Below are 127,130 nucleotides of genomic sequence, written 5' to 3'. Positions count from 1 at the left end.
TAACTTAAAAAGCAGTCTTTTGTGATAGAAGTGATGGTTCTACCATACTTGTAACAAAAGTAGAATTAAAAATGTTCGCTATATGTAGTTTGCACAAAACTAAATAATGATCTGATATATCATCACTTGGCTGCATAATTTCAACACCATCAACATCAATTCCATTTGACAGTGTTAAATCTAGAGTATGATTTCGACAATAACTAGGTCCTGAAACATGTTGTCTAACCCCAATAGCGTTCAGAATGTCTATAAATGCTGATCCCAGTGCATCTTTTTCATTACCAACATGGATATTAAAATCACCAATTATTAAAACTTTATCTGCAGCCAGAACTAATGTAAAATCACAAAACTCTTTAATAAAGTATGTATGGTACCCTGGTGGCCTGTATACAGTAGCTAGTAAAAACATCACAGGGGATTTATCATTAACATTTGTTTCTCTGGATAATGTTAGATGAAGGACCATTACTTAAAGCCCGCCCTCTGAGAAATCCTGAAAACATTGTTAAAAATTGAAGCAACACCTCCCCCTTTGCCTTTTGGACGTGACTCATGTTTATAACAACAACAACAACCTTTATTTATAAAGCACATTTAACACAATAAAAATTGATACAAAGTGCTATACATAGTGCATAGCAGGACTACACTATAAAAAACAACAATTACAAATTTCCAAAAGCTAAAGAATAAAAATGTGTTTTCAAAGTAAATTTAAAAATGTCAAATGAAGAAGCAGACCTCACATGATAAGGGAGAGCATTCCAAAGCTTGGGCCCAGCCACAGAAAAGCTCCGATCACCCTTTAATTAACAACTTTGTGACACATTTAAAAGCAAGTGATTTGGAGATCTAAGTGACCTAGCAGGACAGTATGGCACAATAAGATCACAAATATACCTTGGTGCACAGTCAGACAACGCCTTGTAAAGAAACATAACAATCTTAAAATCAACTCGAAACTTAATGGGAAGCCAGTGAAGGGATGCCACAACAGGAGAAATATGATCCATCTTTCTAGACCCAGTCAAAAGTCTTGCAGCTGCATTTTGAATAATTTGTAATCGAGATTGAGAAGATTGAGAGAAAACCACAATAAAGAGAGTTGCAATAATCTAATCGTGATGTTACAAAAGCATGAGTTGCAACTTCTAAGCCTTTGCTTGAAAGAATATTCTTCAAATTTGCAATAGATCTTAAATGGAAAAGGCTTCCTCTAATAACCGCACTAATTTGTTTATCAAAGAGTAGTGAAGAGTCAAAGATCACTCCAAGGTTTTTGATTTGTTTGCATACATTTGTTGAGAGAGGACCTAACTGTGCTTTCAGAGCAGGAGAGGAATCTGCCGGACAACCGAGAATTAAAACCTCTGTTTTATCCTCATTTAACTGCAAAAAATATTCATCATCCTTGATATCATCTACACATTCCAATAACACATCAAATGAAGCAGTGGTGTCAAGCCTTACTGGAAGGTAAAGCTGAGAATCATCTGCATAACAGTGATATGAAATGTTGTACTTCTGAAACATGAGGGCCAAGGGCAGCATATAAAGGGAAAACAATAAAGGTCCCAAAATAGATCCCTGGGACACACCAAACAAAACAGGCGCAGATGACGGGGAACAATTTTCTAAATTTACAGAAAAAGTCTTATTTTCTAGGTAGGAAGCAAAAGACTTTAGTACAGTGACCCTGACACAAACCATATATTCTAGCTGTTCAAGAAGAATGTTGTGGTCAATGGTATCAAATGCAGCGCTCAGGTCTGACAAAACCAGCACAACACAAGAGCCTGAAAATAGAGCAAGCAAGATATCATTTGTAACCTTTAACAGAGCTGACACAGTGCTATGTAATGATCTAAAGCCAGATTGGAACATGTCCAAAATATTAAATGAATTCAAATAAAATTGGAGCTGTGAAAAAACTACTCGGTCGATAGTTACTGCACATTTTTGGATCTAGTTGAGGTTTTTTTTCAACATAGGTTGTACAATTGCATGTTTAAAACTAGCTGGAACCACACCTTTGGCTAAAGAACTGTTTATGATAGCAGTTACCATATGACTAATGGTAAAAAAAAAACCATCCTTAAAAAGACGAGCTGGGATAATATCTAGCTTAGAACCAGAACACTTCATAGTGGAGATTCTATCAGATAGCTGAGTTGGAGAGATAGGTTTAAATTTAGATAGACAACTCCTAGAACAAGGCAATTGCAAGTGACATGGTTCGGATGGAGCAAAAGAGCTTCTAATAACATACATTTTTTTTGAGTGAAATGTTTTAAAAAATCTTCACAAAGCTCAATAGAGGCCTCAGATAAAATATTCGTGGTTGAATTTAGAATAGAGTCAATCGAATCAAACAGGACTTTTGGACACTTAGCGTTGTCAGAAATTAATTGAGAAAAGAAGTTTGATTTTGCCTTTTTACTGTCGTTTGATAATTGAAAAGACTTGATTTTAAAATGTCAAATGAAAACTGTAGCCTATCTTTTTTCCACTTTCGCTCTGCTTTTCGACACTCTTGCCTGAAAGTGCGGGTGACATCATTTAACCATGGCTGGCCAGCAACCTTCATCTTTTTACGCTTAAGCGGAGCAATAGTGTCCATAGATATAGAGGATGCTTTATAAAATATTTCAGTCAAGCATTCAGTATCTGTTTCATTCAGAAAATCATTATTAAAATGTTCAGAAAAATGTTCAGAAAACAAATTTGCTGCATTTGAGTGAATACCTCTAGAGAGAGACATGAAGGCTGAGGGCAAATAGAAGACGGGAGAAAGCACTCAGATTTAAACGTAATAAGATAATGGTCAGACACACATGCGTCAATAACCTCCAGATTTTAAATAAAAACCCCACAAGACATTACCAAATCTAGTGTGTGACCCATATTGTGAGTGGGACCACATACAGATTGTACAAAGTTAAAAGACCCTAAAATATTTACAAATTCTTTGACCAACGTTTTAGAAGGGCAGCAGAGATGAATGTTAAAATCCCCAAGAATCAATAGACTATCAGCCCGAGTCACCAGATCAGAGAGAAAATCTGAAAATTGTTGAATAAAATCCTTATTGCATTTAGGGGGTCTGTAAATCAGTGCACATAGCATAGGACCATTTAAATCGACCTTCAGTAACTGGACTTAAAAAATGGAAAAGGTGTCCGTAGGCACATACTTACATTTGAAACAGTTTTTAAAAATTGTTGCAACTCCACCACCTTGTCCATAGGCCCGTGGAAAACTGAAAAAAGCACAGTCAGGAGGAGCAATCTTGTTCGATATTGACCTTGCATTCACTAAGGCCATCTTTACAGTAGCAGGTCAAACAGAATGCCGAGATGTGAGAGGCGCATGTTTGAGCAAACTAATGTTTTCCAGATTGACACTCTGACTCTTACCATTTGATCTGTGTTATCCTGAAACACAGTCGAAGTCCTCACAAGGGGGTCACGGCGAGATCCACGATGGATGTACCTGTAGCGACGTGTAATTCCCAATGCAGTGCAGCGGTTGTAAATTCCGCCGGAGAGAAGGGAGAACGAATTTAGTCTCTGTAAGTCCACCGAAGAGTATTTAAGCATCATATTTGGAGAATTATCCACACTGGGAATGGAAAACAGACCCCACTTTGAAGAACAAACAGTAGAACTCCTGCACACCAGTATGCAAATGATATAACACCACATTTCAAAATACCACTCATTTAAAATAATGTAATCATCAGGTTATAGCCAGGTTTAGTCAACATCTAGCACATCTAGATTATGATCAGTGATCATATTATTTAAAAAAAGTGATTTCGTAGAAAGGAATCTGATATTCAATAAGCCAAGCTTTATCATTTGTTTATCCGTATTGCATCTGTTTTTTGTTAGTTGAACCTCAATTAAATTATTACTCTTAAATTGGTTTGGACATTTTTTGTATTTTCTAGCTCGGGGAACAGACACAGTCTCTATAGTGTTATATTTAGGTGAAAGAGTCTCTATGTACTGAGAATTAACTGACCTCTATGATGTGAGGCAGCTAGCAGACGGTCGGTTTAGCCAGTCTGTCTGCTTCCTGACGGGGACCCCAGTTAGTTAAGTATAAACTCTAAGACAATGTGCCATATTTCTAGAGAGAAGAGCGGCACACCCCCAGGAGGGATGAAGACCATCTCTTTTTAACAGGTCAGGTCTGCCCCATATATCCAATTGTCTATGAAACCTATGTTATTTTGTGGGCACCACTAAGACATCCAGCCATTGAGTGATGACAATCTGCTATGCATCTCATCACCACGGTAAGCAAGGAGGTCACCAGAGCATATTACATTGTCTGACATCATGCCTGCAAGTTCACACACCTCTTTAATGTTATTTTTAGTGATCTCCGACTGGCAAAGTTAAACATCATTAGTGCCGGCATGAATAACAATCTTACTATATTTACGTTTAGCATTAGCCAGCACTTTTAAATTTGCCAAGATGTCAGGTGGCTGGTGTCTCTATATTCATGTTCCATACAATAGAATCGCCAATAACTAGAGCACTTTCATCAGGTTTCTCAGTGGGTGCATCACTGTCGGAGATCACTAAAAAAATAACATTAAAGAGGTGTTTGAACTTGCAAGTACGATGTCAGTAATATGCTCTGGTCACCTCCTTGCTTACAATGGTGTCGAGATACATGGCATACTGTCATCAATCAATGGCTGGAAGTCTAAGTGGTGCCCGCGGAATAACAAGGTTTATAGACATTTAGACAAGTTTTTGGGGCAGACCTGACCTGTTTAAAAGAGATGGTCTTCATCCCTCCTGGGGTAGTGCCACTCGTCTCTCTAGAAATATGTCACATAGCCTTAAAGTTCGCACTTGACTAACTGAGGCCCAGGTCAGGAAGCACACAGACTGGCTAAATCGACCAACTGCTAGCTGCCTCACGCCACAGAAATCAGTTAAAGGGGTCATATGATGCTGCTAAAAAATTACATTATTTGGTGTAATGAAATGTGTTCATGCGGATTAAGTTTTATTTTTTATTTTTAATTCCACATACTGTACATTATTATTTCTCCTCTATGCCCTGCCTTCTGAAACACATAGATTTTTACAAAGCTTATCTGTCTGAAAAGCTATGTGTGCTGTGATTGGCCAGCTATCCAGTGCATTGAGATTGGCCAAATACCTCAAACGTGTGATGGAAATGTTACATATTGTGATACCCTCTCCAGCCGGAGTGACGCAACATAAATATTTAAACCCATTATAAATGTGATATAAACATGATTTGTAGTGATTTCGTCTTTTGGAAGGCTAAACAAAATAGTTTTGCTTTCTTCATGAAACAACATCACACACCGCTGCCTTAAGTGAGCGGAGGCTAGAGAGAACAGAGGTGGGCGGGGTTGAGAACTGCGTGGCCAGTGGATTCTATGAAGGAGTGTCCAGCGGGCTTGAGGCAACCAAATGTGACGACCCCAGGCAGGACTACACCAAATAACTAGTTGATTACAGACATATCTCGAATATCCATTTTCTTCAACAAAATGTAGTATCCTCACAATTATATTCCTTCTTAGAGAAAAATTGTATCTTAGAGGACATACCTAAACTCACTGTTTAAATCTTATGTGCCCTCCAGAAGTTTGCGCTCTGCAAGTGAACAACGCCTTGTGGTGCCATCCCAAAGAAGTTCAAAATCACTGTCACTGACCTTTTCCTGGATTGTGACCAGCTGGTGGAATGACCTCCCAATCTCAATTCGTACAGCTGAGTCTTTACTCGTTTTCAAGAAACATCTAAAGACTCATCTTTTTCGCCAGCACTTAACCAACTAATTATTGCACTTTTCCTTCTTTTCTTGTCTTTTCAATTATAAAAAAAAAATGGCTATGTGTTCTATACTAGATTAACTGAGTCATTTTACTTGTATAATGTTGTTGTTCTCTTGCTGGCCTGACTGCTTCGATTGTTCTCATTTGTAAGTTGCTTTGGACAAATGATTAAATGTAAATGTAAACGCAAATTTCCAGTCAGGATTTAGACTGATGTACTGAGACTGCTCTCATTAGAGTTACAAATAACCTGCTCTTATCATCTGATCGTGTTTGTATCTCTCTATTAGTGCTACTGGATCTTAGTGCTGCGTTCATCACTATTGACCACAGCATTCTTTTGAATAGACTAGAAAACTTTGTTGGCATTAGCGTAAGTACATTGGCATGGTTCAAATCATACTTATCTGACCACCATCAATTTGTAGCAGTGAATGAAGAGGTATCTGTTGATCACAACAGATGTTAGAACGAGTCATTTTAGGAGGGCGAATCAAAAACAGAGATGTTAATTATCTGACCTAAAACCTCTGCATGGAATAACATAGAACACTGTCTAAGACTCTATGGCTGCTCTGTCAGTTCTTTATCATCAGTTGGGAACCTAGGTGTGCTATTTGATAGCAATCTTTCTTTTGAAAGCTATGTTTCTAGCATTTGTAAAACTGCAATTTTCCATCTTAAAAATATATCTAAATTATGACCTATGCTTTCAATTTCAAATGCAGAAACATTAATTAATGCGCTCATGACCTCAATGTTAGATTATTGTAATACTTTATTGGGTTATTTATTGTTCTGTATGCTTAAAACCGTTATTGCACAATATAGGCCTATTCTTTTAGGTTACACAGATAAAACAGTCAGATATGCAGTTTTTTTCTAATTTAAACATTCGTAGTAAATCAAGACTTCACAAGTTATAAATATAAAATAATAATGAAAAACTAAATGAGATAAACTGTGTACAGAAAGTGAGTACAGAACTCTCAACATTAGGCTACTAAAAAGGTCAGTGTAATCTTTCACTCTGCACCTTTGTTGTTTATGATGAATTTGGTGCTTGCACATACACCACTTGTATTATTATTGCAGTTTAGATGTTTAAATAGCTGCAGTACTCTCACCTTGCCACAAGGAAAAATGTGAACGCCTGCTCAGACCCTTATGTGGCGCTAAATACTTTTCCATATCAAAGGATTTTTTTTTTTATAAAAATGAAGGTTACTGTGGATTTTGGTGAACGCACACCAAACATCAAATCTGTTCGTATGCACATTTTATAAATAAGGCCCTTTGTGTTTTCTTTGCACCGGTTCCCTTTGTTGTCATTGTTGTTAATTGTTTAGTCATTAAGTTCGGGTGCGTGTGTGTCTCATTATCAGTTCTGTGTCAGTTCAGTTGTCTGGTGTCGTCAGTGTGTACTTTTTTTGCATTGTTGAAATGTATCATGCGGATCATTAAAAACTGTTTTTCTTCATCTTGTTCTCCGTCATGTGTGTGATTACCTCACAACTGTGACACCATTGAGTAAATTTTTTTTTTTACCTTATTTTACATATGAGGGACTACAGTATATCTTCCAGTATATGTGTAGCACTTGACTAATTTAATTAATAAAGTAATGTTTTAATGAAGATATTTTAGATTTTATTATTATTATTATTATTATTATTATTATTATTATTATTATTATTATTATTATTATATTTTAACTGATTAATTGTTATGGTATTCATTTGATAAAATTAATTCATTGATATTCATTAATTTATTTGTAAAAAAAAAAAAAAAAAAAATTGTCCTTTGTGAATTAATTAATACATACAATAAATGATTAAATGTCATTAGCATCAATGTGGGCGGTAGATGGGTTGGTCAGTCTGTCTGATCCAGACACTGTATAAATGAAAGGACAGAAAGGATAGCAGAACAAACTCCTAATAGCAGGAGACTCACTCATGGCCTACGAGACAGAGGATCATGAGATTCAGTACTGCTTTCCTGCCATCAACTCATCATGTATCAAGGGAAAACGCTCCAGTCATGAATCCAATATCATGTATGTGTTTTTTTCATTGCTGTCAACATGGACTGTGTTTCTGAACCTGCTGGTGATCATCTCCATCTCTCACTTCAAGAAGCTTCACACTCCAACCAACCTGGTCATTCTCTCTCTGGCTGTGGCCGATATGCTTATAGGGCTTATTGTCATGCCTGTGGATGCCATCAAGCTAATTGAGACATGTTGGTACTTTGGAGACACTTTCTGTGACGTGTTTATGATAATCATGGGATTGCTTCTCTCAACATCTATTTGTAATTTAGTTTTAATTGCTGTCGATCGTTATGTGGCTGTGTGTCACCCTTTATTGTACCCACAGAAAATAACAATGACTAAAACTTTAATAAGCATCTGTCTCTGCTGGTTTTTCTCATCAAATTACAATACTGCCTGTTTAGTTAGTAGCAAATATTTTGCAGCTTCCAAAAGATCAGATGCGTGTTATGGAAAATGCTATTTAGTAATAAGTTTTTCTTGGACATTCACTGACCTTTTCTTTTCCTTCTTGTCGCCTTGCACCCTGATTATAACTTTATATTTGAGGATTTTCTATGTCGCACATCAGCAAGTGAAAGTTATAAACTCCCTGATGAAGAGTGGTAAATGTGTAACAGAAGGATCAGTGAGGAGGAAATCTGAGAACAAAGCTGCACTGACATTAGGAATCATTGTGACAGTTTATTTGCTTTGCTATATTCCCTACTATATATTGTCTGTAACAGATACTACAGTAACATCTTCTGCCACAGTGACATTTCTGTTATGGACTTTGTATGTTAACTCCGGTCTAAATCCTCTTATCTATGCTTTATTCTACCGCTGGTTCAAAATAACAATTAAACACATCTTAGCATTTAAAATATTTGAGCCAGCATCCTCTCTTGTGGACATTTTTAAAGATTATTAATGATTTTTGTGGATGATAAAGCACAATCTCTAATGCTAACATACAATTCTAAAGTCTTAGTTTGAGTTTTACATTTAATATGGAAACATTCATTAACAGAAGAAATAAACAAGTACTTACCATGATACTCTTGTGTTTCATTCAATGTTCTTGTCTTGGCCTTATTTTTTTATTTGGCTGAGATGATTTGTAACATTTCAACATGTTAACAATACACACTTTACTCAACCATGTGACAATTGAGTGTGTAGTTGACATATTCTCTTTTACTGAGCCTACAAAGCTGGGTCATCAACGTTAATGATAAATGTATTGCAGAATGTGTGGTTTTGAATATATATGCTTAATGATGTTTATGAAATAGAATTATATTGATGTAGGCTATTACTGCTTAATTACCTGTCATTTACATTTAAATGTGCTTTGTATGTTCATATAGTTTATATAAAGCTCAGTGCGGTGACTAATTACTTTTGGTTATCTGCATAAAGTAAAATCTGGGTATAATTGATTTTTATTAAAGTTTATAGTCATTTACATTTTAATTATAATACATATTAAATAAATATTAAAATGTTAGTAATAAATACAATGTAAATAAAAAATATATAGCACTAAAAGGAACTAAACTGCTAATTCCACTCCTACCTCTAAACTTAACTGTAACAATTTCTTAAAAATATGTACAGTTTTATAGAAAAACATAACAGACAAACAAGTGTAATTACAAATTTGCCAAAAATAGTACCAAAAGTAGTCCAAATGATGATGTTTTACAGTCACAGTTTTCTCTGGCAGAATATAATAGTATTGTTTGAGGAACAGAGCAGAATTGAAGTTTAAGAAAATATAAACCCAATCTGGCACACATTTCTCATTAATATCACCGTTTATGAACGCTGCCAAGAAGAGACTAATATTATTGAATAATACAAGTTTTATTATAATTTTTTTAAATTCAAATATGCGGCATTATCTATATAAATATGCATTAATTTGTATACATTTTCAGAACTGAAATGTGCACTATGGATGAAGCCATATTTTGTTGACATTATTTTGTTTACAGAGGGGTTTTTAGATGTTTCTTTTTATTGCTTCTTAGATCAAAAGATACTGTCAACAGACAAAAAAAAAAAAAAAAAAAACTTTTAGAAATTATTAGTTGTATAAAGCAGGTGAATTATATCTAAACAATCCTCATTGTAAAAGCCTTCAGAATATTGAAAGGATGTACGTGGTATAACTGCTGCTGAAGTGGATATTTCTAACTCATTTTGATAAAATGGCCTTTAAAGATATGTTTTTTTTTTTTTTTTTTTTTTTTTTAAGATAACAGATAAAGTGCAGTAAAACACTTAAAAGTGTATTACCGTAATTTACTACTTTGAAACAACACTTTAGAAAAAGGCAAATAGACAATTAAACAAATAAGAATTTAACAATTAAGCAAACTATTTTTCACACAGTAAGTTTAAGTGACATAATGTTCAGTTGTGTTGCATTAGCCTATTTAGAAAAACTGAGCAAGAATCACAAATCTTTTATTAATAATGATGAATTTGTGTTAATATAAATCAAAAACATAATGTCAAAAAGAGGACAGCCATATAGAACTATGTGTAAGTGTCTAATGTATTATCATTGTGGTTCATCACAAAGTGAATAATTAAATGGCTTAAAGCACATCTCAGATTAAGGTCCTTAAGGCATTTAAACGATGGAGCTATACACAAAGGAAAGAAGCATAACAATGAATAAATATTAATAAATATGTGAATAAATTAAAGCCATAATGAAACTACTAAACATCACTTCATGTAGGGCACAATTATTTTGATCCAAACAAGGCTAACATTAATGCAAACCATTTTTTTCATGTTCAATTGCGTTGACTATAATTATTCAGTTTAGCAGCAGAACTTCTTTCCCTTTTTCTATTTGATTATACTTTTCTAAACAACCTTTATTCCTCTGTTTTTGGTATTTGACACTGAGCACTGTACACATATATACACGCTTCATTAAGAGTGCCACTCTAGGTCAAGTCATTTTTGTTTCCCTCTTGGGTGGAATAAATATCATCACACCTCTGAAGTGGGCATTTTACCTAACACTTTTTTTTTGTACTTCATGTGATTTTGGATTATTTTAGTGGATTTATACATTTAGACATTCAATTATTTAGTAATCCTTAAATCACTGACTCTGCAGTATAGAAAGCAGCTGCTGTTGCATCAGACTGTTGTGTGTGTTTGCCTGTATTAGTTTTGCACCTTTAATGAAGGAGCGATGCACTTGAGGATCATCTCTGCATGTGGCACATGTGTTAATGGCACTCTCAGGTGCACATTTCATAAATAACAAGCCATGATGTCATGGGCTTCAGAGTTTACTATAAACAATTTCTTGGTAAAAACAAAAAAGGGGGCACTCTGTGTGTGACATTTAAACCCATGAGACTCTTGGAATGGTTTTAAGTGTTTACATTGTCAAAGCCATTTTATTTACATCGGATAATAAAATTCCACAACTTTGAATTTATATTAATCTATTCATTTGTTGATCACTATTGTGCTTTAATGTGCAGGTCACTTTAGATCAAATATATGTTATAGAGAAATTGTGTGATCGTCTTCTCCCAGTCGTTTGTAAAGTTAAAAGCACAAATAACACAATAAGCACAATAATAAAATAAACACAAAAAAGAACAAAGAGGTTCATTGACATCAGGGGTGGCAAACTCCGGTCCTGGAGAGCCGCAGCCCTGCAGAGTTCAGCTCCAACTGTAATTAAAACTTTTTATTCACAAGTTACACTTACATATATTTAGCTGAAGTATGATAATGCATATTTGGCGTGGCGCCGTTTTGGCAAATCTGAGCAGTACACAGGCAGCATTATTTTTGTTTTCTCTGTGTACCAAAAAGTATTTTTGTCGATTCATAACGTTACGGTTGAATCACTGACAGCAGATGGATTATTCTGACCAATTCACTATATCAACAAATTAGAATACTTACTAAGAACAAAAAATAAATAAAATAAAATAAAAAATAAAAACATTTTTAGTGAATCATTGGCCTTCTGGAAAGTATGTTCATTTACTGTACATGAATTTAATACTTTTCTTTAATTACTGCCTCACTTCAGCATGGCATGGAGGTGATCCAACAAGTCCTCTAACTCATATGACCATATAGGTCATTTGTCACTATCCTCAAATAAGACCCATACGAGCGTTCTCTATATTAGCGCCCCTAGTATTGGCTATAATACATAAACTTTCGCCTAAATGCATTGTGGGTTTATTTTAATATGTTTGCTATTTGCGTTTTGAATTGTTTGTGTTTTAAACTCCAGATGTTTTGCTAAAAAGATATGGATTTTAGATGACTTCGAGTCATGTACAGTTAAGGTTTTCTCTCGTTTATTAATAATATGAGTTTTTATTTTCAAATTGATACTGGATGCTGTTTGTCCTATTCAACTAGCTTGACGTTCAAATCATTCAATCGAACTCTGGAGTTGTACTTGTGTATTTGTAGTATAAACACGTTACCATGCTTTTTACCACAGTTACTGTGTTTATTGTGTACTCTTTAATTAAGTAACACAGTAAACACATAATTTGCTATGTCACACTTGTAGCAATATTTGTCTTTGCTCACATGCTCACAGGAAAAGCAAACTTTTCATAAATAACGCACCAACAGGAAATTTCCATGTACTTGTACCTATTTGAAGTAGTGCTACTGTGCTGTAACATGGTGTACTAGGCAATTCTGGTAAATGATGCTACCCCCTCTTGCACTCTGTTCTGCTCAGTTCACATGCTCTAATAATATTAGCTTTATGGACTATACATTATTTGGATAGTAAAAGGAAATTCAGTTAAATCTGATTATGTTGCATACAACTGAATAAAAATAATATATTGATATTTAAAGGGGGGATGAAATGCTAATTCATGCATACTGAGTTTTTTACACTGTTAAAAAGTTGGATTCCCATTCTAAACATGGACAAAGTTTCAAAAATTAAGTTGTACGTTTGAAGGAGTATTTCTGTTCCAAAAATACTCCTTCCGGTTTGTCACAAGTTTCGGAAAGTTTTTTTCGAGTATGGCTCTGTGTGACGTTAGATGGAGCCGAATTTCCTTATATGGGTCCTAAGGGCACTTCTGCCGGAAGAGTGTTCGCTCCCGTATAGCAGAGCACTGAGAGCACAACATTCATTCACTGATCAGAGCGAGAGCGTTGCGAAAAGTCACAAAATAAATGTGTTTTTGGTTGCCAGGGCAAGACAACCATGCACAGATTACCAGAAAAAAAAAACAGCATTAAGGGACCAGTGGATGGAGTTTATTTTTACACCGCATCAATGGAGTTGTGCAAGTGTTTTTGTTTGTTCCCTGCATTTCGAAGATGCTTGTTTTACAAACAAGGCCCAGTTTGACGACGGATTTGCATATCGTTTATTTCTTAAGGAAGATGCAATCCCAACGAAAAAGGCTCAAGATCGTGTGTTGGTACCGCAGGCGGTGAGTAAAACTGCTTAAAATATCTCTGCCTCCTTGTTAGTGCATCCGCCTCCCATGCCGGAGACCCGGGTTCGAGCCCCGCTCGGAGCAAGTCGTTGCTGCTGCTGCTCTCGTTCAGTTTCAGCCTCGGGATCTGATTCTGGATCATAAATAAACGGCTGAATCTGACTGTTAGCCATGGTTTGTTTTGGATGTTTTTTTCCTCACGGTAATGTCACAGTTTCCAAACGCTCTCAATGCAAAAGCCTACTGGCGCTCGTGATTCTTTAGCTCCGCCCACACGTCACGCCTCCAGCCGGTCGTGTTTTTCCGGGAAAAATCGGTACAGACTATCTTTCTCTTATGAATATAATAAAACTAAAGACTTTTTGGAGTTATGAAGGATGCAGTACTACTCTATAGGTACTCAAGATTAACAGGATATTGAGTGAAAACGAGCATTTCACCCCCCCTTTAATATATTTTCTGTCCAGATTTATTGTTTTACTTTTTAGATGTTATTTTATTGGCTTGTATTTTAAAACATTCAATATCATTCAAATTGTTGTTTAATTGAAAAGTCTTACATAATTATTTTATATTATTTAATAAACTAATAAATAATAATTAAAGAACTTTCAGTTTGGCCTATAATTTTTTTATTTCAGTGCAGAAGGGAAACACATGGAGGTCAGAAACAATACACACACTACACATTCTGTTGCTATTGATTTAAATTTGTAACAGTGAAGGAAGTGCACCTCTGTCTCAATCTGTCCTGTTTTACAGTGAGCACATACTCTTTGCTCGTTGCGTAAACAGCTATTTTTGTGTACTTGGTCAGGATCTGTCTCTGCTTTGTGTCTCTTGACACCCTAATAATTTGATTTTATAGTTTGATAAGAGTCGTAATTTACTTTGTGTTTTAGTTTCTTGGTCCCAAAGTTCCAGAAATATTATTTTAGATTATTTGATCATTTTATTTATTTTGATGTTTGGGTGAGAGGCAGTGCTGGTCTGAGACTGGTTAGTGTTAGTAGAGTTAGTCAGGTTAGTGAGTTTCTAATCTAGCTGGATTCAGTTCTTGGGTTTTTAGTGCATTAAACTCCCGCCTCCATCCTTAGCTCCTCCTTACACAAGCATCAATGTACTGAACTTGATGTGAGCTGTAACTGGTAACCATTACAGAGGTGTGATTTGGGCTCACTGAAAACTAGTCATGCTGCTGCATTTTGTATCATTTGTAGAAGTATGAGTACGTGAGATTTTGAGAATTTGAGCTAATAGCAAGATACTTTAATAAGAATAAAAACACAGATTACACAAATGCTAGGTGAAACAAACAGTTTTTAATGATTCTGAACTATTTTCTATTTATACATATTACTGTTTCAACATTTCTATTACTTCGTCCATATCTTGGATTTTCTTTTTTTCCACAGAAGATTCTAGTATTGCCTTATCCGTGAAGTATACATATCATGCTGCTTCGGAACTCAAAAAATGCACATTAGACATTGTTTCATTCAGCATTTGCATTAATCTTTTTCTGTGCATTGTAAGTTAAAGGTGACAGAGACCATTACATTATTTATATGTAGGTTTGGAACAACACATGTAAATGTTGACCATGTTCAAAAATTTGGTTGAACTTTCCTTTAATATTAAGTTATTGTTTTATTTGTAATTCCTAGACCTGAACATGGGAATACATTTCAAGTGTTATAATTTCTGGGCATTGATCTCAAAGGTTGTGTTCTAAGTAAAATAAAATAAAACCAGACTGTAAATCATCAATGACAGTCTGTAAAAATGTCCATCATAGAGGATGCTGGCTGAAGAATTCTAAGAGTTAGAATGTGTTTAACTGAAATTTTAAACCAGCTGTAAAATAAAGCATAGACAATAGGATTTAGACCTGAGTTTATATGAAAAGTCCATGTTAGAAATGTCAATGTAGTGGAAGAGATTGCTGTGTTTTTTGTTAGAGAACAGATGTAGAATGGAATCCAGCAAAGCAGATAAGCTGTCACAATGATTCCTAATGTCAGAGCAGCTTTGCTCTCAGATTTCCTCCTCACTGAAATGTCCACTACACATTTTATACCATAGATTTGAGAGTTAATAACTTTTACTTGCTGTTGCACAACATAAAATATCTTCAAATATGCAGTAATGATCACAATACAAGGAAATAAAAAAGAAACGATCAAATCAATAAATCTCCAAGCAGGTGTAATCAAAACAATACACTGGCCATAACACAGTGTTTTGTCTGACATATTAAAATATCCATTACTTATTACAAAGCAAATAATGTAAACTGAACAGCAAAACCAGCAGAGACAGATGCTTATTAAAGTTTTAGTTGTGGTCATTTTCTGTGGGTAGAGTAAAGGGTGACACACAGCCATATAGCGATCCACAGCAATTAATACCAAATTACTAAGAGATGTAATAAGGAGCAACCTAACGATGATCACAAACAGTCCACAGTAAGTGTCTCCAAAGTACCAACATGTCTCAATTTGTTTGATGCCCTCTATGGGTATTACAATAAGTCCAACAAGCATGTCGGCTACAGCTAGAGAGAGAATGATCAGGTTGGTTGGAGTGTGAAGCTTCTTGAAGTGAGAGATGGAGATGATAACCAGCAGGTTCAGAAACACAGTCCATGCTGACAGCAATATTACAAACATGTAGATGAAATTATATTCAAAACTGGAGCGTTTTCCCTTGGTACATGATGAGTTGATAGCAGGAAAGCAGTATTGAATCTCATGATCCTCTGTCTCATAGGCCATGAGTGAGTCTCCTCCTGTTAGAAGTATGTTCTGCTCGCTGTACTGTGCTATCATTTATATAGTGTCTGGATCAGATGGAACAACCCATTTTCCACCCACTTTGATGCTGCACTTTATTTTTATTTTATCTTGATATGATGGATACATATAGTCTAAGAGTTAATCCTTTTTTAAATATAATATAGTAATTTAGAATAACATTACAGTTACATTTTTTTATTTTTTTTATTTATCCTTTATTTTTCCAGCAAGGTCTCATTGAATTAAAATAAATTTCAAATAAAACTTCACAAACGTACACGTCCCAAGACAAAATTATATAGAACCAAAGCAAAACAATAATCATAAATCAATACATTAATTAAAACAACAACATGGCTAATTTACAGAAGTTCTAAGCGGACATGCATTATCATGTTTTTTTTTTTTTTTTTTTTGCTATTTCCTCTTTATAACGTCTTAATTTTCTCGTTATCTCGACATAACAAAAGTTGTTTTCTCGTTATCATGACATGACAGTTTTGACTGTTGCTATAATAATGATAAACAACCATGCAGGCGCTCTTAGTGTAGCCTATATTTCAGCAAGTTTTGCTTCGCCTATAGGTAATAACGTCTACAATACATAAATAAAGGCTGATCAATCACTGTTGATTTTTCCAGAGACAGTACATCAAACGTTTAGTTTTTGTAATTAACATTTCAAAACAACACCTTCAGAAGGATGCAGAACTATTCTAAGATCTCTTAGAGCTGTTTGGATTAAACTAGCAAATTAGCATATGCACTTTACATATACATCACATTTCTCATCAATATGGTTAACAATAAAGATTAATAATTAGGATAAGAAATACATCACAAATAGCCTACATCATTAAATCCCATCCTACTTTAGATAAACAGAACATCTCCGCTTATTAACTAACAATCATGTGCCTAAAAGAAGCACAAATAAAGATATAGGTGCAAACAGAATGCAGTGACGTTAACCTTGGTTTTAATAAGCAGTTATTTTATGACCCAGAACGCTTTGGTGAAACTCGTGCATCTAGCAAGAACATAATACACAAAATAATCATATTGATTCAAGCATTTAACATTTATGAATTAATTAAATGTCAGTAATGAACAAACACAAACTATAGCGATCATGAGGAAGGTCCACGTACAGTAAAGTGGATAGTGTACAACCCCATCAGTTATAGTCAGGCATACTGTACATTGCCACCTGCTGGTGTATTTTTTTTTAACTTCTTAGAGAAAATTAAGTCATTATAACAAGAAAACAACTTTTTATATCGAGATAACGAGAAAATTGTCGTTATAACGAGAAAACTACTTTCGTTATGTTAAGAGAACGAGAAAATTAAGTCGTTATAATGATAAAACAATTTTTGATATGGCAAGATAACAAGAAAACAAGAAGGAAATAAATTATAATGCATGGCCACTTAGAACCGTTTTAATTTGCTAAACACTGCACTATTTTATTTATTTAATCTTTTAAAGAAGGAATTGTTTCTAATGGAGTTAACGCTTGAACTTCCACAACCACATAGCACAGTAAGAGAAAGCTGAGATTACATGCCCTGAATGTACCCCAGGTTTTTATAATTGAATCCCATTTGATGACTAGAGATGCAATATGCCTTTACAGTATAAACTAACATTTCAATCAGGACCACTTCCGTCAAGTATATTTATGACAATTATAATTGAATACAGTTAGTGTTGGCGGTATGGTTATGTTCTGGGTAATGCTCCACATGCCTGTCCATGCAGCCATACTTGGACAAAGCAGCAAGACAAACCCCCCTGGGGTACAGAACAGAACCATTATAAGCATACATAATTACAATTCACAATTACATGAGTTGTAAACAAAAATGTGATAGAGACTGCTTCCAATGAAGAGACTGTAAAGAAAGAACAAAGTTAGATCAGATTATAGGTTCAGTTGGTGGAGTTGGGGTTGGAGGAGGGAGTTAATTGCAAGCAGTGATGCGATTGAAGAGATGCTAAAGAATGGGAATTTAAATGGACCGCAGGTGATAGGTGTCAAGACTGGATTGGTACACGTCAGGAACAGCTGACTGTCGGCTGATGCAAACGTGACTAACGTGGCCTGACTGAAATAACGCAATGCTTGATTTCAATCAGGACAACTTCCATCAAGTATATTTATGACAATTATAATTGCATACAGTTAGTGTTGGCGGTATGGTTATGTTCTGGGCCACATGCCACACAGCGGGAAGAACAGCAAGACAAACCCCCAAAACAACCATATGCCAAAACTCCCCAACACAACTGATACAATAGCAGTCTAACACGATGGCAGTTGTATATTATCCAATTTTATGTATCTACCATGCTGTAAAAATCACAAAGGGGGAAGTGTCACCCCAAGTTAAGCAATTGAGTATGTGCAACAAGCATGTTCCTTAAAATGCTGAAATCTCATGCCAATCCCGAGTACCCACAGAGCAGTACCGAATTCCCATCTCCAAAAGTCCCCAGCCTTGTCATATCTTCAAGACAAAAATACAGTTTCCTATTCTCTCTGAAAAAAAACATTTATGACAATTATAAATGTTGTCAGAGCTATAATACTGATGTTACATGTTGTTTTCATTAACATATATTCACTTATGTAATGATTTCCGACAAAGACAGAAATCTGATGAGGTTGTACTTACCTGAATGGGGTCTTTTACCATGTTTTAATAGCAAACGATGTGAAAATCCAGCATCAACCTGGTCTTGTTTATAAAACATTCCTCACTGAGATGATGAGAACACAAACAGACTTGCTACACTCCATTGCTGCCCCAGAAAAGCAAACTGCATCTGCGGTTCATGTAATGCTAGGTTCTTTGAGAAGCTCACATCCAAAACACACTTATTTGGAGACATTCTCAAACAAATCCTATGCGGCGCTGCCAACAAATTCCTGATGAATTGCGTTTATGGTGAGGTCTCGCTCTCCTCTGGTCGACATGTGCGCAGGCGTGCATTCCTGAGAGAAATGCTCATAAGGAGTTCCACCATCCTCTACGTAATTTGATCCATGATCGAAAAACTACCGAAACTTGTACAACCCAGAAGTAACCCATAAGCAACCCAGAAAACTCCATTCATCCAAATTGGCCATGTTTAGCACGAAAATCCATCTCTTTAACACTGAACAACTCTGAAACCATAAAACACCATTGTAGCCCCGCTTTAAGCAAGTGTGTGATACATACGACTCCTTACTGCGGCATGAGAAGCATGTAATGTATTAAAGCTGTGAATTGCATAATAGAGGGTGGTAGTCCAGCAGGGGAAGCATACACCCTTCGGAAACTTAGGATGAAGTCCAGTCTGAATGAAAATGCTTCATATAAATGCCTCAGTCAGATTAAAATTGCCCAAACCAAATGGTTATCTGTTGAAAGGGGTGGGATACCTTCTATAACAGAACTAAAATAAAAATTCTGCCATGCAAACGTGTTAAACCGATTACTTGTATCTATGTGACCACATCAGTAGTAGTAGTCTTCAGAATGGGAACGTGATGTCGGCAACGCTGTGCATTCAGTGATTAGTAGACACTGACATTACAGTAGAACCTTGGAAATAGTGGATAAAAAAGATAAAATTCCATGTAATAGTGAACAAAATGTACTGCTTTTCATCTTTGAAACAACACTATGATAGTGAATAGCTCAATGAAAACACTTGACCAAAATTTGCCTGTCATTGTATGAATTATACAGATTCATAAACCCATTTGTAAATGTTGTGCGATAGCTTGTTGCAAGCACTATTTGTGTTCATGAGCCGTCCCCTCATGATTTATTGTTTACCGAAACTTGGGGAGAAATCGTGAATTTTTCCATTTAAGCACAGAATTTATTATTATTATTTTTATTATTATTATATATATTTTTTCAGAATACAATTCATTTCAGAGCTGCATTACAGAAGGTCTTGGCTACGGTTAATTCCCCTCGCTGAATTGACATATGTTGGCATTTTCCAGTTTACCTCTTCATGCAGTTTAACATCATTATGGATGTTTTTCAGGCAGCATCACTACAGAACCTTTAATGTTCTCATGTGTCACACGACACTACAGTATCAATAATTCGGTGTCACATCTTAATGGATGAAGTGGTTTATAACTTTACATTGTTCGACTCTGCTTTTGCATGCAGCTGGCGGATGCAGTGTGTAATGCCGCTTCACACTTTTTTGGCAGTTTGGTGTAATTTAGAAACAGTGCCTAATGTGGGGGAGGTTTCCCTTGCTTCGGCGATCAGCTCTCAACTCAACCGGTCCAGAAATGTCCTGGTGCACCCGATGACATTTGAACTGAGTTCTCTTGCTGCAGCGGACACGCACACTCAGTAGATGATGGGCGGGAAATGTGAAATGACAGAACTGATAATGCACCAATTACAAGAAAGAATCACTAGTTTCACAACTGTATTGTATACCATTAAAGGAAACAATTAATGGCAGTAAGTTACAGACTTTGCGAAGCAACAAAACAAGTGGGTATACTTGCGTATGACCCCGACTATACCACTAGTGTGGTAAGATAGGAGATGGCCTTAGTGTATATGTGATCATGTTCGGCCAAATGACTGAGCGCACGACTGAACACTAGAGGTTCAAATATTAGTCTGTTAATTCCAAGCAAGTGCGAGCAGTTATTAAATATATTAATGCATTAATATATATATATATATATATTTTTTTTTTTTTTGCATGTCATTGTAGGCCACTTAGTATGTCCCAAAATTGAAAGCACGAGCACATATAAACACCATTTTGGATTAGATAACGTCTCATGTAAACAGTCCACCGAATCTTTAAATCTGAATGAAAAAATAAAATACATGTAAACGTGGCTATTGATATCGCGTTCTTATAAGCCTATGTATAGAAGCCATAGAGTGTTAAATGGTGCTTTTGAAGCTGCATGCCTCTGAAACACTTACACAGCTAATGTGATATCAACCATAGAAAAGAACACCAGTGACATGGAGATTTCGCCGTCAAATACAGCGAACCCCAGGTGAAATGCTTACACGAGATGCTGGTCTCATTTGACCCTGTTCTCATGGCTTTATCAGCGTGTCCACAGAGCGATTGCATGCTCTTGCTGCATATTGCTGCAGATGTATGAACACAGATGTATAAATGCTTCTGCAAATATACTCAATATTCGTTCCTGCAACTGATGCAAAATGATGTTAACCACCAGGCAACATACACAGCGATATGGTATGGTATGTGTTTACATAATATATAAGTGTGTACTATATGTATTTATATGTACTGTATATATGAATACAGTTACCATGTGCTTCTGGTTGTGGTAATTTCTTTACCTCTGATGACGGATATGATCGCTGTCTCACGTGTCTGGGCTGCAAGCATGCTAAGACAGCTTTTGTGGATGGTTCATGTCCACTCTGTGAGCACATGTCCATGGCTACGCTGAGGATGCGGCTCTCATTCATTATTAGGGCTGGGTATTGTTCAAAATCTTTCGATCCGGTGCCAATTTCGATACCTCAGTTTCGATACCGGTTCCTAACGATACTTTTTTCGATACCATATGTTTTAAAATCCATTTCAACATCAACACAAATACATTAAACACAAAACTTTTATTTCTCACCTTAATTAAAACAAATTCTGGTAACACTTCACGCTCAGGATAACATTATTAATACAACTGGTTGTGCTTTTTGGATAGGGGTGTGCCATTCAGGGGCAGACTGGGACCAAAAAGTGGCCCTGGACTTTCTGGCCCACAGCAGCCCACCACATCTTAACGCAAACGCCCCTGTTTTGATATCATTTATTAATTTAATATTTAAGTAAACAGTTTGGGGATTTTAACCAATAGGGCAACTGATCCACCGTTGAAAAAAAAAAAGAAGAAAAAAGAACAGCAGCTGTTCATTTAGCGACTCCTAGTGAGCAATACATGCTCATCAAGACACAAACATTCTTCTAGAACTAACACTTTGCATTCAGTTAGCAGATCCATACGAATCATGCATGAAATAGAAGTTTATAAACTCAAACGACAGCTTTATTTTGCTTTACAGTTCAAGTCACACAAAATTTGTAACGTTTCTGAAATGCTGCTCGCACTTGTTTCTAAATATTGCTGATTCAAGCGTTTAAAACAATTCGCGCGCGTTCGGAGCTTTCACTCACTCATTGAAAGCACGCGCTGCGAGAAGCATTTCAGACAATGCACGTACAGAGAATGAATTCATCTTTCGCGTATCGTGACTTCTGAATGAACACATACACACACAATTATATCAAAATAATTGTCTCTACAAGTATTCTCGTAAATACTTGTGTTTCAAGATACACAATGGAGTAAACCAAACAGGGAGGGAGGGCAAAACACTCTTCCAAACAAATGCTTCATTAACACCGGCTTTGGTTGCAATACTCTTATCGCATATGTTGCACTTTGCTGACTCGGCATCCACTTTTATAAAGTGTAGCCACACTTTAGACCTCTTTGTCATTGTAAAACGGAAACGTTTTGAGAAAAAACAACTACAGTTGTGTTGTGTGACTGCGAGTATCTTCAGAAATGCTCCCCGTCACGTCCTTACATGCACATATGCTACAAGCTCACACAGACACAGCCACTTGGCAAAAAAAAATAAAAAATCCGGCCGCTTGGCTTTTGGAACCGAACTTTGGCACCGAAAGATAAAAAAATTTTCGATACTCATAGTATCGAAGTTTTTCGTTCGATACCATAAAGGCATTGAAGTTCGGTACCCAGCCCTATTCATTATAAGTCTTCCATTGAGTTCTAACTAGTCCAGTGCCACTGGTCGTATAGATCCCAGAGCCGTTTTGTTTAGGGACAAGGGAGACCTGAGGATTATGTTCAGGAATGTTCCACCGGGCCATCCCCAATGGCAGTCCTGAACCTCACAGCATAGCACCATCGATCAGTTTTATCTAGCAGCAGACACATTGTCTAATGAAATTGACTTGAGGAGGATAAGATGTCAATCGCAGCATCAGAGGAGGGGCTTTCGTTTTCTGATGCTGAAGACTTTTTGGCGGCTGCAAAATTGGAGTCAGAGGCAGAGTAGACCGTCATGCTCCTTCGAGCTGCCAAGAGTATCGGGATGGAGGTGAATTTGCCTGTATCCTCCAAACACTCAAGGCTGAACGATTGGTTTCTGGGCTCTGGACACGACTCTCAGCCATGCTTCACCCCAGTTACTTTCTTCCTGGAGGTTCATGAAGAGCTCACCAAAACATGGAAGGCCCCCTACACCACCCGGTCACGATTAAGCTCTTCCCTCCTCATTAACCTCTATAATGTGGCAGCAACGGTGTACGTTGAAGTTCCCGAGTTGGAGTGTTCGGTTTCAGTGCACTTGCAGTGCCTGCAAAATGCAGTCACTTGGATGAACAATCTGCACTTCCTGTACAAAGCGTGCTAGTCTTCAGCCCTGACTGCCAAGGCTTACATTGCCATGCTGCAAGTAAACCCAGCCAAGAAACTCCAGTTGCTAAATCGCCACGGTCTGGGTCTTCATCTGCCCATCGCCTAAGGGCACCCCCCTCAACAGGGTCGTCAAGCTTACTGTAGGAAGAGGGTGCAGCTTACTTCTCAGGGCACCATTAAGTCTTCCCAGAAGACCAAGAAGTGCCCCGAGATGGGCAGCCCAGAGATGGAAGGGGTTGCATGAACATCTGGGCTCCCATTCCTGGGGAAGGGCTAGGGGCGTTCAACAATGTTGTGGCCTGGTTCCCACATTCTGAATAAAGGATAAATGTCCTACATCTTTGGGTGTGTGGTGTCAGGATCTGTCTGTGAACAACACTCTGCTTTCACACTGTCAGTATTAGCACAGTGTGTCACCACTCAAGATGTTGCAGTTTCAGGATGCTCTGCTTTCTCACATTTCCCCTGCTATCTCTCCACGTGACTTGGAGAGTCAGGTCAGAGTTGGGGAGTCTCCTCTGCCTCTACTTCAGGACGCCATGCTTCCTGGGTTGGGCCCTTTTCCTCCCCTCTGCTACCCCACCATGGGTATGTCAGGAATCGTCCTGCTCGCTGTTTTGGGGCCTGGTTAGCGCTCCCTAATCCATTTCGCTGGCTAATTCAGATGATTTTACTCAGCAATGCAACTTAGTTCTACAAATCATGCTTTGAGTTTGGGCTGGCTGATTCTCATGTTATCTTAAGGCCACGGCTCAGTTATGTGCCCAAAGTTTCCACCACTCCCTTTGGGGACCAGGTGGGGAATGTGCAAGTGCTGCCCTTGGAGGAGGCAGATCCAGCCCTTATGTTGCTTTGTCATGTTCATGCTTTGTGCATATATGTGGAATGCACCCAGTGCTGGAGACTCTTTGAGCAGCTCTTTGTATTCTCTTTGAGACTCTTTGAGCAGCTCTTTGCCTCCTTCTGGGCATCACTCCAAATGGAATGACATCTGCAGAGCTGTGGGCTGGGCAGACCTAATACTTTTGTGTGATTCTATAAGCTCTGGGTGGAGCCAGTTTCCTCCCGTGTGTTGGGTATGAACAGTTAATTTGCTGGAGGTCTGGCTTGCTTTAGTGCCGTTCCTTTAGTTAGGATATGATCGCTTATCTTCTTCCAGCAGGTTTCCTGGCATTCAAACTTTTACAGGGAGGGATTAAGGAATATTGAAAGCTTAGAGGATTTTTTATTTAATTTTTTTCAACAGGATGCAGTTAAGTGCTTGTGGAAGAGATTTAATTTTTTAGCTATTAATTGAATATTGTCAGTGATTCTGCTGATTGGATTTGGTTGATACGATCATATCACCAGAAAGGGACAGTGAACAAAAATGTTTGAAAAACTACCTCAGCTAGCATATATTTATATCGGCTATCGGCCCCCCTGCTTGCCAAGATATCAGCATCAGCTGTCAAAAAAATAAATAAATTCGGTCGTCCACTGTTGCGGAACCCATGGCCATTCTGTATGCAAGCATCAATGTATTGAACTTTACACAAGCTGTAACTGGTAGCTATTGCAGACCTGCTGCAGTATGAATCATTGCACATGATTTGATTGCATGTTTTTGAGCATTTGAGCTAATAGCAAGATACTTTAATAAGCATATAAATACACAGCATACACACATCCTAGCTAAAACAGTCCATTTTAATGACACTGAACTACTTTCTATTAATATATTTCACTGTTTAAAGAAATAAATGTATTTAAGTTCTATCAACATTTCACATTTCTACTATTTTGTTCACATCTTGGAATTTTCTTTTTTCACAGTAGACTCTAGTATTGGCTTATCCGTGAACTATACAGGGGAAAAAAAATGCATATTAGGCATTATCTGCCTCAGTAACCATTCATGTTCATTTAATTTTGTTTTGTACAATGAAAGTGGTTTTGTTCAGTGAAATGGGGAAGAAGTCCTCCTGCCTAACCTCTCCTTTACTGTTTAAAAATGTCAGATTTGTTACAACATGATTGAGAGTAAATGATAAGTTGACATTTCACACATGCTGTAATTTCAAAGTTTTGCTTTAGTTCAAAAGAAAATAAAAATTAAATCCCCACTGTAAATCATGAATAATAATCTGTAAAAATGTCAATCAGCGAGGATGCTGGCTGAAATATTCTAAAAGTTAGAATGTATTTAACTGATATTTTAAACCAGCGGTAAAATAAAGCATAGACAATAGGATTCAGTCCTGAGTTTATATGGAAGGTCCATGTTAGAAATGTCATAGAAGTGGAAGAGATTGCTGTGGTTTTTGTTAGAGAACAGATGTAGAATGGAATCCAGCAAAGCAGATAAGCTGTCACAATGATTCCTAATGTCAGAGCAGCTTTTCTCTCAGATTTCCTCCTCACTGAAACTTCCATTACACATTTTACACCGCTCATTTGAGAGTTAATAACTTTCACTTGCCTTTGCACAACATAAAATATCCTCAAATATGCAGTGATGATCACAGTACATGGAAATAAAAAGGAAAAGATCAAATCAATGAATTTCCAAGCATTAGTTATCAAAACAATACACTGGCCATAACACAGTGTTTTGTCTGATGTGTTAAAATATCCGTTACTAATTACATACCAAATATTGTAAACTGAACAGAATAACCAGCAGAGACAGATGCTTATTAAAGTTTTAGTTGTTGTTATTTTCTGCGGGTATAGTAAAGAGTAACACACAGCCATATAGCGATCTACAGCAATTAAAATTAAATTACAAAGAGATGTAGAAAGGAGCAACCTAACGGTGATCACAAACAGTCCACAGTAAGTGTCTCCAAAATACCAACATGTCTCAATTTGCTTGATGCCCTCTACAGGTATCACAATTAGTCCAATAAGCATGTCAGCCACTGCCAGAGAGAGAATAATTAGGTTGGTTGGAGTGTGAAGCTTCTTGAAGTGAGAGATGGAGATGATCACCAGCAGGTTCAGAAACACAGTCCATGCTGACAGCAATAATACAAACATATAGATGATATTGTATTCATGACTAGAGCGTTTTCCGAAGTGTTCCAAGAACTGAGCCCTGAGGCACCCCAGTAGATGTTGTGACTTGGACACCTCACCTCTCCAAGATTCTTTGAAGTACCTATCTGATAAGTAAGACTCAAACTATTGAAGTGTGGTTCCTAAGATGCCCTTTGCCAGTAGGGTTGATATGAGGATCTGGTGGTTAACCGTGTCAAAAGCAGCGGACAGATCAAGCAGGATAAGTACTGAAGATTTGGATTCCGCTCTTGCCAGTCTTAGAGCTTCAACAGCTGAGAGCAAGGCAGTCTCAGTTGAATGTCCACTTCTGAAGCCAGATTGGTTGCTGTCAAGGAGGTTGTTGTGTTTGAGAAAGGTAGAGACTTGGTTGAACACAGCTCGTTCAAGTGTTTTTGCAATGAAAGGAAGAAGGGAAACTGGTCTGTAGCTCTCTAAAAGAGAAGGGTTGAGGGTGGGTTTCTTAAGTAGTGGAGTTAGACGAACTGTTAATTTTCTGCAAACAGTGTCTAAACAAGATGTAAGAGTGGTGCAGAAAGTATCAGTAGCACTGTTTGCATCAAAAGATGCTACGAGTTTAGGGGAAGGAAGTGAAGATGAAACCATTGCAGATAGCCTGGAGGGTGTAAGTGTGCGTAGGCTACGTCGAAATATGACATGTGGAGTGGTAAGTGATGTTTCAGGGACCATCTTGAGTTTAAGAGTGAGTAAGGGAAGTGATCCGATGTCTGCAATGGAGAAACCAGTACATGATCAGTAGAGCAGTGTCACATATGAATAAGGTCCAGTTGGTTGCCTGATTTTTGAGTAGCAGTAGATGACACTCGGTTGAGATCAAAAGAGGCATGCAGAGTGGGGAAATCAGCATACATAGGTTTATCTAGGTGGATGTTAAAATCTCCAAGAATAACTATGGGAGTACCATCCTCAGGAAAGGTTGAGAGCAACATATCTAATTCATCCAAATGTCGAGGCGGTGCCCGATGCGGTTCCGGAGGCCGAGGCGGTGCCCAAGACCGCACCCGAGGCCGTTACAGAGGCGGTGCCTGAGGCCATTCCCTATGCAGTGTCCGAGATCGCTCCCGATGCCTCGACCGAGGCGGTGCCCGAGACTGTTCCAGAGACAGTGCCCGAAGCCAAGGCGCCTCAGGTCTTCACAGACAGTCCAGAGTCGGGTCAGGTTCCGGTGGACTCTCCGAAGTCGGGTCAGGTTCCGGTGGAGTCTCCAGAGTCGGGTCAGGTTCCGGTGGACTCTCCGGAGTCGGGTCAGGTTCCGGTGGACTCTCCGGAGTCGGGTCAGTTTCCGGTGGACTCTCCGGAGTCGGGTCAGGTTCCGGTGGACTCTCCGGAGTCGGGTCAGGTTCCGGTGGACTCTCCGGAGTCGGGTCAAGTCACTGGGTGGTCTGCTGCTCTGTCCTGGGGGACTCCGGCCTCAACCACGGGGGCGTGGTGGTCCTCTGCTCCGCCCTGGTGGGTGCTTCAACATGCCCTTCTTGGACTTCTGTCTGGTGTTCTTGGTTTCTGTTTTGTTGCTGTCTGTTCCCCCCAGTTAGTCTTGCCATCCACCCCTCCCCCTGATCCTCCTCCATTCCTCCTCCCTCCTGGTTCTCCCTGTTTTATGTTACATTTCTGGTGTTTATTCCCCATGTTTTTCTTTTCCGGCCCTCCGTCCCTCCCCCTGAGCCTCCACCTGTCCGCCTCCCTCCTGGTCTCTGTGTTGTGTCTTGTCTTGGAGCGTCTGGGAGCCGCTCCGTAGAGGGGGGGTACTGTCACAGTGTCTGGGTTGTGTTCCCTGGGGTTCCACTAGATGTCCTCCTTTCTCACGGTGTCTGTCACCAGATCACTTCCTGTTCCCTTATTTGGTCACCTTCCTCCTTGTTGTGTAATTGATTGTTTCCCCACCTGTCTCCTGTTTCCTCATTATCCTTCTGTGTATAAATACCCAGTATGTCTTAGTCTGTGTTACGGAGTCCTTGTTTAATGTCAGTGTATTATTCATGTCCGTCATCCTTGCCTTGCCTTGTCTTGTCTTGCTTTGCCTTGCCCCGTGTTCGTGTCCTGTTTATGTTCCGATTTGGATTCTCTGGTTTTGACCCTGCATGGACTGTTACCTCTCTGGATTATCCCTTAAATAAATCATGCTTACCTGCAATTGGTTCTCTCGCCGTGTTTCAACCATCACGTAACGTGACACTCTCTTGCTCTCTTTATGTTTCTATATGCGTGTAAACACAATTCAGCAGGAAATGAAGACTGATGCCAGGATGCCCCCCCCCCAACTCACTTATATTACACTGCTCATTTATATCACATTACTCACTTACATTAGACTGCTTACTTAAATTACTCACTTATATTACACTGCTCTCTACTATCCATATGCATCTTTGCTCTTTCCTGTTTTTTCACCTTCTCTGAGAGATGATGCATGTCGGTGACACCTGTTGTTGTCCATGTGATGTCCGTCACGCTCTCACGATGGAACAAAATGCAGCAGTAAATTATCAGAATAAATCATCAGCTACTTTGCATCACTAATCTATATTATAGATCAGCACTTCACAGCCTATTAGCCTTTTTTTCCGCTCATACCACGTCCTTCTACCAAAATCCTAGTTTATACGACTTTTGTACCCTTTGTAGATACTTGTTGATTTTTAAATTTGGGCTTGGTTATCCTAATTCTTTAATTGCCATTTTATCCTTATTTTATCATAATTGCTACAATGAATTAATGGTATTTCTTTCAATGACACAATAGAATTAATCTGCGCTGAAGTAACGTTCACCGTGATGTCAATCAAGTTCAGCTGACAAAGGCATAGCTGTCCCGTCTCTCATTTATTTATTTATTTATTTATTTTTACATAAGCTAGCGTAACACTGTGGTTAAATGTAAAAGAAAAAAAAAATCCCTCCATTTCCTTTGGAGGTGTGTCGCCCTAATGGAGAAACCACCACTTGCTTTTACATATTCTTTCCTTATTTAAACACTGTTACTGTAATTATCTTAAAAAACACTGAAAATCAAACTGAGAATCAACTCTGAGCTGCTGCACGTGACCGTGTCAGATCAGACAAAAATACATGTGTATTTTTAAAACGTGCTAGGCCAAGTTTTTGTGCCATCTAGTGGTTTAGATGAAAATAATACCAAAGGCACCTTTTAACCCTGGTGTCTGTCTGAGGCAGGGGATACCCCAAACATCCTGAATATACAAATTATGTGCAGTGTAAGGATGAAACTTTATACGCTATTAACCATCGATTATGTCCAAGTGACAAATGCAGATTTATGACCTAACACTTGACATAAACATCAATATTTTGTGAAGCTTGATGTTCAGAAACTCGTGTGAAAAGTGATGTGGAACCAAAGAGGATTGTCACTTATCACACAATTTTCACAATGCATTTACATCATTAAAGGAATCTGCAAACAAATCTTAGAGATTATTATTAGTACAAACTTCTCTTTTGTGAGCCATTTTTACAGTGAGCTTTAAAGGAAGTTCACCCAATAAAGAACATTGTCATAATTTAATCACTTTTATGTTGTTTCTTTCTTTTGTGCAATACAATAGAAGATATTTTGAAAATGGCTGAACTATGTATACAAGTATGATTCTGGGTAAACTATCACTGTAGCTGTGCTCCTTTTTAAGTTTTATTTCACTGGTCAATGTTCTTGGACTTCACTGTGGATATAACATAATGCAAAATCAAAATATTTAGATCCATTCCTTGAATTTTGGCTCTTGTGCACAGTAATTTGACTACCAAGTTTAGAATTATTAAAATAAAGTAATTACATCATTATACAGCATCAGTGTGGGTGGTAGATGGGTTGGTCAATCTGATCCAGACACTGTATAAATGAGAGTAAGAAGAGCAGAACAAACTCATAACAGGAGAAGATTTACTCATGGTCTATGAGACAGAGGATCATGAGACTCAATACTGCTTTCCTGCCATCAACTCATCATGTATCAAGGGAAAACGCTCGAGTTATGAATACAATATCATGTATGTATTTTTTTCATTGCTGTCAGCATGGACTGTGTTTCTGAACCTGCTGGTGATCATCTCCATCTCTCATTTCAAGAAGCTTCACACTCCAACCAACCTGATCATTCTCTCTCTGGCTGTGACTGATATGCTTGTAGGGCTTATTGTCATGCCTGTGGATGCCATCAAGCTAATTGAGACATGTTGGTACTTTGGAGACACTTTCTGCGACGTTTTTATGATAATCATGGTACTACTCATCTCAACATCTATTTGTAATTTAGTTTTAATTGCTGTTGATCGTTATGTGGCTGTGTGTCACCCTTTACTGTACCCAAAGAAAATAACAATGACTAAAACTTTAATAAGCATCTGTCTCTGCTGGTTTTTCTCTTCAACCTACAATATTGGCTATTCACTTAGTGGCAGATATTTTGCAGCTTCCCAAAGATCAGATGTGTGCTATGGAAAATGCTATTTAGAAATAAGTTTTTCTTGGACATTAACTGACCTTTTTTTTTCTTTCTTGTTACCTTGTACCTTGATTATAACTTTATATTTGAGGATTTTCTATGTCGCACATCAGCAAGTGAAAGTTATAAACTCCCTGATGAAGAGTGGTAAATGTGTAACAGAAGGATCAGTGAGGAGGAAATCTGAGAGCAAAGCTGCTCTGACATTAGGAATCATTGTGACAGTTTATCTGCTTTGCTATATTCCCTATATAGTGTCTGCAACATGTACTACAGTAATATCTCCTGCCACAGTGACATTTCTATTATGGAGTTTGTATGTTAACTCCGGTCTGAATCCTCTTATTTATGCTTTATTCTACCGCTGGTTTAAAATAACAGTTAAACACATATTAACATTTAAAATATTAGAGCCAGCATCCTCTCTTGTGGACATTTTTAAAGATTATTAATTATTTTTGTAGAGGATAAAGCACAATTTCTTATGCTAACATACAGTTTTAAAGTCTTAGTTTGAGTTTTACATTAAAAGTGGAGACATTAACAGAATAAATAAACAAGTATGATACCCATGTGTTTCATTCTATGTTCGTGTTATGGCCTTATTTTTATTTGGCTAAGATTATTTTTAACATTGAAACATGTTAATATGTTGATAGTTTTGTTTGTGTTTAATGTTCATTCACTGTGTGTGTGTTGTAAATATGTATCATATATTGGTCTAGACAGACACTGCATTCAACCATGTGACCACATATTCTCTTTTACTGTGCATACAGAACAGTCTTCTAGTTCATGATAAATGCTTTGCAGAGTGTGTGGTTTTGAATATATATATTTAATTATGAATTATGTTTATGGTTACCTGTCAATTAGAATTTTATGTGCTTTGTAAATAAATTAGTTTATTTAAAGGTCAGTGTGCTGATTAATTTAATTTAGTTTACAGTAATTTACATTTTAAATAACATTTATATTTTAATAAACGTAAAATAAATGTTAAAATGCTAATAATAAATACAATATAAATAAAAATATATAGCACTAAAAACATATTTTGAGCTGTAAATCTCAATCCTACCTCTAAAGTTAACTGTAACAATTCATTAAAGATATGTACAGTTTTGTACAGATTTTGTACACTTACTCCAACAACAGCAACAGGAACGGGGCAATTAATCAACTGTTCCAGCACATCAGTGATATGTACAGTTTTGTACACTTTTTGTACATTTGCTCCAACAACAGAAACAGGAGCGAGGCACTAAATGAACTGTACCAAAATGGCTTAAAAACTAAATTTGAATTTTGTACGTATATAATCAAAATCCAAATTATATTTAAATTTAAAATGCATAATTTCAGTTAGGCTTTTGGCTTCTCTCCTGAGGCCACAAGAGGGTGCATCGAGAAAAAATATTACTAATGCAAGTTTATTCAAAGCATTAGAATACCTGACTGTGAAGTAGGGCTTGCATAGACTAGTCGAGTGATCAAATACTTGTCGGAAACAATTGACTAGTTGAGCACGCATTAACCAAAATGCATACAAAGAGTATGCAAGTACGACATGAATTTTAGGATTACTGTAACGGCAAAAGAAGGTGAGGAAGCAAATGCAAGTAAATCGGATATTTAATAAACACAGTCAGACACACAAGTAACATAAAACAGGATAACATAGTCCTCCTGTATGCCGGAGGTAGTTTGATAAAGACTGTCACTGGACTAATAATCTTGGTGACAGGGAACGGGCCAATAAACTTGTGAGCTAACTTATTAGAAACGGAACGGAGCGGAATGTTGTTGGTAGAAAGCCACACTTTTTGATCCATGACGTATACGGGAGGCTTAGACCAGTGGCGATCGTCCTTGGCGTGCGCCCTCACCTGGAGCAGAGTCTTGCAGTCCACATTGCTGACACTGGTTGCGAGTTAAGAGCATACTCCACCATAGAGAGTTGTTGACTCCAGAAAGAAGGATTCTTGGAGACTAAACATCGCAACGTTCTCTCTGAATCTTGGTTGGCCCGCTCAGACTGACCGTTGCTCTGCGGATGATAACCCAAAGACAGACCGTTGCTCCCACTAATTTACAAAACACCCTCAAAAATTTGGACACAAATTGGGGTCCCCTGCCAGAAACCACGTCTACCAGGAAGCCATGTAACAGAAAGACACGATCTATTACAGTAACCACTCACTCCTTGGCTGAGGATAATTTGGGCAAGGGAATGAAATGTGCTGGCTTCGAGAATCGGTTTCCTTCAAGGCACTTCAGTGTCTATAACTTTTAATATTTTTGAGCACTATCAAATCTGGTTTATAAAAAGTAAAGCCCAAAGGGTTTTCTTTCTAAAGACACCACAATTATGTTTGTAACACACTGAAGTAGGAAACTATTACAATTATAAGTTAGGTAGAGCACTTTCAGCTGTGAGTCCCATAATGGGGGATCAGGTTAACAGATTAATCCACAAATGACTTAAGCTATTCACTTTTTTAATGTGGCTGACACTCCCTCTGAACAGGGCCGTCCAGAGACCTTTGGAGGGGCAGGTGCTCAAAGTATAAAATGGGCATATGGAACAAGGCTTTAAATGGCGCTGTTCAAAATATCAATACAGCAATATATTGTGATGCATTCCTTGCTGATTCGCGTATCGATATGGATGATTATGTATTGATACAGCAGCAAATGCTTTGATGCAGTTTTGAAAAAGAAACAATAGAGAAGACAATTTTAAGTTTAAAATAATAATAGCTCTGGGATCAGAATCTGAAATGACTTAAATTGTCCCAACCTGATGGCTTTTTATTCTCTGTTCTACAGAATAATTAAGAACAGCGGTTATAGTAAAAACTATAGAAAACACTTGTGCCTCTACATTTTCCTCTTTCTCACCAGCCTCTGTCTCCTGGCTTGCTGTCCCTTGCTCTCTTTCTGTCATTTGTGCCTCTACATGTCCCTCTTTTTCTTCCTCTATCTCCATCTCCTCATCTGATCTGTTACTTTCCACTCTCTGTCCATCTAGGAACAAGGCTCAATTTACTATTTCAGCATTAATCTATTATTTTAACCATCACTACTACTCTTGCACCTAATCAATAAGTCCACCTTAAGTATTGATACAAAACCTTAAAAAACTGATACACTGGAATAAAGTGATTAATATTATTATTACTGTTGTAGTTGTCTAAAATTGAACACCTTTGCAATGTAAACAAATGACAGGCTACATTTGTTATTCATATCCTTCACACTGCACTTTGATGTCAGGTATATTATGCATTTTTTATTGACATTTATATTTGTACATTTATTTCCAGAGATATATTATTGAGTTTACAGGCTAAAGTGGTCTTAATGTTTAAACACTGTTGCTATTGTTGAAAAAATATATATATGTTTATGTCACATTTAAAATATAATTATATTTTAATTAATTTCTAAATTGTTTTTATTTTTATAATGATAATCGTCATGTTCTCCCCCTGCACCCGAGCCCTGTTTCTTTGAAGCATGGAGGACCTCAAACAACGATCTGACAAACAAGAGACGAAAGACAGGGCATTAACTAGGCCATTGGAATGGGCTGCAGCCCATGAATGGTATATGGCCCAGAATGGTAAGACTGGGTAATGCCCACATGAAACAATCAACATGACGAAACCTGAGACAAGCAGGAAACAGTGCATTCATGAACCATCACAAAGATTGACTAACTGATTGATTTATTTAAAATAAAACTTATTTACCTAGTGTTCATTAACTTGGTAAGATTAGCTTCCTTATGCAGCATCAGTGTGGGCGGCAGATGGGTTGGTCAGTCTGATCCAGACACTGTATAAATGAAAGGAGAGTAAGGAGAGCAGAACAAACTCCTAACAGGAGACTCACTCATGGCCTATGAGACAGAGCATCATGAGATTCAATATTGCTTTCCTGCCATCAACTCATCATGTATCAAGGGAAAACACTCCATTCATGAATACAATATCATGTATGTGATTTTTTCATTGCTGTCAGCATGGACTGTGTTTTTGAACCTGCTGGTGATCATCTCCATCTCTCACTTCAAGAAGCTTCACACTCCAACCAACCTGATCATTCTCTCTCTAGCTGTGGCTGACATGCTTATTGGACTAATTGTCATGCCCATAGAGGCCATAAACCTGATTGAGACGTGTTGGTACTTTGGAGATACTTACTGTGGACTGTTTACAGTGATCCTTGAATTGCTTATTTCTGTGTCTCTCAGTAATTTAGTTTTAATTGCTGTTGATCGTCATGTGGCTGTGTGTTACCCTTTATTGTACCCACAGAAAATAACCATGACTAAAACTTTATTGACTATCTGTCTCTGCTGGTTTTGCTTTTCATCTTATTTCACTTACTATGCAATTAATAATGGATTTTTTAGCATTTCACACAGAACAGACGTGTGTTACGGCAATTGCTCTGTTATACTAACTTTTGCATGGAGAGTCTCTGATCTGATTTTGTCTTTTTTGTCCCCTTGTATCCTCATCATAACTTTATATTTGAGGATTTTCTATGTTGTACATCAGCAAGTGAAAGTCATAAACTCTCTGATGAGGAGTGGTAAATGTGTAACGGAAGGATCATTGAGGAGGAAATCTGAGAGCAAAGCTGCTCTGACTTTAGGAATCATTGTCACAGTTTATCTGCTTTGTTGGATTCCGTACTATATCTGTTCTATATCAATAATCACTTCCACAACCATAAATGTTTTGATGTGGGTTGTGTATATTAACTCGGGTCTGAATCCTATGGTCTATGCTTTATTTTACCCCTGGTTTAAAAACACAGTTAAACTCATCTTATCTCTAAAAATATTTCAGCCAGCATCCTCTCTGGTCAATATTTTAACAGAACATTAATTGTAATTAAACTGATAAAGCCATCATTCTGAGAACAATTTAACATAAAATGCAATTGTTATAAAGTCCTAAGGTAAATAATTATAATATGTTATTCTTTTAATTTACACTAAATATAGTTTAATATTGTATAGTTTGTTTCATTGAGTGTCATTCCTTTATAATTATACTCTGTTCAAATGCAGATTTTATCAGAATTTAACAATTAGGCAAGCTTATTTTAACAGTAATTTTTCAGTTGTGTTGCATTAGCTTATTAGAAAAATAAAGTAAGAATCACATAACTCCAATCTAATGAAATAAATTATTATATTATGTATTTTATGCTTCACTTTTATCAGTCGTGCAGAATCCGAGTTGAAATAAATCAAAAACACAATGACAAAAAAAGTACAGCCATTTAGAAATACTGTATTTGGAAGTGTCAAATGTATTATCATGGTGGTTCATCAAAACCAAAATCATAAAGAACAATTTCTAATGCTAACATACAGTTCTAACGTTTTCGTTTGATTTTAATGTGGAGACATTCATTAAACAATTACTTATCATTATACTCTTGTGTTTTATTCTATGTTCTTATCATGGCCTTATTTTTTTTATTTGGATGAGATGATTTTTAACATTGAAACATGTTAACATGTTGATAGCTGTGTTTGTGTTTAATGTTTATTAAGCAGAATTTAAGTTGTTAATAGCTGAAAATATTATCCTGATACACTCGATGAAAGCACACATTTCTCATTCACATCACCCTGTTTATGGACGCTGCCAAGTATCATGAAACATTTTATTTTATTAAACATTTTATTAAAATATGCATTAATGTGCATACATTTTCAGAATGGAAAGTTTATCAATGGATTAGCCAGATTTTGTTGGCATATTTGTTTGATTAGGGGATGTTAGATATTCCTTTGATCTCTTCTTAAATCAGAAGATAGTTTTGTTTTGTTTTGTGTGTGTGTGTGTTTTTATAAAATGTGAACAATCCCCATTGTAAAAGCCATTCAGAGTATGGATAGGAATAAGTCTGAAAAGATGTAAGTTGTATTTAACTGTTGCTGAAGTGGATATTTCTGACTCAGTGCATGAGAACAAAATATCAATAAAACTAATTTTGAGAAAATGGCTCTTAAGAGAAGTACTGAAATTTAAATCTAAATTTAAATCAGATGCAATTAGGTAATGCGCAGTAAACACACTTAAAAGTAAATTTTTGGATGTACTCATTCACTACTTTGAAACAACACTTTACAAAAAAGACAAATAGGCCCAAATCTCAAAATTTACATTATTAAATTTACTGCTTTCCTGCCATATATATTTTTTTTATTATTTATTTTTTTGCTGTCGCAAGGTACTGTGTTTCTGGTGATCATCTCCATCTCTCACTTCAAGAATATTCACACTCAAACCAGCCTTTTTCTCCATTTCTCAGTAATTACATTTGTATTGCTGCTGATTGGTATGTAGCTGAGTGGTATGTAGAGTGGGGCGGGGCCGAGAGACGTGGGCACGAGGAGTGAGGCCAGGTGTAGTGATTGGAGATGCGCTGCACCTGCGCCCCACCACTGGTCTCGAGTCCCACGTAGGAGATGGAAGGATATAAAACTGGAGCGAAGACCGTGAAGGACGAGAGAGGACCAGGCCTGGGACATTATTTTATGTTTTGCTCTTTATTTATGCGCACCAGTCGTCCATGAGGGGCTGGTGTGCTGTTTTGTGTTTATTTGGAGTTATTAAAGTTTAATTTTGTTTGTGCGCCGGTTCCCGCCTCCTTCTTCCCGATGATTATGGAGTTAATATCATTACACTGTTAATATATCCACAGGAATTAACAATGACCAAAAGTTTAGTGAGCATTTTTCTCAGCAGGTTTTGCTCCTCCTTCTATAACACTACAATTGTAATCAGTGATGGATACTTTGATTCTTCAGTGCAGCTTCATGATACATTTTTAATGGAGAGTCACTGAGCTTCTGGGTTGCACAACAACAAGTGAAAGTTATAAACTCTCAGATGAAGGGTGGAAAGCATGTTTTGGATGGTTCAGTGAGAAAGAATTCTGAGAGCAAATCTGAGAATGTGACTTGGTCATATTAAAATCATATTATTATGTAGAGAAGGAGTCAGTTGATCCAAGCTATATGGAATTTGTATTTAAATGTAAGTTTCCAACAATTATAAAAATATGTCTCAGTCAAAACTACTTGTGCATTTAATACAGTATTCAGCAGAGGTGTCAAGTAACGAAGTACAAATACTTCGTTACTGTACTTAAGTAGAAATTTGGGGTATCTATACTTTACTTGAGTAATTATTTTTCAGCCGACTTTTTACTTCTACTCCTTACATTTTCACGCAAGTATCTGTACTTTCTACTCCTTACATTTAAAAAAAAATAGCTTCGTTACTGCTATTTCATTCCGGATTGTTATCGTTCAGAGAGAGAGAAAGAAAAAAAAAACCCTATCCAGATAAATTGCGCCATCCGGATGGAGTGAATTTGATTGTGGTTGGATGAGAAGTATACACATATACCATTCCGACACCCTATTGGTCCATACGCGATCCATCACACCTACACATGACACAAGTCACATCACACTGCATAGACAGTTTTGGGTTCGTTTATCAAAAAATATATTTCTTAAAAGTAGGTTGGAACCAGTAGTATCCGATCGCCTCAGAGTCAGTCCGCTTAAATTTCAAATGAAACCGGCGTCAGTCCGGTCTCCTCCCGTCTTTCAGCACGCTCTTCAATCCGCCGACCAAGGTGGAGCAGCGCGAACTCAAACAGAGACAGAGGACACAAGGTGTGTGTTTACCGATAGATTGTTAGAATATCTGTATCTGTGAAGTTCTTTGTCATAAATACAGTTTACAAAAGGTCACGATCAGTCGGTTTCTCATCTAGTGTAAAGTTTTAGCTTGTCACCGCTAATCACGAAACAGCTGTTTCCTTACACTTATTTAAATATACTTCATTTAATCATACGTACATACACTGCTGTGCAAAAGTCTTAGGCAGTATTTTCACTTAAAAGAATGGTGTTCGGCCAGTCATTTATATATTTTGCTGTAGAGTGTCACTGTCAGTATAAAATATCAGTTTACAATTCCAAACATTCATTTTGCCATCGTCAAACTGCTTGTGCATTCAAAATCGCACTAGATTATTATTAAAATTAATGGCAAACTACTGTCCTACTGACACATTGCAGCAAAAGATATAAATAACTGGCTTAAAACCCTTTTTTGGGGTGAAAACACTATTCTTTCTTTTCCATAAGACTTTTTCACAGTACTGTATTTTAAAAACGAGATTGTTGCTACTTTATAAAGAATGAGCATACAGTCATTCACAGAACTGATTAAAGACAGTGACAGACAGCACTCATCTTAACTAAATATCAGAGTGAGTGACAGATATACAGTAGAAACATTATGTGTACTTTTGTATTAAATAATGACCCAGATTGTGAAATACATTTATTAGCCTTAGATTAAGGGAAGCACAACTTGGGAAATGAGAGCATCCAAGGTGAAAGCTATGGATTTATTTTAAATATTTGTAATGTTCTTTAATGTTATCCATAGTTTTTTTTGTAGTTCTTTTTTTTTTTTTTTTTTAAGTATCGGTTCAGGCACGTTGAGGCGCCAGTACCATTTTAAAAGTATCGAAAAGGCACTGGACCCTACTTAAAAGTTATTATTTATTTCTCACTACTGGCTCATTTGCCAAATGGGTGCTTTCTCTTCGTCCTCCACAAATTAAGCTACTGTAGGTAGTTGGGTAGTGAGACGTTTTAATAAATTATCGTTTGCGATTAATGACGCAAATGACAATGTTGTGATATCTAGGCTATAGAGCATCACAGTCCCACCCACAGCTGGTGCCGGAACTAAAAATTCAATGCAATTTCTGCATTGACATTTGGGGTATAAGCCATTAAAACGTAACCATACATGGTAGACTTAAAACCAGCTACGGCTGTACTAAGCAACAGTATATGCTCATATAAACGTAAAAAGATCATGGGGGCACTAACCTTGTTTTGATCTAAATGCCTTTTATTCGCTATGTCTTGGCTAAGTACTTCATTACCCACAATCCTGAACAATCCCACAATCCCACAGTGATGCATCTGATTGGTGGAGCTCGTATAACCGTCTGGTTAAACCCCTCGAAGGTCCGTGAAGACTGAAGATCATTAATAAAAAAATAAAATAAAATAAAAACCTGTATTGCGTTTTTGCACGGTAGACTTATCAGTGCAATCATGATCTCCTTGGCTGCCATTGAGAGTTTTGCAGGGAGGTTGGTAACTTTAGTTAGCATTATCGTCCACTTTAGCTAGGCTACTGTAGCCTCCATATGAAATGAGTCATATCAAGCATTTTATAATGCCACTGTCAAAACAATATTTAGCCTAGACATACCTTTTTGTGCATTTACTGAACATTTGTGTAATGGCAACGACATGTGTTGACAACTGAGCAGTGATTGCAGTCAGATACAAAGCACTGCACCATTGCTGACGTTATCGTTAACCACTTTCACACACGCACACAATATAAAATACACGATGATAAAATAAAAATCAATACACAATACATATATAAAACACTATTTATTTACACGATTAATACTGAAAGAACTGCTATTACTGCACATTCACTATATAAAATAAAATTCACTGGAGGAAAAAGTTCGCGCGAGCGGCCGTCATCAGATTTGGATGTCGCTCAAAAGGCTCGTTGCCTCGTTCGCAGTTGTGGCTTCAGTCGAATTCAATGGGGCGCGGTGGTTTATGGGATGAGTAGTTCCTGCGCTCGAAATGAAAATATGTACACAGTCTTGTACCTTTGACTTTTTTTGGATTTTGTCTTAATTTTTTCACTTGAAATGATATGTTATATGCTTATGAGTTCAGCCGTAGCTGGTTATCCTCACACATGCTCTAAAACTCTTTAGATACAGATTTTTCCGAAAGTGAATGGGAGAAATGAATGGGAAATTTACTTCCGGCACCAGAGCTCTCTCGGGCTGTGGGTGGGACTGTGAAGCTCTATATCAACTTTGTAACTCGTTACCCTCCGAACACTGGACATAGCAGACGTATGTACCGAATACAAGAAGCTATCAATCAAGAAGGTATCAGGATTATGAGTTATTTTTCATTTTTAGTTTTTGAATAATCACTTAGATTAATCATTCATTTTGACAGCACTATAATGTTTATTGTAAACCACACAAGAGTAATTGTTTCTTAGCCTGCACCAATGTTCTTGTCCATTGCCCTCACAGAGTCCTGCAGCTAAGCTTGGATGTACATTTACATTCCATTCAAGGTTATTGATGACATGCCTCTGAAGTTTGACTTTTTGCACCATAACAATACTTATTGGCAACTAGTCATCATATCTCTAGCTCTTTAATGTATTTGCATTGTACTAAAATGAGTTCATTTTCAATGGGCATATATGCGGCTGAAACAGGTAGCCTAGTGCCTCCCAATTTTTTCAACATGAACATTTTAATATAACATTATAGTCATTATGGCCTTTAGAAAATTTTTTTTTTTTTGAGGAGGTGGGGTAGTGCACAATAGGCCCCTGTGGCACGGCCCAAGCTTTTGTTCTTAATGGCATTTTTTTTCCTTACATTACTTTTACTTTTATACTTTAAGTAGTTTTTTAAACCAGTACTTTTACACTTTTACTTGAGTAAAAAGCTTGAGTTGATACTTCAACTTCTACAAAAGTCTTTTTAAACCCTAGTATCTATACTTCTACTTGAGTAATGAATGCCAATACTTTTGACACCACTGGTATTCAGACAAAATGTTAAGACAATTATCAACTTATGATAATTCATGAACTAAATAATGGTGATTGGCTAGTCAGGACTCGGTACTTTAACAAGCTGAGAACAAGCAGAAGGAAGTTTCCATCATTTTCAAGCGCAACTTTTTGAAGTTCTTTAAAAAAAGGCAACAGAAGGTGATTTTTCTTTCATTATAATTTAAAGACATTCCCTTGAGATAATGTCATTGTGCTTTATGTGTGAGGGACTGAGAGATGATAGTAGAGCTGACATTATTGAGTCAATGACTTTTCAAAAAACAAACAAAAACACGTCTTGAGAATCCAATCGCGATGAAGCCTTAGAATACAGTTATGATGCCCTTATAATTCAAGCAATTAAAGAAAAGAGACCCATGTATGAGTTTTATATTTTTATATTCTTTGCACAAGCAATGTACTTGTCTAAATATCTGCACACATATATGCTAATAATTTTATACAACAATGTCTAGCAACACGGTGTTTCATTCCTTGAATGAATCTGTTTTTGAAAGAATCATGTGAGCAAGTGATTAAACAGTCCATTCACTTGTTTAATTTCTAATTGAATCTGATGTTTTGAATCAATCGTTTGAACCATTCAAATCAATCACTAATTTAATAAAACAGGGATTTGCTGCCACCCACTAGTTTTTTTTATTATTGTCATCTTTACTCATCCATGACAGTCCTAAACCAGCCAAGGTGCTATTGCAAAAAGTCTTGGTCAGAATTATTGGCAACCTTGGTAAATATGATCAAAGAAGGCTGTGAAAATAAATATGCATTGTTAATCATTTTGATCTTTGATTTTTAAAAAAGGTAACATAAATCTAACCTGTCATTGGAGAAAAAAAAAAAATATATATATATATATATAGAGGAATAATGTGAACAGAACACCTGGTGGAGGTAAGAACTCTTGCTGCGGAGTTTTGAACATGCTGTAACCTTGCAATAAGTTCAGACCAAGAAATAGTGCATTGCAATAATCCAGACATGAAGTGATTAATGAACGAATAAAGTATTCAGTGTCGGCTAGAGTTAGAGAAGATCGAAGACATGCAATATTGTGAAGATGGAAAAAAATAAGTTTTAACAACAGAAGAAATGTGAGAGGCAAAAGAAAGAGATGAGTAAAATAAGAAACCAAAATTACGGACAGACGAAGAAGGCTTAACATGAACACCGTCATTAACAAAGGACAGGTCCATCCTTCTTACTGATGTACAGAGCCAATTATTAGAATATCCATTTTGTTATTATTTAGTTTAAGGAAATTCAAAGACATCCATTGATTGATATCCCTGATGCGTGCAGTAAGTGAGTCATGCAATGATGGCCTATCAGAGCAGGTGGTTAGGTAAATCTGAATGTCCTCAGCATGACAACGAAACTGAAGTCCATGTGCCTCTTTAGATGGTCTGGGGGATGAAGAAACAACCAATAGGTACAAATATATACACCTCAGAAAAAGAAAACAAACAAAAAACTATTCAAATTAACCCAAGATTAACCCTTATCCATGCCAAAAGAAAGAAAGAAACAAAACAAAACCACTTCTAACTTACATTATACCTCTAACCTAACTAAAGAAAAAGAAAGGAAGAAAGCAAATCTTCAGCGCCAAGCACCATATACTTCCTTATTCTCAACTAATAGAAAATAAACATACAGGGGCTGGTGTTCACCTCTTACAATGGTGTCTAAACAGATTGAGTTACCTAAATGTTGCACAATGGAAGTTGCACTACACCTTCCCTTTCCACCCTCCTCTTGGGTAAAGAGTAAACGTCATAGAGCACAAGCTCATCAAAGCTCAAAGAACAACGCCATTTGAGTCACAAAGTGATAAAAACAAACAAAATGGCAAATCAAGAAGAGGTAAGGATCAAAAGAAAATAAACACAAAAATATAGAACAAAAATACCAAGGAATTTGGCATAAACAAAAATAATAAAACAAGTCAAAAACGAGTAAAATGACAGCAATGCAGGGAGTAAAAGACGTCTCCGTTCACTTCATTCAGTATTTCAATACTGGATAAGCCGGCTTTTGTTTCTTTTGTTATTGCCCCCGCCCTCCGAGGGAAGCGTGGCTACTTAATATGCAGCGCTCTGGCCGGCTCTAGCTGATATCAAAATTCAATGAAGATGGACGCTGCAAAGATGATCGCAGACGAGCTGAACCGTGGCCGTTACACTGAAAATGTTTTGAAGTACTTCTTTGACAAGCCGTATGCTTATGAACAAGCGCTCAGTGATTCTGAAGACGATCTGAGCGGACGATGAAATATAATATATAATATCCCTAATCTACAACTGAGCGAAGATGACGACTAGGAAGAATGTATTGGACTGGCGTCAGACGAGTTGGACCGTAAGATATCAGAGGCTATATCGATAGTAACATTTGATGGGGATAAAGACAGAGAAATGGGGAAAATCCGTAACATTTAGAGGCAAACAGACGCACAGTCAAACTTCGGAGATGGTTACATCCACAAAGAAGACCCTGACAAAGAGAAAGTGTGCCCGAACGACTTATTTCATTGGAGGCATCGAGATTTGCAAGAATACTATTCTGTTTCTTATGGGGTGAGTTTCCATAAACATCAAAGTTTGTCGTTTTGTGTTCAGTGAGAACAGGTGAGAACTGCACGATCTTTAGAGGCTATTTTCTGCTTTTTGAGCTTTTTTAAGTGCCTACCTTCAAATGGCCACAACTTCTCCAAATATTATCAGATTTCCATGTGTTACACATCGTTGGAAAGCTTGGAGACTACACTTTCAGAATCTGCAAATAACTCAAAATGCCCCAGAACCAACTTGTGTCCCTACTTTCCGTGATTGGTCACATATATAAATGATAAACAGTAGTGGGCCAAGAACTGAGCCTCGAGGAATACCCTGGGAAAACACCCTGTTGAGGAAATCTTCCACATAAAATTCCAACCACTGACCAGCCTGCCACAAACCCCACAGCATGTTCTCAGCAGTCATCCTATTGGGTCCAATATACTGTCAAATTTAATTTGGAACCAGGGCAATTCATGACTTCATTCATTACCCTTATCTACCTCACTTTCTGTCCTCTCCTCTTAACCGGACTGATAGCACACATGTGACTGACACAAGCAAATATTGGTTGCACTTATTTTACAGTATGTGTACTTACATGTACTTATAGTGTACTTACAGTATGCTTATATAAGAAAGTTCTGGTAATACAGGGTAACTACATGGGGTAAGGTTAGGTTTAGGGGTAGGTTCAGGGTGAGTCCCTAGTATTACATAGTTATTGTAATTACTATAATAAGTACCTAGTATGTACATGAGGAACAGGACTGTAAAATAAAGTGCTACCCAAATATTATCAAAGTTATTAATTACCAAGTATTACTGTCGGTACTATGAAACCACATATGTCATTAATTAGGTAGAGCCAGCACTGATGTTGCATACCCAAACGCATGTCAAATTCACAACACATGTGGACATTGAGTTTGCTGCATTCTTGCTGCATTCTAGCTTAAAAATAGAACTCAGAACACTACAGAATATATTTAATGAAATTGCAAAGAACAACATTAGAGACCTTTTAGGCAAATAAGAAAAGTTTAGAAAATATTTTTGGTTCATTATGAAACTGTGTTGGAAAATATTCTAATAATCTAGATAATTAACGACAAAATAAAAATTACAAAAATAAAAAAACTTCAGCGTTGAAAGAGTGGGGGAATATAATGTAATTATGCAGCATCTGTGTGGGCGGTAGATGGGTGAGTCTGATCCAGATACTGTATAAAAGAAAGGGCAGTAAGGAGAGCAGAACAAACTCCCAAAAGGAGGAGACTCACACATGGCCTATGAGACAGAGGATCATGAGATACAATACTGCTTTCCTGCCATCAACTCATCATGTATTAAGGGAAAACACTCAAGTCATGAATCCAATATCATGTATATGTTTTTTTCATTGCTGTCAGCATGGACTGTGTTTCTGAACCTGCTGGTGATCATCTCCATCTCTCACTTCAAGAAGCTTCACACTCCAACTAACCTCATCATTCTCTCTCTAGCTGTGGCCGACATGCTTATTGGACTTTTGATGCCCTTAGAGGCCATGAGGCTGATTGAGATCTGCTGGTACTTTGGAGACACTTTCTGTGGACTGTTTTTGGCAATAACAGGGCTGCTTATTTCAGCATCTCTTTATAATTTGATTTTAATTGCTGTTGATCGTTATGTGGCCGTGTGTCACCCTTTACTGTACCAACAAAAAATAACTACAACTAAAACTTTTATTATCATATGTGTCTGCTGGGTGTGGTCTTCAGCATACAATATTTCTTTCATAACAGATAACGGATATTTTGATCCATCAAGAAGAACACATAGGTGTTATGGAGAGTGTCCCTTTATGATTAACTCTGCCTGGAGTATGACTGATCTGTTCTTGTCCTTCCTTTTTCCTTGTACTGTGATTATAATTTTATATCTGAAGATATTCTATGTTGTACATCAGCAAGTGAAAGTCATAAACTCTCTGATGAAGAGCGGTAAATGTGTAACGGAGGGTTCATCTATGAGGAAATCTGAGAGTAAAGCTGCCCTGACATTAGGAATCATTGTGAGTGTTTATCTGCTTTGCTATATTCCATACTATATCTTGTCTCTAACAGTGAATACAATAATTTATTTCAAAATAGTAAGATTTCTAATATGGATAGTGTATATTAATTCAAGCCTGAATCCTCTGGTCTATGCTTTATTTTACCGTTGGTTTAAAGTGTCAGTTAAACACATCTTTATCAAAGTATTTCAGACAGTATCCTCTCTCACTGACATTTTTAACAATTATAATCAGAGTTTAAAATAGATCACAATTGTTGTGAGGGTTTGATCCCCTCACCTCCTTTTTCTTTACTGATAAAGCACAAACTAATGTTTAAATCATAAGTCCTAGTCCTGCGCTTTGTTGTTATTGTTCTTGTCATGGCTTTGATGTTCATAAAGTAGACATAATTATTAACAATAATCAAGCACATTTTTCAATTTATGGCTTAAATCAACTTTTGATTGTGCTGTAGTATGTCTAAATGCTCATTTAAATAAATAATATACACATTTCTTTAGCCAGTTTATAATTTGACAACATCAATATTTTCAATATCTGAGGAACTCTATTTGTTTATTTCACAATTTTAATACACAATTCAGTGAAAGATCATCTCAACATCTATAAAACATGCAAAACATGAATAATACAAATTATAAGTTTTCACATCATTGACATGAGTTTTATAATATCATTCATGATACCTGAATGACGTGTTAATAAATATGAAGTTAAATAATGCTGTTGAAAACTTCAAGGTAAAATGCATTTAATGTTTGCATAAATGTTTATATTGGTCTAATAAATTAACATAATTGCTAATAATTAATTAAGGAAATAGATTGGAGTACAAACCTAAGGAAAGCAAACTAATTATAAAAATATTATTATTATTATTATTATTTTAATTTTTTTTTCCTACTAGACTGGTATTTCATTTATTTTAGACTGAATAGGCTCTGTGGATTAAATTAAACTCTCTGACTAGAACTTGGGCAAACTGAGTGGCAGTCACTGAGTTGGTTACAATTAACAAAATGTATTAATGATTAAAAGAGTGTTATCATCCAATCATTATCGATATTTACATATCTAATAGTTGTACATTTATCTCTGTCATTTGATCTGCATTGTCCTGCAAAATCTAGTGACCAACAGGGAAGTATCCATGTGGTCACCATAAAAGTGTGCCTTTAGAATGTGCAACAGCACCTAATTTTCACTCTAAAACATGTAGTGCTCATGTTTATTTTATTGAATCATGGCCTTTTACATTTTTAATAATCACATTAAAGACCTCTTCAAATTATAATTAAGATGTTTGTTATATAATGTAAGACTTTTTAAACCACACAGGAACTTCTTTTTTTTTTCACACACACTCCTAAAGAAATTTTACAGACTCACACACATCTATTCTTAGCAGAAAATGTGAGTTAAATGCAATCACTGTTGAGTTCTACTGCTGCAGTCAGTGTGCTAGAGTCAGTGGCTGTTGGAAACAGTGATACTGTACTACAGAGACTCAGTATTACAATACAAGTCTTAAAGCCACAGTCCATAATCCTCTTTGTCGCCATCTCTGTTTAATATCTGCAATTGCAGCAGGCATATGGAGTGAGAATCATGCCAAAACCTCACACACATACACAAAATGTGTTTTACTCACACCCAACGATTCACAAACAAACTCAGTGTGGTTTGCAAATACAAAACATCACTCACAAACTAATGCATTTTGTTCTGCAAATAAAAAACGTAGCTATCAAACAAATACAGTAGGTTTTACATTAACAAAGAAACGTATGTCTTCAATGACAAAAATATCTTCCAAGTACAAACTAAAGTCTTTCAAGTACAAAACAAAATTCTTCAAATACAAAACAAAATCCTTCAAGTACAAAACAAAATTCTACAAGTACGAAAAACTGTCACGTGACTTTTGGCACAAATTTTTCGCCTTGCTGATCCACACGCAAATGCCTTCAGATCCACACACATGCTGGTAAACTGTCATCTAATTCGCACTCCACAACAGCAGGTGGCGCTGTTAGCGACTTGCTCTGCGCCGGCACCGACATGGAAACAGGCTAGCGTGAGGGATGTTTTGAACACGATGAGCGGCCAACTGGTGAGTTTCCAGTCATTGCTGGTGAAAAATCAGCCTGAAGGGGTTGTTTTTCGCTATAACAACCGCCTCGCTATACACGATCCCACTTATTACATTGCTACCTACAAAATAAATAAATAATTTGACAAAATGTATTGATTTAAAAAACGATTGTATTGCTTCCGCTAAAGAAAATAGTCCGTTCCGCGTCCATATCAACAGTCTGTTTTTCATGGCAAGGGTGTGTTTAGACCTCCAAATCAACCCTGGTCTTCTGCTAGTGTCTAATAAAATATAGAGGCTTTATTCCATATCAAATCAGTCAGAATCCAGGAAAGTGGTTGCAGCAACATCTCAGATGAAGAGTTTTTCTATATTATATTTGGGTCCCAAAACCAAGGCCTGTAAAAATATTCATATTTTTTTGTCAGTCCTTACGATTGTCATTTTCATAGCATCAAAAACACTATCAGAGAACCATGTTTGGTCATTAATATCTTAAAGTGTTATTCATAGCCTCACCAAACTTTGCAGGATGGAAGACAAACATGTTCTTAGTATAACTGAACCAAAGTTTTTACTTCATGTCCATTGAGATTCTACAAGGCCCTAGATTTGGGTAAATGGCTAAACCTCTGATACTGAGGGTATTATAAACTCATTTTCTGCATCCGTATGATATCAATCATTACATTTTCTTAATCATAATCATGTGTCATTATTTGAGGTCTCTATCACTAATGATATGTAATAATTGATAGCCTGATTGCACTGTAAGTCGCTTTGGATAAAAGCGTCTGCTAAATGCATACATTTAATTTAAATTTAATTTAATGGTCATGAAGATATTAAGAATGAACCAAAGTGTAGTTTTAGGTCATTTTACTGGTCATGTTCAGTTACACCAGTATTTTTTATCTCATACATTTTTCCTCTTTTCCCCTCTCTCTAGGAACTGCTTGCACAAACAATGTTAGAGAGAATCCACACAACGGCTCCAGCATATTGTCTGTCAGCAACCCCTTGACCTGGATTACCTTGAATTTGTGTGTTTTCAGGAGGCTGTTCTTTTTAGTGCTGCCTCTAACCAGGTTCTCATCCCAAAAGGCATTTTAGATGCACTCACAGAGCTGCACAAGTTGGTTAAAGGCGCGGTCACACTAGACTTTAAACGTGCAAAATTATTTCGGACACCGCTGCGAATATGGGCGGGAGCAATAAAACGGTCTTTCCTCAATTATCACAACATGGATTAATATGTGCTTGTACTGTGTCTTTTGCGACGGCGTCGAAAGCGTCTTATTATATTGTACTCTCTGTATCTCTCTCTATATAAATATATACACCCTAAGTGTTTTTATAAATTATAAAACATCCACATTCAAATGTATCATCTGTTCCGGTTGACACTACAAACCATGCAGATTCTATATTTTATTTTGTATAATCTTTTAAATATGTATTATATAAAATAGGACGCTGCGCTACAGCTAAAGTTACATAGCGCTTCCTTCATTTTTGAATTTCTGTACAGAGAGGTCACGCAGTGACGTATCGATCTTCTACTGGTCCCACATCTTCACGTGATGCGAATTCGCAGGTCAGAGTTCACCAAACTTGAACTTTGGAATGCAGCGAAATGTGAAATTTTTTGCATGAGCTTGCGTTTCCGGTCTGATGCATTCGTATGCATATGAATGGAAGTCAATGGAGAGAAAAGTGCAGTGTGACCGCCCCATAAGAAAGAGAAATCCAGGTCCCCATAGTAAAAAAAAAAAAAAAAAAAAAAGAGAAAGAGAAAGATTTTGTATTTTTTTTTCTTGGTTGTTCCAACCCCCCAGATGTTTTAAGATTGTATTCACACTACAATAAAAGATAATACAATCTACAAGTGTTTGGTTTGAACATTCATTACGACATTAAGAGAGCTGAAAGTCTTAAAGTCCGCTGCTAGCACTGCTTGAGGAAAGCTATTCTTCCTGCTGCCACTGGCAGTCCTAACACGGGGCATGTCTGCTGGTCTGATTTGATTAAACAGAGAAAAATCAAACATTAGAGCACCTCACTGATTTAGAAATATTTATTTCAGTTACTGTAACATCTTACAAACCAGTTATTAGCAGGGGCACTGTTCTGTAAATAAGTGTTCTTTTTGTATTTGTGCTGCATTATCATTGAATCAGGTCCTTTGCTGAGTACATTTTTCTGTAAGCCTAGTAAATGCTGGACATACTCCACAGTAAGTAGGTAGATGTCTGAGCCATGTGATTGAGAGTGTCCCAGGGGATTTATGGCTGCCCTTAGTGCTGCCATTTGTTCATCACTCAGTGTATCGCCCATCTCAGGAAAAGTGACACCATGGTGTGGCCCATCAGGCAGACCACTGTCCTCCCAGTCCAAATGTGGTAGGCACAATACCTGAAAAGACATGTCAAGTGTTTATGTAGGGCAGTGGTTCTCAAACATTTTTACATCAAGGACCCGGACCACATTTGATAACATTTTGTAACAAATTTATAAAGAAGTTTGTGGACAAATAGTCTATTTCTAGAAAAAGTCAGAATTAAAAAGTTGTGTGTATTTATATACCCCCCCCCCTTTAACCTCCCTCAAGGACCAGTGCCAAACCCTTTGCCAAGTTTATTCTTACTGATTGAATATACTTTAATTCAAATAAAATCTTCGCACATACTTCATACATACAGTTCTTTTTAGCAAGGTTTAAGGGTTATTAACAAGCAGGTTATGTCCTAATTTTCAGCTTTAAAAAAATTGCGGCACCCATGTATGCTGACAGCCTGCTGGTATGATATGGATGCAGAAAATGAGTTTATAATACCCTCAGTATCAGGGGTTTAGCCATTTACCCAAATCTAGGGGCCTTGTAGAATCTCATCAGACATGCAGTACAAACTTTGGTTCAGTTATACTAAGAACATGTTTGTCTTCCATCCTGCAAAGTTTGGATGAATGAATAACACTTTAAGATATTAATGCCCAAACATGGTTCTCTGATAGTGTTTTTGATGCTATAAAAATGACAATCTCAAGGACTGACAAAAAATATGAATATTTTTACAGGCCTTGGTTTTGGGACCCAAATATAATATAGAAAAAACTCTTCATCTGAGATGTTGCTGCAACCACTTTCCTGGATTCTGACTGATTTGATATGGAATAACGCCTCTATATTTTATTAGACACTAGCAGAAGACCAGGGTTGATTTGGAGGTCTAAACACACCCTTGCCATGAAAAACAGACTGTTGATATGGACGCGGGACGGACTATTTTCTTTAGCGGAAGCAATACAATCGTTTTTAAAATCAATACATTTTGTAAAATTATTTATTTATTTTCTAGGTAGCAATGTAATAAGTGGGATCGTGTATAGCGAGGCGGTTGTTATAGCGAATAACAACCCCTTCAGGCTGATTTTTCACCAGCAATGACTGGAAACTCACCTGTTGGCAGCTCATCGTGTTCAAAACGTCCCTCACGCTAGCGTTTCTTCTTCTCTCCTGTTTCCATGTCGGTGGCGGCGCAAGTCGCTAACAGCGCCACCTGTGGAGTGCAAATTAGATGAAAGTTTACTAGCATGTGTGGATCTGAAGGCATTTGCGTGTGGATCAGCAAGGCGAAAAATTTCGTACTTGTAGAATTTTGTTTTGTACTTGAAGGATTTTGTGCGTGAGTAAAACACATTTTGTGTGTGTGTGTGTGAGGTTTTGGCATGAATCTCACTCGATACAGGCACGGCTCCAGTGCTGATCAATCAGCAAAGCTGATTCTGTGATTAATAATACCGGTGAATCTCCATCACAGGCTTTTAGATTGAGCGACATTTAATACACAGTGCTGTAGACCACTGACAAGCTGCACTATATCATATTCATTAGATGAATCCGATTGGATTATGAATGTGATATTGCGTAGCTTGTCAGTGTTTTTATTAATCCCATTTATGTTTTTGTTAATACAGCACACAGCACTAGTCAACTAAATGAATATAACATGGCAAAGATGAATGCACTTTTGAAAGCTGAATCAAATGTCATTTTGTAATTTCTGTGATCTAATGTGATGTTGTTCCTTTTCTTGTTCATGATGAAATGCTTTTTTATTGCTGTAAATAATTTATAGCATTAACAAGATGACCTGTTGAATTAATTTCAGAAGCGATGACTGATGGATGTATTTTTAGTCCTGTGCCTGTATATATTTATTATGATATAATATAATTAGTATTGACCAAGTATGAAAGACCACACAAGCTATAATTCATTCTGGCACACATTCTCCACTCACATACATATATTATTGCTTTCACACACATACATTCTCCTTACACATACACTTCTACTCTCTCTCATGCACATACATTCTCCTTTCACATACATATATTTCTACTATCTCTCACACACATACATTCTCCTTTCACATACATACATTTCTACTGTCTCTCACACACATACATTCTCCTTACACATACATACTTTTTTTTTGTTTTCACACACATGCATTCTCCTTTTACATATATATATTTCTATCTTTTTTGGTATCCATTACTTCCTGTTTAAGCAGGAAGTCATTCTCAGACCAGGAAATACATGAGCAAGACCTGCTCAGCTCATCCTCACAATTTTACAGTTATGCTATTCAAAGTCATCCTTTTTTTTCCTTTTCAAGTACATATTCTAAGTTTTGAACTTGAACATATCATTATGTAACCTACGTGTTTTAAAGATCTGTGTACAAGTGTTAAGACACTGATGTTGATCGTATTAAGAGGGCTTAACACTAAATAAATTTTCTACTGGTCTGATTCGGCCAGTGTTTTTTTTTTTTTTTTTACTTGCCCTGGCAAAATGTTCACAGGACTTGCCACAATCAATCAATCTATCAATAAGACTTATTGTTTTCAATGTTGACTGTAACATTGTATTGTAATAAATGATAACCATTTTGCACAAATAGGTACAATAGTTAAAAGATTATATAAACCATGCTTTTTCAGGTCTTTCAGGTAGGCCTAACTATTCCAGTTAAGGATGCACTGATCAGGATTTAATTTATTTTACAATAAAATGAGCCGATTCCCATTCTCGTTGTCAATTTATTTAATTCTTAATCTTTTTTTTTTTTTTTTTTTTACATTTATTAAATGTTTACTTTGCTCTGTTACTGGGCAAACTAACCTTGAGCAAACAAACAAACAAACAAAAAATATATGCAACATGAAACAAGTGCAAAAAACAAAAACATCAGATGCGCTGAATTAATATTTTATTATTAATATTTATTATTATTAGTTTTATTTCCTTAATTATATGTGTCTATGTTTGTACTTTCTGTACTGGAAGCTCCTGACGAAATTTATTCTGTGTGTAAACACTTGGCAATAAAGCTCTTTCTGATTCTGCCGAAAATGCTAATTCAATCTCTGACAGCAGGTGGCGAGTTATTGCTGCACGCAGAGTGCAATGGGCTCGGTGCACAAGATGGCACCGGTGAGCTTCAGCGATGCGAGTCTATGCATACATACTTCCGGTCTTGCTACGCTCGCATTTACTATAAGGGAAACTTACAAACGAAACTTGGCTAGATGTATATATCAATTATTTTATTTATTTAACAGCAGATAGTGGCATATCAAAAACATGGGGAAACATCCTCCCTACATTTTTGAATACTTCTGTGTGGAAATTCATCAAGATACAATGTGGAGATTGCTATATTTTTCTGTTGATTATGCGGATCAGCGTCGATGTCAGGTTAATCAGTCCACATGGATTTCTTCTTTCAATCACAAACCACTCAAATATGCAATACTTTACATTTTCGAAGAGCTGATTTTGTTCTGACTGTTATGTAAGATCAAAGTTTCTGACTGTCAAACGAGACAAACTGAGAATGGGCATGTCTTGTGATAGCTCACGGATCTGTTCATCAAGGTCCCACTGAATGGGATTGACAAATAACTTTGTTGGCAAAATGGGTTCTGGTTCTTCTATGGTTCCACGGGATGGTGGAGGCAGGAAAGGGTATCTGCTATCGTGTTCTTTGATCCTGGGCGGTAGGATATCTGGAAATGAAACCGAAATGAGTCCATCGCGCTTTATGATGGTTAAGTCTCTTGGCTTCCTTCAAGTACTGGAGGTTCTTGTGGTCAGTAAGTACAAGAAATGGATGTCTGGCCCCTTCCAACCAGTGTCTCCATTCTTCCAGGGCGAGTTTCACAGCCAAAAGTTCCCCATTGCCAATATTGTAGTTTCGTTCAGCAGGGGATAATTTTGGGGTAAAAATGCACAAGGCATGGGTTTGGATGAGTTTTTGGGGTCCTGTGACAGGATAGCCCCAACGCCTGTCGTTGAAGCATTCACTTCTACAACGGACTTCCTTTCAGGATCTGGATGCTGGAGAAGAGGAGCAGTGGTAAAGGCGGTCTTAAGTGTTTGGAAAGCATTTTCAGCTTCTGAGGTCCAGCAAAGGGTCTTCGGCTAACCTTTCAAGAGTAATGTTACTGCTGCTGTTATCATGCTGTACTGGTTTATGCATCGACGGTAAAAGTTTAAAAAACCCAGGAATCTCTGTAAATCCTTGATTGACTTAGGAGTGGGCCAGGAGGTAATGGCTTGGGTTTTATGGTCATCCATCCTGACTCCTTCCTTGCTGAGGTGGTAACCCAAGAACTCGACGGAAGTCTGGTGGAAAACGCAGTTCTCAGTTTTCAAGAACAGGGAGAACTCTCTGAGCCACTGGAGCACTTGAGAGAACTGACGTCGATGTTCAGTTTGACTGTGGGAGAAGATGAGAATATCATCGATGTACATGAGAAAAAAGCGGTTCAGGAACTCTCGGAGGACTTTATCCATGAAACTCTGGAGTACAGTGGGGGCATTTACTAGGCCGTATGGCATTACAAGATATTCATAGTGACCTGCGGGGGTGATGAATGCCGTCTTACATTCATCTTCTTCCCGAATTCTGATCAGATTAAATGCACTCCTGAGGTCCAGTTTGGTGAATATGCAGGCTTTGCGGAGTTGTTCAAGGGAGGATGGGACTAGAGGGAGTGGGTAACTAAATTTCACTGTGATTTTATTTAGGGTCCATCCTAAACCTCCATCCTTCTTCGGGACAAAGTAAAAGCTGGTGGCAGCTGGGTAGGTGGAAGGTCTGATGTGCCCTTCTCTCAGAGCCTCTTCGATGTATTCTTGCATGGCCGTTTGTTCAGGGATGGACAACGAGTAGATCCGACCCTTGGGAATGGTTTCACCTGGGATTAAATCGATTGCACAATCCCAAGGTCGGTGTGGTGGTAACTTGGAGGCTGCCGTAGGACTGAACCCATCTGCAAAGGATGAATAACATGAAGGAATGTTAACTAACAGATTTCCTTTGGGGCTTTCAATGGATGTATAATTTACGGACACAGGTTAGGGTTGGGTAGAGGGTGTGAGGCTAGTGGCTATGCAGTTGCAACCCTATGGATCAAGAAATGCTGCGTGATCAGCTGGGGGGACAAGCCTGGCTGCTTGCAGTGCTTAACAGATTGTTGCTGGAGGATGAGATCACTCTGAAAAAAAAAAAAAAAAAACTGTGAATTTAACGTGTCAAGTTCAGCCCACTGTACATAATGCTTCACTCCTCTCTGGTATGGATGCAAGTGGAAACCAACCACAGAGTGCTGTTCGAGCTGTTTTGGCGAATTTAGGGAACTTTTGACGCTCTAGCGGATAATAAACAGAACTGCTTGCATCTTGCGGAAGAACATCGTAGCCGGAACTACTTCTCTCTGTTTATGTCTATGAAGAATCACAAAGGTTCTGGGTTACTCCGCCGCGGTACCCCCGAAGCAATCTAAAATAGTCCGAATATAAACACTTATTATAGGTGCACCCTAGTGATTCAGGACAAGCTAAAAACACGGTTTGGAAAATGGATTCATGGTGTACTCGCTTATTATATAAATTTTTCTACACATTTTGAACACAAATAAAGTTAACTGTAACTGCAAATCGCAATAGGACCACTGGGAGGAGCCAGAGGAGCTTGATTTTTTTCACAGATTATCTGTCTCATATTCTACTGTCAGGACATAATGACAGGTTTAACAAATATGTAAAAAATATATATTTACAAAAGTTACCTACTGCAGCTTTAAAGAGATGCAAAGATTATAAAGCACCAAAACCAAATCAACATTGCTACCACTGTGTATCACATAATCACTTAGCTAATGATAGAGACTGTCCTACTGCATCTGCTATTTGCAATAAATGCAAAAAACGTCGTCATGAACTCAGAAACGTATTATCAAATGCATTCAGCCGAAGATTGGTCATGAAAACAGTGCAAGAAATTTCTGTGCCAGAAAGGACAGTGCTTAATTTTAACACTTCCGCGGATGATAACATTTACTGTGAAGTTGAAATAGCAACACCAAAATCTATGCTCATAAAGTGAAACTTTATATAGCATCTGAAAATCACTGATATGCACAGTACTTCAATGCATGCAATTCAAGTGACAAATAGGGTGCTTGATTGTGCGGACGAACATTTAAATGTGCAAGGCAAGTGTGTAAAAGGAATCATAGCCTACATAAGGTGCAAGTGGAAAACACCATTAAACCTGTGCAGCAAAAAGTCTGCCAGCTTCCAATCTGGAAGGATGTGTCAGGATGTGTTAAATGAGATACAACGGCTCCTAAAAACTGGAATCATGAAGATCATAGATGCGAGCCCCTGGGTTTCACCATTAGAGGTGACGAAATAAAGAAACAAGGAGGAATCCATATGTGTGTGGATTTACACGAGCCAAATAAAAGTATAATTGTGGATTCACACCCACTACCACATATGATGTTTTAATAAGAAGATTCAGGAGGAGCGCGTCAGATACATAGCCTTCTCAACACAGGTGGACCACATTCAAGTAATCAATACATTAGTATAAATATCGCTGACTTACCTCTATCCATTGACGGTTTATCAGCATCCCTCCTTCACCCCATCTCCTCACTTCGAGTTCACTTTATAAATAGATGGGGAAGGGGGGTACTTTAGGTTCGGGCCATTCCCGAGCTCGGAGCCATTCCCCGGACAGCACGCCAAATACGCATTCCATACCTCAGCTAAATATATATGAGCATGAACTCGTGAAATGCAAGAGCTGTTTGCGGAGTTGAATGGTGCTACAGTATTTTTTGAAGATTGACTTACAGAGTGTTTATCATCAGTTGCCTCTAGCTGTGGAATGCAGAAACCATGGCTGTGTTTCTATGGCGCAAAGGGACTGTACCTATTTGCATAGGTTCCCTATGGTCTCGTGTTTTTGGTTGCCAGGACAAGACAACCCTGCACAGATTACCAAAAAAAAAAAAAAAACAGCATTAAGGGACCAGTGGATAGAGTTTATTTTTTACAGATCATCAACGGAGTTGTGCAAGTGTTTGTTCCCTGCATTTCGGAGATGCTTGTTTTACAAACAAGGCCCAGTTTGACGCCGAATTTGCATATCGTTTATTACTTAAGGATGATGCAGTCCCAACATCAAGTAAACAACAAGCGATGTTGGCATCAAACTGCGCTTCCCACATGTACACCTTTAAAGAAAAAAAAAAAAAGACGACATAAAGTGGAACTTAGTCATTTTCCAAAATCACTAAGCAAATATATACAGTTTCAATACATACCACATAGAGACGTCCTGCTGTAGTTGTTCCTGCTGCTGCTCTTGTTCAATTTCAGCCTCGGGATCTTATTCTGGATCATAAATATACGGCTGAATCTGACTGTTAGCCATGGTTGTTTTGGATGATGGTTTTTTCATCATGGTAATGTCACAGCTTCCAGATGCTCTCAACGCAAAAGCCTACTTACGCTCGTGATTCTTTAGTTCCGCCCACACGTCATGCCTCCAGTCGCTCGTGTTTTTCCGAAAAAAAAATGGAAATATAAATATAATAAAACTAAAGACTTTTTGGAGATATGAAGGATGCAGTACTACTCTATAGGTACTCAAAATTAACAGGAGATTGAGTGAAAATGAGCATGAGCAAAATATGAGCAAAAAATGAGCAAAAATATGCACACACTCTTAGGAAATCTGCCAGGTTGCCAATGCTATCTTGATTATAACATGTTATGGTGAAACCAAGGAGAAAAATGATCGATGTCTAAAGGCTGTCTTACAGCGCCTCAAGAATGCAAACCTGAAATTGAACCTCAACAAAAGTACATTCACCCAGCAGAATTTGTAATACTTGGGCCACACTATTTCAGCTGAAGGTTTATGCCCTAGTATGCAACTGTTGTTGATCCTTTAAGGCGCCTGCTAAAAACGGCTTCACAAACAAGCATGAACTGCCCAGCTGAGGCGGAGGACAGTTTTCTAAAGCTGAAAACACTACTCACTATGTGTTTTCGTTGTGGAACGCTGAAGAACGTGCCTCTAGGGGATAAGATTCACTCTCAGAACAGATCATTAAGCATTATTAACTCTACAAAAGGCATGAATCACGCTAGCATACATATTGCAAGATGTTTAGCTAGACTGCTTTGTTATCAATATGATGTGGTGCATAGGGCTGGACACAAAAACTTTATAGCTGACTGCTTGTCTAGAATGCCAGTAGAATCACAAGATTATGAGCAAAATGCTGAACCTGCATTGCATGGTGAAATAGACACTGTGAAAGGCCCCATACCTCTCTCACTTTTGGAAGAACAAAGTGATTGCTGCCCTTAACTTGCTCGCCTAAAAACCCAAATGCAAAGTTGGTGGCCAAAGAAACAAACAGACGCTCCTGTGGAGCTGTGTCCTTACTATCATTTACGACATGAACTTTCTGCTAAGGCTCCAGTCCTGCTACTTGGTTCTTGTGTTCTGGTACCAGTATCACTTCGCACTACACTCATGCATCTTGCATATGAAGGACACCAGGATATCATGCGAATGAAACAATGACTACGCGAACTGTAGTGGTGCACATGGACGCGATGGTCAGTGGCCTCATAAAAACATGTACTGCTTGAAAAATGAATGATAAGTCAGCTCACACACATGCAGCCCCAATATAGCCAGGGGAATTGCTGTAAGGCCCTTTTCAAAAAGTAGCTGTTGAAGTAGTAGGACCATTCAACATTGCTACACACGATTATTGTTATACCATTACGCTACTGGACTACTACAGTAAATGGCCTGGGGTGGCTTTCACTCCATCTGTCACCACAGCTACATTAGTGATATTCTAACTTCAGTATTTGCTAGCGAAGGTAACTCTGCATACATAGTTACTGACAATGGCAGTCAGTTCTGCTCATTAACATTCCAGGATTTCATGAAGGACAATGGAATTACACACATCCGCACTAGTGTGTATCATGCTCAAGCAAATGGTGCTGTTGAACGTTTTAATAGAGTCCTCAAGAATTGATTATAAACTGCTGCCCAGTTGCACAAGCCTCGGAAACAAGAAGTAACTGCATTCTTAAAGGTCTACAGAGTGACACCACATGCAACTACTGACAAAACTCGTTTTGAATTGATGAGAGTGAGACAAATGCACATAAAACTGCACATTCTTCCTAGTCCACACTCCTAGACCACACTGGATTCTGCCATTAGGCAGTATGTCAATGCCAATTAATAGAAAAGCAAGGTTTACACGGATGCCTAACATCTTTTCCAACTGCCGATCAGCAGTCCGGTTCGAGGTTACTTTGCTGCTTCCCAGAAGTTACTCAACCAGAGGTTGAGGACATCATCAAGGGGATGAGATCCTCTACCTGTGCCCTTGATCCCTTCCCAACAGCTCTGGTGAAAGCAAATATTTCTGTTATCAGTCCTTTTATTACTATGATAATAAACCAATCAATTCAGTCTGGTCATGTACCATTTGTTCTAAAAACGGCTATAATCAGACCACTACTCAAGAAACCTACCCTGGACCCTCAAACTCTTGCTAATTATAGGCCGATATCCAACTTACCATTCCTTTCAAAGGTTTTGGAGAAAGTAGTTGCCAGGCACCTTCACGATCACCTCAAGTACAACAACCTTTTTGAAAAGTTTCAGTCTGGCTTTCGTTCCGCCCACAGCACAGAAACAGCCTTAGTGAGAGTGACAAATGACCTGCTAATGACAGCTGATGCGGGTTCACCATCACTCCTTGTCCTCTTGGACCTCTCTGCAGCTTTTGACACCGTTGACCACGGTATACTTCTTAAACGGCTGCACCACTCTATTGGTCTCAATAACACCGTCCTGCGCTGGTTTGAGTCATATCTCACAGATTTATTTATTTAGGAAATAAGGGTATGGATGACTCATAACTTTCTCCAGCTGAATAGTTCAAAGACAGAAGCTATCCTCGTTGGTTCCCCTCATCAGATCAGATCATCTTCCATAACCTGCATTACATTCTCTGGCCAGGATATTCCCCTATCATCATTAGTCACCAATCTTGGTGTCAAGTTTGATCTTCATTTAGCCTTTGAGGCGCATATTAAACATCTTTGTAAAACATCTTTTCTCCACCTCAGGAATATAGCCAGACTCCGCCCCACACTTACCCTACATGATGCTGAGAAACTCATTCACGCCTTTGTCTCCTCAAGATTGGATTATTGTAACGCTCTTCTCATCGGGATTCCTAGCAAGAGCATCCAGAAACTCCAGCACATACAAAACAGTGCCGCTCGGATCCTGATGAGAGTGCGTAAATATGAACACATCACACCAATTCTTCGATCTTTGCATTGGCTTCCCATTTCTGCCCGGATTGAGTATAAAGTCTCCCTTCTCACACATCAGTGCATCCATGGCAATGCCCCCAGTTACCTTCAAGAACTCCTAACTCCACAGACTTCAGTACGTTCCCTCCGCTCCACAAATACCCACCGGCTCCGTCCCCCTAAGACTAAGTCCCGTACAATTGGGGACAGAGCCTTCTGTGCCGCGGCCCTTCGGCTCTGGAATGCTCTTCCTGAACACTTGAGGGCTCCACAAACGACAAATGGTTTTAAAAAGGACTTAAAAACGTATCTTTTTAAAAAGTTTTTCAATGTTTAAAACTTTTTTTCATGTTTAATTTTGTTAGTTTTAGTTGGCAGTTGTTTTTTAACTTAATTTTTAGATTGTTTTTTTTTTTTTTTTTCTGCTTTTATTGTAGCACTTTGAGATTTTCTTTAAAATGTAAAGTGCTTTATAAATAAAATGTATTATTATTATTATTATTATTATTAGTGCAAAAATTCCTTCCTTTCGGCCAGGAGATAAAGTATGAGTGAGAAAATCATTCCTTGTAAAGAAATCAGACTCAAAATTATCACAACATCTCACGGTGAATAAACAAACAGGAGCGAGTACTTACCTTCTCAGTCATGGGAGATGTTGGAACAAAGTTTGTTTCTCCAAGTGTGCTGGAAAGTAACAGAGGATTCCTTCAAGGGCTCTCTAGCAGATACAAATACATGCCCAAGGAGTGTGAGTATGAAGAGGAGTGGTAAACTGATATTTACTACTGACACTACAGCGAAATAAGAAGTTAAAGAGGTTTATTATTACTGTTTTTTCCCTGAGACATTCAACATCATTACATCTGCCGGTGTTGCATGCTTTATGTGTGCGCTTGACCGCTTATTAGGCTATGTAAGCAATTAAAGGCACATTAGCATGATTTAAATGATTTATTAATAAACGTGTGATTAGTTGACTAATACTTAAAATAAACGACTGCTAGTCGACCAGAAAAATATTTAGTCGAGGGCAGCCCTAATGAAAACATGATGAAACAGGAGGAAAAAAAGTCATTATGCAGCATCAGAGTAGGCGGTAGATGGGTTGGTCAGTCTGATACAGACACTGTATAAAATGAAAGGACACTAAGTAGAGCAGAACAAACTCCTTACAGGAGAAGATTCACTCATGGCCTATGAGACAGAGGATCATGAGATTCAACACTGCTTTCCTTCCATCAATTCATCATGTATCAAGGGAAAACGCTCCAGTCATGAATACAATGTCATTTACATGTTTGTATCAATGCTTTCAGCATGGACTGTGTTTCTGAACCTGCTGGTGATCATCTCCATCTCTCATTTCAAGAAGCTTCACACTCCAACCAACCTGATAATTCTCTCTCTAGCAGTGGCTGACATGCTTTTTGGACTTGTGATGCCCATAGAGGCCATGAGGCTGATTGAGATATGTTGGTACTTTGGAGACACTTTCTGTGGACTCTATACAATATTTATTTGGATGCTTCTCTCATCATCTCTTAGTAATTTAGTATTAATTGCTGTTGATCGTTATGTGGCTGTTTGTAACCCTTTACTGTACCCACAGAAAATAACCATGACTAAAACATTAATAAGCATCTGTCTGAGCTGGGTTTGCACTTCAACTTATAGCACTGCCTTTGTAATTTCACTCAGAACATACATTTGTTATGGAGAGTGTTCTGTTATCATGGGTTTTTCTTGGAGAGTCACTGATCTGTTAATTTCTTTTATTTTTCCTTGTCTCCTGATCATATCTTTATATTTGAGGATTTTCTATGTTGTACATCAGCAAGTGAAAGTTATAAACACTCTGATGAAGGGTGCCAAATGCGTAAATGAAGTGTCAGTGAGAAGGAAATCTGAGAGCAAAGCTGCTCTGACATTAGGAATCATTGTCACAGTTTATCTGCTTTGTTGGATTCCGTACTATATCTGTTCCATTTCAGCAGTTTCCTCCATAGCCATACATGTTTTGACATGGGTCATGTATATTAACTCAGGTCTGAATCCAATGGTATATGCTTTATTTTACCCCTGGTTTAAAAAGACAGTTAAACTCATCTTATCTCTGAAAATATTTCAGCCAGCATCCTCTCTGGTCAATATTTTTACAGAACATTAATTGCATTTAAACTGATAAAGCGATCTTTCTGAGAACAATTGGTGGTTAATTAATCATAAATAAATAATTTCTAATCAGTGATTTAATAACCACAAACATCTGGAAATCTGGATTTTATGTTTGTAATTGAAACATGGCTAGAAGTTAGCTGCAGTACAACAGTCCTCAATGAAACAACCCCTCCTAATTGTCTACAGGACTGTTCGATGAGGTGGAGGTGTAGCAGCTCTATTTGAAGATGTCTATCAATGCAAGCAAGTGTCATTTGTTCAGTACTTGTCTTTTGAATAGTGGGATTTTGTTGAAAGGTGTTCCACGTGTTCTTTTTATCGCCATTTACAGGCCTCCAAAATACTCTCCAGCCTTTGTTGAAGAGTTCACAGAAATGTTCTCAATGATTTCATCAGAGTTTGATCATTAGTATCAGGAAGGCGATTAGCACATACTCAAGATATGCAGAGGCCAGACAGATTCGGCAACAATATCAGAAATAAGATACTATGTTTATTTTTGTTGCAATCTGTAGCTAAATTTAGTAAGAAACAGTGCAGCACCTAAAATTTCAACCTTCTATATTAACACACTGCCCACATCTTTTTTTCAGAATTGTGCTAAACTCTTTAGAAGCAGATCTTTTAGAAGTGGTGAATGCCTCACTTCTTTCTGGGACTTTTCCAAACTTGCTGAAAACTGCAGTTGTTAAACCCCTCCTGAAAAAGAACAATCTTGATAACGCCATTCTGACCAATTATAGACCACTATCAAATCTTCCTTTTATATGCAAAATTATAGAAAATGTTGTTTTTAATCATGTGAACATATTGATCTTAAATGGATACCTACAATTTTCAATCTGGTTACCGACCGCATCACAGCACAGAGACAGCACGCTCATTGAGATAATAAATGATATTCGCTTAAATTCTGATTCTGGCAAAATATCAGTGCTGGTATTACTACATCTCAGTGCTGCGTTTGACACTGTGGATCATAACATACTACTAGAGAGACTGGAAAACTGGGTCAGGCTTTCTGGGATGGTATTAAAATGGTTCAGGTCATAATTAGAAGGGAGAGGTTATTATGTGAGTATAAGAGAGTATAAGTCTAAGTGGACATCCATGACATGAAGAGTCCCACAAGGCTCAATTCTTGCACTGCTCTTGATTAGCCTGTATATGCTCCCACTAAGTTAAATAATGAGAAAGAACCAAACTGCCTATCACAACTATGCTGATGATACCAAGATTTACTTAGCCTTATCACCAAATGACCACAGCCCATTGACTTCTTCTGCATTGATGAAATAAACAGTTGGATGTGCCAGAACTGTCTTCATTTACACAGGGAAAAAAACTGAAGTCATTGCATTTGGAAACAAAGTTGAAGTTCTCTGTGTGAATGCAGACATTGACTCTAGGTGTCTAACAACTAAAAATCAAGTCAGGAATCTTGGTGTGATTCTGAAGACAGACCTTAGTTTCAGTAGTCATATCAAAGCAGTAACTAAATCAGCATATTATCAGCTAAAAGAATATTCTAAGAAATAGATGTTTTGTTTCCAGTCAAGACTTAGAGAAATACATTGCAGATATGCACAATGAATATAAACCTAACAGACCACTCAGATCATTAGGATCGAGTCAGTTAGAAATACCAAGGGTTCACACAAAATAAGGAGAATCTGCTTTTAGTTATTATGCCATCCGCAGTTGGAATCCGATTCCAGAAGAGATCAGATGTGCTTAAACATTAGAAACTTTTAAATCGAGACTCAAAACTCATCTGTTTAGCTGTGCATATATTGAATGAGCACTGATTGCACTGTATTTTATGTATTAAACTGTATTTAATGACACCCTGAAATGATTTTGTCTTAAATTCATTTTAAATAAAATTTACAAGTGCGCTGCACTTTTGCTTTTAATTATTTTTTAATTTGTGTAAGCAAATTTTGGGTTATTTTAGTGGCTTGATTCATTTCTATATTAACCCTTGTGCATTATTAAAATTCACTACCATTTCGTCATGTTCGGGACGAAAACATCCACTCAATGAATCTGCTGTAAAAATGTATCAGATTAATTTTTTTAATCAATTTTTTTTTTTTTTTTCATAAATCTGTTAATCCACTTCAGTCCTGATCAAAACTACTAAATGTTTTTTTTTTTTTTAATAATCCAAGATTTTAACTCTTTATTTGCCAAGTTCATAAATGATGTCACTGATTTGGGGGAAAAACACACAAAAAGACTTATTTTCAATATAAAAGTAATTGTGGCTGGATTTTTTTTTTTTTTTTTTTTTTTTACTATAACAGTCTTGGACATGTCAACGATTACTTTGAAGCATTTTTAGTTTTTGTGCAGCATTAGATTTAATTTTTTTCTCCCTCATTAACTGTTCGTGGCTGTTTTTGCCCCATTGACTTCCATTATAATGACATTTTTTGATTGCAAAGCCATGACACCATATAATCATGCATTCTTGATTGTTTGTGGTTTTCCTTTTGGGAAGAGGTAAAAAATTGTATTTTTACAGTTGATCACTAGGTGGGACCATTAACCCTTTAGATAGGCCTGTGCCTAAAAAGCTTATAGTTTCTGACTTGTATATGAAGCTTTATGGAGTATAACAACATATTATATTGTGTGTGTATGTGTGTGTGTTTGAGAAAGAGAGAGAGTGTGTGAGAGAGACCTTTGCCCACTTACCTTGATGTATTTGAGAAAATCAAAATTTACACCTCAGCTCTGAGAACTACATGGAGTAAACAAAAGTGTATTTATGCACCTGCTGCCCTTTGATGGTGTTGAAAGTTTTTGGTTGTTAAGTGATGACGTAAGAAGCGCTGTTTCCGGGTCCAGGCCTCAACTCGCTTCACTTGAAAATACGACCTCAGCAGCCCGTTTATGAGCACTGTTTATTCATATTAATAGTTTAAGCTAAATGCTTTCAAACTTATAGTATACAGTCTCCGTGCTCACAGCGTCCAAAACACAAATAATGTTTATATATGTTTGTGGCGAGTGGGACAAGGAGTGAGACCGGCGGAATGATTGGGAAATCAGCGACACCTGCGCCCCACCTCCAGTCTCGAGTCCCACGTAGGAGATGGAAGGATATAAAACTGGAGCGACGATAGTGAAGGACGAGAGAGGACCAGGCCTGGGCTTTTAGTTGTGTTTGATTTTATTTTCGCGCATCAGTCGTCCGTGAGGAGCTGATGCGCTGTTTTGTTTGTTTTGTGATTATTAAAGTTTCATTTGATTGTGCGCTGGTTCCCGCCTCCTTCTTCTGGATGAATATGGAGATTTTATATTATTACAATGTTTTTTTATATTGATATTTTCATTGTCTGGCTATCTGGGACTTAAGGAGTTAAAGGTTAAGATTATAACTTTTTCGCTAGTATTCTATCCATTGTGAGTTTATATTAGCACCTTTTGTTGTTTTCTCGTGATAACTGATAGAGCGTTTGGATACGGAAGCTGCAGCTTATTTGAAGTTGGTATTGCAGTTTGGTTCATACATTATGTTCATAAATTTGATGCAAAGTAGATTTTTTTTACATGATTTTAAGGTTTTAAACTGGCTTTACAATCAAGAAAAGACGAGCATTTCACACAAAGGCCATCCATACTTTTCACCATCAAAAGGCAGCAGGTGCATGAACACACTTCTTTTTTATTGCTTACTCCATGTAGTTTTGAGGTGCATATTTGGATTTTTTCAGATACATCAAGGTAAGTGCACAAAGGTCTCTCTCACACCCTTCTCTCTCTCACACTATAATTTGCTATTATACTCCATATACAAGCCAGAAACTAAGCCTTTTTTTTAACAGGTCTATCTTAAGGGTTAATGGTCCCACCTAGTGATCAACTGTAAAAATAACAAATTTTACCTCTTCCCGAATGGGAAAACCACTAACTGTGATGATAATGGAGGGGGGGGGGGGTGGAGAGAGAGAGAGAGAGAGAGAGAGAGAGAGAGAGATCAGATGTGAGTGCAATGATAACTGTCCTTTAATGAAATAAAGTCTGGCCACAGGTATTCCAACAAAGGCGTAGAAGAAATAGACAAACAGAAGATGACCCGTAGACTGGGTAGCACAAATTAACTGAGACGACCTCTGTGGCAGGGGTGACCAACAGACTGGTGAGGCGGAGGCCCTCGGGACTCACGAAGGAGCCGGCGGTCGGTGCTCGCAGAGCAGGGAAGCCGAAGCAACTTTCAGCAGGTAAGGTTCTGTGGGTGCAAATGGTGAGCACAGAGTAATTCCAGCAGTGGTAGAGAACTACTAACCAAACCCCGACAGGGCAGGACAGGAAAGGACAGGACAGGACAGGACTAATGTGCAGATGCCAATGGTCGATACTCATAGGTGACATCAAACAATCTGACAATGAGACAGGAAAAAGAGAGGGTAGAAGTAGCCAAGATAATGAGACAGGATGAGAAACAGGTGGAGGGAAATTACCCAAATGGAAAGTGGAGAAAGTTAGTAAAGAAATGGAGAGTGAAGGGGAAAAGGAGAAGAGAGTTACCAGCAGAGGGAGACAGAGAAAGAAACAAGATCATGACAGGATCATGACACAAATGATCGCCGCGGACGCCATATGCCCCAGGAGCCTCTGAAACAGTTTCAGTGGAACCGCTCTCTTGCCCTCGAATTTTCTCAGGCAATTCAGAAGTGACTGCCAGGCTCGTTGGTAAGCTGCGTGAACATGGCGACGGAGTCTATTTCCATACCGAGAAAAGAGATCCTCTGCACAGGGGGAGTTTGCTCTTTTCCCAGTTGACCTGAAGACCCAGTCGGGCGAGGTGTCTGAGCACCAGATCCCTGTGCTCGCACAACCGCTCTCGAGAGTGAGCTAGGATGAGCCAGTCGTCGAGGTAGTTGAGGATACGGACACCTTGTTCCCTGAGAGGAGCTAGGGCTCCCTCCGCGACCTTCGTAAAGACGCGGGGAGACAGGGCCAACCCGATTGGGAGAACCTTGTACTGATATGCCTGCCCCTCGAAAGCAAACTGAAGAAACGGTCTGTGTCGAGGAAGAATGGAGACATGAAAGTACGCGTCCTTCAGGTTGATCGCTGCAAACCAATCCATCAGACGAATGCATTCGAAAATGCGCTTGGGCGTTAGTATCTTGAACGGGAGTCTGTGCAGAGCTTGGTTCAAGGCACGCAGGTCCAGGATTGGCCGTAACCCACCTGTCGTCTTGGGTACTATGAAGTAAGGGCTGTAAAAGGCGGACTTCATGTCGGCTGGAGGGACCGGCTCTATCGCGCCCTTTGCCAGCAGGGTCGCAACCTCCGCGCGCATGACAGGGGCATCTTTGCCCACCATCGTCGCGTGGACACCCCAAAACCTGGGGGGACGCCGGGCGAACTGAATCGCGTAGCCGAGCCTGAGCATCCGGATGAGCCAGCGGGAAGGCCTGGGGAGCTCTAGCCAGGCTCCCAGGAACCAAACCAGCGGGTTCAAGGGGACTACAGGCGTACCAACAGTGGGGCAGCGTGGTGGAGCAGACAGCCCCGGCATGGGAGGCATAGCGTCCCTTAGTGGGGGCGGAGTGAGTGCACTCGTCTGACTCCAAATGGCAAAGAGGGCATGAGAAGGCGAAGCGTTCTTGAGCCGTCTTTGCATGGAAACTGGCAAGGGGAGAGGAGAACGCGAGCGGCGAGGAAGCACGTCGCCAGCTGTCGTTTGTGGCCTCTTGGGACCCGGAGGTAGAGGAAACAGCTCTTTTAGTGAAGGTTTGGGTACCACCGGCCAGTGGCGGAACAAAAAGAAAATGAGAACAAAGGATTCTCCCCCGACCCTCCTCCGGGGGAAGGAGTGGTCCTGCCAACTCCGGGTCGCCCGTCTCAGGAACGCCGCTTGGCCTGGCGATTGGCAGGTTTATGGGCAGAGACGGGTTGCGCTGCCTTTCTGCAGCCATCTCCTCGCTGCGGCCGGGGGGAAGGCTGCTGCTGTGGCCGAGCAGGAGTGGAGGAGGCTGCAGGGGGGCGCCCTCGGTGACGAGCAGGCTGAGGTTGCGGCGGGGTGGAACCAGCAGTGGGCCGCCTGGGCAGGATGTGTCTGATGGCCTCAGACTGCTTCTGGGCGGCAGAGAACTGCTGGGCAAAGCTCTCTACCGAGTCACCAAAGAGGCCATCCTGGGAGACCGGGGAGTTGAGGAGCTGAGCCCAATCAGACTCCCTCAGGTCTGCCAGGTTCAGCCATAGGTGGCACTCCTGGACCACCAAAGTGGACATCACCTGACCCAAGGAGCGCGCAGTGACCTTCGTCGCCCGGAGAGCGAGGTGGTTAGCAGTGCGCTCCTCCTGCAAAACCCCTGGGTCAGCACCGCCCTCGTGCAGATGCCGGAGCAGCTTGGCCTGATAGACCTGAAGTGAGGCCATGGCATGCAGGGCAGAAGCGGCCTGGCCCACAGCTCTGTAAGCCTTGGCCACAAGCGTGGATGAGAACTTACAGGCCTTGGAGGGCAGCTTGGGACCACCACGCCAAGCGGAGGCGCTCTGTTGACACAGTTGCATCGCAACAGAACGCTCCACCGGGGGAAGCCCAGCATACCCCTTGGCCGCCCCGCCATCGAGGGAAGTGAAGGTGGAGGAAGAACCAGAACGGTTTTGGGCAGTTAAAGGTGCCTTCCATGAACTAGTTACTTCCTGGTGCACTTCCAGGAAGAAAGGAACCAGAAGGGGGTGCTGGCGATCCGCATGAGCAGCCCCCAGGAACCAATCATTCAGCCTTGAGCGCTCGGGACAGGGTGGAGGATTCCACTCAAGCCTGATGCTCTCCGCTGCCCGGGAAAGCATGGCCGTCAGCTCGGGATCGCACATGGACAACGCTGGCACTCCCGAACCCTCATCTCCCGAGGACTCAAGCCCGCCATGTGATGCGGCGATCGACATACGGTCCTCTTCGCGAGCCCCAAATGATATGTCAGGAGCCTGAGAGGGTCCAGCAAACTCATCCGGGAACTCAACCGGTTGCGGCGTATGTGAAGGGGGTGTGGCCCGAGGAGGTTCGCTCGTCGGAGAAGCCCACACAGTAACCCTCAGATCACCCTGGCCACCAGCCGAAGTAGCCCTCTTACGAGAAGAAGAGCTAGAATGGGGTGTGGCAGAGGGGACTCTATACCTTTTAAGGTTATCGAGTCTCTATCTCAACGCCGAGATGGTCATGTCCCCGCAATGAGAACATGAGCCATCCACGAACGCAGTCTCAGCGTGCTCGAAGCCCAGACATGTGACACAGCGATCTTGACGAGGAGCGATATATCGACCGCACCCAGAAACACATGGTCGAAATGACATCTTTTAAAAGACGCAAATCGGCCCGTATCTCTTTTGTGAGAGAAACTGTCTCTTTTAGAGGTGTTGAAGCGCTCAGGGGAACGCGGGAGCTGTCGCAGGAAACCCAGACAAACCGCTGAATCGCGCCGTCACACCAACACCAGCTCTTGCTTGTAAACACTGTGCTCGGCTCCGAAGCGAAAGCTTGACTGCGAGTTGCTCGCGTTGCTCCTTATATACCCGCTCTGCGGGGCGCAGCTCACGATGCAAATTCCGTAGACCAAGGTACTTTGTGTACCATTGGCTCGTTTTGTACCACTCGAAGGTAATTGGGCTCTCGGGCGAAATCCCATTCGTAACGTCGAACGTGACCGACTGAAAGGGAACTGCCAGATTCAAACAGCTTTCGCGCGTTGGCTGGTGCTGAGCCAGAGATGGACGCGCTCAGAGCTTGTCATATATCACAATTAATATGCAGTGTTTTCAACCACATAATGTTTATTTTAGGTTTCATACATTTAAATATATATATAATTACTAGTAAAACAATACATTGGTAGTTTGTAAAATACACACTGATGTCTATGGAAGCAGCAAAAACAATCTATTCAAGTGTAATTTGTCGATGTGTTTTATTCAGATATCAGACACACATAGCAGAACAATAAAGTTTACTCTATTCTTCGTCCAGTTCAACAGCCACTTACTTTCATGTATTTCTGGAGAAACTGGGGAATTCAAGTGCTGTACGTTAAATCCAGCTGACAGGACTCTAAACTGCAGCGCTCATCTCGTTATAGATCAAGATAATTTATAAAGGTTTTTAAACGAAGAATCGGAATATCAGATAGTTGACATGGTCAGCAAGTTTGTGTATATATTTTAATAAAAAATGAAAAATTAAATAATACGAATACCGATACATCTGTTAGTGGCTGCAGTGTGTCACGTGACAATCATGACGCGTCGCCATGGAAACAAGGGGTCAGTTAAAATATTTGTAACTTACAATTACATTTCCAGCCATGAGACCATGAGCCCTAAAGTGGTTATAATGTTTTCATTTGCAAAGCCTTTTATTTACATTTGCTTGTCAAATTACTGAATTCATATTAATCATATTAATTAATAAAGTAGTCTTATTATACCTTTTCACTTTTGGAATTTTAGTCAGTCTGTACTGTGTATGTTTGGGCATACCAAAGATCTTAAAACTTACAAGCGAAGTCGTGGTTAGAACGCTTGGTTGAGTGTAGAGCCATGCCCGCCCACTCCTGTATGACCAGGCCCACGCGCTCCTGCTCCACTCTTACCCACGCCCACAATGTTTGTGTCCACTCCCGCCCACTCCCGTGGACTTTATCTCAGAGCTTGTGAAAAATGTACACATATTAGGTACTAAAACTAAATATTCGTTAACATCCAGAATAACAAATTTTAAACATGACTCCATTTAAATAATGTGAAGTAACCAATGTTAAACCAAAGCACCACACATGACAAAAACTTTTTTTTTTCTTTTTTTTTTTTTTTTAATTAGCGTTATTAAACATAAACCGTTAAAACAAAACAACGCAACTAGCGGCAGCTCAGTTTTTAAAAGCAGACTAGGCCTACTGCATACATGTACCAAATGATTAACTAGGAAATTTCAAAGCATAGTGTTAGAAATCTTTTAGGTAAATATGAAAAGTAGGACTGCCTCCATAATAGTCGACTAACCTTTAGTTGATGAGAGTTTTATTTTAATTTTATTTGTCACTTAGTCGCAGAACAAAAAATCTACAGAAAGTGATACAGTCGCAACTAACGCAAGACGATCAACCAATGAGAAATATAGGTGTGCTGGAAAGTTTGGGTTTTCAGGGTCATAATCCAACCTGGTATCATGCCAAAATGTGAAACAGACATGTTCGTCCACTGAAGAATACGTGTGAGTGTCACATTTTGCCTCCACTAAACATGAAAATGACACATATGTATGAAGCTGGAGTTACTACTGCAGTGCCAGCAGGGGCGATAATTTCCCAAATGCCAACAACTGCTCACGGACCATAGACAAGCAATATAGTGCATTAAAGATGGATTTAGATGACTTCAGAATGCTTACAGGTAAGGTTTCCACTAGAGGCTGACATTTTTTCGGGAATTGCGCATGTCATGGAAATTCATTCGGGATTAGAAACAAAATCTAAGTCTAATGTTATCCAACAGAAATGTGTGCTATTGAACCGTGTGTGGAAGCTGAACAGCCGCACGCTCACAGTAGGAGAGATGGAGGCACTGATGCGGACACTTGCTCTTAAAATACTCCCTAATTTTTGGTCATACAGATAAAAATAATACATCTTTAGAATCTGTAAAGACTCTACATGTATTTATGTTCACTCAGAATAACAACGAAATGTTGAGCTACTGTAAAATTATTCAAGCAAAAACAGAATGCGCTTTCTGCTGTCTTGGTCTGTGAACTTAAGTGAGAAACTTCGAAACTCTGGATGATTTACATGAAATTGAATGTGTGTGTAACGAATTTACTACATGATCATCGGGAAGAAGGAGGCGGGAACCGGCAGACAATCAAAATGAAACTTTAATAATCAAAATAAACACAAAACAGCGCAACAGCCCATCGCGGACGACTGTCGCGCACAAATAAAAACCAAACACAACTAAAACCCATGCCTGGTCCTCTCTCGTCTTTCACTTTTGTCACTCCAGTTTTATATCTTTCCATCTCCTCCGTGGGACTCGAGACCGGTGGGTCGAGCAGGTGTCGCTCATCTCCAATCACTCCACCGGCCTCGCTCCTGTTCCCACGTCTCTCGGCACCGCCCCACTCGTCACACACCCCCATCGCCCCTCGCAGGCTGGGGGGTACCATCGAGACTGCACTCTACTAACCTAGAGTGCACGGGGGTGCTCACGGGGACCTGCGGGAACCTGGGGATAGGACAGACGAGGCGAGAGAAAAGGAGATGGAAGGAGGAGCGACAGACGAGAGAGGGGAGAGAGGAGAGAAAAAAATAATTCTGGTTCTCAGACGCACTGCTGCTCGGCCCTCCACCAGCTGGGTGATCTCCTCCGCGGTGCCTGGCGGTGGCACTGGACGGCCAGCTCGATGGCATGCTGTGATCTGTAGGCTGCTGTATTTATTTCATTTTATTTTATTTTACTGAAGCCCTAACTGACAGGTTCCCAAAAACCCAAGGAATGGGAGGTAATGGGAGTTATTCTTCTGGGATTGAGATGGCATGGGATTTCCCCCCAGTTTTTTTGTGAGATTGGGACGGGACGAAATTTTTTTTTTTAAAGAGTCGGGTGGGAAAGGTTTGAAAATCCACTCCCATGTCACCCTCTAGTTTCCACCCATCTCATAAAATAGTTGATCGTCCCACATTTATGAATTAAATTAATAATTTGATATTTACCTGCCGTGGGAAAGGGATTGTGTATAAAGTCCACACATTTGCCATAGTAACTGTTGCTCAACCATGTCCTGTAGTCAATCCCTTAGAGAATCAACCATGGTTTTATTTCAGTAAAAGTGTAGTTACCATGTTTAAATACTATAGTGTTTTTGAACCACTATAGTAAATTGTATTATACTGTATATCAGTGTTGTAGTCGAGTCACCAACTGTCGAGTCTGAGTCGAGTCTCGAGTCTCATTGTTCGAGTCCGAGTCCAAGTCCGAGTCACCAAAGAAGAGTCCAAGTCGAGTCCAAGTCGAGTCACCATTTCCAGAGTTCGAGTCCGAGTCGAGTCTCGAGTTCCGTATTGGAATTTTTTTTAAGTTTTTTGAGGAAACAATAGCAACCAACTGAGTTGGTAGGCATTTAAGTCCATTATATGAAGAAAACATCCTGAAATGTTTTCCTTAAAAAAACATAATTTAAGAAAAAACACCATGGATATCCTGGATGGCATTGGGAGGATTAAATGATTAGGAAATTTTCATTTTTGTGTGAAATAATCCTTTAACACTGTATTACAGAAATACATTCGGCGAAAAAAAGAAACGTGCATTTTACAGGACACTGTATTTCAAAGATACTTAAAACATACAATCAATCCAATATGCCAAGAGAGAGAGAGAGAGAGAGAGTGTATGTGAGAGAGAGAAAGAGAGAGAGAGAGAAAGAGAGAGAGAGAGAGCGTTTGTGTGTGAGTGACAGAGTGATTTAGCGTGAGTGCGTTTGTATGTGTTCAAGTAAATGTGTGTGTGTGATGGCACGCGACTGATCAGAAAGCAATGTATAACGATAAGGGCCATTCAAATACCGCGTCTTTTGCGCGCTAAGTTAGTTATTTCCAATGAAGGTGCGCGATATGCGCGCTCATAACGGCAGCATCCAGGCGCATCCTCACCGCATCGAGTTTAAAACATCTCAAATTTTCAGAATGCCGCAAGCGCACCGCGGGTCATGTGACAAGAACTAACCAATCAGTTTCATCCTTTCCCGCAAGTGCCCAAGCGCTTTGGAAAAAAAGTAAAGTGAAAGTAAAGTGAGTGACGTCAGTGAGTGTGTTGTCAAGCCAAGAGAGCGAGCGGTAGTGTCTGTGAGGGAAAAGAATAGATCCCTGCCGGTCTTTGGCTCAAAACATTTTTTTATAACATTTTTTTGTCAAAAACAACGTGATGAATGCTCAAGTCCGACTTTGTATATCCTCGAGTCCGAGTCCAAGTACGAGTCATCAGTCCACGAGTCTAAGTCGAGTCACGAGTCCAGAGAATGGAGTCTCGAGTTGGACTCGAGTCCAAAGAATAGTGGCTCGAGTCGGACTCGAGTCCGAGTCCAGGACTCGATTACTTCATCACTGCTGTATATATTATAGTATTCACAACACTGTTAATGAATGCTACTGCATACTGTAGTATTAACTATAGTGATCTGATAAACTATAATAAGTACTTTAGTATTATTTAGCTTTTACTACAGTAAACTGTAGTGTATTGTAGTATAATATACCCTGTTGTATATAGAGGGCGGTATTGCCCTGAAAGACAGCGGAGACCAGGAACCTAGAAAGGACCTCTACAACCCTGAAAGACAGCGGAGATCAGGAGATCTAGAGCCCCAGATACAGATCCCCTGTAAAGACCTTGTCTCAAAGTACCACCAGGATAAGACCACACGAAACAGATGATTCTTCTGCACAATCTGACTTTGCTGCAGCCTGGAATTGAACTACTGGTTTCGTCTGTTCAGAGGAGAACTGGCCCCCCAACTGAGCCTGGTTTCTCCCAAGGTTTTTTTCTCCATTCCATCACCGATGGAGTTTCAGTTCCTTGCCGCTGTCGCCTCTGGCTTGCTTAGTTGGGGTCACTTCATCTACAGCAATATCGTTGACTTGATTGCAAATAAATGCACATACACCATTTAACTGAACAGAGATGACATCACTGAATTCAATGATGAACTGCCTTTAACTATCATTTTGCATTATTGACACACTGTTTTCCAAATGAATGTTGTTCAGTTGCTTTGACGCAATGTATTTTGTTTGAAGCACTATATAAAGCACTAAATAAAGGTGACTTTGACTTTGTTGTATAAAACTTAGGACAGTACTGGGGTAAAGTAATATATATTGTTTATACTACTATAATGGTTATATTATCACAGAAACTATATAATTACCACAACAAATTAATTCAAGTACTTTACTATAGCATTGTTCAAAAACATGATAATATTTTCTATAAATTACTATAGTATTTTTTTTGCAACACTACAAATTAAAACAAAAAAAACAAAAAAACATAGTTGTTATAGTTTAATTATGGTAACCAGAAATTAACAATGGTTTAACCATTGTGTTTGTTGTACAAGTGTGGTTATACAAATGGTAATCAATACGCCAAAAATAAATAAATTAATTAATTAATAAAATATAAAACCTTGGTTACTATACTATTACTGAAATAAAACCATGGTTAATTTTTTTAAGGGATTGACTACACATGACATGGTCGAGTGGCAGTAACTATGGTAAAAATATGGTAAATGTGTGTACTTTTTACATGATCCCTTTTCCATGAAAGGCAAATATCAAATTAATAATTTAATGTGGGAAGATCAACTATTTTATGAGATGTGTGGAAACCTTACCTGTAATTCATACAAATTCGTGTGACCTCACTCATATGATTTTGTAGACCCCAGTGATGGGTATTTTTAGGGGCGAGGTTAGGTGTAAGCAATTCATACAAATTCATAAAAATTGTGCAACTCATAAAATACGTACGATTTATCACAAATTGTATGAATTTGAGGTTGTACAAATTCATACGAATTAGCCACCTCGTAAAATATGTATGAATTGGCCTGAGATCAGGCTGGACTATTACACATTTTGGCGTGATACCAGGTTCGATTATATCCTTGAAAACCGTAACTTTCCAGCGCACTCACATCTCTCGTTAGTTGACACCCTGTGTCAGAATCCGAAGGTGAGTGAATCGGATGGCCCTCTATGTTTAAAAGCGACGGAAAGGGGTAACTTCTGCCTCGAATGTCGACGCCAGAGGGCAATGACCAAGCATCGATACGTGACGATTAGGGGTGAGACCATGTTGTCAAATTTAACAATTCAAATCCGAAAAAAATATCTATCTATTTACATATCTATCTATCTATCTATCTATCTATCTATCTATCTATATATATATATATATATATATATATATATATATATATATATATATATATATACACACACACATATATTCTCAGATTATGTCATCTGTATGTCATTTGCATGCAGGTGCATCCACTGATGTGAAGATGACAAGTCAGTGTCACCGAATTCATCTCTTAAACTGAAAACACCAATTTATCGCTTTATGGGTGCGTTTGAGTGCTTATTAGGCTATGGAGGCAATTAAAGCATCATTAACATGATTTAAATGGTTTATTAATAAACGTGTGAGTCGACTAATGCTTAAAATTAATGACTACTAGTCGACCAAAAAAATCTTTAGTCGAGGGCAGCCCTAATGAAAGTAAAAAATATATATATATTTGTGGTTCATTATGAAATTGTGGTGGCACAGATAAGAGTATTGAGGGCCACTATATTCTATATATTTATAATTAATGACAAAAAATATATAGTATACTATATAGTATACTATATATATATTGGTTGAAAGTGTTGGAGGAAAAAAAAAAAATAATTATGCAGCATCATGGAGGGCGGTAGATCAGTTGGTAAGTCTGATCCAGACACTATAAATGAAAGGACAGTAAGAAGAGCAGAACAAACTCCTAACAGGAAAAGACTCACTCATGGCCTATGAGACAGAGGATCATGAGACTCAATACTGCTTTCCTGCCATCAACTCTTCATGTATCAAGGGAAAACGCTCCAGTCATGAATACAATATCATTTATCTGTTTGTATCAGTGCTGTCTGCATGGACTGTGTTTCTGAACCTTCTGGTGAAATACCTAGTGGGCCGCGGACCACAGGTTGAAAACCACTGCTCTAGGTGAAAGAGAAATCTTGTCTGTGCTTGACCATCAGGCCACAGGTGAGCTTAGGGTGAAATATTTTATGGCCTGTCACTTGAGGCAGGGTTTCCCCAGCAGCCGGCAGCATCGGATTGCATTCGTTTAGAAAAGTACGGGCCCCTTGAATTTCTCAGGAAATCTAAAAAAGACTTGTGAAAAATACATAGACATGGGCTTCTTATACTCACCTAAAACCCAGAGAAGGATTTGGAAGAAGAGATGATGGAAAGGCTGACTTTGGCGCAGAGAAAGCCATACAACAGTAATTTGTGCTTGGCGAGGTTTCTCCTTGAAAATACGGACAGCATGTTAGATGAATTAATCAAGAACAAGAGAATGTGAGCTCATATCATAATACGAGTGGATTTACCACTCATTGACTCGTGATCATTTGGCATTTCCCCAGGTTACTGATCAGTGATTCATCAATATTAAGGTCGCTTCTCTAAATCCTCTCTCACGCCGTATATGCATCTGTGGATCACGTGTTTGGGTATTCTGTTGCATTCATGTCTCCCCCCCACCCCCCACCCCCCTCTCTCTAATGCTTGTGCAATTTAAAAAAGACCATATTGCCCAGCACTAACCTATACTGAATTGGTAAATTTGAAAGCACCCAATAAACTGAACAGATCTTATGTTTCTTTCTAGATGTTCCTAATGGATTACATACTTCAAAATCATCTATATATAATCCCAAAGCTACATTTAAATCTTCTGAAGAAAGCAACTGATGCTCTTTACAATATAGGTATTCCCTGTGTGACTTAAATTTCCCACTCTGGAAAATATTCCGTCTTCTGTCTGCATAAGTTTATCTAGAACCTCATTATGGTTTAACAGCACTGAAAATGTTTGCAAAACAGGAATATAAACACGCTTTCTTGAAGATGACACATCTAGAACATATTCAACAGGTTGAATCACTTGAAAGTGTTCCTTGTAAAAAATTGTCAGTTTGTATTCTGTGCTAAAAGGGCCACTCTTTGTCAGAGAACTGAATAGATTTGCTTTCACAATTATCTCTTTTATGGCACTGATAACTGTATCACTGTATAACTGTTGTGCTTGCTCAAAACATCTTCACTTGTATTTGATGCAAACTCTTCTGCAAATGTGAAAATGCTGGAAAGATCATTTACAATTTCCAGGGTTGCTGCTTTGGAAACATGAAGAACTGTTTGCAGTAGAATAAAGAATGAAGCTAGTTTTAGATGTGGAAAATCTTGCACATTTTCTTCACATAGTAAAGATAGAGATGATTTATGACCTAACACTTGACATAAACATCAATATCTTGTGAAGCTTGATGTTCAGAAACTCATGTGTAAAGTAATTTGGAACCAAAGAGGATTGTCACTTATCACACAATTTTCACAATGCATTTACATCATTAAATAAATCTGCAAACAAATCTTAGAGATTATTATTAGTACAAACTTCTCATTTGTGAGCCATTTTTATAGTGAGCTTTAAAGGAAGTTCACCCAATAAAGAACATTGTCATAATTTACTCAATTTTATGTTGTTTATTTATTTTGTGCAATACAATAGAATATATTTTGAAAATGGCTGAACTATGTATACAAGTATGATTCTGGGTAAACTATCACTGTAGCTGTGCTCCTTTTTAAATTTTATTTCACTGGTCAATGTTCTTGGACTTCCCTGTGGATATAACATAATGTAAAATCAAAATATTTAGATCCATACCTTGATTTTTGGCTCTTGTGCACAGTAATTTGACTACCAAGTTTGGGATTATTAAAAGAAAGTAATTACATCATTATACAGCATCAGTGTGGGTGGTAGATGGGTTGGTCAATCTGATTCAGACACTGTATAAATGAAAGGAGAGTAAGAAGAGCAGAACAAACTCATAACAGGAGAAGATTTACTCATGGACTATGAGACAGAGGATCATGAGATTCAGTACTGCTTTCCTGCCATCAACTCATCATGTATCAAGGGAAAGCGCTTGAGTTATGAATACAATATCATGTATGTATTTTTTTCATTGCTGTCAGCATGGACTGTGTTTCTGAACCTGCTGGTGATCATCTCCATCTCTCATTTCAAGAAGCTTCACACTCCAACCAACCTGATCATTCTCTCTCTGGCTGTGACTGATATGCTTGTAGGGCTTATTGTCATGCCTGTGGATGCCATCAAGCTAATTGAGACATGTTGGTACTTTGGAGACACTTTCTGCGACGTGTTTATGATAATCATGGTACTGCTAATCTCAACATCTATTTGTAATTTAGTTTTAATTGCTGTTGATCGTTATGTGGCTGTGTGTCACCCTTTACTCTACCCAAAGAAAATAACAATGACTAAAACTTTAATAAGCATCTGTCTCTGCTGGTTTTTCTCTTCAACCTACAATATTGGCTATTCACTTAGTGGCAGATATTTTGCAGCTTCCCAAAGATCAGATGTGTGCTATGGAAAATGCTATTTAGAAATAAGTTTTTCTTGGACATTAACTGACCTTTTCTTTTCCTTCTTGTTACCTTGTACCCTGATTATAACTTTATATTTGAGGATTTTCTATGTCGCACATCAGCAAGTGAAAGTTATAAACTCCTTGATGAAGAGTGGTAAATGTGTAACAGAAGGATCAGTGAGGAGGAAATCTGAGAGCAAAGCTGCACTGACATTAGGCATAATTGTGACAGTTTATCTGCTTTGGTATATTCCCTATATAGTGTCTGCAACAGGTACTACAGTAATATCTCCTGCCACAGTGACATTTCTATTATGGAGTTTGTATGTTAACTCCGGTCTGAATCCCCTTATTTATGCTTTATTCTACCGCTGGTTTAAAATAACAGTTAAACACATCTTAACGTTTAAAATATTAGAGCCAGCATCCTCTCTTGTGGACATTTTTAAAGATTATTAATTATTTGTGTAGAAGATAAAGAACAATTTTTGTTCTTTTTTTTATTTGGCTAAGATTATTTTTAACATTGAAACATGTTAATATGTTGATAGTTTTGTTTATGAGTATAATGTTCATTCACTCTGTGGGCTGTAAATATGTATCATACAGTATATTGGTCAAGACAGACAGACTGTATTCAACCATGTGACCACATATTCTCTTTTACTGTGCATACAGAACAGAGTTATCAAGATCATGATAAATGCTTTGCAGAGTGTGTGGTTTTGAATATATCTATTTAATAATTTAATTTAAGTTCAGTTTTTTTGCAGTAGGTTTTGACACTGCTGTATTACCTGTCAATAAATTGTATGTGCTTTGTAAATAAATTGGTTGATTTAAAGGTGAGTGTGGTGATTAATTTAGTTTTAGTTATCTGTATAAAGGTAAATTGAGGTATAATTTATTTTTTTAACAAAGTTTACAGTAATTTACATTTTAAATAACATTTATATTTTATAAATGTAAAACAAATGTTAAAATGTTAATAATAAATATAATAAAAATAAAAATATATAGCATTAAAATTATATTATGAGCTGTAAATCTCAATCCTACCTCTAAACTAAACTGTAACAATTTATAAAAAATATGTACAGTTTTTGTACAGTTGCTCCAACAACAGAAACATGAGCAAAGCATTAAATGAACAGTACCAAAATGGCTGAAAAAATAGATTTGAATTTTGTACTTATGTATTATAAAAATTAAAATTGTATTCAAATTTAAAATGCATAATTTCAGTTATGCTTTTGCCTTCTCTCCTGAGGCCACAAGAGGGTGCATCGAGCAAAATATTACTAATGCAAGTTTATTCAAAGCAGTGGAATACATGACTGTGAAGCAGGGCTTGAAAATGAAAAAACAAAAAAACAATTAAATCGGTTCACTCCAAGCAGAGTGAATCGATATTTTAACGTTTCTGTTCTGCGTTCCTCTGATATTATAACCGTTCCGAAACCGGTTCGGGTGGAAGAAATACCGGTTAATAGCATTATTTTTTAAAAACAATATTATTTGCCTAATAATAATAATAATATAATAATAATAATAAAGTATAGCGTTTTCTTTACTCAAAAAGAAAAGGAAAAAATAGAGATCTAACGCTTAGTCACAGCCAATAAGTTACAGCATCATCATCTCTAGATTTTGGCCAAATGTGAGCTACTTAAAAAAAAAAAAATAAAATCTATCAACACTTTGAAGACAAATTGTTTGTAAGATATTTAACAATGTTTGCTTCATTGTAAAAAAACAAAAAACAAAAAAAAAAAAAAAAACGTTATAAGATTGTGTTTTGAGAGTTAAAAAAAAAAAAGTTGCGGCTCACATCGCATTTTAATAGCCCTATTACTTCCCAAATAATAAAGACTAAAATGCCTGTAGTCTAAAACAAAATGTTTAAAAACATTATAAAAACAGTTATTAGTTTAGGCTATAAAGACGTCAATCCAAAAACATTAATCTAAGTTAAAGCTGATCCCTACCTCTCTCTTTTTCGGCACAAATCCAAATATTACCATGTTCCCGACGTATCTGGATGCTAAAATTTTATTTAATATAAAGAATATAGAATAATAGTAAATGTATAATAAGTAATGCTGTATATACGTCCAAAAGTTGGACTCCAAATTTAATTCTAAGAATTATTTTGAGGTTAATAGCAAATGAAAACTGTTCAGCTTCTGGGAAATTTGAGAAACTCCGCTAGGCTATTTTAGTTCCCTTCACTCCACAACAAAATAATTTAAATTAACAGTATTTAGAAAAAAAACAAGAATTAAAAATGTAAGAAGCTATAGCAATATTAACAACAAACTAAAACTAATTAATTTAGGCTAAAACGAAACTGAAACCAGCGGGTCTCTCATTCCACACAAAATCAAAGTTTTCGTATTCGCGATGTATTTGAATGAAAAATGATTATACAAAATACCCTAGTATTTATTGAAGCCTAATGTTTGTCAAAATTTTGTGTCTGCATTATGTCTATTTATGGATGAAATATATATTTTTTTCTCTCTAAAAAACGTATCGGCTATACAAGTTCTCTCTCTCTCTTTCTCTCTCTCGTGGTGGATGCTGGGAGGTCCTGGGTTAGAGTGGTGTTGGGCGGGAGTGAAGCTGTGATAGTTTCACCTGTTTTTTTCTCTTTCTTTTCTTTTTCTATATTTTTGTTTTGTTTATTTGTTTGTATGGTTTGTTATTAGTTTATTATTTTTCTCGTGGAAAAAGTGGGAGTCGTGTGAGAGGAGGATGGCGTTCTTGGATAAAAATGGTAGATAATAGAGTCAGTGCTGCTCGACTAGATAGGATATATATGTCTAATTATCTTAGTAGTCGGAGTATTGATTGTTTTATCACTCCAGTAGGGTACACAGATCATCATTTGGTTTCTCTTTTTATAAATATGTCCAAGTGTACAAATAAGTCGTCTTATTGGCATTTTAACACTAAATTACTTCAGGATCTTAATTTTTGTAAACATTTTGAGATTTTTTGGCAACAGTGGAGATCGTGTAAAGGCACGCTTTTAGTGCTTTTTTTTTTTTAATTTGGAGCACAAAGTGGCACAATAGAAACAGATGTCATGTCTTCGCCTTCCTGATGGGAGGGTGACCAGTAATATTACAGAGATGAGGCATCATGCAGTGGATTTTTATTCCACTCTCTATGCTGCTGAACAATGTGACACTGACTGTGCCGAACAGCTAATACAAGATTTGCCTTAAATAGACTCAGACTCTAAGACTGATTTGGACACTGAACTTTCTCTTCAAGAGCTCACTACTGCAGTTGGTCAGCTTGGCATTGGAAGATCTCCCGGTATTGATGGGTTGCCCTCCGAATTTTACAAGCATTTTTGGAACTTTATTGGACAAGACTTATATGAGGTTTTCTGTGAATGTAGAAAAGATGGTTGTTTGCCTATATCTTGTCAACGTGCTGTGTTATCTTTATTACCAAAAAGTTGAGATTTATCTCTTTTAAAACATTGGAGACCTGTTGCATTACTGACCACTGATTACAAAATTATGTCTAAGTGTCTTGCTAATAGATTAAAAAAATACCTAAACTTGATTGTACAAAAAGATCAAACGTATTGTATTGTATATATAATGTCATTGAGACTTATCTATGATGAGCAGGTGCGCTGCACAAGATCCCGGGTCCTATGCATAGGCCCTCAAGGGCCCTCTCTTCCTCCTTTATTAGATAGAATTCATGCAGTTACCAAACATGTCAGACTGGGTCAGGTTCTGGAAGTCCCAAGCAAGGGGCCCTGGTAATCAGTCCTGGTTTTAGCCCCAGTCCGACGGTCCTGATGATGAGTTCACAGCTGAGCGAACATTTCATTTGCTGGCTTCAGTATCATATTTGCATATGCCGGAGTCTACTGGAATTCGTGATTGGTTGACTGCAAATTTCAAATATTAAATGGAACGATAAAATAACGTTATTAACCGGTTAATGGCAATTTCAAATTTTCAATTCTGTTCGGAACTATTCAATTTGATTTCGTTTCTGTTTTTGGTTCTCTTCCTGTCAAAATTTCGTTCGTTTCTGGTTTTCGGTTTAGTTCCTTGAACACTATAAAGTCTCGAGAGATGTTTTTAAAAAGTTGAACTTACATAAATTTTACATGGCTTTCTAAACATGCTGCTCTCTTGTGCAATATCCAAGTGAAATGGTGATAGAAAATGTCCCTCTAGAAAATGCACGAAATATGCGTTCTATGTGAACAGCTTGGTTTCAGTTTTGATGTAAACAAGATCTTCTCCACATTGATGTTTGCTTTTTTCCCACAATATTTTGAAAGAATATCGTAGCAGCACTGCATCTAGTTGCTTCAACTGGATAGGCTAACAAAAGAAAATTATAATGCAATGACAACCACACGCATCTTGTGCGCCACTGATAAAGCCCAAAATATAGGCCGTCCGTGTCCACTCACTGTCTGCATTATGTCGTTTTCATCATCAAGATGGCTCGCGACCAGCCGCGCACACACAAAGTGAATGATGAGACAGAAGTGGTGCTGCGTGTCGAGCTCGTCCGCCTTTTGAAAGCTATGCGGACGCTGCTAAGCGCTAGACTGAAGACGGAATGTGAAGTATACCCACGGCGGGCCTTAACCCTTAGGGGACTAAGCCCTTTTTGGTCCGTTTTCTCTATTTTTACATTTCGGCTTATAAACCATATGTAATGAGGATGGACCACCATGTATTTGGTATCAATGGATTCAGAAGACCCTAAGCTACCATAAGCATGCATGCAATATGTCTAAAAGGAAGTATGAGTGAAAAATTGTACAATAAACTAGAGAATTACAAAGACGAAAATGAGATTTTTGTCATTTATTACTGAAAATCCTACCTCACACAACAATAGTTAAAAGTTTTTGACCCAAAAATATATTTTTCAAACTCTTTGCTTGACAGAAATGGGTTAATGTTCAATCAAATGTGTAAAGATCAATTAAATAATTAACTTTATTTACAAACAGTCCTAGGCGTTTATTTTTTATTTTTGGGACTAAGCCCTTTTTGGTCTGTTTTCTCTATTTTTATATTTGGGCTTATAAATCATATGTAAAGGAGATGAAACACCCTGTGTTTGGTATCTATGGATTCAGAAGACCCTAAGCTACCATAAGCATGCATGCAATATGTTTATATAAAGGAAGTATGAGTGAAAATTTTTACAAAAAACTAGAGAATTTCACAAACGAAAATTAGATTTTTGTCATTTATTACTGAAAAACACACAATATAGAACAGTTTTTGAACAAAGAAAATATATTTTTTCAAACTCTTTGCTTGACAGAAATGTGTTATTGTTTAATCAAATGTGTAAAGAACAATTAAATAATTAACTTTTTTAAAAAACAGTCCTAGGCATGCCAGTGAGCAAAGCAAGGCCTCTCCAGGCCTTTCCAGTAATTGTTCCAGAGCTTGTTCTGCCGTAAATCTTTTACTGCTTGCCATTTTGATAAAACAATTCTGTAATAATGCTGTATCTCTCTCGAATTTATCTCTTTGTGCTCGCTAACACTCCGATCACTTTCTGCTTTCTCCACGTGATGCGGATTCTCCGATCGCTCGAATTTAGCTCTTTGTGCTCGCTAATACTCCGATCGCTCTCTGTAACACTCCGATCGCGTTCTGCTTTCTCCACCCTGATGCTGATTCTCTGAACGCTTATTGATTACATGTCTTTTACTTTAGTCCAGCCAGCTTTTACAAGGCTACAGCAGAGCTACAGAGTCCTCTGAATCGCTAGAAGACATAACCTTCCTCTGATTGGGTTAGAAAAAGACTCCTCCCAGCGGCAATTTTTCCATTGGCTGTTGCGTGTTGAATCTGCCTAGCACAATCTTTTTCATTGGCCTGTTTACGCAGTGGTATTGCGCAATAAGGGAAGTGTTTAATATACAATATACTGTTTTCAGCGGAATCTGAGGAAGACGGCAAAAAAAACCGCATCTCTCTAGCATTAATAGTTTTTGAGATAACTACACATTTGTAAAAGTATGCAATTTTGGGCGGTACCGCCTAATCCGTCCCCAGAGGGTTAAAGCAGCCTCCTTAACGCACAACTAAAATGTGAATGCAACGTTTTTGCATTCGAATGTGGAATATGGATTTTTAAATTTGACGAATATTCAAAATTCTAATATTTTTTTTTGACAGCCATTATACAGACTGTTCATTTAAGTCACTAAACCAGTTCACAAACAAATGCAAGTGTGGCCAGAGGGGTCATCAGAGGCTCTTCAAGACTGTTTTGACAACACTATATGTTTATGGAATATGTTTAAGCAGGCTGCCACATACAGTAACACTACAGACCTCCAAGAATACTCAGAGACTGTCACTGTCTACATCACAAAGTGTATTGATGATGTAACAGTCACAAAGACCATCACTGTCCAGGCCAACCAGAAGCCGTGGATGACAGGGGAGGTCTACAGACTCCTGAAGATGAGGAACATTGCCTTCAGAGCTGGAGATGAGGGGGGCCTGAAGACAGCTAGGGCCAACCTATCCCACGGCATCATGAGGCTAAGAGACAGTACTCCAGGTAGACACCCCTTTGATTCAGCAGAAGCAGAGACACTCAGAGCCTGTGGCAGGGGATACAGACCATTACGGACTACAAGCCCCCTCCGTGGACCTGTGACAGCACCATCTCCCTGCTGAATGAGCTGAATGCCTTCTTTGCTCACTTTGAGGCACAAAACAGCACTACTGCACAGAAGATTCCACCTCCTCTCAGCGACCATGTGATGACATAGTCCCCGGACAGCATGAGGAGATCCCTCAGGAGGATCAATGCACGCAAAGCTCCTGGTCCTGACAACATTCCTGGGCATGTACTGAGAGACTGTGCAGTGGAACTCACTGATGACTTCACAGACATTTTCAACCTCTCACTAAGTCAGGCTGTTGTCCCCACATGCTTCAAAGCTACCATCATCATTGCAGTCCTGAAGAAGCCATCTCCATCGTGCTTCAATGACTATCATCCACTTGCACTCCTATTCTCACAAAGTGCTTTGAATGGCTAGTCTTGCACCATATCAAATCTGATAATGATAATGGACACCAGCAACACATCCAGCACCATCACACTGAACACTGGGGCCCCCCAATGATGTGTGCTAAGACCCCTCCTCTTCACTCCGCTGACCCGCAATTACACACCATCACATAAATCCGATCTCTCTATTAAGTTTTTGCAAATGACACAACTGTAGTGGGTTTCATTAACAACAGAGATGAGACTAACTACAGGAGTGGGGTGAGTCACCTGGTCGGGTGAATGTTGAGAAGACAGAGATTGTTGTTGACTTCAGGAGAGTGCAGACTCAACATGCTCCTCTGATCATCAATGGTGCGACTGTGGAGAGAGTGACCAGTATCAAGTTCCTGGGTTTCCACATCACAGAGGGCCTCTCCTGAACTGACAATACTGCAGCACTGGACAAGAAAGCACAGCAGCATCTCTACTTCTTCCGCAAACTGAGAAGAGCCAGAGACAGAGCTCCAGCCCCCATCATGTGCACCTTCTACAGAGGCACCCTCGAAAGCATTCTGACGAGCTGCATCACTATGTGGTATGGTGCCTGTAACGCGTCCTGCCGCAAGTCACTTCAACGCATAGTGTGAGCAGCTGAGAAGATCATTGATGTCTCTATCACCTCCATCCAGGACATTTATGGAACCCGTCTCACCTGCAAAGCCCTCTGCATTGGCCCCCTCCCTTCTTTTGCCAACCTCCCTCCAACACACATACACACACACTTTCTTCAGAATTGGTCTGCTCACTACCTCATCCAACTACCTCTTCAATCAGTTTAAATAAAGAACTGCTCTAAGAGCTTTTATTCACTTTAATCAGACTGAATAAGCTCTTTTCCACTACAGTCATGTTATGTTCAGTAGTTTTTGTGAATACTGCTCAAGAGTAATGGCACAGTAATACTGATGTAATAAGGATCACAGTCACGTTTTTCTTGAATAATTTACAACTGCTTTAAAAGTTGTTTAACAAATCACAATCAAGGACCAGTGATATAAAGAGTTATTATCATTATTTTAATTATTTTAATTATTAGTATGTTATATTATATTATTGATGTATTCTTCCTCATGCAGCATCAGAGAGGGCGGTAAATGGGTTGGTCAGTCTGATCCAGACACTGTATAAATGAAAGGAGAGTAAGGAGAGCAGAACAAACTCCTAACAGGAGACTCACTCATGGCCTATGAGACAGAGGATCATGGGACTCAATACTGCTTTCCTGCCATCAACTCATCATGTATCAAGGGAAAACACTCCAGTCACGAATACAATATCATGTATGTGATTTTTTCATTGCTGTCAGCGTGGACTGTGTTTCTAAACCTGCTGGTGATCATCTCCATCTCTCACTTCAAGAAGCTTCACACTCCAACCAACCTGATCATTCTCTCTCTAGCTGTGGCTGACATGCTTATTGGACTAATTGTCATGCCCATAGAGGCCATAAACCTGATTGAGACATGTTGGTACTTTGGAGACACTTACTGTGGACTGTTTACAGTGATCCTTGAATTGCTTATTTCTGTGTCTCTCAGTCATTTAGTTTTAATTGCAGTTGATCGTTATGTGGCTGTGTGTTACCCTTTATTGTACCCACAGAAAATAACAATGACTAAAACTTTATTGTCCATCTGTCTCTGCTGGTTTTGCTTTTCATCTTATTTCACTTACTATGCAATTAATAATGGATATTTTAGCATCTCACACAGAACAGACGTGTGTTACGGCAATTGCTCTGTTATATTAACTTTTGCCTGGAGAGTCTCTGATCTGATTTTGTCCTTTATGTCTCCTTGTATCCTCATCATAACTTTATATTTGAGGATTTTCTATGTTGTACATCAGCAAGTGAAAGTCATAAACTCTCTGATGAAGAGTGGTAAATGTGTAACGGAAGGATCAGTGAGGAGGAAATCTGAGAGCAAAGCTGCTCTGACTTTAGGAATCATTGTCACAGTTTATCTGCTTTGTTGGATTCCGTACTATATCTGTTCTATATCAATAATCACTTCCACAACCATAAATGTTTTAACATGGGTCTTGTATATTAACTCGGGTATGAATCCTATGGTCTATGCTTTATTTTACCCCTGGTTTAAAAACACAGTTAAACTCATCTTATCTCTGAAAATATTTCAGCCAGCATCCTCTCTGATCAATATTTTAACAGAACATCAATTGTAATTAATCTGATAAAGCCATCATTCTGAGAACAAATTAATATAAAATGCAATTGTTATAAAGTCCTAAAGTAGATAATTATAATATATTATCCTTTTAATTTACACTAAATACATTTTAATATTATATAGTTTGTTTCATTGAGTAACATTCCTTTATAATTATACTCTGTTCAAATGCAGATTTTATCAGAATTTAACAATTAAGCAAGCTTATTTTAACAGCAGGTTTAAGTGGAAAAAATGTTCAGTTGTGTTGCATTAGCTTATCAGGAAAATTAAGTAAGAATCACATACCTCAAATCTAATGGAATAAATTATTATAAAGACATATCTTATGTATTTTATATTTCACTTTTATCAGTCGTGCAGAATCTGAGTTGAAATAAATAAATAAAACATTTTATTTAGTCATTTAGAACTATGTGTAAGTGTCAAATGTATTATCATGGTGGTTCATCACAAACCACAATAATAAAGATCAATCTAATGCTAAAATACAGTTCTAAAGTTTTGGTTTGATTTTAATATGGAGACATTCATTGAACAGTTACTTATCATTATACTCTTGTGTTTCATTCTATGTTCTTATCATGGCATATTTTTTTTATTTGGATGAGATGATTTTTAACATTGAAACATGTTAACATGTTGATAGTTGTGTTTGTGTTTATTGTTTATTAAGCAGAATTTAAGTTGTTAATAGCTGAAAATATTATCCTGTTACACTTGATGAAGGCACACATTTCTCATTCATATTACCCTGTTTATGGACGCTGCCAAGTATGGAGATTGAGATCATTGAATAATACATGTTTTATGAAATATTTTATTAAAATATGCATTCATTTGCATACATTTTCAGAATGGAAATTTGATCAATGGATTAGCCAGATTTTGTTGGCATATTTGTTTGATTACAGAGGGGATGTTAGATATTCCTTTTATCTCTTCTTAAATCAGAATATAGTTTGTGTGTGTGTGTGTGTGTGTGTGTGTGTGTGTGTGTGTGTGTGTGTGTTATTTAAATAAAATGGGAACAATCCCCATTGTAAAAGCCATTCAGAATATGGATAGGAATAAGTCTGGAAAGATGTAAGTTGTATTTAACTGCTGCTGAAGTGGATATTTCTGACTCAGTCCATGAGAACAAAATATCAATAAAACTAATTTTGAGAAAATGGCCTTTTAAAAGAAGTACTGAAATTTAAATCTAAATTGAAATCAGACGCAATTAGGTAACGCGCAGTAAAAGCACTTAAAAGTGAATTTTTGGATGTACTCATTCACTACTGATGGAAATCTATCATGAACATACACAAAAAGGCAAATAGCCCAAAATCTCAAAATTTACATTATACCGACAGAGGATCATGAGACTCAATACTGCTTTCATGCCATCAACTTGTCATGTATCAAGGGAGAAGCTCCAGACATTAATATAATTCCATGTATTTTTTATTATTATTTTTTTTTATTTCTTTTTTATTGCTGTCAGAAGATACTATGTTTGAACCTGCTGGTGATCATCTCCATCTCTCACTTCAAGAAGATTCACACTCCAAGCCTGTTTCAACTTCTCTCAGTAATTACATTTGTATTGCTGCTGATTGGTATGTAGCTGATAATGTAACCACAGGAATTAACAATGATCAAAAGTTTAGTGAGCATTTTTCTCAGCAGGTTTTGCTCCCCCTTCTATAACACTACAATTGTAATCAGTGATGGATGGTTCAGTGAGAAAGAATTCTGAGGGCAAATCTGAGAATGTGACTTGGTCATATTATAATCATATTATCATGTAGAGTAGGAGTCAGTTGATCCAAGCTATATGGAATTTGTATTTAAATGTAAGTTTTCAACAATTATAAAAAATAATTTCAAAAATCTCAAAAATACTTGTGCATTTAATACAGTATTCAGACAAAATGTTAAGGTACCTTAGAAAAGTGTCAACAAAAATGACAAAAAGCATCCCCTTTGTGACACCACCATCACCCCTAACTATCCCCCTTACATTAATAATGTTGTGTTTTATGTAACATTTATAATGCAAATTAAATGTTAAAATTATCTACCTATGATAATTCACGAACTAAATAATGGTGATTGGCTAGTCAGGACTCGGTACTGTAACAAGCTGCGCACAAGCAGAAGGAAGTTTCCATCATTTTCAAGCGCAACTTTTTGAAGTTATTTAAAAGAAGAAAACAGAAGGTTATTTTTCTTTCATAATAATTTATAGACATTCCCATGAGATAATGTCATTGTGCTGTATGTGTGACTGTGAGGGACTGAGAGATGATAGTAGAGCTGACATTATTGAGTCACTGAATTTAAAAAAAAACAAACAAAAACACGTCTTGAGAATCCAATCGCGATGAAGCCTTAGAATACAGTTAGGATGCTCTTATAATTCAAGAAATTAAAGAAAAGAAACCCATGTATGAGTTTTATATTTTTATATTCTTTGCACAAGCAATGTACTTTTCTAAATATCTGCACATATATATGATAATTATTTTATACAACAATGTAGAGCAACACGGTGTTTCATTCCTTGAATTAATCTGTTTTTCAAAGAGTCATGTGAGCAAGTGATTAAACGGTCCAGGTTAGTCGTTGGCACCAATACATGATGGCTGCCTCCGTGACGTGCTCTGCAGTTATTTTTGTGTTTGTGTTAGTTTGTCCTGTCTTTAGTTATATTCCTGCAATCAGTTTACCAGGGACGAATTGCTGGACATTCGGCAACACACATATCCCGATATATTACCGGTTTTCTACTATTCTGATGTTTTGCTGGACATTCTTGTCGACGGGGCGGTTGCGCTGATCACACGCTTCAAGAGGACACGCAGACGGGGAAAATCAGCTGGCGCACTCCTGAGGCTCCATCTGCCGGACAAATTTGAACTGAACTTTTATATAGCATCTGAAAATCACTGATATGCACAGTACTTCAATGCATGCAATTCAAGTGACAACTAGGGTGCTCGATTTTGCGGACGAACATTTAAATGTGCAAGGCAAGTGTGTAAAAGGAATCATACATAAGGTGCAAGTGGAAAACACCATTAAACCTGTTCAGCAAAAAGTCTGCCAGCTTCCACTGTGGAAGGATGTGTCAGGATGTGTTAAATGAGATACAACAGGTCCTAAAAACTGGAATCATGGAGATCATAGATGTGCGCCCCTGGGTTTCACCATTAGTGGTGATGAAAAAGAAACAACAATCCGTATGTGTGTGGATTTACACGAGCCAAATAAAAGTATTATTGTGGATTTACACCCACTACCACATATGATGTTTTAATAACACGATTCGGGAGGAGCGCGTCAGATACATAGCCTTATCAACACAGGTGGACCACAATCAAGTAATCAACACATTAGTATAAATATCGCTGACTTACCTCTATCCATTGACGTTTTATAAGCATCCCTCCTCCACCCCATCTCCTCACTTCAAGTTCACTTTATAAATAGACGGGTAAGGGGGGTACTTTAGGTTCGGGCCATTCCCGAGCTCAGAGCCCTTCCCCGGACAGCACGCCAAATACGCATTCCATGCCTCAGCTAAATATATATGAGCGTGAACTCGTGAAATGCAAGAGCTGTTTGCGGAGTTGAAGGGTGCTACACTATTTTTGCAGATCAACTTATAGAGTGTTTATCATCAGTTGCCTCTAGCTGTGGAATGCAGAAACCATGGCTGTGTTTCAATGTTGCAAAGGGACTGTACCTATTTACATGGGTCACCTATTGTCTTGCTTCGGTACCCGCTGCATTTAAAAAAAATATGCAAACACTCTTAGGAAATCTGCCAGGTTGCTAATGCTATCTTGATTATATGATATGTTATGGCGAAACCAACGAGAAACATGATCGATGTCTGAAGGCTGTCTTACAGCGCCTCAAGAATGCAAACCTGAAATTGAACCTCAACAAAAGTACATTCGCCCAGCAGAGTGTGTAATACTTGAGTCACACTATTTCAGCTGAAGGTTTGTGCCCTAGTATGCAACTGTTGTTGATCCTTTACGGCGCCTGCTAAAAACGGCTTCATAAACAAGCATGAACTGCCCACCTGAGGCGGAGGACTGTTTTCTAAAGATGAAAACACTACTCACTATGTATTTTCGCTGAGGAACGTTGAATAACATGCCTCCAGGGGAGAAGATTCACTCTCAGAATGGATCATTAAGCATTATTAACTCTGCGTAGGGCTGGACACAAAAACTGTATAGCTGACTGCTTGTCTAGAATGCCAGTAGAATCACAAGATTATGAGCAAAATGCTGAACCTGCATTGCTTGGTGAAATAGACACTGTGAAAGGCCCCATACCTCTCTCACTTTTGGAAGAACAAAGTGATTGCTGCCCTTAACTTGCTCGCCTAAAAACCACAATGCAAAGTTGGTGGCCAAAGAAACAAACAGACGCTCCTGTGGAGCTGTGTCCTTACTATCACTTACGACATGAACTTTCTGCTGAGGCTCCAGTCCTCCTACTTGGTTCTTGTGTTCTGGTACCAGTATCACTTCGCACTACACTCATGCATCTTGCACATGAAGGACACCAGGATATCATGCAAATGAAACAATGACTATGCGAGCTGTATTGGTGCACATGGACGCGATGGTCAGTGGCCTCATAAAAACATGTACTGCTTGTAAAATTAATGATAAGTCAGCACGCACACATGCAGCCCCGATGTAGCCAGGGGAATTGCTGTAAGGGCCTTTTCAAAAAGTAGCTGTTGATGTAGTAGGACCATTCAAAATTGCTACACATGATTATTGTTATACCATTACGCTACTAGACTACTACAGTAAATGGCCTGGGGTGGCTTTCACTCCATCTGTCACCACAGCTACATTAGTGATATTCTAACTTCAGTGTTCACTCGCGAAGGTAAATCTGCATACATAGTTACTGACAATGGCAGTCAGTTCTGCTCATTAACATTCCAGGATTTCATGAAGGACAATGGAATTACACACATCCGCACTAGTGTGTATCATGCTCAAGCAAATGGTGCTGTTGAACGTTTTAATAGAGTCCTCAAGAATTGATTCTAAACTGCTGCCCAGTTGCACAAGCCTTGGAAACAAGAAGTAACTGCATTCTTAAACGTCTACAGAGTGACACCACATGCAACTACTAACAAAACTCATTTTGAATTGATGAGAGGGAGACAAATGCACATAAAACTGCACATTCTTCCTATTCCACACTCCTAGACCACACTGGATTCTGCCATTAGGCAGTATGTCAATGCCAATTAATAGAAAAGCAAGGTTTACAAGGATGCCAAACAGTGCCAAAATTCCTTCCTTTCGGCCAGGAGATAAAGTATGAGTGAGAAAATCATTCCTTGTAAAGAAACCAGACTCAAAATTCTCACAACATCTCACGGTGAATAAACAAACAGGAGCGAGTACTTACCTTCTCAGTCATGGGAGATGTTGGAACAAAGTTTGTTTCTCCAAGTGTGCTGGAAAGTAACAGAGAAAGTAACAACTTCAAGGGCTCTCTAGCAGATACAAATACATGCCCGAGGAGTGTGAGTATGAAGAGGAGTAGTAAACTGATATTTACTACTGACACTACAGCGAAATATAGAAATAACTGACTTAAAAAACATTTTTTTTTGTTGGTGAAAATACTAGTGGCCTTAGACTTTTGCACAGTACTGTGTGTGTGTGTTGGTTTTTGTGGTTTACAAGGACTTTTGACCTGAATACGCACCAGCATTACAGGGACATTTGGGTTTATGAGGACAGGGCCCATGTCCTTATAATTCCGACAGTGTATATGCCTTTCTCTATGTCCCAGAAGCTCCCTCTCAAATTTGCATATTTTACACTTGTGTAAGTTTGGAGGCCGCTGATTGGCTAGATCGGCACCGGAGGGCGGGAAATCGCGAAAACAAAATGGCGGCGGTGGGCGGGGCTACATTCTGCCGCTAATAGCTCCGTACAAGTAAGTTAATGCAGTTTGGTAATTATTTAAACAATTTTTTGCTATAATTTATCGATTGTATATGATTATATAAATGCATAATGATCGTGCAATTAAACATATTCCTTAAATATCATCATATAAAGTATGAATGTGACTTCAAAGCTGTAATTACTCAGTTTAATATCAGTATATTGATGTAACGCTATTAATGTAACGTTTCATAGATGGTTATTTAAATATATTATTATTATTATTATTATTGTTATTATTATTATTATAAATCCCGTATACTCGTGCTCTAATCAGCGAGGCAAGGGTGTCGGTTTGTAACTTCCTGTTTGGACCGGACGCAATCTGTGCACCTGAAGTGAAGACATCTGCGGTGTGAAGCTGTTGGAGACAACTATTATATGAAAGGTGAGTAATACTGCTGTTAAATCGTTTCTCTGAGAGTTTGTGGCTCAGTTTGGCTTGTTCGTGAGTGTCTTCAGTGCTCTTTAGAAAGCAGCTAGCGCGTGATGCTAATGGCGCTAGCGTGTTTACACTAAGTGTCCTCTATTAAGAGTAACATCAAACAAGAATCAACAATGCTTGTCAGTTTAACTTCTTTTCGTTCACAGTATAACTGTAAATGTAATAGAACAGTCTAGCCATCATAATAATCTGTTGTCATGGCTACAGTCTGTGAAGGGGAGGGGCAGTTATGTTTAATATTATTACTGTTCAGCTTGGTTTAATTAATAAACACAGAGATGTGCTCTTTTCACTTCCCAATACTTACTGTATATAATAAGTAAAATCACCTTTATTTGTATAGTGCTTTGTAGAATACAGATATACAGAATACATCATATTACACATATATTCTGTTCAGTAGAACTGTCATTATTCGTTTGCATATTAAGTTGAAAACAAACAAACGTAATATTGTCAGATGGAGGCCAACAGTTCTTATTGTTATTAAAGCAGACACAGAGGATGGCTGAAGGTGCGAGGCGAAGGAGAAAGCTGAGGCCATACAGTGTTCACTTCAACAGAAAGACCAGAATGGGCTCAAGGGCAGGTTCATCACTGATCTTAAAGGTGAGTTGATTTATTTTGTCATCATATAGTCACCATTAAGTTGTCTCAGTCCTGTATATCTTTTGTTGGGCAAAATAAGACATTACTAACCATTTGATGGTTTGTAAATGATGACAGGATTTTCTTCCTATGCCTTTAAAATGTCTCGTGTACTAAATCTGTCTCTGGTTGATGACGTGTGGTTCTCGTGATGGTTTCACCTCTCTGTTGTTTTAAAGTGTCTCGTTTACACCCGTGTTACGAGGACCCTGTTTTATGAGGACCATCATAAGAACATAGTCTTGAGTGTGTGTTTACACCTGTGTTACGAGGACCCTGTTTTATGAGGACCATCATAAGAACATACACACAATGTGACATCAAGACTATGTTCTTATGATGGTCCTCATAAAACAGGGTCCTCGTAACACAGGTGTAAACATACACACAATGTGACATCAAGACTATGTTTACACCTGTGTTACGAGGACCCTGTTTTATGAGGACCATCATAAGAACATACACACAATGTGACATCAAGACTATGTTCTTATGATGGTCCTCATAAAACAGGGTCCTCGTAACACAGGTGTAAACATACACACAATGTGACATCAAGACTATGTTTACACCTGTGTTACGAGGACCCTGTTTTATGAGGACCATCATAAGAACATGGTCTTGTGTGTGTGTTTACACCTGTGTTACGAGGACCCTGTTTTATGAGGACCATCATAAGAACATGGTCTTGTGTGTGTGTTTACACCCGTGTTACGAGGACCCTGTTTTATGAGGACCATCATGAGAACATGGTCTTGTGTGTGTGTTTACACCCGTGTTACGAGGACCCTGTTTTATGAGGACCATCATAAGAACATATGAGAATCTCAAGGCGTTTCTCAATGTCAAGGAAGGATCCTCGGAAGCCAGAATTTCGAGGATGCTACGTCATCGACATCCGTCGAAGGACTGTTCCAATGTCGAGGATCCTCGGAATTTCAACCAAGGACTGAGTCCTTCGTTCGAAAAATATCCCATACACAGGAAAGGATGCATATGTGTAGCCTTCGCGCTCTCAAATCACCCACAATCCTAGAGTCGGAGTGTTAACGGTTTTTATTTACGTTACCAAACATTTGTTATAACTGTAGTAAATATATAAGTAAAGTTTGCCAGTACAAATTACTACCATATTAAGATTGTAATTTATACAAATACAAATTACGTTATTGATGGCTAACTGAACCGGACCTGTCATTTAACAATTGTTAGCTTGGTTGCGTCACCGGCATTTCTTTTATAAATAACTAGTTAAGTTGTCCAAAGTAATTTAACGTTAATATTATACCATTATACCACAGCGTTCTTCAAACTGACCTTTTCACTGACGCAATGACGTGCATTTGCTAGCCTGTTCCATTTACGTGTTCTCCGAATGCTAAAGAGGAGCCTCACCTAGCCTCTGAAGGAAGTGACTTGGAAGGACCAGTCCTGCTAAGGAAGTATCCTTGACATTGAGAAACACCTTCAGTGTGGCGTTTGTTTGACAAAAGCCTTGTATTTGAAGACCCTAGTTATCACCATGACATTGGGCTGTGTGAATGTGAAATATTAGGCTAAATATGGATCATTCACATCTCATTGTGGCCATGTGATATTCAAAATGTCTAATTGTTACCTTTAGATTAAGTATATTGTAATATAAGTTGGTAAAAAGTCGTTCCCCTTGTTTGAAATTTACTGTCAGGCATTATACTACTGTATTCTGCAGTTTTATCATATTTGTGTCATCATCATCATCATCATCATCATTATTATTATTATTATTATTATTTTGGCTTTTTTATTTAAATAACATTCTCCAAGATTGCATATTATTTATTCAAAACTTTCAGTATTTTCAAATGATAACTGAGTAGAATCAGTGTCTAAAGAACCTAAAGAACTCTGAACAGGGCACAGCAGCTATAAAGGTATCCAAGAAGTTCTTGAAATAATTGTGGTAGTCCTTAAAAGAGTAGAACAGATTACGTTGTCCACATGTGTTTCTAAGAGACATTGTTTGCTGCATTATTGTGGATGTTAAAAGTGAGTCTTGGTTTCATGCTGTATAACTAACACAGACACTGTGTCTCAAATCACCAGTTTTTCTCATACACAGAAATGCTTGAAATAAGCTGTCCACATTTGTCTAGTTACCAATGTCCCGGTAATAACAAGGTTACAAATAGACCAGACTTTTTTCAAACTAATAACACACTGAGACTCTTCAGTCAAGTCAAGACCATGTTCTTATGATGGCCCTCATAGAACAGGGTCCTCGTAACACAGGTGTAAACACATACACACAACCTGACATACTTCAGTATACATGCATGTAATGTAATACTTACAAAGTCATGAACATTAACTTGGGTAACACTTGAAAATTTAAATATTGGTTTGAAATATTGTAATCTTGTAAATTACATTGATAGAAGCAAGATTATAAATTAATTTAATGTTTTAAATCAGTATTTTATGCACTCATTTATTGTCACAGATATCTAATTTGATGTTCTTTTCTATATTGTGGTTGAACCGTCCACTCTTGAAGTCAATACTCTGTCCCAGTCAGAAGACACAGACGTAGAGAAGGTTCTGCGACTGATTGATTGATTGATTTTAATTTAAATTTGATTTTTTTATTTCATGTGTCAGTGATCAGTCAGTGTTTATGGACTCCAGTATATGTGCATTATCAATTTGTACAGTCCCTGAATCCTTTGTCTGCAGTAGAATGTTTATTTTTTTTATTTCTGTTTCCTTAATTTCAGGTGACTCTGAAGAAGGACCGGTTACTATTGGATGATCAGGACTGTGTTGAGTAGGTAATAAAATGTGCATTGCATATTTTATGAAATGTTAGATTGATGTTGTAAGAAATCGTCTCTACATGAGCCTTGCTTTTTTCATTGTTTTCAGATGTCACCTGTCAAAGAGCATGTGTTGAATGAGGAGCAGAGCTTTTTTGTCCCCGCTGAAGGAGTTAAGGAGGTATTCACATGTTTCAGATGAACTGTTATTTCAGTGCAACAGTGAATGCTCTGAAGTCTGATGTCTTCATGGGCTGTGATATACTTAGCTGTTACCAAATGTATGTAATTTAATGACGTGTTTTCAATTTCAGTAATATTAGTCGATGTCTGAATCAGGAGTGTCCAGACTTGGTCCTGGAGGGCTAGTGTCCCGCAGAGTTTAGCTCCAGCTTGTCTACACACACCTGCCTGGAGGTTTCTAGTATTACCTGCTTCAGGTGTGTCTGGGGTTGGAGCTAAACTCTGCAGGACACCGGCCCTCCAGGACAGAGTCTGGACACCCCTGCTCTAAATACAGATTTGTAGTAATATATTGACCAGTACCTTTTAAGGTCTGTAACGTAAATGTTCTTTTATGATTTTAAATGATCTTATTAACTAAATGACCACAACTTCCCTGTCATTAAAATACATTAAGTTATTATTGAAAGACAGTGTAGCTCTTAAAGTATCACATGTATGTTTTAGGAGAACATTGAGATTGAAGGTACGTCCATCCTAGCATGCGTAGCACAGCGGGTCTTTTTAACTCACAGGAATGTTTAAGGCAACTCTTCTCTGAAATATGTCTTGTGTTCACTGTAGAATGTAGTGTCTTTAGGAATGGTTTATAAATGGTGTGTGATTGTGTTTGACTTCTGAATGCAGATGTTTTTCATGTTCTGAGTTTTATTTTTCATTGAAGATGAGATCAACATGACAGATTCTGATGACGCTGATCCTGAAGAAAGTGATTCTGATGATGAGGCTCTTGCTGGAGCTGCGGGAGACTCCAGTAATGCTGGTATGTGTCAGCTAAGTGTTTTTTAAAAATAATAAAAGTTAAAAATATTATTGGGTAACGCTTTATTTTAGGGTCTCTAAACTACAGTGGTGTGAAAAAGTGTTGAATCCCTTCCGGATTAATTTTTTTGCATGTTTGTCACACTTTAATGTTTCAGATCATCAAACAAATTTAAATATTAGTCAAAGGTAACTAACATAAAAGTAAACACAACATGCTGTCTTTAAATGAAGGTTTTTATTATTAAGGGAAAACAAAATCCAAAACTACATGGCCCTGTGTGAAGAAGTCTTAGTGGTTTTTGCTATCCTAGGAACTACCAAAAGTCCAGTGTTTTGTGACCTTAGGGAGCGTGATGGATTGTAGTGTGAAGGCTTGTTAGGTACGCAGGAGCTAAACCATTTAGGGCCTTATAGGTAAGTAATGATAATTTGTAACTGATATGGAACTTAATAGGTAGCCAGTGCAGAGACTGTAAAATTGTGGTAATATGATCATATCTTCTTGACCTGGTAAGGACTCTAGCCACTGCATTTTGGACGACCTGTAGCTTGTTTATTGACGAAGCAGGACAACCACCTAGAAGTGCATTACAATAGTCCAGTCTAGAGGTCATGAATGCATGAACTAGCTTTTCTGCATCAGAAACAGATAACATGTTTCGTAGCTTGGCAATGTTTCTAAGATGGAAGAATGCAGTTTTTGTAACATTGGAAATATGATTTTCAAAAGACAAATTGCTGTCTAATATAACACCCAGATTTTTGACTGTAGAAGTAGTAACAGTACATCCGTCTAGTTGCAGATTGTAATCTACTAGATTCTATGTACTGTTTTTTTTGGTCCAATAATTAATATCTCTGTCTTATCCGAATTTAATAGGAGAAAATTATTGGTCATCCAATCTTTTACATTTTTAACACACTCTGTTAGCTTAGATAATTGAGAAGTTTCATCTGGTCTGAGTATCATCAGCATAACAGTGGAAACTAATCCCATATTTTCTAATAATATTACCAAGGGGCAACATGTATATTGGAAATAGAAGGTGACCTAGGACGGATCCTTGTGGCACTCCATATTTTACTGATGATAAATGAGATGATAAACACCCCATTTAAATAAACAAAATGGTAGCGATCGGACAGGTAGGATCTAAACTATCTTAGAGCCTGCCCTTCAATACCTGTATAGGTTTGTAATCTATCTATGAGGATGTCATGATCTATGGTGTTGAACGCAGCACTAAGATCAAGTAAAACTAGCAATGAGATGCAGCCTTGAGCTGACGCAAGAAGCAGGTCATTTGTAATTTTAACAAGTGCAGTTTCTGTGCTATGGTGGGGCCTGAAACCTGACTGAAATTCTTCATACAGATCTTTTTTTTTTGCAGGAAGGAGCTCAATTGAGCAGACAAAACTTTTTCTAAAATTTTAGACATAAATGGAAGATTTGAAATAGTTTAAATAAATAGATTTTGAAATAATTTGCCAGTTCACTAGGATCTAGTTGTGGTTTCTTAATAAGAGGCTTAATAACCACCATCTTAAATTGTTTTGGGATGTGACCTAAAGATAACGATGAGTTAATAATATTGAGAAGCGTTTTTTCGCCTACTCTTTCAGTAATTTACTGGGTACAGGATCTAATAAACATGTTGTTTGTTTAGATACAGTGACAAGTTTATTTAGCTCTTCCTGTCCTATAGTTGTAAAGCACTGCAGTTTATATTTGGGTGCGATGGATGAAACTGAAGTGTTAGACGCTGTAAAATTGACATTTGTTATTGTATTTCTGATGTTATTTATTTTATTAGTGAAGAAATTCATAAAGTCATTACTATTAAATGATGGAATATTAGAATCAGGTGGCGTCTGGTTATTTGTTCATCTAGCCACTGTGCTAAATTTGTGGAACAGCACTGGAGAACCTTCCCAGGAGTGGCTGGCTGACCAAAATTACCCCAAGAGCACAGTGACGACTCATCCAAGAGGTCACAAAAGACCCCACAACAACATTCAGAGAACTGCAGGCCTCACTTGCCTCAGTTAAGGTCAGTGTTCATGACTCCACCATAAGAAAGAGACTGGGCAAAAATGGTCTGCATGGCAGATTTCCAAGACAAAGACTAAAGTCTCGTCTCAGTTTTGCCAGAAAAAATATTGATGATCCCCAAGACTTTTGGGAAAATACTCTGTGGACTGACGAGACAAAAGTTGTGTGTCCCGTAATGTCTGGCGTAAAAGTAACACCGCATTTCAGAAAAAGAACATCATGCCAACAGTACAATATGGTGGTGGTAGTGTGATGGTCTGCTTCTGGACCTAGAAGACTTGCTGTGATAAATGGAATTCTGCTGTTTACCAAAAAATCCTGAAGGAGAATGTCCGGCCATCTGTTCGTGACTTTAAGCTGAAGCAAACTTGGGTTCTGCAGCAGGACAATGATGCAAAACCCACCAGCAAGTCCACCTCTGAATGGCTGAAGAAAAACAAAATGAAGACTTTGGAGTGGCCTAGTCAAAGTCCAGACCTGAATCCTACTGAGATGCTGTGACATGACCTTAAAAAGTCTGTTCATGCTTGAAAACCCTCCAGTGTGGCTGAATTACAATTCTGCTTAGATGAGTCGACCAAAATTCCTCCACAGCGCTGTAACAGACTCATTGAAAGTTATCACAAACACTTGATTGCAGTTGTTGCCGCTAAGGGTGGCCCAACCAATTATTAGGTTTAGGGGCAAACACTTCTTCACACAGGGCCATGTAGTTTTGACTTTTGTTTTCTCTTAATAATAAAAACCTTCATTTAAAAACTGCATGTTGTGTTCACTGGTTTTCCTTGACTAATGTTTAAATTTGTTTGATGATCCAAAACATTAAAGTGTGATAAACATGCAAAAAAATAAGGAACCAACACTTTTTCACACCACTGTATTGTCTTATTAGCGTGCATATTATTATTATTAGTAGTAATTAAGCACTTATTAATGCCTTATTTTAAATGACCTTATTCTACATTCCTAATCTTACCCAATACATTAATGTAACAACTGCCTTATTTACTAATAATAAGCAGCAAATTAGGAATTTATTGAGGGAAAAGTTGTAGTTAATAGTTCATAATTGTTCCCTATTCTAAAGTGTTACCTTATATTGTATTAATCCAGCATTACTAACAGAATATTACTCAAATTAGGGATGCATCAGTTTTGTATTGGTGTATTATCTGGCTATACCAATATGTTGATACTTAGTGTTTAGGCAAAAAACTGATAAATGACTGTTTCAAAAATAAACGTTTAACAGGCCAATTCCATAAGAATATATATACTGTATATATATGTCTTTTCTGTTTGAGTTACTTCTGAGTTTCCTGATCATTATATGACTGTTTGTCTGCAGGTGTTCAGAAGATGCCCATTGAGAGCACCACTGAAGTTCCTGAAGGTACCAGAGGTTTAAATTGCAATAGCACCATCAATGTAAGTACATGAGCTCTCGTAGAGTTACAACTCACTAAAGTGTGTATTCTTCTGTACAGAGAGTGAGAGTGAGGCAGAAACTGAAAACACACGGAGAGGGCAGAAAGTGTCCTGGTCAAACACTGAAGTTACAGCTGTAATCAAACATTTTAAGGACCACAGAGCTAAAGGAAAACTGGCCACAATGACTGAAAACCAGCAGTGTAAAACTGCTGAGGATCCTGTTTTGGTGAGATGCAGTGCACAGAACATACAGGATTTTGTAAGAAATCGAGGAATTATCTTAAAAAGGAAAACCCAAAGCAAGTGATGTTACAGTACATCCTGTGTCTTGATGCCATTCTATTATCATGAGCACTTTGGTTGTTGTTTTTATTTCCAATAGTGCAAAACTGTTATAGCAGCAGTTCATACAAATATCTCCATGTAGAAAACAAGTTCAATTGTTAGTTTGTCAAAAACTTTTCATTCTGGAAGTGAACGATTCCTTTACAGATAAATCAGTTTCTCTACACATCTGCAGCATGTATTGTGTGCTCAGAGTTAATCGCATGTTTACTTTTTCATTCTGGAAGTGAACCATTCCTTTAAGGATAAATCAGTTTCTATACACATCTGCAGCATCTATTGTGTGCTCCGAGTTAATCTCATGTTTACTGTGTGTTTAGTAGGGATGCACTGATCATGATTTTTCATAGACGATACCGATATTTATTTATTTTTACAAGCAAACTGGCCGATTCCGATACAGATTTCCGATTATTATTATTATTATTATATTATTTTTTTTAAGCAACAAACAAGAAAGGAAAGTATGCATAAACAAGATGTTTATTTGGTATTTAATAGGCCAAAGTGGCTTTTGGCTATTGAAAACAATAACTGTAACCATCTGAAATTAATGGCAATAACTGCACAGTAAGTAGCCTACATTCAATACAAACATAGATGCTACAGACATCAGCATTTAGCTTTTGTTTTTGGATTGGGTTGAAACTACATAGAACTGGCCTTAAATTAAAAGATTAACTGTAACCATGTGAAATTAAAGGCAATAACTGCATAGTTCTACAGTCCAAACAACACAATCAACACACATTCAATAAGAGGTTTCTTAATCAGCATATAGTATTTTAGTTTTAAAATTTGGTTTTAAATTTAAAACAAGGTCTTTACCAATGAGACTAAATAAAAGTATGCTATATAAATATTATTCCAAAATGTTAAAATCAAATAATGTTGGTGCGAATAAAGCACAGATGCAAAGTGGTTCATTCATCCAATTAAAAAAATAAATAAAATAGGGTAATGATTCACATCTGTATATTTTTTTTTACTTGAGCCAATGAAAAATAAAGAACTATTCTCAAGTTAAAAAATAAAATTGTGAATCATTACCCAAAAATATTTTAATTGGATGAATGAAACCCTTTTTTCAGTGTGCTTCAGCAGGTGATTTTTAAATCAAATTAAGTCAATGTAATTTTAAGGAAAAAGGAAAATAATCCTATACAGAACTGACGTTTACTTCTGACTTTTCAAATGTGTATGCAAGTTCTACTTTACAAAAAAAAACATTTCAGTTTTGTCACAGTTTAATCTGTGTCGTTTCTCATCCAGCTCGCAAGAAGTTGATCCTTCACTGTCTTCGCTTGTGCAGGGCACGGAAAGGTACGATACGCTCGAGCAGCTTCAGTGAGCACAGGAAAGGCTTTTATTTGTGCAGCAGTACACCAGCGGCTGTTCGCTTCCTGCTGTCTATTCCTCAGATGTGTAGCTCGTGTTGCCCGTGTCCAGCACACAGATTTTGAAATACTTCCACACAAATTACATGATAGCGAATGATTACAATGTAGTCTGTGCACGCGGGCGCACTTACGGAAAAATCGGCCGATCGTGTATTTTAAGCAAAAACCGTCCGGTTCCGATTTATGGCCGGTCAACGGTGCATCCCTAACATTTAGTGAGGTACTTACAACATGAGGCATGGCTTTTGATTTATAGTTTTTTTTTAAGTTGGTAAATTAGACTTAATTATTTGTTGTTTGTTTTGATTTGTGTGGCATTCCTTTTTTTATAGAAAGATTACCCATTTTAATAATTGGCGAATTTTACGTTTTTTGTTTATTTGTTTTTATGTTACAAATTTAAGTCATTATTAAAGTACTTCTAAAACACATTGGTGTCTGTAATGTTTTGTATTGTGTTAAAGATCCTGTACTCTTTAACCACCTCAGTCTTGGTAATGCAGCATAGTGACATGTCTGTGTGTTGTGTACGATCAGGTTCCAGTAAATCACATTTGTCCCTGTAATGTTGGACGATGTGCAGTTGTGTATTGTGTTAAAGATCCGGTACTCTTTAACCACCTCAGTCTTGGTAATGCAGCATAGGGACATGTCTGTGTGTTGTGTATGGGGTCAAGTACCTGTAAAACACATTGTCCTTGTAATCCAGAAAACTGACATGTTTTGTGTATTGTAAAACGAGTGTCCTCCTAAATCAATCTGACCCTATAAATCCCAATTATGTAATGGGCGGGAACATTATAGGAGGGGCGTGACAGTCCTTGTGTACCACCAAAATATCATATTGTCATATTATCCATTCTATTGTGTGTAAAGAAAATCCAAAGTGATATTTGTGTTCTGCAGAGTAAAACAAAATTTTTGATAGTTTTATCATCTCTGTAGGACACCGGGAAAGGGGTGTCCCCTTAAACCACCATCCAACTGGTTTGGCCATCAAAGTACTGCTAAACCACAAAAACCAGTATGTGTGTGTGTGTGTGTGTGTGTTTATTCTCAGATTATGTAATCCGTATGAAACTTGCAAGCAGGCGCATCCACTACTGTGGAGATGTCAAGTCAGTGTCACCAAATTCATCTCTTAAACAGAAAACACTGGTTTATCAATAGATTTTTAAGACGTTAATGAGGTTTATTATTACTGTTTTTCCCTGAGACATTCAACATCATTACTTCTGCCGGTGTTGCATGCTTTATGTGTGCGCTTGAACCGCTTATTAGGCTATGTAAGCAATTAAAGGCTCATCAGCATGATTTAAATTATTCATTAATAAACGTGTGATTAGTTGACTAATACTTAAAATAAACGACTACTAGTCGACCAGAAAAATATTTAGTCGAGGGCAGCCCTAATGAAAACATGATGAAACTGTGGTAGAACATATTAGACTAATGAGGACCATCGTAGTCTAGATAATTAATTGCAAAATAAAAATTTAAAAAATAATTTTTTTTTACAAAAAATATAGCAGGAATACTGTATAGGTCATAAATTGTCATATCTAGGTTGAAAGTGTCAGAGGAAAAAAAAGTCATTATGCAGCATCAGAGTGGGCGGTAGATGGGTTGGTCAGTCTGATACAGACACTGTATAAAATTAAAGGACACTAAGGAGAGCAGAACAAACTCCTTACAGGAGTAGACTCACTCATGGCCTTTGAGACAGAGGATCATGAGATTCAACACTGCTTTCCTTCCATCAATTCATCATGTATCAAGGGAAAACGCTCTAGTCATGAATACAATGTCATTTACATGTTTGTATCAGTGCTTTCAGCATGGACTGTGTTTCTGAACCTGCTGGTGATCATCTCCATCTCTCACTTCAAGAAGCTTCACACTCCAACCAACCTGATAATTCTCTCTCTAGCTGTGGCTGACATGCTTTTTGGACTTGTGATGCCCATAGAGGCCATGAGGCTGATTGAGATGTGTTGGTACTTCGGAAACACTTTCTGTGGACTCTATTCAATATTTATTTGGATGCTTCTCTCATCATCTCTTAGTAATTTAGTATTAATTGCTGTTGATCGTTATGTGGCTGTGTGTAACCCTTTACTGTACCCACAGAAAATAACCATGACTAAAACATTAATAAGCATCTGTCTGAGCTGGGTTTGCTCTTCAACTTATTGCACTGCCTTTGTAATTTCACTCAGAACATACATGTGTTATGGAGAGTGTTCTTTTATGATGGGTTTTGCCTGGAGAGTCACTGATCTGTTTATTTCTTTTATTTGTCCTTGTATTCTGATCATATCTTTATATTTGAGGATTTTCTATGTTGTACATCAGCAAGTGAAAGTTATAAACGCCCTGATGAAGGGTGGCAAATGCGTAAATGAAGTTTCAGTGAGAAGGAAATCTGAGAGCAAAGCTGCTCTGACATTAGGAATCATTGTCACAGTTTATCTGCTTTGTTGGATTCCATACTATATCTGTTCCATTTCAGCAGTTTCTTCCACAACCATAAATGTTTTGACATGGGTCATGTATGTTAACTCAGGTCTGAATCCTATGGTATATGCTTTATTTTACCCCTGGTTTAAAAAGACAGTTAAACTCATCTTATCTCTGAAAATATTTCAGCCAGCATCCTCTCTGGTCAATATTTTTACAGAACATTAATTGCAGTTAAACTGATAAAGCCATCTTTCTGAGAACAATTGGTGGTTAATTAATCATAAATAAATAATTTCTAATCAGTGACTTAATAACCACAAACAATCTGGATTTTATGTTTGTAATTGAAACATGGCTAGAAGTTAGCTGCAGTACAACAGTCCTCAATGAAACAACCCCTCCTAATTTTAATTTTATGAGTGTCTACAGGACTGTTCGATGAAGTGGAGGTGTAGCAGCTCTATTTAAAGATGTCTATCAATGCAAGCAAGTGTCATTTGTTCAGTACTTGTCTTTTGAATAGTGGGATTTTGTTGAAAGGTGCTCCACGTGTTCTTTTTAATAAGATACTATGTTTATTTTTGTTGCAATCTGTAGCTAAATTTTGTAAGAAACAGTGCAGCACCTAAAATTTCAACCTTCTATATTAACACACTGCCCACATCTTTTTTTCAGAATTGTGCTAAACTCTTTAGAAGCAGATCTTTTAGAAGTGGTGAATGCCTCACTTCTTTCTGGGACTTTTCCAAACTTGCTGAAAACTGCAGTTGTTAAACCCCTTCTGAAAAAGAACAATCTTGATAACGCCATTCTGACCAATTATAGACCACTATCAAATCTTCCTTTTATATGCAAAATTATAGAAAATGTTGTTTTTAATCATGTGAACATATTGATCTTAAATGGATACCTACAATTTTCAATCTGGTTACCGACCGCATCACAGCACAGAGACAGCACGCTCATTGAGATAATAAATGATATTCGCTTAAATTCTGATTCTGGCAAAATATCAGTGCTGGTATTACTACATCTAAGTGCTGCGTTTGACAATGTGGATCATAACATACTACTAGAGAGACTGGAAAACTGGGTCAGGCTTTCTGGGATGGTATTAAAATGGTTCAGGTCATAATTACAAGGTAGAGGTTATTATGTGAGTATAAGAGAGTATAAGTCTAAGTGGACATCCATGACACAAAGAGTCCCACAAGAACAATTGGTGGTTAATTAATCATAAATAAATAATTTCTAATCAGTGACTTAATAACCACAAACATCTGGAAATCTGGATTTTATGTTTGTAATTGAAACATGGCTAGAAGTTAGCTGCAGTACAACAGTCCTCAATGAAACAACCCCTCCTAATTTTAATTTTATGAGTGTCTACAGGACTGTTCGATGAAGTGGAGGTGTAGCAGCTCTATTTAAAGATGTCTATCAATGCAAGCAAGTGTCATTTGTTCAGTACTTGTCTTTTGAATATTGGGATTTTGTTGAAAGGTGCTCCACGTGTTCTTTTTATCACTATTTACAGGCCTCCAAAATACTCTCCAGCCTTTGTTGAAGAGTTTTCTCAGAAATTTTCTCAATGATTTCATCAGAGTTTGATCATTAATATCAGGAAGGCGATTAGCACATACTCAAGTTATGCAGAGGCCAGACAGATTCGGCAACAATATCAGAAATAAGATACTATGTTTATTTTTGTTGCAATCTGTAGCTAAATTTTGTAAGAAACAGTGCAGCACCTAAAATTGTCAACCTTCTATATTAACACACTTCCCACATCTTTTTTTTTTTTTTTTTTCAAATTTGTGCTAAACTCTTTAGAAGCAGATCTTTTAGAAGTGGTGAATGACTCACTTCTTTCTGGGACTTTTTCAAACTTGCTGAAAACTGCAGTTGTTAAACCCCTTCTGAAAAAGAACAATCTTGATAATACCATTCTGACCAATTATAGACCAATATCATATATTCCTTTTATATGCAAAATTATAGAAAATGTAGTTTTTAATCATTTGAACAACATGATCTTAAATGGATACCTACAATTTTCAATCTGGTTACCGACCGCATCACAGCACGGAGACAGCGCTCATTGAGATAATAAGTGATATTTGCTTAAATTCTGATTCTGGCAAAATATCAGTGCTGGTATTACTAGATCTCTGTGCTGCATGTTACACATATCGATCATAACATACTACTAGAGAGACTGGAAAACTGGGTCAGGCTTTCTGGGATGGTACTCAAATGGTTCAGGTCATAATTAGAAGGGAGAGGTTATTATGTGAGAATGAGAGAGTATAAGTTTAAGTGGACATCCATGACATGAAGAGTCCCACAAGGCTCAATTCTTGCACTGCTCTTGATTAGCCTGTATATGCTCCCACTAAGTTAAATAATGAGAAAGAACCAAACTGCCTATCACAACCTGCTGATGATACCAAGATTTACTTAGCCTTGTCGCCAAATGACCACAGCCCCATTGACTTCCTCTGCATTGATGAACTAAACAGTTGGATGTGCCAGAACCTTCTTCATTTACACAGGGAAAAAAACTGAAGTCATTGCATTTGGAAACAAAGTTGAAGTTCTCAATGTGAATGCAGACCTTGCTAGGGGTCTAACAACTAAAAATCAAGTCAGGAATCTTGGTGTGATTCTGAAGACAGACTTTAGTTTCAGTAGTCATATCAAAGCAGTAACTAAATCAGCATATTATCAGCTAAAAAATATATTGTAAAAATAGATGTTTTGTTTCCAGTCAAGACTTATTAAGAAATGCATTGCAGATATGCACAATGCACAGGCCCGTCGCAACAAGGCAGGCAAACCAAGCAATTGCTTGGGGCCCCGAGCTGGCCTGGGGCCCCAAGACAACGACTGGTTAAGAATAAAATGCAGCGACACTGTGTGAGCGCCCCTTTGATCGTCAATTTAGTAACGTGTAATGACACTGTTATCGCGATCCCCCTCAAGGGGGCCCCTCTCAGTATTCGCTGACAGCAGCCAGCCAACCACGTGATCTCTGCTACCGGCAAAATACGAAACCTCCTCGGCAGTCATGAAGTGGAATTATGCTTTAGGAAGCCAGAATAGAAAGAAGAGAAAGGAAGAGGAGGATAAGAAAAAACAAGATAGTGGTAAGTGATAAAATAGCTCTAGCTTTTCAGTCTTGTACTAATGGTGTAATTTTGCAGCAGGTAACTTAGGCTAGCAAAAATATGTTTGTTAGCTACCTGCCTGACGGCAAATACTGCTTGTAACGAACAGTTAGTGCAACTTTTTTTTTCGAATGGAAGGAATATGGTTACTGTAAACTTATTTTTTTAAAGGGATAAAGAAGACGCAGAACAGAAATCGCATACTGCAAGGAGTCAGCAGTGTTTTGATTTGAGGGTGCGGGCAAACGTCGTGGCGTTTGTCAATTGCAAGATAAAGCTGGTAACGTTAACCATACTACAAAAAACGCGGATGGAATCGCAGAATCCAGTCATAAAAACAAAATTTACAGTTTAACGCAGAATGACACGTTATTTGCCAAATTTTGGATTAATTAATTAAAAATAGGTCATTGCACTTGCATCAAATCACGATATGGACTAATATCTGTAAATATTAAGCCGGAACAGTCTGTTTAAATATGAATCCTGCATGTTCTGCGTGTCTCTGTTAATGGGAGCAGAAGCGCGTCTTCCTTCATTACAGACACTAAAGCGCGCGTGACGCTCACTGTAATTTCAGCATCTACGGTCTCTCTAAATAAGAACGTGAACACATGAACAACATCTCCAGAACTGCTCTGACAGTCACTTCATGAGCATTTGACCGATACACAGAGCTGTAAAAGTACCTCAACCCGTCAAAATAAAAGTCCTGTTTTAGACAAGTATTTGCCAGAGATGTATATTGTTCTGCAGAATGTACATAGCCTACTACTAAAAAAAAAATCAAACATTTGATTCAAAATTTTTAAGGTTTAATCACACAAAATTTATTCCATGTTTTATTTTTAATATTAAATCCCCTTTGTTTACCAAAAACTTTGCTTAATTTTCAATAATTAAAAGATAAATTAATGTTTGGTGTTTAATGCTTAATGTGCATCTCAGAAAATGCTTTATTTAAAACCCCAACCGAATGGGACTTAAATGCACTTAATTCATCTTTCAACTTTATTGTCATTGTTCACAGTACAAGTACAGACAGAGAAACAATGGATAATAATTTAATGTTTATTTTTAATGTATCCATTGCATTCTATGCATTTAATAATAAAAACATTTTTTTTTCTAAAAAAGGAAACTAGTTGCTCATTTTAAGAGACCCAGAAGTCTTATTTTCTCTTGCATAATTAATATTGCACTTTAACTGAGCAAAAACACATTTTATCTAATTACTCGATTAATCGATGGAATTTTTGGTAGAATACTCGATTACAAAAATATTCGATAGCTACAGCCCTAGATGAAAAGCTAAACCATCAACTTCATCCTCAACATCAACAGATGCATCTCTTCTCAGTGCTGATGTTTCCTCTATATAGCACAAGGTACCACAAGCTCTATAATTATAGCTGATATCCTGCACAGCCCAGAGTTTAAACTGATAAGTGTGTGCTGTCATATTATTAGAAAAAAACAGTGCAAATCATTATTGAATTTCCACCAAATTATTTTTTTCAAGCAGTATTTTCACTGTAAACCTTTTTTATTTAAATAAAGTGTGGGTGAACTTAAACTGTATGGCTATGCTGTGGTTCCTGTAGGCTTTGCGTGCGTGCGGGGGGTCGGGGGGCCTCTATGTCCATTCTGCTTGTGGCCCCCAAATTCCTTCAAACGGCCCTGACAATGCATATAAACCTAACAGACCACTCAGATTGAATAAGTTAGAAATACCAAGGGTTCACACAAAATAAGGGGAATCTGCTTTTAGTTATTATGCCATCCACAGTTGGAATCAGATTCCAGAAGAGATCAGATGTGCTAAAACATTAGAAACTTTTAAATCGAGACTCAAAACATATCTGTTTAGCTGTGCATTTATTGAATGAGCACTGATTGCACTGTATTTTATGTATTAAACTGTATTTAATGCAACCCTGAAATGATTTTGTCTTAAATTCATTTTAAATGAATTTTTTAATCTGTTTCAAAGTTTTGAAATTCCTTGTTTTATTTTTGTGATTTTTTTAAATAAATATTTTACTTTCTTTTATGTAAAGCCCTTCGAATTACCATTGTGTACGAAATGTGCTATATAAATGAATTTGCTTTGCCTTGCCTAACTTTTCAAGTAAGTTGAAGTAATGTTTATTGTTTCATATAACTGATAACTGCTAAACATCACCTCATGTAGGCCGATTGTTTTATGATCCAAACAAAGGCTAAAATTATGCAAACCATAATTGCCTAGATAGATTTGAAAGCTCACACATTTTTGCTTTTAATTATTTTTTTAATTTGTGTAGGCAACTTTTGGGTTTATTTTAGTGGATTGATGAATTTCTATATGAAATTCTTAATTCTTAATTCACTGACTCTGCAGTAGAAAGCAGCAGCTGATTCATCAGTCTGTTGTGTGTGTTTGCCTGTGTTTGTTTTGCACTCACGAAATGACTGATGCACCCGAGGATCATCTCTGTGTGTAGCTCAGGTGTTAACAGCACCCTCAGGTGCACATTATATAAATAACAAGCCATGATATCCATAACAGGGCTTCAGAGTTTACCATCAGAGGATTACTTCTGAGTAATCCATTTCTTGATAAAACAACAAAAGCACTGTTTGTGTGTGTGTGCGTGCGTGTGGGTTGGGTTGGGGGGGGGGGGGGGGGGGGGAGTTGGGGGCATGAGGCCTAAAGTGGTTATAATGTTTTCATTTGCAAAACCATTTATTTACATTTACTTGTCAAATGTAAATTTAAAAGCAGGCTAGGCCTACTGCATACATGTACCAAATGATTAACTGGTAAATTGCAAAGCATAGTGTTAGAGACCTTTTAATGTAAATATGAAAAGTAGGACTGCCTCCATAATAGTTGAATAACCTTTAGTCGATGAGAGAGGCTTGGTCGACCCAAATTTTATTTGTCACTGTAACGAAAAGGCTGAGGCTGAGGCATAATGTAAATCCATTTGCAGAAGTTTATTAAAGGAAGATTGTACAATCAGAGTTGTGTTACCAGGCAATGTGTCAATACCGTAAGGGCAGTCCGATCTTTTAACATACACAGGGTTATCCAATAGGCAGAGATGAGTAGGCAGGCGAACAGGTCAAACACAAACATCAGTCCAATCAAGCAATATATCCAAAGGGGCAATCAAAGAGACGTGAACGAGATAACAGGCAGAATCGTGATCAAACAGGCAGTCAGAATACTCACAAGGAAACCGCTCGGTAAGGCAGGTTAACTGGCAATACTTTGCAGTGAAGTGACATGCTAGCACATGTTAAATAATCCCAAACAGGAAATAACTGTTGTAGCAGAGGGAGTGGTGAACAGTCAATACTCCAGTGAGGGCTCCCTCTGCTGGCGTGGCTTTACAGTCACTTAGGCCCAATCCCAATTCTACCCCTTAGCCCTTCCCCTAACCCTTTGTTTCGCGCGTTCACATGAAGGGGTAGGGGTGTCTCGATTCTCTTTTGGTTGGAGGGGAACGGGTAAGGGGAAGGGCCAGATAGCCCTTCAAACTATGATTTTTCACAAACGAAGGGGTATTAATTATCTCGGAAACATGGCTGCAACAGCGAACAAAAAGACACATAAATGTAAGCTTTTTGGCATAAATAAAGATTTTAGGGAAAAGTAATCATTTGTTTACATATTAACGGTCATGTTACTCAAAGAAATGTTTGCAAAAAATTTGCTACTATTTGCTAAAGTCATATCATTACAGAATGCTTGATATTGCCATATATGTCTGATCAGGGCGATAACTGCCAAATACTAATCCCTCCAATAATTAGAAATCGCTAAACCATTTTCTCAAATATTGCCTATTCGAGAGAGAAAGAGAGAGAGAGCAAGAGAGAGAGAAATGGAAGTTGTGTGTATTCGAGTCTGTGCGTTTATCTTTTTAGAGTGAGTTTACTTAAAAACAGTGATTGTATCCTCTCGTCGCTGGAAAATATAATTTAGCGATTCAGTATTTAAACTTTATTTAATAAAAGTGATGGGGCAGTGCTGACAGGAGTTTATTTTCTCCTGGATGTGTGAGCTGCACGATTTCCGGTATGTTTGTGTGTCAATAAGCAGCTCATTAATACAGAACAATAATTAAAGGCTCTAATGTACACCAGCACATGTGTGTATTGTAAGAGCTCATCGACGAATGATGGAGTGTGACGTCATGGTAGTGGTGTCCCAATCCTTAGGGGATTATTTTCTCCCCTACCACTTGAAACTCTGTTTCAAGGGGCAAGGGGAAGGGGTAGGCGGAGGGGTAGGGGAAAGGGGAAGGGGTATAAAATAGAATTGGGATCGGGCCTTAGTCACAGGAAATAAAAATCTACAGAAAGTGATACAGTCACGTAGTCTGTGACGGAAAAATCGTTAATGGTTGGATTTTGTGGCAATACAGTAAAGTTACATCTAAATGCTGGCCTATCATTCACTGACCTCAAACAGGGTTTATCATCTGGACTATGTTAGTAGTAGCAACTTTTCATGGTCACTCAATCTAATGTTAACCTAGGAAAATGTGCACTATTCAAGTGTCTGTGTGGAGTCTGAAATCTGAACAGTAGTGCGCTTACAGCATGACATAGGAATGTGCCGGTGCATTCACTTGCTCTTAAAAACTCCATCATATTGGTAATACAGATAAGAGTAATACATCTTTTGAATCTGTAAAGCCTCTATGTTTATTTGTGTGCACTCACTCACTATAAAAACAAAATATTGCGATTTTGTAAAATAATGGATGCAAACAGGATGCACTTTCTGCCAACTCGGCCACTGTGAACTTGAGTGAGAAACTCCATATATACTTGGAGACATGAAAACAATATATATGTGTATATATATATATAAAGTACAGACCAAAAGTTTGGACACACCTTCTCATTCAAAGAGTTTTCTTTATTTTCATGACTATGAAAATTGTAGAGTCACACTGAAGGCATCAAGGGCTATTTGACCAAGAAGGAGAGTGATGGGGTGCTGCGCCAGATGACCTGGCCTCCACAGTCACCGGACCTAAACCCAATCGAGATGGTTTAGGGGTGAGCTGGACCGCAGACAGAAGGCAAAAGGACCAACAAGTGCTAAGCATCTCTCGGGGAACTCCTTCAAGACTGTTGGAAGACCATTTCAGGTGACTTCCTCTTGAAGCTCATCAAGAGAATGCCAAGAGTGTGCAAAGCAGTAATCAAAGCAAAAGGTGGCTACTTTGAAGAACCTACAATATGACATATTTTCAGTTGTTTCACACTTTTTTGTTATGTATATAATTCCATATATAATTCCACATGTATTAATTCATAGCTTTGGTGCCTTCAGTGTGAATCTAACATTTTCATAGTCATGAAAATAAAGAAAACTCTTTGAATGAGAATGTGTGTCCAAACTTTTGGTCTGTACTGTATATATATATATATATATATATATATATATATATATATATATATATACATATATATATATATATATATATAGAGAGAGAGAGAGAGAGAGAGAGAGAGAGAGAGACATTGAAATGTCTACTTTCAAATGCAACACAGTCTTGCCTCTCATCATCATACATTGACGCTTGGTCATTGCCATTTGGCGTCAATATCCAAGGCAGAAGGTACCCCCTTTGCGTTGCTTTCAAACGTAGAGGGTCATCCAATACACTTCCGTGTAAATCCCTCACCTTCGGATTCTAACGCAGGATGGTCAACCAACGAAAAATATAGGTGCGCTGGAAAGTTTCGGTTTTCAGGGTCATAATCCAACCCGGTATCATGCCATAATTTGAAATAGACATGCTGGTCCACTCAAGAATACGTGTGAGTGTCACATTTTGCCTCCTCTAAACATGAAAATGACTACTGGAGCACTAGTAGGGGCGATATTTTCCTAAATGCCAACAACTGCACACGGACCATAGCCAAGCAATATAGTGTATTAAAGATGGATTAAGATGACTTCAAAATGCATACAGGTAAGGTTTCCACTAGAGGCTGAAATTTTTTTCGCGAAGCCCGCATGTCATGGAAATTCATTCCGGATTAGAAACAAAATCTCAGTCTAATGTTATCCAACATTTTTAAAATGTATGACTACTAGTCGTCCAGAAAAATCTTTAAACGAGGGCAGCCCTAATGAAAGTAAAAAATAAATAAATAAATAAATAATAATAATAATAATAATAATAATAATAATAATAATATTATATATATATATATATATATATATATATATATATATATATATATATATATATATATATATATATATATATATATATAGTAAGATTACTGTGTAGGTCCTATGTGATCACATAAAGGTTAAAAGGGTTGGAGGAAAAAAAAATGTCATTTTGCAGCATCAGAGTGGGCGGTAGATTGGTTGGTCAGTCTGATCCAGACACTATAAATGAAAGGACACTAAGGAGAGCAGAACAAACTCCAATCAGGAAAAGACTCACTCATGGCCCATGACACAGAGGATCATGAGACTCAATACTGCTTTCCTGCCATCAACTCATCATGTATCAAGGGAAAACGCTCCAGTCATGAATACAATATCATTTATCTGTTTGTATCTTTGCTGTCAGCATGGACTTTGTTTCTGAACCTGCTGGTGATCATCTCCATCTCTCATTTCAAGAAGCTTCACACTCCAACCAACCTGCTCATTGTCTCTCTGGCTATGACTGACATGCTTATTGGACTTGTGATGCCCATAGAGGCCACGAGGCTGATTGAGATGTGTTGGTATTTTGGAGACACTTTTTGTGGACTCTATTCAATATTTATTTGGATGCTTCTCACAGCATCTCTTAGTAATTTAGTTTTAATTGCTGTTGATCGTTATGTGGCTGTTTGTCACCCTTTACAGTACCTACAGAAAATAACCATGACTAAAACATTAATAAGCATCTGTTTGAGCTGGGTTTGCTCCTCAACTTATAACATTGCCTTTATTATTGATAACAGTTATTTTGAAATTTCACGCAAAACAAACATGTGTTATGGAGAGTGTTCGGTTTTGGTGGGTTTTACTTGGAGAGTCACTGATCTGTTCATGTCTTTTATTTTCCTTGTACCCTGATCATATCATTATATTTGAGGATTTTCTATGTTGTACATCAGCAGGTGAAAGTTATAAACACCCTGATGAAAGGTGGCAAATGTGTAAATGAAGGTTCAGTGAGAAGGAAATCTGAGAGCAAAGCTGCTCTGACATTAGGAATCATTGTCACAGTTTATCTGTTTTGTTGGATTCCATACTATATCTGTTCCATAACAGCAGCTTCTTCCACAACCATAAATGTTTTGACATGGGTCGTGTATATGAACTCAGGTCTGAACCCTATGGTCTATGCTTTATTTTATCCCTGGTTTAAAAAGACAGTTAAACTCATCTTAACTCTTAAAATATTTCAGCCAGCATCTTCTCTACTTAATATTTTTTCAGAACATCAATTGTAATTAAACTGATAAAGCCATCATTCTGGGAGTAATTTAAAAATAAAACTGCAATTGTTATAAAGTCATAAAGGTAAATAATAGTTATAATTTACATGAATTACATGAATTTTAATATTATAGTTTGTTTCATGGAGTATGATTCCTTCTATGTGAAAATTTAACTGACAAAATGTTCAGCTGTGTTACATTAGCTTATTAGGACACTTGAGAAAGAATCTCAAATCTTTTATCAGTTATGCTGTATCTGTGTTGATATATATCAAAAACACAATGACAAAAAGAGGACAGTCATATAGAACTATGTGTAAGTGTCAAGTATATTATGGTGGTTCATCACAAAGAGAATAATTAAAATGGCTTACAGCACACCTCAGATTAAAACCTGAATCTGAAACAAAGTAACTTCAGATTTATCCAAAAGGCATTTAAAGTTTGGAGTTACACACAAAGGTAAAGCCTAACAATAAAAAATATTAAATATGTATTTTATTCTAACTTTTCAAGTAAGTTGAAGTAATGTTTATTGTTTCATATAAACTAATGTGAATAAATAAATACTGTAACTGCTGAACATCACCTCATGTAGGTCGATTTTTTTATGATCCAAACAAAAGGCTAAAATTATGCAAACCATAATTATCTAGTTAGTTCTGAAGCTCACACACTTCTCCTTTTATTTATAATTTAAATTTTGTACAGCACTTTTGGATTGTTTTAATGGATTGATTAATTTATGTGTGTGTGGGGGGGTGTGTGTATGTGTGTGTGTGCATGTGTGCAGGGGCGCCACTAAGGGGGAGTGGGTGGGGGGGGCGTCTGTTGTTATGCGTTAGGACAATTCTATTTTTTGGGGCCCCAGAGATCTATTTTATTAGTAATATAATAGAAATTATAAAAGTATATACCAAAAAGTTACAAATAAAACAAAATTACGTCTTATTTCTGCATTTCCTGAAAAATTACGTCCTACTTTGCCATGAGTCATTAGGTGAGATCAGATTGTTAACGGTCAAATTAGAGATGTCTTCGAATTCGAGGGGAGTGCAAACCGAGCCAGACAATTTGGTCAGTTGCATTTTAAACACATTTTAGTTTTGCAATAGAAAATCTACAAATTCACACTCTGATTACATAGAGCAGGAAGCGAGTGGGGTTGTCATGGAAACCAAATACATTGCACGCAAATTACAGCTGTGCTTTTAAACTTAGTGAAAGTGACATACAGCCAAGAATGGTGACCCATACACAGAATTTGTGTTCTGCATTTAACCCATCCAAAGTGCACACACACAGCAGTGAACAAACACACACCCGGTGCAGTGGGCAGCCATTTATGCTGCAGCGCATGGGGAGAAGTTGGGGGTTCAGTGCCTTGCTCAAGGGCACCTCAGTCGTCATATAACTGGGCCAAGACTGGAACCTACAACCTTAGGGTTAGGAGTCAAACTCCACTAGACCACGACTTCCCCAATAAACACCTTTAAAATAACACTTAACAATAAAGGTGTTTAAAATAATACACTAACATGTCTGTCAAAACAATCTCAAAGCAGGCTATTATTAAGCAAATCAAGGAGTGAATTACTCATCCCCTGTTAAAAAAATAAATAAAATAATAATACTTTAGCTGGGTTTCCACAGTTAGGGTCATACTTATCTACAGTGTATGGAGCTAAAAGTTTTTGTGTTAAAGGGATAGTTCACTTTCAAATTAAATTTTGATATGTTTTAGCTTACCTCAAGGGCATCCAAGATGTAGGTGTCTTTGTTTCTGCAGTAGTTTCCATTTCAATATTTTTAGGTCAAACCGTTCTTGTCTGTGACTCATATAATGGAGGTCTATGGTCACCACCTCAAAGAGCATGCACAGAGGAGTCCAAATTAAACAATTACCCATCGTAAGTACACATTGATGACCTAAGACACGAAAAGAGCGGTTTGTATAAGAAAATGAACAGTATTTATATAGTTTTTACCTCTTGTACACAACCACGTCCAACTGATCTGAAAGTGTGCGTGCTTCCTGATGTCGTGACTCTTGTGACGTTTGTGCGTACTCTGGCTTAGTCTGCGCAAGCGCGGAAAGCGCCGGAAGTGATCTCTCCTCGTGTACGTTAGTGATGCGCTGGTAAGGTTTTTTTCCAACCCGCGTTTCCCGCTTTTATGAAATTATTTGGCCCGCCCCGCAAATAAAATAAAATTTCTTGATCCGACCTTTCGCCCCGTGCACAGGGACACACATCTTTTAGGTGAGCGAATCGTTCTCGTTGACGTAATCCATCGGCCTTTGACAGTAAAAGACTCATTTCTCGTTCAGTGAAGTTCTTCCCACAGCAGTGCACGAGTGCGACGCTATTAGCAGCGCATGTGCAGCTCGTGAACAGCTCTGTGAATTGTTTCATCCTGTCAAAAAGAGTTACTCAAAAATTGATGGAGCATGTGACTTGTTGAATGTAGTGAATGAATATGATATTCTCGTAGGTGAAAGAGTTGAATGAACTGATACATCTCGTTCGTGAATTAAATAAATGAGAGTATACAGGTTCAGTCGGCCAAGCGCATAAATCTCGATCAGCAATCAGCAGATACAAAGCGCAGTTATTGGTGCACATACACTTGTTTTCATATTTGGAATACAGACAATAAATCCACGTTTAATCCCAGATAAAACCTCGTGCTTTGATAATCTGAACAATTTATTTAGACTATTTATTTAATGCGATCATGCAAACACTTTAATAAAGCCAAATCAGTTTTTGTCACAAGTAAATACTTTCTTTGACTTAAGACATTACACATAAGACACTCTTTTTCACCAACTGCTGGCGTATTTGTGTAATATGAAGAAATGGTCACTGAACGAATCAGTGAAAGAATCATTTTGGTGAACGAACTGGAAATCAACGAATCTCTGGAAAGAATCAAAATTTCCACCACTAAATTCCATGCAACATAAATGGATTTTTAAAAATTTCCTCTCTCCACATACTCTTTCGTTTTTGCATCTGCATGTTAGTTAATTTTTGGATCACTGACGCTTGCTTCAGTTGCCCTTCAGCAATGACTTTGGCATCAATGACAAATGCAACTTTGCAGTTTTGCATATTTTGTTTCTCGCATCAACTTGCATAATAATTTATACTGTTTTCCTATTTGGATTATAATAATCATTGCTCATCCAGTGCCATGGCTGCTGATTTGCTACTATCTCTGTGCTCTCTGAACAAAAATGTTAGATGTAACAACTAGATGGTTAATTCATAATATTATTATAAGACCCGGCTAACCATTTAAAATCTATGAACCCGCACGGATCCCGGGTTGAGTCCTCTGTGTAAACCTCTACACCATGGCATGGAGGGCAAAAGCCACCTCCCCCCAAGCCTAAGCCTAAGATTAACTTATCAATTTTCAATAAAGTTATCACTTATAATTCAAGGAAAAATATTCTCTTGACATGAAAACATTATACTGTCATTATGAAATTTTGTCACAAAAAAGTAAAGAGCTTGTAGCTAAAGATCAGACATTTCATTGACTTGTAATGTGAGCGTTTTAGAGGCAATCATGAATATATATTGGTTTTTAATAATTGAACTAATAATACATCAAACTACAAATCACAGAGTGTGGAGTGCCACAAGGGAGTTGTTTGGGGCCACTTTTATTTTCAATATTTACTAATGATTTACCTTTAGTTTTAAACAATGCTTCCATTGCTATGTACGCAGATGATTCTACCATATATTCATCAGCGTTTATGTCAAGAGAGCTTGAAGAGACTCTAAATGAAGAGCTGGTGCATATTAGGAGATGGGTTAATATAAATAAATTGGTACTTAATATAGAAAAAACCAAATGTATTGTATTATGTTCTAAAAGGGTAGGGAGAGTAGAGCCAAGACTGCAATTAAAACTAGATGACATAGAAATAGAACAAGTTACAGAGGTTAAGTTACTTGGTGTATTGATTGATAGCCGTATGTCCTGGACAAAACAGATTGATGAAATGTTGAAGAAAATGGGGAGAGCGATGGCTGCAATTAGATATTGTAAAATATATTTACCAAGACATTTGATTAAACAATTAATGGAAGCTTTGGTTCTCTGTCAGCTAGATTATTGTACAGTCATATGGTCCAATACATCAGAATGTAATCTCAATCGATTACAGGTGGCTCAAAATAAAGCTGCCCGTATAGTGCTTAATTGTTCATATAGAACTAGAGTTTGTGATATGTTGAGTATGTTAAACTGGTTACCAGTTAAAAGTAGGTTATATTATTCTCTTCTTGGTTTTGCAAGAAAGGTTATAACAACAAGGACTCCTGTTATTTTATTTAAGAATTTTAAGTTTTCTCAGGATGGACACGAATATGTCACACGTCAGTCATCAGTAGGAAGATTTCTCCTGCCTGTTTATAGAATGGGAGCCGGACAGAGAACATTACACTATAGGGCCATGGTAGCATGGAATTCCTTACCTAGTTTTTTGGTTCATGAAGCTAGTAAGATTGTCTTTAAAATTAAATTGAAATTGTATTTATTTACACAAGTTTTTATATGATTTTTTTTTTTTTTTTTTTTACTTCTGTTTTGTTAAAAAGGTGTTATATAAGAAAAAGTTTTTTCACCCTATAAGTATACATGGGTTCTTAGTTCATGAGTTTGATTTAAATTTTTTTACCAACTTAAATCAAGGAATATTTTCAGTTCATCTTTTACAAAATGTCTTTGTTTATGGTTGTATGTTGTATGAATGTATGCTTATTTTGTAAAAATTGATATGTAATAAGTGATTTTGACCACAGGAAGAACAGCACTCATATGTATATGAAATAGCTGATTGTTGGATCAATAAATAAACAAACAAACAGAGTAAATACGCGTACAATACAGACTGTAAACTTTGTACAAGACATAACGGAATCCAAATGAGGGAGAGAGAGAGAGAGAGAGAGAGAGAGAGAGAGAGAGAGAATGAGTGAGAGAGGATGAGAGAGAGAGGTGAGAGAGAGAGGTGAGAGAATAGGCGTGATCACAGAATAAGCTCAGTTATGCAAACTCACAGACAGTAACCCTTGAAAGACAACAACGAATCAAAACACCTTGAAAAGGTAATAGACAAACTTTAAGCAGTATTTAAATCTCAATAGAGAATGATACTTGCATGTGACCAGCGTGCGTGTGAGCGTGGTCCTTTGTGACTCGCCAGACCAGCGTGCGTGTGAGCAGCGTGAGCGTGGTCCTTTGTTCTTTCATGTCTTCCGGGGCTGCTGCGGAATCACGCGATATTTGAAAGTTCCAACAAATTCAATGTTTCAGAATTTGTCTTCCTCTTGTGGAGAGGTGAATAGGTGAAACTAAAACAATGGAGATGAAAGCTCCCAAAGGAGCCATGAGAATGGCTGTTCTCTCAGCCGCCGTACTGAGATTATACGATAGGAGAGTGGACCAAGGCCACGAAGAAGGACGAGCGGTGTCAGAGCGCAAGAGGAGAAGAGCCAAGAGGAAGAGAGCGAGGAACTTCCTGGGTCAGTCCTTATGGCTAGACTGGTTCACACCTCTGTTCGCGTGAACAACCAATGAAAGTCAGTTTTCTGAAGTGGGAAAAAGTTCCTTTGTCTCTGGGGAAACACCCACTCTAATAAGTTCTGGCTTATGAGATTTCAGCAGTGATATTCTAGCAAATTCGTAATTCCACATTAATATATTTTACACACCTTTCATATAAGTGGATAGTTGGGTCACAACATGACAATTCCAAAGATACCAAAAAATACATATATAACTGATAGAAACACGACGTTATATTCATATGCAGAATTACACACATTTAAAGTTTGATTAACACACGATAAAACTGCAGATACTCCAATTTATATGGAGAAGCATCTACTGCACAAGAAGGCAATACTCAATACATTTAGAATACATTGAGAAAATAAAAGGGTACAGTTCTCTTTTCTAAGAGTTAGCTTTCCTGTCCTGTTTGTTAGGTCATAAAGTTTTACGACCTGCTAAGGGGGTAGGGTTACAACTCATGATTCTATTTCAGAACATTACAATTAGGAGAAACATTTCCAATTTATAAGTCAGCAATTTATAATCCTCGCATAACAAGGATTAACCATTTAATGCAACGCACAAACATATTCAAAATACATATTAAATTATAAATAATTTAAATCCATTTAGTTCAGAGAGAGTGGGGTTTATATGCCTGAATTCAAAATCTACAAGCTTTGGGTTTGCATTGTTTTAGATTCAACGAACCGTGATTCATTAGTTCAGAACCCATGAATCGATGACCTGCATCCGTTACAAACCCTTTTATAAAGTGCTTTTAATTGTACAAACAACTGCCCTATAATAAGGAACAGCATTTCATAACATCTATGTAATCTGAAGTGACCTGCATATTAAAGCATAATAGTGATTAATAAAATAATAGATTAATATTAATTCAGTAATTTGACAACTAAATGTAAATAAATGGCATTTCAAATGAAAACACTAAAAACACTTTAGGCATCTCATAAGGGTCTCATGGGTGTAAATGTCTCTATCTTTCTCTTTCACACACAGTGCTTTTTTGTTGTTGTTTGTTTAATCAAGAAATTGATTACAGTAAAGCCTGAAGCCCTGTTATGGACATCATGGCTTGTTATTCAAGAAATGTGCATCTGTTAACACCTGTGCTACATGCAGAGGTGATCCTCAAGTGAATCAATCATTCATTCATTCATTTGCAAACACACACAGCAGACTGATGCAACATCTGCCGATTTGTACTGCAGAGTCAGTGATTTAAGAATTAAATAATAATATAATATAGAAATAAAATAATTAAGTTTTCTTTTCTCTTTGGAGCGTTACAAGATGTTTGTGCCTAGATATGATCCCTAAAGTTGCAAAGACTAAAGTCTCACACCCAAATAGATATTCTTTATAAAAGTTAAGACTCCTGAAATGCCTTGCTTAAACCTGCCACCAAGTCTAAGTCACTGTGTGGGAAGATTTGCATAACACCGTACAAATGTTCACACAAAGAAAGAAGGCATAGGCCTAACTTTTATTCTCGCCATAGTATTGTTGCTTCTGCTGCCTTCACGTGGAGATGCTGTGTGTTTCGTTGTGAAAGCGAAACTGCTTTGTTTGGCCTTCCAAAGGAGGAAACAACTAGAAATAAGTGGTTACGTTGAATTTACAATTTACTGTTCAAGAAAAGTTCAACCCAAATATTCAGATGTGTGCAGCGCATGTTGCGGAGGACAAAGACATTTCATTACACCAAACACACAAAATAATGTTATTTTCAGCAACGTCATATGACCCCTTTAATAAATCTACTAAAATAATCCAAAAGCTGCGTACAAAAATGTAATAATAAATAAAAGGAATAGTGCGTAAGCTTTCAGAAATAACTAGGTATTTATAGTTTGCATAAGTTTAGTATTTGTTTGGATCATAAAAAGGCAGCCTACATGAGGTGATGTTTAGCAGTTAAAGTATTTATTTATTCACTTCAGTTTATATGAAACAATAAATATTACTTTACCTTATTTGAAAAGTTACAATAAAATATTGAACATGTTTATTGTTAGGCTTTACCTTTGTGAGTAGCTCCACTCGTTAAATGCCTTTTGGATTAATCTGAAGTTACTTTGCTTCAGATGTTTTAATCTGAGGTGTACTGTACCCATTTCAATTATTCACTTTGTGATGAACCACCATGATAATATACTTGACACTTACACATAGTTCTATATGACTGTCCATTTTGTTTT

At 37.7% G+C, this 127,130-nt stretch overlaps 9 protein-coding genes, 2 long non-coding RNA genes and 2 pseudogenes across 12 annotated transcripts; 10 read left to right on the top strand and 3 right to left on the bottom strand.

The window, feature by feature from the left end:
• Positions 1 to 7,749: 7,749 nt before the first annotated feature.
• LOC113054852 (trace amine-associated receptor 13c-like) lies at positions 7,750 to 8,814 on the top strand (annotated as a pseudogene).
• A 6,315-nt stretch (positions 8,815 to 15,129) lies between these two features.
• Positions 15,130 to 16,292, bottom strand: LOC113053915 (trace amine-associated receptor 13c-like). Its single transcript, XM_026219083.1, has one exon. It carries the CDS (start codon positions 16,192 to 16,194, stop codon positions 15,130 to 15,132), a length of 1,065 nt encoding a protein of 354 aa, XP_026074868.1. The 5' UTR covers positions 16,195 to 16,292.
• A 9,461-nt stretch (positions 16,293 to 25,753) lies between these two features.
• Positions 25,754 to 28,820, bottom strand: LOC113053914 (trace amine-associated receptor 13c-like). The gene is made up of 2 exons (XM_026219082.1): positions 28,792 to 28,820; positions 25,754 to 26,720 (listed from the first exon to the last, which is right to left on the bottom strand). The coding sequence occupies exons 1-2, from the start codon at positions 28,818 to 28,820 to the stop codon at positions 25,754 to 25,756; spliced, it is 996 nt and encodes a 331-aa protein (XP_026074867.1).
• A 1,752-nt stretch (positions 28,821 to 30,572) lies between these two features.
• On the top strand, positions 30,573 to 31,613 carry LOC113054851 (trace amine-associated receptor 13c-like). The gene has a single exon (XM_026220637.1). The coding sequence runs from the start codon at positions 30,606 to 30,608 to the stop codon at positions 31,611 to 31,613; it is 1,008 nt and encodes a 335-aa protein (XP_026076422.1). The 5' UTR covers positions 30,573 to 30,605.
• Positions 31,614 to 34,647: 3,034 nt separating this feature from the next.
• Positions 34,648 to 36,943, top strand: LOC113054849 (trace amine-associated receptor 13c-like). The gene has a single exon (XM_026220636.1). It carries the CDS (start codon positions 35,064 to 35,066, stop codon positions 36,063 to 36,065), a length of 1,002 nt encoding a protein of 333 aa, XP_026076421.1. The 5' UTR covers positions 34,648 to 35,063; the 3' UTR covers positions 36,066 to 36,943.
• An 8,613-nt stretch (positions 36,944 to 45,556) lies between these two features.
• Positions 45,557 to 46,867, top strand: LOC113054848 (trace amine-associated receptor 13c-like). The gene has a single exon (XM_026220635.1). The coding sequence runs from the start codon at positions 45,780 to 45,782 to the stop codon at positions 46,797 to 46,799; it is 1,020 nt and encodes a 339-aa protein (XP_026076420.1). The 5' UTR covers positions 45,557 to 45,779; the 3' UTR covers positions 46,800 to 46,867.
• A 3,845-nt stretch (positions 46,868 to 50,712) lies between these two features.
• Positions 50,713 to 52,967, bottom strand: LOC113054847 (uncharacterized). The gene is made up of 2 exons (XR_003277447.1): positions 52,112 to 52,967; positions 50,713 to 51,066 (listed from the first exon to the last, which is right to left on the bottom strand). It is a non-coding gene; the product is annotated as an uncharacterized LOC113054847 (long non-coding RNA).
• An 8,941-nt stretch (positions 52,968 to 61,908) lies between these two features.
• On the top strand, positions 61,909 to 64,402 carry LOC113054534 (trace amine-associated receptor 13c-like). The gene has a single exon (XM_026220150.1). The coding sequence runs from the start codon at positions 62,583 to 62,585 to the stop codon at positions 63,558 to 63,560; it is 978 nt and encodes a 325-aa protein (XP_026075935.1). The 5' UTR covers positions 61,909 to 62,582; the 3' UTR covers positions 63,561 to 64,402.
• Positions 64,403 to 80,018: 15,616 nt separating this feature from the next.
• On the top strand, positions 80,019 to 81,546 carry LOC113054533 (trace amine-associated receptor 13c-like). The gene has a single exon (XM_026220149.1). It carries the CDS (start codon positions 80,290 to 80,292, stop codon positions 81,295 to 81,297), a length of 1,008 nt encoding a protein of 335 aa, XP_026075934.1. The 5' UTR covers positions 80,019 to 80,289; the 3' UTR covers positions 81,298 to 81,546.
• A 6,475-nt stretch (positions 81,547 to 88,021) lies between these two features.
• Positions 88,022 to 90,454, top strand: LOC113054532 (trace amine-associated receptor 13c-like). The gene has a single exon (XM_026220148.1). It carries the CDS (start codon positions 89,104 to 89,106, stop codon positions 90,109 to 90,111), a length of 1,008 nt encoding a protein of 335 aa, XP_026075933.1. The 5' UTR covers positions 88,022 to 89,103; the 3' UTR covers positions 90,112 to 90,454.
• Positions 90,455 to 95,966: 5,512 nt separating this feature from the next.
• LOC113054531 (uncharacterized) lies at positions 95,967 to 105,275 on the top strand. Of its 2 annotated transcripts, none has more exons than XR_003277398.1 (8): positions 95,967 to 96,095; positions 96,384 to 96,494; positions 97,047 to 97,160; positions 99,956 to 100,009; positions 100,104 to 100,175; positions 100,902 to 101,000; positions 104,404 to 104,448; positions 104,543 to 105,275. It is a non-coding gene; the product is annotated as an uncharacterized LOC113054531 (long non-coding RNA). The 2 variants fall into 2 exon arrangements; XR_003277397.1 differs by having other exon boundaries at positions 97,044 to 97,160.
• Positions 105,276 to 107,926: 2,651 nt separating this feature from the next.
• Positions 107,927 to 108,919, top strand: LOC113054846 (trace amine-associated receptor 13c-like). Its single transcript, XM_026220634.1, has one exon. The coding sequence runs from the start codon at positions 107,942 to 107,944 to the stop codon at positions 108,917 to 108,919; it is 978 nt and encodes a 325-aa protein (XP_026076419.1). The 5' UTR covers positions 107,927 to 107,941.
• A 9,266-nt stretch (positions 108,920 to 118,185) lies between these two features.
• LOC113054845 (trace amine-associated receptor 13c-like) lies at positions 118,186 to 121,117 on the top strand (annotated as a pseudogene).
• The last annotated feature ends 6,013 nt before the right edge of the window (positions 121,118 to 127,130 follow it).

This window comes from Carassius auratus, chromosome 35 (genome assembly GCF_003368295.1).
Source record: "Carassius auratus strain Wakin chromosome 35, ASM336829v1, whole genome shotgun sequence".
In the NCBI taxonomy this organism is placed as follows: domain Eukaryota; kingdom Metazoa; phylum Chordata; class Actinopteri; order Cypriniformes; family Cyprinidae; genus Carassius; species Carassius auratus.
This window is presented reverse-complemented; position numbering and strand designations above follow the sequence as displayed.

Coding starts and splice junctions, on each gene's coding strand:
- LOC113053915 (XM_026219083.1), bottom strand. CDS start 16,194: ATGATAGCACAGTACAGCGAGCAGAACATACTTCTAACAGGAGGAGAC.
- LOC113053914 (XM_026219082.1), bottom strand. CDS start 28,820: ATGATTTATTTAAGGGATAATCCAGAGAG. Junction 26,721..28,791: donor TTAAGGGATAATCCAGAGAG/GTAACAGTCCAT, acceptor GGGGTGCCTCAG/GGCTCAGTTCTTGGAACACT.
- LOC113054851 (XM_026220637.1), top strand. CDS start 30,606: ATGGTCTATGAGACAGAGGATCATGAGACTCAATACTGCTTTCCTGCC.
- LOC113054849 (XM_026220636.1), top strand. CDS start 35,064: ATGGCCTATGAGACAGAGCATCATGAGATTCAATATTGCTTTCCTGCC.
- LOC113054848 (XM_026220635.1), top strand. CDS start 45,780: ATGGCCTATGAGACAGAGGATCATGAGATACAATACTGCTTTCCTGCC.
- LOC113054534 (XM_026220150.1), top strand. CDS start 62,583: ATGGCCTATGAGACAGAGGATCATGAGATTCAACACTGCTTTCCTTCC.
- LOC113054533 (XM_026220149.1), top strand. CDS start 80,290: ATGGACTATGAGACAGAGGATCATGAGATTCAGTACTGCTTTCCTGCC.
- LOC113054532 (XM_026220148.1), top strand. CDS start 89,104: ATGGCCTATGAGACAGAGGATCATGGGACTCAATACTGCTTTCCTGCC.
- LOC113054846 (XM_026220634.1), top strand. CDS start 107,942: ATGGCCTTTGAGACAGAGGATCATGAGATTCAACACTGCTTTCCTTCC.